Raw genomic sequence first — 144179 nt, 5'->3', positions numbered from 1 at the left:
TAGGATATACCTGAATTGACACTCCTGCAAATTCCTAATCAGGGACTCACAATCAACAACTATGTTGCTAATAGCGCTACACGGGATCTCAGTTTCCATGAACACAGCTTGAACAGCGCCAATGGCGTCTGATCCCATCATCCCAATTCCCACCAACAAACTCCGGCCCCGTTGGCAATATTTCTATATTTTTTGTATATATTTTTTTTCATGGAAACATATACCTAATGTAAGGTTGCAAACTATGTGAGCTTGTGAGGATCAAATCCCATATCCTTCTGAATAGCCCAGTCCCATTGTAGTGGCAGATGAATCCGATATCCTTCTGAGTAGCCCATTCTTGTGAGGATCAAACGATGTGAGCATATTCTCGGGCATTACGCATTGAGGGCACCAGTGCATACGCACTGCTCCTTGATTGTGCCCATAAACCAAGGAATCTCTGAAAATTACTGCAATACCAGCAAAAGGCTCTTTATGAAATATCCTTTAATATCCTCCCTTTCTCATGTTTAGTTTGTGGAATGTGATGGGATGGGATGGGATGAGAAAAAAAGGTGGGTTTATTGATCCCAATTATTGGGATAATTTAACGAGAAACAAGTGGAAAGAGAAGGATGAACTAGTTTAATTAAAAAACACTTTCTTCTAGTTCTAAGAGTTAATATAAGATTCATGACCCATTAACAAATTATTAATTATTGAATAATATATTAATATTATAATTTTAAGTAAAAAAAAATCATTAATAAACTATTCATCAATTAAAATGATCCAATAATTAATTAATATCTTATAACAAAATATTAAAATTATTAAGTCATAAGTGTTAATAAAATAAAATATTAATAATAGAATATTAAATCATAAAAATATTATTAATTAATTAATAAATAATTACTTTATTATTAATCATTTAATTAAAATAAATAATTAATAGCATAATAAATCAATGAAAAGAAATTTAATAATTAGTATTCAAATATTAAAATAATTAATTAAATCATGGGAATTGATACAATAAAATATAAAGTAATTAAAATTAAAGTATTAATTCTTAATCAATAACTAACTCATATCTTATATATTATTTCAAAAACAAAAAATAGATTAAATAACAAATTATATTATAACTTCAAAAATTTATCAAAAGTACAAAAGTAATTATAACTAGCGAGGCCCCATCCGATGCACGGGATGTGGCACCCCTCCTGTCCCCAGTGACGAGGAAGGTTGGAGGTGAGGCACCCATTCCCTGTCAGAGATGGGGAATCCCCAAATTTCCCCACCTCGAGGCAATCACCTAAAAATGATATAAATAGGATTTTGGGAATTTAGAGTATTTTAGGAATTGGATTATGGCAATTTGGGGGTATTTTATACATGGAATTGTAGGATAAGTGATATAGATGGGCCTAAAGAGCTCAGTTTTCTCGGTTTTTTTTTTTATAAGCAATATAAATGTTTGGTTCAACTTTTGGTCATTTTTTACATAATGGAATAAGGCATTTATTGCCTCTATAACAATTTCTTAGACACCTTCCCAATTATTTTTATAGAAATTCACATTTAGGCCATTAAGGTCAAGGGCTTTAAAATCCCTAATCTATTTTATAGCTTCAATAATTTCATCTTCTTGTACTTCTAGCCCTAGTTTCTCATCTTCTTGCAATGTAATGATTGGATTCAATGCTTATAAGAATTCATTAATTCTTTATGTATTGCCTACTTCAAATCTTTCTTGAAATGCTTGAGTGAATTCTTCTTTCATCTCCTTTGGATACGATACCCACTCATTGTGGCCATTTTTTACTGAGTATCTTGTTTTTATATTTTCTTACTAGTAGGGACCTGTGTGATGCACGGGATTTATTAAGTGGAAGCTAAATAGTATAAAGGGTCATTTATTAAAATACCCCTTATAGTTTTATAGGTTTACTAAAATCTACCATATAGTTAACATTTTAATAAAACACCACTTATAATTTGCAATGGATTTAATCAATCTTCCATTGGATGGCAATGGAAAATGACAATTTTGACCCTAATGTTCATTTAAATAAATTTAATCAAAAGAAAATAAAAATAAAGATAACATTTTTAAATAATTAATAATTATTCATATTTTATATACTACTTTTAATAAATTTTTTATAATACAAAAATAACATTAATTAATTTCAGGTAGGTTTATTTATCAAATTGATGAAATCAACTCGACCCGAGTTGGTCAGTTTTCTAATATTTTAGATCGGATTTGGTTCAAAAATTTTCCAATTCGACCAAATAGGATCAATTTCACTTTGGCCATCCGTAGACCAACCAGAATCGAATGACTTAACCATGGATATATATTAATATTTTATATTTTAAATATAATTTTTAATATGGAAATGTGGAAAATTTCCCATATTTCTTAGTTTAAAATGTTTTTACATCATAAATATAAATTTTTAATTTATTTTATAATAATTGCACTATAATTTTTAAAATTAAACTAAAATCTTTTTGAATCGATTGACCAAACCAAATAATTGACCCAATCAATACAACTTGAGTGGGTCGGTTTTCATAAAAGGTCAGTCGGTTTTAGCTTACCAACTCCCCAACCTGACCAAGTCAAATTGGTTGGCCAAATAGCCCACAACCGAATCGAAACAATTCACAAAAACTCATAACTTCAACTAAATTAATAGTCTCATCTCTGATAAATAACAATAGTTTAATCTCCAATAATTATTAAAAATTTATAGCAAAAATACACAACTATTGAAAATATATTGATAATGAAAAAAATACAATAAGTATTAAAAATATATTAACTTAGCCAATAAATAGTATAATCTCAAATAATAGTTTAATCTCTAATAAATATTAATCAATAAGTTATAGCAAAAATACAATAAGTACAACAAATTAAATTTAAAAATCTCAATAATAGTAGTTTAATATCCAATAATTATTGAAAGTTTTCTGCTAAATAACAAAATAAAATAAATTTATACATAATCATTGAAAATACATTTATCACAAAAATTAATAAATAATTACTTAAGTACAATAAATATTAATTTTAGTATATAAAATTATATAATAAATACAGATTAAGAGTTTAAAATTATTATTAACAAATATTGTTTTTTTGAAAGTTATTTTCTCGAATTATTACTTGATATAAGTGAAATTAGTTTTTTACAATATTATGTAAAAATATTACATTATTATTAATTTCAATATTATGTTATAATTATTTTTCTACTTTTCAGATTTTTTTAAATTTATTACATAATTTCTTTATTTTGACAATTTAATATCTAGTTATGTTAAATATTTTGTTATTTAAAACATTTAGTTATTTAAACACTTAAACATTATGTAAAATATTTAACTTTTTAATTATTTATTGAATTTAATTATCCATAAAATCATAATTTATATTATTATTACAAAATTTTATTATTGTTTTTGTAATATATTAAATTATTATTAATTTCAATATTATGTTATAACTATTTTTCTACTTTGAAGAAATTTTTTAAATTTATTACATAATTTCGTTGTTTTAACTATTTAAAATCTAGTTATGATAAATATTTAGTTTTCTTTTTTTATTTGTATTTTATTTATTTAAAGCTATTGCATATTATTAAATATTTGAAAATTTAAATTATTAGTACATAATTTCATGATATACTTTGTAAAAATATAAAATTATTTTTTGTATTTTTATTAAATATTTTAAAGATATTATATAATTTTGTTAGAATATTTAAATAATTCTTAAATTTTTTAATCCAAAATCTATACTACTAATAAAAGAGAGAATAACTCCATTTTCTAGACTTTTCATTAGACATTTTTACCTCTTATCTAAGCAACACACAACGGGCATAAAAAATGGCATATATGTCTTTTACTCTCACTCCAAAAACTGCCCACTTATAATAGTTAAGAGACTGCCCACTTATAAATGTTCAAATACTCTCCCTGAATTGTAAATAGTTTTGTCTTACTAGTTTAGATAAAACGTATGGGAGATGATCAATTGGAATTAGATATAATTTTGGAGATAAGTAGGAATTAGAGATAATTTTGGAGAAAGTGGATGAGATAGTTTAGGAGAAATTTTAGGAGAAGAGATTATTTTGGTGAAGTTATATGAAATTGAAAACATCTTGTATTTTTATCACGACATTGTAACCAATTAATCCTCCACCTTCCTTTTTTGTAGAGTTCTCTCTTTCTTGTTCTAGATCAAGTCGCATGTTAGATAGTTTGTCCTTTTGAACTTACTTTAGCATATCAATAATTTTTCTATTTTCTTCAAAAAAGTATTTTCAAATTTTGATTTACTCCACATTCAAATTTCTTGTTAGGATGAGTCTTTAAAGCTAAACGGACCCCTCTTGAACCCCTTAGTGGTTGGTTCCATGAGTTTTTTTTTTTCTTTTAAAGATAAGATAAGGTAAGAATTATATTAAGAAAACAAAACACGTACAACAAGATTATGCACACAATGATTGATAAAAAATCTGTCGTGGCAGCACTATAACCCCAACCTTGCTTAACAAAAAGATATTCGTATACAAAAAGGGAACTATTATATAAAATGAAAAAAATAAATAAAAGCGTTGTTTTTTTAGGAAATTAATAATATAGTAACGATTATTAGGAGTGGCAATTTTCTCCATTTCCCCAATCCTTGTGGTGTCCCACCCAAAAATGGGGAGGGTAAAGGGACGATTTTCCCCTCATAGGGACAAGGATAAGGAAATTTTCATCCCGTTGACAAGGGTGGAAAAAGTACCCACAAGCCTCCAATTCTCGTCTCGGGGGGTCCCTGCTTATATATGTATATATGTATATATGTATATTAATGTTTTTTAAAATGTGGTTGAATATATTTAGATCTTTTTTAATGGGATACTGCAAATTTTAACTTTTTATTTTAATATTTTTATGTGAAATGAAAAAAAAAAAACAAAATACCAAATGATTGACATCATAGAAAAATCATGGAGAGTGAGGATCTCCGTGGGATGGGATAACCTTGTCCTTGCTAGCAATAACAAAACGGGGATAGGGATATTTGCAAGGATGTGAATAGGGAGTGGCTTCCCATCAACTCCCCGCCCCATTGGCATTAACAAATATCCACCATCACCCTCTTTCTTGGAGAAATTAGCAAAACATTATATTAGAAATTCTCAACATTAAGTAACTACCAAGCTTGCCACATATAAATTATGAGACAATGTTCTCTTGATTTTCATTTTTATTATATACAAATAAAAATCAATAATAACAATAGAAAGTTTTTGAGAAAATCAGAAAATAATCAATAAATGGCACCGTAATAGAGGTATAGTAATGAATATGCAATTAGACATTTTAGGAAGCATGAAGTAGAAAAACCATATATGTTTTTGAGTTTCTAGTTGAAAACTACTATATCAATTATGGATCTGAAGAATAACATGTGGTAGCTGATTTATTTAATTTAGTAAAACAAATAAATAAACTTTATTTATTATTGGGATGGGAATGATACAAGTTATCCCAAACCCAACTCGACCTGTTAATAACCTTAAATATAGGGTTGCAGGAGAGAAAGAGAGAATGAGAGAGAAAATTAAGAATAAATAAACAATTTAGTAAATTAAATAAATAAAAGTTTATAGATAACTTTATTTATTTTTAATAAAATAGATAGATGAATAAATAAAAATTATTGAGGGTGGACTGGTAAAGGCTATCTTGAACCAAATCTAACCCATTAACCCATTGACAACCCTAAATATTGGGCTTGAGGAAATTATTTCTAAATAAATAAATTAGTAAATTAAATAAATAAAATTTTATAGACACTAATTTATTTCATTTAATAAAATAAATAAATTAATACATAAAAGTTTATTGGGATGAGATGGTACTGGCTATCCTAAACTAGACCAGACCCGTTGACATCCCTAAATATTGGGTTCAGGAGAGAGAGAGAGTCGGAGAAATAATTTAATAAATAAATAGAAGTTTATTGGGACCGGATTGGTAAAGTCTATCACGTCCCATTAACAACTCTAAATATAGGGTTGGGGGAGAGAAAGAGGGAGAGGGAGACATAATTTAATAAAACAAACAAATAAATAAAATTTTGTTGGGACGGGATTGGTAGAGGCTAGTTGAAACCAAACCCAAACCAAACCCTAAACATAGGAGTTCAAATCTGCACCCCATCGCCTCTCGCCCCACACACCAAGCGTTCGCCAACTATCCATTCGCACATGGGCATTCCTGCGTGCAGGGCTAATGGTACGGCCATTAGCTTGTCCCGTTAGCCCCAAAACCCTCATTTCTTTATTCACGCCCCTTAGCCAATCATTTGTGTTTGAACTAGCCGTCCCCTGACCCCATTCTTCTCCCCTCCACTTGAGCTCTCCTTCGGCACCAGCGACCGCTCCACTGAGTTCACCTTGACCAGGTATTCTCCAACACTAATATTTTGTTTTTTCATTTCAAATCAGCTAAACCCTGTTCTCTGATATTTTGTTTCTCATTTTAGATAAAAAAAACCACCGGCCATCTACAACGACCACCAACGATCATCCGACCATTTCACTATCACAGGTACTCTCCATCTCTCACATCATCACTCTTTCACACATTTTTCTTATTTTTTCTTATTTTTTTCTAATATTTTGTTTTTTTATTTCAAATCATAGAAAACACTAGCAACAGTGCTTTTTCTTTGGCACTGGGCCGGCCATTCTTTCTCTTAAGTCTTACCTATATTGGATTCGCCCAGTCATCTGTGGACAAGAAAACAATCATCGTATTTCAACTTTCAACATGGTTATTGGCAAGAAACACAAAAGAAGGATTAGCATTTGTTATCTTTTTGTTTAGAATGAATGACATTTGTCATCTTTCAATCGTCACTCTATTGTGTGGAATTTGTTTTAAACCTCCTCAATTTAGGTTTTATTTTGTATTTGAACGCGGAAGAAGGAAATGGAGGTTTTATTTTTCTCCTTTTTTTTCTGTTCTTTTATTCCGATTCAAAGGTTGAGCTGGGATTTAGCTTCTTTTTTCATTGAATGAAATCCTTCTCTTATTGCTTTCACTCTAGTATTGTTGCTTACAGTGTGTTGTATCTGCTCATTTATAAAAGCCAATCTTTTTATCTTATTTTTTTTGTGTTGTCTAAGGTTTTTTTGGTTGGATTCTCTAACCATCCTTAAAAAAATGGAGATCCTTTGTAGTTTATAACAAGCTATCTCATTTAGATCTCTGCACATTTCGGTCATGTAGTGGATGGAACTGTGTATTTTATTAACATGCATGAACATTTGATCCATGTTCCTCGATTGCTAATGCTCATCTTTGTATCTGGCCATCTGGTAACAAGCATCCCTATTTGAATCGACTTTTGTAATAATGGATGTCCCTCTAGTAATCGACTTTTTTAGTAACAAGCATCCTCCTGAGTTCTAGCAATATTGTGGAAAATCCTCCTGAGACTAAAATTATTAGAAGAATATTCTATTATCTGTTACTTCATTGGAAGATCGCCGGTGATAGTGAAATGGTCGGATGATCGCCAGTGCTAGAGAAAAAAGCATTGTTGTCAGTGTTTTCTCTGATTTGAAATAAATAACAAAAACAAAATATAAAAAAAAAATAAGAAAAGTGTGTGAAAGAGTGATGATATGAGAGATGGAGAGTACCTGTGACAGTGAAATGGTTGGATGATCGCCAGTGGTCGTTGTAGATGGCCAGTGGTTTCTCTAATCTGAAATGAGAAAATAAAATATCAGAGGTTTAGCTGATTTGAAATGAAAAAACAAAATATGAGTGTTGGAGAATACTTGGTCAAGGTGAACTCACCAGAGCGGTCATCGGTGCCAGAGAAGGAGAGCTCGGGTGGAGGGGAGAAGAACAGGGGTCAAGGGACGGCCAATTCAAGCAGAGGGATCAGTTGAGGGGGCAGGATTGTAGAAATGAGGTTTTTGGGATAGTTTTGGGCCTAACGGCCATCCCATTAGCCTCGCACATGGGAATGCGAATGGACAGGTGGCGGATGCTCGGTGTGTGGGGCGTTTGTGGGGCGAGAGGTGGTGGGACACAGATTTGAACTCCAAAACAATATGGTAGTGGGATAAAAACACAATGCTTATGTAGGAAAGAAAATAAAGGAGTTAAAACTATGGAAGGATTGATTATTTGGGAATGAACATTATAATATCAAACGGGATTTCCTATCCACTCCCTCTCTACCTGACACAAATTGCAGTCATACATCTCTATTATGAATTGAGAGATGTGCGGCTGCAATTCATGGCAGGTAGAGGGTGGGTAGGAAATCTGGGTTCATTGTTTTGAACCCCTTCTTCTCTTCATTAAAAGCATTTACCACGTTTCCAATTCCTCCATATTTGTGAATGCTTTTTCTTCTCTTAATGACTAAAGTTGTAATGTGGGTCGGGCTAGTGACAGGCCAGCACGGCCTAGCAGACAAGGGCCAACCAAAGCACGGTCACTACAATTCTGTGTCATGCTAGGGCTAGAATCCAAGTTGTACTAGGCCTACACTACGGAGGGGACCATGCTTCCAAATCATGACCCATAGGCACAGCATAACACAACATGCGGGCCGGCTTGGCATGGCCCAGGTTTGAGAATTATCTGTAATATTTTCAATTTTATTTAAGAATTATTTGTAATATTTTCCAATAATCCAATCTCACTGTAATTTTTATCTTCAATTTTATCATTTTATTAATTCAACTCCATTGTATTATTTTTTAATGTAATCTTTATTTTTTTTTTGTACACGTTAAATTTGAAATGAAATAAAAATTTCACAAATTTTTTTCAAATTATCTATTATTCATGTTAATTTTCATATATTATTTGTTCTTTTGTTTTTTTATTTTTTCTAATTTTTACTAGTTTGGGAAAATTATAAAAGAAAAAAAAAAAGCCTGGCTTGGGCCTGCCCCACCATGGCTTGGCCTGGAACCAGGCCATGAGCCGTTCCAGGCTTAGCTTAGCTAAAAAGGGGATCGGGCTGTCTAAGAACGGACCACCAAGGCCCGGGGCCCGGCATGGCATAGATGGCATCTGAGCCACCTTCAATCCGTGTCATGCCAGCACAGCATGGCACACATTACAAAGTCTGTTAATGACCATTTCTTCTTTTAACCAAGTTGTTTATTGAGATTTACAGTCAGGTTCTTTGCATAGTGTTTTTTATCTTTTCATTATACTCTAATTAATCAGACTTGTACTCTAGTATTTTCCAGACAGAATTTAAGCAATGGAGATTTTTAACATATTGGATTTCAAACAAAGTACTTAAGTTCTCCTAACTTGCCTTCACCCGTGTCTCTCTTACATAGATTTTTCGTCTTTCATATAAAACAATATTTTGTCTCCTAATACTTTAAATCCCTACATTAAAGAAGCATGGTTTTTAAAAACCAATCCATGAGCGAACTGGTCAAAAGTTTGTTGACTAAAATCAACGATTTTGAGAGAAAAAGACGGTTTTAGATTAAAATGAACCTGGTCAGATGACCGATTTTTGGTTTTTCCGGTCTAACTATCCGATCTGATCCGATTTTGAAAATAGTGTAAAGAAGTAAAGATTTAATAAGGAGAGAAATTTTGAAAGTTAAGGAACGTAACTCTATTAGTCTACTAAACTTTATCATTTGTGACAACTTGATCAACAAGCTCTCACTATATCATTGAGAGATGTGTTATCCCCCGTCACGTGTAACCCTATCTTGTTTTATAAAAAAGAAAGTAATACTAAATAAGGAGAATGAAGGTTCAGCCAAGGGTCAGAATTTTTAAACTCAAAGTATGGTTGGAGTAAATGTCAGTTCGAAATTGATGCTAATTCATAAGTTGATATTGATGTATAGAATGGGGTATTTGATATTTTAAAATGTTTATAGGTCTGCATTAAAATTCAGAAATCTGTAATAAGCATGTCTGTACTTCTCCGTGCTAAATATATACGAAGTACATCCGCCTTTGCATATACCAAAGTATCAAATTAACCATATACAAACATTTTGCATATGCCAGCTATATATTCACAAATGAGTTTTTGAACAACATTGTCAAATATATTCCTTTAAAGGATCTTATGATCTTCGTTTAGAGCATTGATCTTCATGATTTAGTGCATGACTTTTCCAAAGGGAGAAGTGATTATTAACTTTTTGATGCATAGCAGCACGATACCTTGGATGTATTTTGCGTTGCAAAAGGTTTCGACCCTTAGACACCTTCATATTATTCCTTTTTTTTTTTTTTCAGAATAAGAGCAGGACCTGTGATGCATCAAAGTTGTTAAGTTAAATATAAACAATAGAAACATGTAAGATTATACAATTGTTTTATATAATAATTAATAATCATTTTTACTTTATATATTATTTTAATAATTTTTTATAATATAAAAATAATAATACTTAATTTTAGATAAGGATATGTATCAAACTTAGGGATGGCAATTTTTTTCATTTCCCATATCCCCATGGCAATCTGCTCCGAATGGGGTGGGGACGGGGATGATTTTTCCCTTGTGGAGATTGAGATGGGAAAATTTTTATCCCAGTTGGTAGGGATGGTACGGAGACGAGGACAACACTCCTTGCCCCGCGTGGACCTCGATCTCTGCCCCATGAGATCCCTGCTAATATATATGTATATATACACATAGGTTTATACATGTATATATGTTAATATTTTTAAAAATATGGTTGAATATGTTTGAATCTTTTCTAATAGGATTGTAAATTTTAATTATTTTATTTTTTTTATTTTAATAAAAAAACAAAAACATAATGGTTGACATTATAAAGAATCACAGGGAGCGAGGATCCCCGTGGAGATCGGGATGAGGATAACTTTGTCCTCGTTAGTAGGGATGGGGACAGGGACATGGATGGGGATTTTCGCAGGGACAAGGATGGAGAGAGGCTCCTCGTCCCATCCTGTCCCATTGCCATTTCGAATCAAACTGATGATACTGACCAACCTGATTTCTAGTATTTTCAGTTGGCTTTGGTTCAATAATTTCCCAACCTGACTATGTTGGACCAGTTTCACTTTGGCCATTTGTAAATTGATTAAAATTGAATGACCAAATCATAGATATATACTAATATTTTATATTTTAAATATATTTTTTGATATAGGAAAGTGGAAAATTTTCAATATTTATTAGGCTAAAATAATTTATATCAGAAATTTAAGTTTTAAACTTATTTTTTAATAATGCCATTGTAATTTTTTTAATTTAAACTTAATTTTAAATTTAAACCTTTTGAACCGACTGACTACACCGAAAATTGACATAAACTGATATAACCTGAGTGACCAACCCCCAACCTGACCAAGTCCATTTGGATGGCCAAACAACTTACAACTAAACCAAACCAACCCGTGAACAATAGTTTAATCTCCAATAATAATTAAAATTTTATAGCAAAAATACAACATAAATTAAATTTAAAAAGCTAAGTAACTGTAGTTTAAGGTCCAATAATTATTAAAAATTTTCTATTAAATAATAAAACAAAAATAGATTTATACACAATTACTAAAAATAGATTTATCACAAAAAACAATAAATAATTACTGAAATACAATAAATATTAATTTCAATATAGATAAATATATAAGAAATAAAGATAAAGTTTTTAAAATTACTATTAATAAACAATAAATTTTTGAATGTTATTTTCTAGAATTATTAATCGGTATAAATGAAATTAGTTATTTACAATATTATTTATTTATTGAAATAATATAATTATTTAAATTTTAAAATATTAACTACTTGTTAAATTTAATAATCCATAAAAGTATAGTACTATTAATACATAATTCATTATTTAAAATATTTAAAATATAGTTATGTTAAATATTTTGCTATTTAAAATATTTAGTTATTTAACTAAATATTTAAAATCTTAACATATTTATTATAATTGAAAGTAATTCAGTGACTAAATAAAATATATTATTAATCGATTTAAAATATTAATTTTAATATTTTATTATTTAAGATATTTAGTTATTGAAACGTTTAAATAATATTTCATTTTAATGTTAGATTTTTATTATTTTGAATAACATTTAGATTGAATAATCCAGAAAATCATAATTTATATTATTTGTACATAATTTTGTGATGAATTTTGTAAAAATATATAATTATTAACAATATAAATATTATTAAATCAATAATAATTATTTTGTCTTTTTAATAAATATTTTAAAGTATTTTATATAATTTTGTTAAAATATTTAAATAATTCTTATTTCTTTTTTAATTCAAACTTTCTTTAGATTGACGTAGATGAAAAGTGGGGGAGAAGGTAAATAAGAATTAGAGATAATTTAGTAGATAAACTCTCTACTAAATTATAGATAACTTGGGAGAAAGTGGGGGAGGTTGTTTAGGATATTAGATTATTTAGGTTATTGGAATGTGTGTGTGTGTGTGTGTGTGAGAGAGAGAGAGAGAGAGAGAGAGAGAGATTTTACAATTTTTTGGGAAAGCATAGTTTCTAATTGATAGTTTCAAAAATGACATGAATTAAAAAAATTCAAAATTTCAAAAAAAGGAGAAAATTTCTAGACTTCCTTGTTTAGAATGATGGTTCAACCCAATGTCAGAATTTTTAGGCTGAAAGTACAGTTGGGGTAGGTTCCAACTCGGAATTGATGCCAATTCACAGGCACGCATTGGTGTATAGAGTGGGGGTATTTGACATTTTGAATGTTTATAGGTCTGCAATAGCATGTCCGTACTTTTTCGTAATATATATACTAGTGGGTCCCATGCGATGCACGAGATGGGGCACTCTTCTCTATCCCTTACCCCTGTAGTCAAAACACTCTACCCCATCCCTGCCCCGTCCCCAGTGGTGGGGCGGGTTTGAAGCAAGACACCCATTTTCTATCGAGGATGGGGAATCCCCAAATTTTCCCCACCTAAAAATAATCTAATTTGTGAATATTTTGCAAATAAGATTATGGGAATTTTGAGGTATTTTAGTAATTGGGTTATGACAATTTGAGACTATTTTATAAAAGCAATTGTGGGATCCTAGGATTATAAGAAAATGAGGAAAACTTAAAGATATTTTAAAAATCAATATTAAATCTATTGATATTTTACTAATTTACCACCAGGTTTGGAGAATTATTAATTATATGCAAATCCCACCCCTTCCCTGTACCCACCTTGTCTCTTCCCCATCCCTATTTAGAATTCAAGAAAACATTCCCCACTCAGGGTGGGGCCCTGGTATTATAGGGAAAATTTTCATCCCTACAATTCTAATAAATTTCTACAACTAATTAACTAACAATAAATTATAATATTTTATGATAATTTCAAAAAAATTATTGAAATTGTTGTTATAAAAACAATAAATTAACGTAAATTAATGTAAATTATTTATTATTAATCAAAGTGATATAATTATAGTAAATTCATGTAATTATGGTAAATTACATTAATTTTAATTAACGTAGATCATTTGTTGTTAATTAATGTAAAACCAAGTATGGTTGAAATCAACCAAGTGGTCTAAACCGGTGTGGATAGATTTAATAATTTTCATAAATTATTTCATAATTGTTTATTAAAATAATAATAATAACAGATTATTATTTAAATGAATATGAAATAATTAATGATAGATTAATTTTCCTAAATTTTTAATAATTATTTAGTTGAATAATAATAATGGACTATTATTTAAATAGTTTTGGAGAACATTTTCGTGGATTAATTTCCTAAATTTTTAATTATTATTTATTTTAAAATTTATGGATTATTAGTTAAAGAGTCCACTGAATTATTTGATAATTGTTATCTATAATTATTAAATTTATAGAAATTAGTGAATTATGCTAATTAGTAATATCTTGTATGAATAAATAATTGTTGTAAAAATGTAATGAAATTTTATTAAATTACAATGATTAATGTAATTAAATTACGCTAAACATTAAAAATTTGAGCATTTATTATTTAACCAATTGTTAGTTTTTACAAATGGTTGGTTAGTTTTGAATAACCAACTCCCTTACCTAACCATATCAATTTGGCTAGACAAACAATATCCAACCAAACTGAATTGCCACAAGAAGACTCCTAATTTAGCTAAATTAATAGTTTAATCTTTAACAAATAACAATAATTTAATCTCCAATAATTATTAGAATTTTATAGTGAAAATACACAATTGCTGAAAAATATTTATAAAGAAAATACAATAAATAACTAATAAAAATCTTTAATACCTCTAAGTTATTTAATCTACTTCCACTATTACAATAATATTTATTTTTTTCATTATTTATATCTTATATTTTTATTAAAGTTATTACAGAATTTTATTATTTAATATTTTTCTATTTTTTAAATAATTTTTAAAATATGATTTAGTATTCAATTTTTTTATATTGAAAACATTTAAAATTTATGTAAAATAGTATATAAAACATAAATATAATTATTAAAAAATAGTATATAAAACATAAACAACACCTTGCCCCACCCCGGATGGGGCAAGTTTTCTCAAATCTTAAATAGGGATGGGGAATAGATAGGGTGGGGATGGGGAAAATATTTTTGCTCCAAATCATGGACGGAATTTGCATATAATTGTCCAAACCCGATGGTGGTAAATTAGTAAAATGTTAGTAGATTTAATATTGAATTTTAAAATGTCTCTAAGTTTTTCCTCATATTCTTATAATCCTAGGATCCCACAATTCCATTTATAAAAATACCCCCAAATTGTCATAATTTAATTTCTAAAATACCCCAAATTCCCATAATCCTATTTGTAAAATACCCAAAATTAGATTATTTTTAGGTGGTTGCCTTTAGTGGGAAAATTTTGGGGATTCCCCATCCCCGACAGGGAATGGGTGCCTCGCCTTGAATGGGAAGAGTGTCTTGACTACGAAGAGGGGAAAGGGCAAGGAGGAGTACCATATTTCATGCATCACATGGGGCCCGCTAGTTATAATTACTTTTGTGATTTTGATAAATTTTTTTAAGTTGTAACATATTTTTGTTATTTAATCTATTTTTGTTTTTTGAAATGATATAAGATATGATTTAGTTATTAATAATACATAAATAATACCCTTCCCAAACAGGGCAAGTTTTATCAAATATTAAATATGGATGGAAAAGTGGCAGGGAAGGGATGGGGAAAATATTTTTGCTCCAAATTAGGGAAGGGGTTCGCATATAATTCCCCATACCCGATGGTAAATTAGTAAAATATCAATAGATTTAATATTAACTTTTAAAATATCTCTAAGTTTTTTCTCATATTCTTATAATCTTAGGACCCTACAATTCCATTTTTAAAATACCCCTACATTGTCATAATCCAATTCCCAAAATACCACAAACTTCCATAACTCTATTTGTAAAATATCCACAAAGTATATTATTTTTAAGTTGTTGCCTCAAGGTGGGAAAAATTTGGGGATTCCCCATCCCCAACGGGGAATGGGTGCCTCACCTCTAACCGGCCCCGCCACCAAAGACAGGACAAGGATGGGGCAGAGTGTCTTGATTATGGGGAAGAGGAATAGGAAGGGGTGCCACATCTCGTGCACTACATGGGGCCCGTTAGTTATAATTACTTTTGTACTTTTGATAATTTTGTTTAAGTTATAACAAAAATTTGTTATTTATTCTATTTTTTGTTTTTGAAACAATATATAAGATATGATTTAGTTATTAATATTATTTAATTATTTAAATAATAGCATTATTTATAATTTTAAAACATTAGTTATTTATTGAAATTAATATTCCATGAAATTATAATTTATACTATTATTACATAATTTTTTTATTAATTTTGTAAAATATAAAATTATTATTAATTCAAAAGTCATGAAATATATTATAATTATTATTCTACTCCTAAGAAAAATTATTAAAATTTATTACATAATTTCGTTATTTTGACTATTTTAAATTTAGTTATCTTAAATATTTCATTATTTTAAATTTTTAAATAATATATAAAATTGTTAATACTTTTGTTATTTAAATTTTATTTCCTTAAAGTTATTATGTAATTTTAAATATTTTATTACACAATTATTTAGTTATTTTTAATATTTTGTTATTTAAATATAAATTTAAAATATTATTTATTTATTAAATTGAATAAGCTACAAAATAATAATTTATATTGTTATTACATAATTTCACTATGAAATTCATAAAAATATAAAATTATTAATAATATGAATATTATTAATCCAATTATAATTATTTTAATAAATATTTTAAAGTTATTAGCATAATTACATTATAACATTTAAATAATTGTTAAATGTTTTAATTGAAACTTTATTTAGATAGATATAGATGAAAAGTGGGGGAGAGATTAAATAGAAATTAGAGATAATTTTGGAGATAAATAGGAATTAGGGAGAGATTGAGATAATTTAGGAGAAAGTGGATGATAGTTTCCTAATAAAAATGAGAGGAACAAATGAGATAAGACATGTTATGTGGAAACTCCTATTGCTTCTAGAGGGAATCTTGTACCCCTCTAAAATTGCTCGGTTTAGGTAATGGAGCAAGGAGAGGACTGCTGACGGTAAGCTTTACTTTAGTATATACTAGCGGAGGCCAATGCAATTCACGGGATGGGGCATCTCTCCTTGTCCCTTACCCCAAGTCAAGGCACTCTACTCCATTCCTACCTTGACCCCAGTGGTGGGGCGAAGCACTCATTCCCCATTGGGGATAGGGAATCCCCAAATTTTCCTTACTTTGAGGCAATCACCTAAAAAAATCTAGCTTATGGATATTTTAAAAATAGGATTATGGGAATTTGGGGTATTTTAGGAATTGGATTATGACAATTTAAGGGTACTTTATAAATTAGATTATGGGATCGTAGGATTATAAAAACATGAGAAAATTTTAGAGATATTGTAAAATTCAATATTAAATTTACGAATATTTTACTAATTTACCATCGGGTTTGGGGAATTATATGCAAACGCCATCCCTAATTTGGGGCACAAATATTTTCCTTGTCCTCCAGCTTGTTCCCGTTTAAGATTTAAAAAAACTTACCCAATTCAGGGAGGGGCAGGAAAAATTGTCATCCCTATAATTCTAATAAATTTTTACAACTAATTAACTAACAATAAATTAAATAAGAATTGATTACAATCTTTTATGATACGTTCCAAAAAATTATTGAAATTGCTATTGACTAGTAGAATAATATAGTAAATTAATTATTTACAATAACAATAAATTAATGTAAATTATTTATGTTTTAAGCCTAAATTGTTTACCATTAATCAAAGTAAATTTAATTATGGTAAATTATATATTCTTAGTTAAAAGTAAACCATTTGTTGTTAATTAATGTACAACCAAATATAAGTAGAGGTCTAGATTGGTGTGGATAGACATAATAATTTTCCTAAATTATTTAATAATTATCTATTGAAATAATAATGATAATGAATTGTTATTTAAATAATTATGGAAAAATTTCTGATATATTAATTTCCTAATTTAATTTTCCAAAATGTGTTAATAATTATTTGTTGAATAATAATAATTGATATTATTTAAATAGTTTTGGAGAATATTTTTTAATAGATTAATTTCTTGTTTTTTTAATTATTTATTTAATAAATAATTATGGATTATTAGTTAAAGGGTTCCCCTAAATTATTTGATAACTATTAACTATAATTATTGATTTTACAGAAACTATTAAGCTATGCTAATTAGTAATATCTTTTATCAATAAATTACTATTGTAAAATTTAATGAATTTTTATTAAATTACAATGGTTAATGTAAATTACACTAAACGTTGAAATTTCAAACATTTATTAATACCAAAAAAATAATAAATAATGGATTGTTTATTAATTTTTGGTAGGTTATTAAATTGTTTAATATATAGTTGAAAATGCCATGAATATATAAGAAAACATCGAATTCCCCTTATTCCCCTCTCTTTGCTTTAAACCATGTATGCAGGTATAAATGTTATTGTTTGAATTGGAAAACCAAATCTTAATAAATTGTGGCCCTGTGGGAAAGTAGAGAGAATATAGGGGAATTAGAGATATAAGTAAATGAGAGGATAAAACATGTATTGAGCTAATTAATGAGAGAGGTTATGTTTTTATAGAAAGTGAGATAAGTAAGTTGGAGGGGGGGGGGGGGGGAGAGAGATAACTCAAATGGAAGGGAGATGAATGCACATAGAGGAGAGAAAGTCAAGGAGAATGGGGGGTTGGGGTAATTGAACAAGGAGAAGCAAGGTGACATGGACTGACTTGCTATATAGATAGACAAATAGATACATGTATAGATAGATATAATGGGGATCCGTGTGATGCATGGGCTTTCTTAAGTGAAAGCGAAATAATAGAAACGCATAAGAGTATACAATTATTTTATATTTTAACTTTTAAAATAATTAATAAATATTTACATTTCATATACTACTTTTAATAATTTTTTACAATACAAAAATAATAATAATTAACTTTAGCTAGGGTTGTTCATGAAACTGAATAAACTAACCAATCTGACCCAATTCAACTTGAGTTGGTTGATTTATAATATTTTTTATCGGCTTTGGTTCAATAATTTCCCAACCCAACCAGGTTAGATAATTTTCATTTTGGCCATTTGTAAATCGACCAAAACCGAATTAACATATATATTTAACTTTAAAATATTTTATATCATAAATTTATTTTAAAAATGCCACTATAATTATTTAAATTTTAAATTTATTTTTTAAGTTTAAATCTTTTGAACAACCAACCTAACTAAAAATTGACCAAAACCATTATGATCCAAGTTGGTCGGTTTTCACTAATGGTTAGTGATGAAGTCAATTTGGTTAGCCAAACAGCCTACAACCAAACCAAACCAATTAGTGAATACTTCTAATTTCAGCTAAATTAATGGTCTAATCTCTAATAATTATTGAAAATCTATAGCGAAAATACACAATTATTGGAGATAAATTTATAATGAAAATACAATACAAAACTAATAAAAGTACACTAATTACAAAAATACAATAAATACTAAAATTATATTAAATTAGTCAATAAATAGTGTAATCTCAAATAATAGTTTAATCTTCAATAAATATTAATTAATAAATTATAACTGAAATTTATAATTACTAAAAATAGATTTATAACAAAACTACAATAAATTAAATTTCAAAAATTAAATAGTTGTAGTTAAATCTCCAACAATTATTGAAAATTTTATGTTAAATAACATAACCAGAATAAATTTATAAATAATTATAGAAAATTTTTATAAAAAAAAACAATAAAAAATTATTGAAAATACAATAAATATTAATTTTAATATATATAATTATAAAATAAATATAAATTCAGATTTTAAAATTATTAATAATAAATATTAATTTTTTGAAATTTATTTTCTACAATTATTAATTGATATAAGTGAAATTAGTTTACAATTTATTTTGTGGTTTAAATAATGTCATTATTTAAATATTAGAATATTAATTATTTATTAAATTTAGTAATCCATAAAATTATAGTTTATACTATTATTACATAATGTTGTTATTAATTTATAATATAGTATTAAAATATTAATTATTTATTTATGAAATATATTGTAGTTATTTTTCTACATTTAATATATATTTTTAATTTGTTACATAATTTCCTTATTTTAGCTATTTAAAATTTAGGTATGTTAAATATTTTGTTGTTTAAATACTTAGCTATTTATATATTTAAATATTAGTTATTAATTTATATATTTTTTTTGTTATTTGAACTTTGTTTATTTTATAGTTATTATGTAATGCTAAATATTTTGTTATATAATTATTTAGTTATTTTTAATATGTTATTATTTAATATATTTTGTTATTAAAATATTTAAATAATGTTAAATTTGTATCAGTTGAATAAAATTTTTGTAAAATTATATTTTATTTTGTTAGTACATAATTTTGTGATGACTTTTGTAAAAATGAAAATTACTAATAATGTGAATATTCTTAAATCTATTATAATTATTTATTTTATTTTAAATAAATATTTTAAAGTTATTATATAATTTAATTATGATTTTCAAATAGACTTTAAATTTGTTAATTCAAACTTTCTTTAGATAGATATGGATAAAAAATGGGGGAGAGGATAAATAATAATTATAGATATTTTGGGAGAAAGTGGGGGATAATGGTGGCACTTGGCAAAAGTGGGAGAGAATATATATAGGACTTAGAGATAATTTATGAGAAAGTGGGGGATAGCGGTGCCACTTGGCTAAACATTATAAAATCAAATCATTTTTTCTTTATTTATTGGTTGTTATAGATAATTTAACTTATGATGTTTCCTTATTGGTTTAATGGGCAAATATGTGGAATTAAAAAAAAAAGAAATTAGAAAGAGGGTTTGGATCAAGGAGAGGCATGCTAACGTGGATCCTCTTGCTGTATATATAGAGATAAGTGGGAGCGCACATGGCATGTATGTCATCGTATTATTGCCAAAAGAACATTTTTGAATTATTTTAAAGTGACTTCCAAATATGAAAACATAATAGAACCTGGACAGAGATATAATATATGTCTAAATAAATCAAAACTTTCAAAATTCAACATTGTATGCAGATTACTAAGGCTGTATTTGGATGCGATGTAAATTTACATCGGTTCGCTTTTGTACACGTTTGGTAAAAAGTCTAATCATTATCAACGTAAAACTACACTCCGGTTCAATTTTGCATGTGTTTGGATGGAGTGTAGTTTTATGTCGATAATAGATGTAAAACCTCATCACATTTAAAAACACAACGGTCATAGATATTTAAGGTTCAGTGTAAAAATACACTGTTGACATTTTACACCTCTTCCAAATGCAGCCCGAAGTTAATAAAGGCACTACAAATGTTTTCAGCCATATATTATAGGTAATAACTAGTGGGGACATTCTAGGGACGAAGAGAGCATTCTCTAGTGGACCCCAATCCTTGTCCCATGGGATCCCCATATATTTATATATGTATATATGTTAATATTTTAAAAAATATGATCAAATATGTTTGAATATTTTCTAAGAGAATTGTAAATTTTATTTTTTTTAAAATAAAATAAAAACAAAAACAAAATAGTTGACATTATAAAGAATCATGGGGAGGGGGATCCCCGTAGTGAAGGGGATAACTTTGTCCCCGTTAGCGGGGATGGGGACGGGGACATGGATGGGGATTTTTTGCGAGGATGGGGATGGGGAGAGACTCCTCGTCCCCACCCTCCCCGTTGCCATTCTGAATCAAACTAGTGAAACTAACCAACCCGATTTCTAGTATTTATAGTCGGCTTTGGTTCAACAATTTCTCAACCCGATTAGGTTGGATCAATTTTGCTTTGGCCATTTGTAAACTGATTAAAATCGAATGCCCCAACTTTATATATATATATATATATATATATATATATATATATATATATATATTATTTTAAATATATTTTTTAATATGGGAAAGTGGGAAATTTTCAATATTTCTTGGGCTAAAATAGTTTATATCATAAATTTATTTTTTAATAATGCTATTGTAATTTTGTTAAAATTTAAACCTAATTTTTAAATTTAAATTTTTAAGTTTAAATATTTTGAAATGACTGACCAAACTAAACTAAACGAATATAACTTGAGTGACCAACCCCCAACCTGACCACGCCGATTTGGTTGGCCAAACAACCTACAACTGAACTAAACTAACTTGTGAACAATAGTTTAATCTCCAATAATTATTAAAAATTTATAGTGAAAATACACAATAAATTAAATTTCAAAAGCTAAATAACAATAGTTTAAACTCCAATTATTGTTGAAAAATTCTATTAAATAAAGAAACAAAAATAGATTTATACATAATTATTGAACATATATTTATCTCCAAAACAATAAATAATTATTGAAATACAATAAATAATAATTTAGTATAGATAAATATAATAAATAAAGATTAAGTTTTTAAAAATTTCCATTAATAAACTATAATTTTTTTGAAAGTTATTTTCTAGAATTATTAATTGGAATAAATGAATTTAGTTATTTGCAATATTATGTATTGAAATAACAATAATATTTAAAATTTAAAATATTAATTCCTTGTTAAATTTAATAATCCATAAAATTATAGTACTATTAATAAATAATTTTGTTATTTAAAATATTTAAAATATAGTTATATTAAATATTTTGTTATTCAAAATATTTATTTGTTTAATTAAATATTTAAAATCTTAATCTACTTATTATAAGTGAAATTAATTTATTAACTATTTAAAATATATTATTAATGATTTAAAATATTAATTTTAATATTTTATTGTTGAAATATTTAAATATTATTTCATTTTTAATGTCATATTTTATTATTTGAATAACATTTAGATTGAATAATCCAGAAAAATCATAATTTATATTATTTGTACATAATTTTGTGATGATTTTTGTAAAAATATATAAAAATTGATAATATGAATATTATTAAATTGATTATAATTATTTTTGTCATTTTAATAAATATTTTAATGTTATTATATAATTTTGTTAGAATATTTAAATAATTCTTATATTTTTTTTAATTCCAACTTGCTTTAGATAGATGTAGATAAAAAGTGGGGGAGAAGATAAATGAGAATTAGAGATAATTAGAGATAACCTAGAAGAAAGTTTGGATGTTGTTTAGGGGAAATTTTAAGATATTAAATTAACATGTGGGAGAGAGAGAGAGATTTGGAAGATTTTTTTGGGAAAGTAGAGTTTCTAATTGGTATATTATTTAGGTTATTTACAATTATGCCACTACACTTCTACGTTTTTCATATTTGTTAAAAATTGTTTCTATCTCTCATTGTATTTACAATCAGGTTGTGTTGGGCCATGTCATACTTCCCTCCCTTGGGATAGTTTAGGGGGTCGGCCTAGCGTAACCCTCGCCCCGACCTTGCATTGGCATGTCTTGTGCCACAGGCTGGGCTTGCTTACGGGCCAAGTCTTAGGCTATGCCAAGCCACAAATCGAGCCAATCCATGTTTTTTTTTTTGAAAAAATAATGAAAAAAGTTAAGATAAATTTAAAAAATAGATAAATACATTAAAAAATATCTTAAAATTTTATTTTATATGAAATTTGTTGTATACAATTGTTTATATATGCAATAATAAAATGAAATAATATAATAAAATTATATATTATATAATTATTGTATATAATATACTACTCGAGCCCATACGGGCCTATGCCATGTCGTAGGCTAAGTCTTAGAACATGTTGGGCTATGAAACCAAGTAAAGCCATTTTTTTAAAATAAAAAAAAAGTAATTGGAATTTTAATATAAATTAAAAAAAGATCTTAAAATTTTATTTTATTCCATGTATGTACAGGTTCATACTGTAATACGGGCCAGGCTGGCCCGCGGGCAAAGTCTTAGGCTAGGCTAGGCCACAAATCGGTCTAAGCCTGTTCATGGGCTCGGAAGACCTATAGTTCAACTTGACCCATTAACAACACTATATTAATTAATTAAATAATTAAAGATAGCCTTTACCAATCCTGTGTTGATAATACATAAAGTTTTATTTATTTATTTACTTATTTTACTAAACTATTTAATTAGTTAATAATTTAATAATCTAACAAATTATTATTGCTAGGAAAGTAAGATATAGATTAATGTATATATTTATATATATTTACTCTATCACTTGATTGTCTATTTATCTTATTTATTTTACTAAAGTTATTTATTTATTTATTAAATTAATTATTATTTAACTATTTACAATTATTCCACTATATAAAACAAAAATACAATGACAAATGTCATCTCTCCCTCTTTCACTCTATTGCATGACGACGATGATTATTTATTTATTGTTTCATTTTATTAAATTAAGTATATTATTATCCATATATTTTTTATTTATTTTAAATACATTTTTTCCAATACACTTTTAATTAAAAAAATTACCTTTCACAAAATTTTTTCCTATATAATAATTTACCTTTGACAAGCCACTTACCATCATGTTATATATTTATATATACATATACTTGTTAGTCCATGTCACCATGCTTGCTTTTCCAATGTTTAGCCAATTGGCACTACTTTCTCCTAAATTGTCTTTAATTCCTATTTATCTCTTAAGTTATCTCTAATTTATTATAGATATTTCCTCCTAAACTATCTCTAATTCCTATCTACCCTCTCCCCAACTTTTTATCTACATCTATCTAAAAAAAAGTTTTAATTAAAATTATTCAGAATTATTTAAAGATTATATACTAACTTTAAAATATTTATTCAAAAGTCAAAAATTAATTATAATAGATTTAATAATATTCATATTATTAATAATTCTATATGTTTACAAAATTCACCATGAAATTATGTAGTAACAATATAAATTATAATTTTATAAATAATTAAATTTAAATGTTATTCAAATAATAAAAATTTAACATTAAAGTTAAAACATTATTTTAATATTTCAATAATTAAATATCTTAAATAACAAAGCATAAAAAATAGCTAAATTGTATAACAAAATATTTAATATTACATAATAACATTAAAATAATTAAAATTAAAATAATATATATTTTTTATTATTTTACATAGATATTTAAATAATGAAGTATTTAACATTACTTAATTTTAAATAATTAAAATAACGAAATCATGTAATAAATTTAAAAATTATTAAAAGTAGAAAAATAATTATAATAGATTTCATAATTTTCAATAATTGTGTACTTTCGCTATAAATTTTCAATAATTATTAGAGATTAAACTATTATTGTTTATTAGAGATTATACTATTAGTTTAGCTGAAATTAAGAGTTTTCAAGGGTTGGTTCAGTTTGGTTGCAGGTTGTTTGGCCAACCAAATTGACCTATTTAGGTTGGGAATTTGTCACTCGAAACCAATTGGCCATTAGTAAAACCCGCCAACTCAAGTTGTATCAGTTTGGGTTTATTTTTCTTTGTTCAAAATATTTAAACTTAAAAGTTAAATTTAAATTTAATAAATTATAAAAAATAAATTAAAAAATTTAAATTTATGATATAAAATATTTTAGACTAGAAATATGGGAATTTTCCAACTTTCCTATATTAAAAAATTATATTTTAAATATAAAATATTAATTTATATTTATGGTTAGGGCGGTTTAGTTTTGTTTGGTTTACAAATGGCCAAATCGAAATTGACCAAACTTGGTTGAGTTGAAAAATTGGTAGACTAAAGCCGACCAGAAATACTAGAAAACCAATCAACTCGGGTAGAGTTTCGTTTGTATTGGTTATTAAAAAGTTAAAATATAAAACAACTATATACTTCTATGTATTTCTATTGTTCAACTTTTGCTTAATTTGCCACCTCAACGCTCTCTCTCTTCTTTCCTCTCACTTTCCATTGGTTTCTCTCTCTCCTCCACAACTCGCGTCTCTCACTTTCTATAACAACCTAACTTCTCTTCTTAATTAGCTCAATATATGTTTTATTCTCCCATTCACTACTATCTATAATTTCCGTATATTTTCTCCACTTTCCCATAAAAATAGAGCCATAATTTATTAAGATTTGGTTTTTCAAATCAAACAATATTTATATCTATAGATGTGATTTCAAGCAAAATAAAGAAAGGGGAATTCGATGTTTCCTATATATTCATGGCATCTTGCATTATTGTTAAATAATCTATTATTAAATAATGATCTATTGATAAATAATCCATTAGTTATGAAAATTATTAAAAAATTCTGGAAAGTACTTTACCAAAAATTATGAAATAATTATTTCAGAAATAATCCATTATTTAACAAATCTTAAATAATTTAATATTCCACCAAAAATTAATAAAGAATCCATTATTTAATAACAACACTGTAATTTACTAATGTCTATAAAATCAATAATTGTAGTTAAAAATTAGCAAATAATTTAGGGAAACTCTTTAACTAACAATCCATAATTATTTTTTAAATAACTAATTAAAATTAAGAATTTAATCTATGAAAAAAATCCTCCAAAACTATTTACATAATAATCCATTATTATTCAACTAAATAATTATTAAAAAATTAGGACATTAATATATAAGAAATTGATTCATAATTATTTAAATAACAATCCATTATTATTATTTCATTAAATAATTATTAAATAATTTAAGAAATTTATTAAGTCTATCCACACCTATCTAGACCACTTGGTTAATTTCGATCATTCCCATGTTACATTATTAACAACAAGTGATTTACTTTTAATTAAAAATAATATAATTTATCATAATTACATTAATTTACTATAATTATATTTTCTATGATTAATAGTAAATAATTTAGACTTAAAAAGTAAATAATTTACATTAATTAATTCTTATTGTAAATAATTAATTTACTATATATTACTACTAATCAATAGCAATTTTAATATTTTTTTGGAAATTATCACAAAATATTATAATTTATTATTAATTAATTAGTTATAGAAAATTATTAGGATTGTAGGAATGACAATTTTCCCTATAAAACTAGGCCCTACTTTGCTATCCCAGATAGGGCAAGTTTTCTCGATTCTTAAATAGGGTTTGTATATAATTTCCTAAACCCGATGATAAATTAGTAAAATATCCGTAGATTTAATATTGATCTTTAAAATATTTCTAAAATTTTCTCATATTCTTATAATTCTAATATATCATAATTTCATTTATAAAAGACTCTAAATTATCCTAATCCAATTCTTAAAATATCCTTAAATTCCTATAATCCTATTTATAAAATATTTATAAATTAAAGAATTTAGGAATTCTCCATCTCACCCCGAAGGCCCGAACTCACCCCGCCACTGTAGTCGGGGCGGGGATGTAGGACCGAAACCAGGAATTTGCTCACTGCTGTCTTGTACTCTTCCGTTGACACTTGAGCGTGGGGTGTGCGTGCCATATGTAATTACGTATCATTAGGAGCGCACTGCGCACATCTGGTCCAGCAGGGACGGAGAAAAGAATTCAGTCTTTCCGTTCTTCACTCAGAGATGGAATGTGAATGGACGAAGATTTGATGATGACGGAGATGCTGAGTAGACCTTCTGGCGATTTCGATCTAGATTCGTTTCTGCAGATACATAGCAGCAGCGATGACGACGACCTCGGTGGTGTCCCCCATCGCACCGTCGATGAAATTCTAAATGACTCTGATTCATCATCTTCTTCTTCGTCAACCTTGTTCGACAGTGCCGCGTTTCGTCGCGGACGCTTTTCCAATATCCCAACATCTGGAAACAATTTAAGTTCATTTCCGAAAGAGGAGAGTCAGATTCATGACGATGACGCTTCGGTATGCAGTCATGAATCCCTTTCAGTTTCCCGAATTTCGATAGTTGACGAAACCCTAAAATCCCGAGAAGCCCTAAACTCTGCACGGTTGGAGGAGAAATCTATTGATTCAAATACTAGTTCTCTTAGACGAATAAGATCTGATGAACCTTCTGGTAATACGTTCTCCTTGGGTCGGAGTGCTTCCCGCCCCTTTTCTCCCCTGTTCGGTGGAGTTAAAGCAAACCCTAAGCCTGGAGCTGCCCTGGCTGCTGCTGCGGCCGCTTCACGTTCTATCCCCACTCCTCATGCAGCTGCGATCAAGTCGAGAAGAGCGAGCAGTAGTATTCAGCGGAAACTTCTTCATACTGAAGAATTAGATAATTCAGTTGGTGAGTTGAACACTTTTTTAGATGGAAATGCCCATGTTGACGAGCCGTCTCATTCAGGCGGTGCTTGCGATGGTTTTGGATCTGGAATTGTTCTGGTAGGTAGGAAATTAAGCGAGGAAGATGAAAAAGTGAGAAAATTTCGATCTTCCAGTGCAGAATCAATAGTGCTGGAATTCTGTGGAGGAGATGAAGTTACAGAAAATTCACATGAGAGTAATGAAGTTTCCTGTCTTAAAGATATGCAAATTGAACGGGCGCAAGCTTCGGAATCAGATGGAACTGGATTACTTTCCCAGGAAAATTTATCGAATCTCAATTATTCTACTTCCACAAGCATTGTTGAACCGCAGGCCACTTCACCTATTGGGACTGCTGAGGTTCTCGATACGGATGAGAAATCTGAAATTTCAAATTCAACTAATATTAAAAAGGAGAACCATCCTTCTTTTTCTACAAACGAGAATGCTCACAAGGAGGATCTGAGTTCTAATGTTTCAGATTCTATTTCTCTTGAAAAGGATATTCCTTCTTCCCCTAGATACGAGAAAGCTAAAAGACTGCAAGATGATTTAGTAGTTCAGGGACTGGGAATACACGATTCAGAGAAGAGTGTGTCATCCGATACCAAAGATGGAGAAGTCAGTTTTGTGGGTGATGATACCAGTTCAAGAAGTGACATTACTGAGCTTGTTGAAGATAAATTTCTTCAATTGGAGAGCAAGAGGGTAAGTAAAAAAACAGCAAAGAAATTGCGGCCCTCTAAGAAGCCACTAGAACTAGCTGAGGAAGTTGAGAAAAAGCATGCTTCTTCTGGTTTGCATTGGGAAGAGGGAGCTGCTGCCCAGCCAATGAGGCTAGAAGGTATTCGAAGGGGCCCACCTGCAGTTGGTTATTTGCATATTGATCCTGACAATGCAATTACACGAGCCATTTCGTCTCAGGCATGCAGGCGTGACCATGGTTCTCCACAAGTTCTAGCCGTTCATGCCAACTTCATTGCCGTGGGCATGTCTAAAGGAGTTATTATTGTCGTTCCCAGTAAATATTCTGCTCATAGTGCTGATAATATGGATGCTAAGGTTACTTCTTAGTTTCGTCATTTATTTTTCCTTCTTTGCATCTTGTAGCTACTCCTTGAGCAATTTTTTCCTACTATTATGTTATGATCCTTATTCTAGTAACGAGGATCTTACAGCTTCAGGTGTAGTTTTTCATTGATATTGTCAAAACATGGACCTGAACGATTCAGGGTACACGTTCTTTTAAACCATAGGCCATCAAATCAGTTCATACTAACCACTTCCTCATCTAAAAGCCTTTCTGACATACCTCTAAATCTTTAAAACCTACCAGGGGGATTCTGAAAATGCCATTAGATAGATGGGTTATATTGTAGGTGGCATTTGGAGACCAAGAGATAACTCAATGTGATAATTTCCGGTGCCTTGGTTTAACAATTCATAATAAGGGAGAGATTGAGGAGAATGCCACCCAAAGAATTAGAGCAGATTGGGCAAAATGGAGGGGTGCATCTGGACTTTTGTGTGATAGGTGAAACAACATGTCTGGCTGTGTTGTATGGAGTAGAGTGTTGGGCAGTCAAGAAACAACATTTCTAGAAAATGAATGTGGCAGAAGCACAAATGGTAAGATGGAGGAATGGAAAAACTAGAAAAATTGTAGGATTAGGAATGAAGTCATCTGTAGGAACCTAGGAGTAGCTCCAAAAGGTGATAAAATGAGAGAGAGTAGACTAAGATGGTTTGATCATGATGTAACACACATAGAAGACCGCCAACAACTCCAATTAGAAGAAGCGATTTGTTACAAGTGGAAGGGGCTAGCAGAGGTAGGGGTAGTCTAGAAAGGACATGGGTATAAGTAGTAAGAAATGATTTAAGCACTAATAATTTAGCAGTGGATAGGACGAATGGGTTTTTTTGTTTCTTCCCTGAAGACTGGGTAGCCTTTCTCCCAATCTCTTGTGGGTAAAATATTGAAATTTTCGTTATTGATCTTTAATAAAAGTTCTCATTATTGATCAGAAGAAGAAAAAGAAACCTATGTTTTATAGTTTGTTGTCCTTGGATTGATTTTATTACCCTCTAGTAACAGTTAAGTTTATCCAATTCCCATTTCTGCAAAATTTTTGTTTCTCTTTTTAAGCATGTCTTTATTATTGCAAGATATCATCCAATTTCAAATGTCAAAATCTCATCTTCCAGTTCATTTTGTTCTTCAAAACAATACCCTTGCGTTCTTGTGTTTTGTACTATTTTTTAGTATATGACCATTTAAGTCATTATTACAAGTGTTTTTATTCATCTGGAATTTGATGGTCTAGCCCATCCTTCTCTCTTTTTTCCCTGAAGTTATCTCATAGGGTCTGTTTAGATTGCCAGGTATAAGTGAAAAAATGGCAATGATCGTATGATCCAGTGGATAATGGTATGACTAGGGAGTAATCATTCCATTATTCATTGAACTAGTGGAAAAGGTGGAATAAAATTTGTTCAGTATGTGACCATTTAAGTGATGATTACAAGTGTTTTTTATTCATCTGGAATTTGATGGTCTAGCCCATCCTCCTCTCTTTTTTCCCTGAAGTTGTCTCGTAGGATCTGTTTAGATTGCCAGGTGTAAGTGGAAAAATGCCAGATTCTATGATCAAGTGGATAATGGTATGACTAGGGGTCTTGCTACTATGCTAAAACTATATGGGAATGGGTTCTCACTTTTTGGGTGTAGCTGGAACCCTCCTATGAATGTACAAAGCTTGTTTTCTCCTTCCTTTTTAATCTGGCCAATGAAAAGAGGTAGGATCATGTGGAGGTGTCTGAGGGCTGCGGTGTGTTGGACATTATGGGAAGAAAGAAACTCAAGATTTTTTTTTTCCAGAAAAGGAGAGAAACATTGAGAACCTAATAGAGTTGATCCATATTAGGGTGGTACGTTGGCTGAAATCTCTGGATTTATTCATGGATTTCACCATGGATGACCTGTTGAGGAGTTGGAAAGAGAGAGCAAGTTCTGCCCAGATTAAAAGGGATACAAGTCCCTCTTGGATACCTCCCCGCTCGGGCTTCCTAAAAGGCTAAAACTGAATTTTGATGGCAGCAGCCTTGGGAACCCAGGTTTGTCGGGTATTGGGGGAGTTTTCAGGAATGAGGAAGGGATTATTTGAGCTATTTACTTTGGCCCTATTAGAGGGGGTAACTCCATTAGGGCTGAGATTTTTACGGCATTGGAGGGAGTTCAAAGAGCAAAAGACCTGAACATTAGGAGGCTGATAATTGAAGGGGACTCAGAGGTCGTGGTAAGATGGCTAAAGGAAGACAAGACTGCAATGTGGAATCACAACAATGAAAGGAAAAAGTTTAAATGGTTGGAAAAGATATGGAGATAAATTTCAATTGGGTGAAGAGATCTGCTAACTCCTTTGTGGATGGGCTAGCAAAGCAAGGGGTGACTAGGGATTTTTTATTGTGGGCTCATTTCTAATCTTGTAATTTTGCTTTGATGGTTGCAGGGGAGTTAAGATATGTTACCTCCCTCTGCTTGTATGTATATTATAATTCCTTTTAAATCTTAATGAAATTCCATGTTATTTATAAAAAAAAGATAATGGTATGACTGGGGACTAATCATTCCATTATCCATTGGACTAATGGAAAAGGTGGAATAAAATTTGCTACTTCTTGCATTTCACAATCTTTTTTCAAAGCTTAACAACAGAGTATGGAAACAAAGGATGCACGAGTCCTTTTCTGTCCTGCTTATCCATTTCCACTCTTGTGCAAAGCATCTTAGTGCTTCATCTGGTGCTACTTAAGGTTCAGATGATTGGTCACATTACTTCTATCCTTTCCTAAGGCAAATCAAATCATTATTATCTTACCCCCATTCTGTTGACATCCAAGGTTCAAAATATCGATACAAGCCGATATGCTGGTAGGGGTGTATCAGCCTGTATCTTTGCTCGCATTTTATTTATTTATTTTTATCTTTTCTTTGAAACTGGTTCAGAGGGGCTGATTTATCCCCTGAACTAGACCAAACCTCGAAACACCCCCTGTAGGGGTGTACCGGGAAGCCTCCGATACGATACGTATTGGTCGATACACCCCGATACATTGCAATTTTTTGATCCTTGTTGACATCTATAGTTTCTCATTTAAATATTTTATATTTGCCTTGCCCACCTAATTTGGGATCAAAGGTTGATAAAAGGTAAGCCAACTATATACCTTTCTCTAGGTCTATATGGGTGTCCATGCAATTCTTGAAACATGATAGCCATTGTAAATTCAGTGGCTGTACAAAGAATTGCTTCGGAAGAAGGGTTTCGACATTTCAGACATGCTGTGTTCCCTTTGCAACCGAGAGGCTGAGACGTCAAATCATCTTTTATTGAACTGTAAATTCGAACCATTTTTCTCAAAGCAGTTTGTTAGATGAATGACAGATTGTTGGCATGACAAAGAAAGGGAAAGTCAGTTGGTCTGCCATCACCTTGGCAATTTTATGGGCAATCTGGCTCAAGAGAAATTGCAGAATTTAGGAGCAAAAAACTTCATCAGAAGCAGAAGTCATCAACAGGGCTGTTGGACTTCTCTTAGATTGGTTGCCTATTCATAACACTTTCATGGATGACACTTTGGATGTTTTTTTTTTTTTTGAGGGTGAATTTCTTTTGAGGTCCTTTTTTGGCTTATACGTGTACATATACTCATTGTACGGTGGACCTTTTGTTCAAATGAATATGTTATACTTTATCTTTCTTCAAAAAAAAAAAAAAGATTCTATCTGATTCAGTTCTCTTTGGAGTGAAATCTTTTGATTGGTTCTTCAGGCTTGTTGGATATCTGGATGTTTTTAGGACTTAGAAGACTTATTCTAGCAAGTATTTCTTTTTTTTTTTAGTTCCATCCTTTAGGAAAATACACATTTTGCTGCAAAGGTAGAATCTTGGGTTGACAAGCATGAGAAAATAGGTTTTAGTATGTGAACTGCCACTTTATGCAAGAAAATGCTGAGTATTAGGTTTTTATCCGATTCACCCTCCCAAGACCCTCGGTACATTGGGTAAATTTTCTTTATTGATGTGTTTGGTGCTAAGTTAAAGCTTATGAATGTTCTACCTCCCAGAGAAACCTTGTGGTACTGACTCCATTAGGACCTCTTTTTTAGACTTGGCATGTATTTCATTTATTAGTTGAATTTTAATTTACTAGAATCTTTGTTAATATTTCAGTTTTAGGACCTTTTTTCTTTTTTTAATTAGGACCACATGTTGCAATTCTGTTTCTACTTTCAATCAAAATAGTTCAGACCTATTAAGATATGTTTCATATGTTCCAGATGTCCATACTTGGTGCTCATGGTGAAAAATCTCATTCCCCTGTAACTTCTATGTGCTTCAATCAGCAAGGGGACCTGCTATTGGCAGGATATGGTGATGGTCATATAACTGTTTGGGATGTTCAGAGGGAAGCAGTAGCAAAAGTAATCACAGGGGGACATACAGCACCAGTTGTACATACACTATTTCTAGGGCAAGATTCTCAAGTTACACGTCAGTTTAAAGCAGTTACTGGTGATTGCAGAGGTCTTGTTCTTTTACATGCTTTCTCAGTGTTTCCCTTGTTTAATAAGATCACCATCAAAACACAGGTTTGTTGTCTTTTCCTGGGAAGTTGCTGTTTGTAGACCTTGAACTTCATTCTTTCTAAATTTCACACATTTATTTGTCAAAATTGTTCTTCTTCACTGTATAATGAACTTTCTGCCTATTGTTTGAACAGTGCCTTCTTGATGGGCAAAGAACAGGTACTGTACTTACTGCGTCTCCTCTTCTGCTTTATGAATCCCATGGGGGTAATCCAATATCTGCACAAGGAAATGCTACGACTTCTGCCAGTGGTATTGGTAGCATGATGGGGGGTGTCGTAGGAGGTGTAGTTGGGGGAGAAGCTGGTTGGAAAATCTTAAGTGAAGGGTCTTCTTTGGTTGATGAAGGTGTGGTCATATTTGTCACCCATCAAACTGCTCTGGTGGTATGGATTCCTGAGATAAAGTACACTAAATCCAAATGCCCATTTAACTTAGCAACTCATCCTTTTTTGATAATCACTTGTCAACTTGTCCTTGCTACTATGTTGACTTCATGCTTGCAACATGTTGAAGATGCATATCTTTCTTGTAGGCAAGGCTGAGTCCAACTTTGGAGGTCTATGCCCAACTTTCTAAGCCAGACGGAGTTCGGGAAGGTTCTATGCCTTATACTGCATGGAAATGTATGACACAACCCCAGGGTTCCTCCACTGGTAAGACATAATTCATTTATCAGTCTTAATTTATTAGAAACATGTAAAAAAAGTTCTGTGCTGGGTGCTGACCTTTCAAAACTTTATCTGGACTTGGTGCCTGCATTTCCAAGCAAAGCTTGAAAATTAATTGGATTTTCAAACAAGTTTTTTTATATACATTTTTAAATATGGTTTTGTAACAGAAAGTTTTCCTGGGGAGACATTTGAGAAAGTTTCGTTGCTTGCAATTGCATGGGATAGGAAGATTCAAGTAGCAAAGTTGGTTAAATCAGAATTGAAAATATACAAGGAATGGACACTTGACAGTGTAGCAATTGGTGTGCAGTGGTTGGATGATCAGGTATGATATCTGTATTTGTCTTTTCTTTATATCCGTTATTACACATTTTGCAATATAGTTTTATTTCCTTATCTTTTTTCTTATTTTGTTTTCTGACCTTGTGTGGTTAACACATGCATGGGGATGCTTTCTTTTACCTGCTCTTAGATTTACAGGATTTTGAAGGTCTCGTATTTCTTGCAGATGTTGGTAGTTCTGACACTGAGAGGACAGCTGTGTTTGTTTGCTAAGGAAGGAACTGAATTGCATCGAACAAGTTTTTCTGTAGATGGTTCTGGAGGAGTTGACATCATTACATATCATACATACTTCACTAATGTTTTTGGTAACCCTGAGAAGGCGTATCACAATTGTGTTGCTGCAAGAGGAGCTAGCATATACATGCTTGGGCCTATGCATCTAGTGGTTTCTCGTCTTCTTCCATGGAAGGAACGCATTCAGGTTCTTCGAAGGGCAGGTGACTGGATGGGTGCACTAGACATGGCAATGAGGCTCTATGATGGCCATGCACATGGTGTCATTGATCTTCCCAGAACCTTGGATGCCATACAGGAGACCATAATGCCCTATCTGGTGGAGTTGCTGTTATCATACGTAGATGAAGTATTTTCTTATATTTCAGTGGCATTCTGCAACCAAATTGAAAAGGTAGAACAAGTGAATGACCCAAAGAGTATAAGAAGCTCTGTACACTCAGAGATGGAAGAACAATTTGCACGTGTTGGTGGTGTTGCAGTAGAGTTTTGTGTTCATATAAAAAGGATCGACATTCTTTTTGATGACATCTTCTCCAAATTTATGGCTGTTAAACATGGAGGTATTTTTCATGATAATACATGCAGGATGCTATGCATCTAGGATGTGATAAAATATTTTTTTTATCAGCAATGCAAATGCGAAACTCATTATGAAAAGAGTTATCCCTGCAACCTCAACAAGTAAATTGCAGGGTACAAAGAGAAGAGCATATAGCTATAATAGAACTTCACAAACCTCCTCCCAGATCTGGTGTACCGCATACAAGATTGTCCCTTGTAATCCCAGATCTAGCTAATGAATCTGCTTGGGAATTAACAGATCTTGGAACTTTTTTTTGGACAAGTGTTCTTGGAACCTATTTCAACAAGCAGTTCAGATTTGTAGTCAAGGCTTTTTTGTTTTCTAACCAGAAACCTTAGTGCCTGTGATGTTCTGATGTTTCTTCCCCTGATGTAATCCAGTTACCACTACTTGACATCCCTTCTACTTGTAGATATATCAATTCAACCTTAATTGCAGCTAACTTTAGCCCTTGTAGTAATACTGGAAACTCTGCTCTCAGTTTTCATTACCAACAAAGTCTGAGAAGCAAGCTATGTAATACGCTTATTCCATCATCTTTAACTATAGGTGCAACTTGGGTGGGCTCAAGTTGGGCTTTTTTCAAAATTTGAATGGGCCTGGCTTGATGCCTGAGCCTAAAGCAATGTAAAATGCTAACTCGGGCCAACCTTAGTTGTACTCCTATTTAGCCACACTTCTGATACCTCACATCCTTGGGTTGCCTAAGCTGCTGCACCTATCAAAGTTTAATTTCTATAACCTTGCTCTAGAGGCTTAGGGACATATTGACATATCGATATTCTAGATTGATGTTTGTAACACTTGTTATGGTGATGACCCAGTTTAATCCTCAGAGTCCTACGTTCAGATTTAGGGGGCGTGTTATGATGGAAATTCAGGTGATTTTCAGACTTTTTTGAAAGAACAGGGAATTAAATCTAGGAGATCTTGCCTTAGTACCCCACAACAGAACTGGGTGGAAGAACAGAAGGGGCATATTTTGAGTGTGGTGAGGACCCTTCTTTCTGACTTTCATACACCTAATTCCTTTTGGGCGGAGGCGGCCAACACTGTTGTGTTTCTTAAATTTGTTTCCTTCATCTGTATTACACAATTCTTCACCATATGGATGCTTGTTTCATCGTTCTCCTGATTTTTCTATGCTCCATGTGTTGTATGTGTTTGTTTTGTTAACTTACCTCATGAGCATACAAAGCTTACTCCTTAGGTGCTAATGTATGCTTTTGTGGGATATAACTTTGATCAGAAGGGTTTTCTTTGTTGCAATCCCTGGCTTCATCATGTGCTTATCTCTCGGAACATAGTCTTTTTGGAAAATATCTCTTTCTTTTCTCACATGGCAAAATATCTACTTCTTCTGGTTTGTCTTTGTAGTCTTTTGATTTTGCAGGTCCAGTGGATCTTCATCTTCATTAGTTCCTTCTACACGACCATTCTAGGTCTACATGAAGGGACATCAAATTTCTCTAGCCCCTACACCTCTGCCCTCTCCACTTCTAGTTGTTGGATCTATGTCTCCTATTGATTTAGTAAGAACTCCACTCTTTTCTACTCCTGATCCATTACCTACCTTAGATCCACCTTTATGTCTTTCTACTCGTGTTTGATGCCCACCTGGCCGCTATGGCTTCCCATCTAGCCACAAGTCTTTTTATGCTGTCTTGTCTTTTACAGAAATTCCCAAGGCTTACCAACAAGCTATGGATGTCCCACATTGGAATGAGGCTATGGATGTTGAAGTTCAAGCATTACTGGAAAATGATACATGGGACTAGGTTCATCCTTTACAAAATGATTTTGTTATTAGCAGTTGTTGGGTGTACTCAATAAAATTGAAGTCAGATGGGAGCCTTGCTAGATATAAAGATTGCCTAGTTGCACTAGGTTATAAGTAAGAATATGGCACTGACTACGAAGAGACTTTTGCTCTTGTAGCAAAAAGTGACCATTGTGTGTATAATCCTTGCTATCTCTGCTATTAAGAAGTGGGTTATTCATCAGAAGAATGTAAAAAATGCCTTTTTGCTTGGGGATCTGAAGGAGTCATTTTATATGATGCCACCTCTTGAGTATAACACTGCACTTGAGTTGGTTTGCTGATTGAAACAGCCTTTTTATGGCCTCAAATAAGCACCTAAGGCCTGGTTTGAGAAATTTAGATCCATGTCCACCATTATTGATGTTGAGTTTACTTTGGGTTTTGCATACTATTCTTTGTTCTCTCTGAGAAGTTCTTGTGGCATCACTCTATTGTTGGTATATATGGATGATATTCTGTTATTGGAGATGATGCTAGTGGTATTTATTCCTTGAAACAAACTCTTAGTTACTCATTCAAGATGAAAGATCTTGGTCATGTATCTTACTTCTTGGGCTTAGAAGTGTCTCGTTCTAATCATGGGCACTTTGTTCTCGTTGGTGGACGATCAAGTCTCCGAAAGTTTGGAGGAGGTGACGGGGAAGAGAGAGGATGTGGGGAAGAGAGGAGAAAAGAGGAGAGAAGGGGGTTGCCTCCTTGTGAGAAACCCTAGGTCAAAGTTGTATTGTGTTGTCTCCCTAGGGAAGAATTGCTCTCCCCTTTTATAGAGAAAAAGCCAAGGCTATATAAGGGGAAGGACTTAAAAGGAGACCTTTCCTGTTAGGAAAGGAGATCTTTCCTTTATGTTTGACTATTAAGGGAGCATTATTGGGGTTTCACCACGTGTCTAGTGAGATCCTTTGAAGATAGGGTTTTCTTTCCCTTAAGATCCTCTACGTACGCTATTTCTTTTGTGGCCCTTTTGTACTGACGTGGTGCGGGTGACGTCGTTGTTCGGTGGGCGCGCTTTTATTAAACCCACACGGGTAATTTAAAGATGTATGTGTGATCGGCTTTATCGTAGGTTTATATTTGTCTAAGGTTCATTGCGGATCACGCTAGCCGAAGTTTATCGTTACCTGTTTCGAGTATGAACTCATCACAGATTTGCGATGGGTTATGAACTCATTGCAAACGCGTAATGGGTTATGGATTCATCGCAGGCATCCGTATAGTCTTCATTTGACACCCTCTGTACTCTGATGGTCTTAGTGACCACTATGTACCTACACTTTGTCAATCAACAATATGCTATTGATTTAGTGAAACCAACCTCTTTGATGGATGCTAAACAGGTTGATACACCTTTTGAACTTAATCATAAGCTCTCTAAGGAATATAGCAAGCTCCTTGCTGATGCTACCTCTTAACGACATCTGGTTGGTAGTCTGATATACCTTACAATGACTCAACCGAACATTTCATATGCAGTTCAGTTAGTTTGTTTCTACCCTGTGGAAGCCTCATATGTTAGTAATTCATTGGATTGTCCGTTATATTCAAGGGACCCTGGCCTCTTCTTTTCTTCATCCTTCCCATTCACTTTCAAGGCCTATGTTGATGTTGATTGGGCTAGGTGCTCTGACACTAGATGCTCTACTATGGAGTGGTGTGTTTTTTTGGACATTCCTTAATATCATGAAAGTGTAAGAAACAACAAATTGTCTCTAATAATCTATCGAGGCAAAGTACCGCACAATGCCCTTAACTTGTAGTGAAATGGTGTGGCTCCGTGCCCTCTTGAATGACATTAGTCTTTCTTATTCTTCTCTTATCCCTTTCTAAGCAGATAATACGATGCAATCAAGATTGCCTTAAACCCAATATTATATGAAAGAACAAAACGTATTGAGGTTGATTGCCACTTCATTAGGGATCTTTACCTTATAGGCCATATTATCCTTCCTCATGCGTCTTTTGGTCTTCAACTGGCTGATTTCATTATGAAAGCTCTGACACATGCTCGCCATCAATTTCTCAATGACAAACTAATGTTTTTTTCCCAACATTAGTTTGAGGGGGGATTTAGAGATATGGGATGATGGGACCATGTTTATATTGTACATTGCTTGTATCTTATCTTGTTGTAATTTCTCCTTTTCTCCTTGCTTCTATTTGTATTTCTCTTGTTTGTGAGGGACATAACCTCCTTTCACACTATTTTGAGTTAATATAATTTGTTCTTTTTTGAACAGGTGAAGTTACACATCCGATTCAACTATGTGTCATTTGAACTGCTCTAACATGGATAAGCACAGGGAAGATGGATAAAATTATACTATAGTCAATAGGGCTATGCAATTTGACCTAGAAAGGTTTACTGGGTCAAAATTTCTGATAAATGTAGAAATCTCTGGTGATGAATGGTGAGAATTGCCAAAAAAACTTGGAATTTGTTTGCAAGAAGAGGGTGGGGGGAGGGTTCAAACAGTCAAGAGGGAGTAATGATGGGGATGGGGTTTCAATTAGAAAAAGAAGTTAAAGTAGGGGTGTGGCTTAAGGAAGGACAAACTGTGTCAATGAAAGCAATGTGATGGATTCTTCCATGAGAGTTAGAATCCCTATTTGTGGGTTGAACCACTTTTATAAAAATCCTAAGTGGATTGATCATGTATGTAAATAAATTAGGGTGGAGCTTGTCCATTGTAAATAAATTCTCTTAACATAAATGATAGTTGGGGCGTACTATCACATTAGGCAGAACTGAAGAATAGACTTGGGGGGGGGTGGAGCTTGTCCATTGTAAATAAATTAGGGTCGAGCCTATCCATTGTAAACTTATTCCTGTAGAGTTCAGCAAGAGAATTTTGCAATCTTTTAATGTTTTTTTTTTTTATATGTATTAATGTTTGTTTCATATATACTCATATTTTAAGCATACTTTATGTTGGAACAGCTAATGTATTAGATACAACTATATCATCTAGATCATATTACATAATTGCCTATGGTTCTAAAATACTTAATTTTTTGTCTGCTTATGACCTTTCAATGGCACTAGGTACATTTTTGGAGCTCTTGGAGCCATATATATTGAAGGACATGCTTGGGTGTCTACCTCCTGAGGTATAGCTTATGGTTAGTTAGTTGCCTTGATGGCAGGTAAATTGGAATACAATAATCTCTTATACTCTTTTGTGTTTTAATTTATTTTGTAGATTATGCAAGCATTGGTAGAGCACTACAGTGAAAAAGGATGGTTGCAACGAGTTGAACAATGTGTTCTTCATATGGACATTTCTTCCTTGGACTTCAATCAGGTGCTCTTTCTTTCCTCTGTTTTAGGAAGTAGGATGTTGAGTGACAATTGATTGCTTGGCCCTCTTCTCTGGTGTTTTTTTTTTTTTCCTTCTCATCTATTTGTTTTATCTCGTAGGTAGTTAGGTTATGCCAGGAGCATGGATTATATGGTGCCTTAATATATCTTTTCAATCGAGGTTTAGATGATTTCAAGGCACCTTTGGAGGAGCTCTTGCAGGTTCTGCGAAATAGCCAAGGAGATGATGCAGTTGCTATTGGGTATGCAGCTTAAATCTGTTGCATATCTACAAGAAACAGTAGATTTTGGCATTGAGCACTATATTATTTTCCCCTATTTTTCTCCTCTTAAATCTTATGCTTTTATCATGTCAATATTTCTTCTTGATGCATGGTGCTTGAATCTGAAACAGGTAATTGTTTTTTTTTTTTGTTTGATGGTGTTCCATTTTTTCTCTTTTTTGTTGAACCTTTTTCGTTTTCTTCTTGACCTTTTTCAAACACTTTCATTGCTGTAAATAACTAAAAAATGGGTATCATGGAAATTTATTTAGGGGCCGCATTGATTTTATATATCACTTGGATAGCAAGATTTTACCGTAACTACAATAAATGGACTTGTTATTTCTACTTTTCATACTTCATTTTAATTTCATTTTTCATAATGTTGATTTTCTATTGCACTCCTTAAAGTGTTTTTTTTTTTTTTTTTGAATTTGTAAGCAGGTACAGAATTCTTGTTTATCTGAAGTATTGCTTTTCGGGTCTTGCTTTTCCTCCAGGTATGCAGGGGATTATATTTAGTAAAGTTTGTGGAAGTAAAGTTCTGCTTTATTTGCATATGAAAATGAGAAATAATACTTTATTTATTTTCATCTTTCCAAATTTTCAGAAGGAAATCTTGGCAATATGCTCCTAGAGGTTCTTATTCAATAATGTAGATAAGTGGATGTTCAGTTCCTTTACTTTAACTGTATTGGTTTTCTCATCCTAAAAACAAGGGTAACACCTATTAAAATACAACAATCTTTGTCAGACTTTAAAAGGTGGAGCTTATCCAAGTTATTCCGTTTGGGTGGTTATGGTGTTTTCATTAAAAAGAAAATTGACCACAACATTGCTCACCTCATGATATATGTGCAATAATTGGAGCCTGAAAAGCAATTAACCTTATACTTTCAATCATGGATCTGATTTTCCACAATGTGCATACTGCACCTGGGGTTACCTCCACCCCTTTTAGAATTTCTCCAAGAATGATTCTTTGGCCTTGAATTGGTTCTGAATTGAGTATTGTGTTCTGAGCTGCTCAACATTCTTCCATCCCGATTGCTGATGCTTTACAAATGGTGATTTGACTCGTTATTATGTAGAATTCCTCCTATGAGGCAGCATTGCCTTCTTTTACCAGAAGCATGGGTTGTAAAATAGGTATTTTTTGGTACATCTTGTAAATTGACTCATTTTCAAGGAAAAGCCAGTTTTAGGGTTTCAGAGTCCAAGTTCTGATCCCTTGTTTTCAAGAATCTTTTTGAGAAGTCATAAAGGGTTCTTTACATGAAGATGTAATGAGCTACTGTTCTTCACATGAGAAGTCATAATGGCCTTGAATAGAAATAGGCCGAATGTTTCCTTGTTTTTATCAGCTCTTCCAAATCCTGAGGCTCCTAGTGGATTTTTTTTTTTGTTTTTGTTTTTGATAATAAAGATAAAGTTTTATTAAAGTATTAAAGAGTATTACATGGAGATAGGTAATAAGAAAGCACTTCCTAGCAGCTATCATATCACTACTCAAAAACCTCTCCCCAATAAAAAAATCACCACTCAATTTTTACTCCACCTTGCCGAACACATAAACTCAACTCCTTTTTCCCACAACACCAGAAATGTTTAACTTCCTACAGGCCCCCCAAACTGCATGATGCTCTCTTTAGTATAAGTGCATAACACCACCCAATCCTATTCACTATCACATGACAATCAATTCCTAACTTGGTCCCTCAAATCTCTCTAGTATCCAATACCCCAAATTCCAAGCTTCCCCAAATTTCTGATCAAGGTTTAAAATGTCAGTGCGGTGGAAATGTCGGTCGTCCAAATGTAGGAAACATGTTGGAAATGTCAGAAATGTCGTTGGAAATATTGTAAAATTATAGGCATGGTAGAAACATTGTAAAATATGCAAAAATATAAAATGATAAAAGATGCATGGACATGCCTTTTTAAATTATTATCCTGTTCCAAATCATTAAACAAAGCTAAGAAGCTAAGGTTATAGAGAAAGGAATATGTTTGGAGGGTTGTCCTTTAAACCTTAAGATTCAAGGTTTCATGATAGAATGAGTTAAAGCAACATTTAAGCTCATAAAAAATGTAAATGGTTGTAATAGATCAAGCAAATAATCTATTACCCACACAAGGTGCCAGCCAGCTGGTTGTTAAGGTTTCCTGCTGGTCATAGTGGAGACTTGGGATCAAATCCCGCCTGCACTTGGATTGGGGGATGGGCTACCCCCCATTGTGTAGCCCATCAGAAGATACCAAAAAAAATCTATTACATAAAAAAAACTAATATTTAACTTCATGTTTGAAATGACAAATGAATGTTGTGCTGGCTCAAAGTGGTATCATGTAAGTTAGGAGGCAGGCAATAACATTGTTACTCCACATATCTCCAATATTGTCACCAACTTATGTTATAATTCTATCTATTATACTCTTTATAGTGCTGGTAGTGTTCATTGGGGAATACGTCGATTCCAGTAAAATTTTATTTTGCTACCTATGGAAGTTTAAATGGAAATATGTTGTGGAAACTATCTCTTGTACTCCACATAGTGCAAGTAGTGTTCATTGGGGAATATGTTGATTCCATTTTGTGTTGCTACCCATGCAAATGGAAATATGTTGTGGAAATTTTAGGGAATTTAAGGACATTTTAAACCATGCTCATACATACCAAGTGGGCCACCTTGCTTGCAATAAATTTTATCAGAATCTTCTTATCTTTGTTTTTGTTCTTTAAGAGTTATAACATTTCTTTCTTCCCAAATTGAGCAAAGGGCTACTATTCTCAAACATCTTTATGTTTGCAATCATCTACATAACAGCCCTTTCTTTGCTGAGACCTTGTGGCTGCCAGCTCCCGAGTGTCCATCTCACTCAAATAGAGGAAAAATGTTGCCAACTTGCCATATTCCCAAAGCATATGTACTGGAGATTAAGAGTTGATGATTAGCCAAACCATGAGAGTTGTTGCAAAGAGAACACATGCAAGGTGATAGCCACTTAGAGGCTATGTTAGTCATCTAGTAGTTGCGTAGTTATTCTTCATGTACTGCATCTGAATGATGCTTATGCATGCAAACAGAAATTCTCCTACTATTGGGGAACAAAATTGTCATTACCTTGACCAAGTTGTTAACTATATGATATTTAAGGCTGGTTACATCAAACATGTGAAGCTTAATGATTTGTGGTTATTGCTTAAAAATGATATCAAAACTAAGTTTGTCCATGGGATCTTCCCTAACCTTGCACAAGTGTGACGGTTCAACACAGGCTTAGCCTTGCCTATGCTTGGCAGACTTACGTTAGGGACATGATCGTCATTTTCACCTGTAAGATTTTTGGGAGAACTGATGTCATCTTCAGGCAGACCACCAAAAGCTTAACGTACTCTTTGAGGAGGGGTGGTCGACCTCCTTGGGTGCCTAACCTTGGCACTCCTAGACCATCATCCCCTTGCGGGGTGGCCCTGGTTAACGGCTAGCATGGCTACCAGGGTTCCTCATGGGCGCACACTTGCTCATGGGGACAGTGTTGGACTGGCACTGCGCTACCGATACTCAAGGGAGGCTTGGCATGCGGGCTTGGCTCAAGCATGACCCTTCACCACGCCAGCCCCTTGCCCAAACTGAGTGAGCTATCCCGTTGCCCCTAGCGCACGGGTGTGTTTCGGCCCAAGTGGTTGCCTATCATCATGGCACATAGGTGCCTGTCATCATTGGCATTCAGGAGACCCATCACATTGGTGCCAAGTCACCTCATCGGCGCATAGTCGCCTTGCATTATGGTTGTCCCCTTTTAGTACGTAAGCGGAGCCTCCCATGGATCGGTCTGAGCCAGGAGAGTGCCCCGGCCATTGGACTTGAGGTCATGATCCAGTGCTACTGACTTTGGTGGAGCCATCCCATCAGGCAACTCCTGGCCTCTAAGTGCATAAAGGCTTGTTCTGACCTACCTTGGTTTGGACGCTGCACAGGTTTCTTCCACTGTAGAACTACCCCCGTGAAACAAGGTCAACTTATAGAACATATATATATATATATATATATATATATATATATATATATATTTTCACAATGTTTGACTTTTACATGTTACTTAGTTCATATCAGAAATTGCAACATCAGAAGCTTTCCATGGCTTTATACTCGTAATCTTGTAATCAAATGATTAGAAAATACTCAGATGTGCTTTCTTGGTGGTTGAAATGAACCTGCATCACTTTAAAATGTTTTTGAGGTTTTGTCTTCTGTATAAATTGGAAACTCAGTACTTGTCTAGGAATACAATGAAACTCCTAAAGATAAGGCACTAAAGCATTAAATATATGCTTTGCAGGACATGGTTCCATTCCTCCCACCCGCCTACCATCACTTAGGGCAGAACTTATGCAATTCCTCATAGAGGATTCTAATGACTTGAATTCAGAAGTTGTAGCAGGCACAAAATCATCTACTGGAACTTGCCCAAATCTCTATCCTCTCTTATTATTGGATACTGAAGCAACTTTACAAGTTATTAGTTGTGCTTTCTTGGAAGAAGAAGTTCCTAGATCTGACCATTCTTTCCATGGATCAGATACTAACTTGGAGGATGTCAAAGAAAATGATCCAAAGATAGAAAGTCTGGATTTAATGGTCCAAAACACAGTAGACACCCTTATTCATATTCTTGATTTGGAAATATCTGAAGTAGTAAGATCTTCTGGCATTGATGACACAGGTTACCCAGAAATATGGCCTTCAAAGAAGGATATGGCTCATCTGCTCGAGTTCATTGCTTACTTTGTTGCATGTAAACAGGCTACTGTTTCAAAAAGTGTACTGAGTCATATCTTAGAATACTTGACATCAGAGAGTAGTCTCTTACTGAACGTTCACCATCAGAAAACTGAAACCTTGAAAAGAAGAGAGAAACAGGTTATTGCTCTTTTGAAAGTGGTGCCTGAGACAGACTGGGATTCATCATATGTTTTACATCTCTGTGAGAAAGCAGAATTTCACCAGGTATATTTCTCCATGTCAAGTGTTAGTTTAACATTTTTTCACATAGTTTGCTAATACATTATCATTTTCAAATGCCTTAGAATTGTAAAAGATCCTATATTGTATTGTTTTTTACTCAGTGGCACTTCATGAGAATAATTCATCATCATTCTAAAAGATTGATTTGTATGACAATATACAGGTATGTGGTTTAATACATGCTAGGAGAGGTCAGTATATTGCAGCTTTAGATAGCTATTTGAAAGATACTGATGAACCCATCCATGCCTTTTCTTTTATCAATGACATGTTACGACTGCTGAGGGATACTGAATCTACTCAATTTCAGTCGGCAGTAATCTCTCGAATTCCTGATCTGATTAACTTGAGCAGGTGAATTCTGTGAGTGCTATTTCTTTTTATCCATTGTTATTCCATAACTTGTATCTTAACTCATAACATCACACTTTTCTTGTTGCCTACTGCAGAGAAGGAGCATTCTTTTTGGTCATTGAACATTTCAATAAAGAATATCATCAAATCTTGGCTGGACTTCGATCTCATCCAAAAAGCCTGTTCCTTTATTTAAAAACAATCATTGAGATTCATTTGGCTGGCACACTCAACTTTTCTTCTTTGGAGAAAGGAGATAACCTAGATGTTTCATGTGGAAAAAGGTTGAAGGACCATACCAATGGACATGAGGCTTACTTGGCAAGGATTTCTGATTTCCCAAAGCTTCTACGTCAAAATCCAGTCCATGTGACTGATGAAATGATTGAACTTTATCTTGAGGTTAGCATTTCCTGAGTTGGGGATATGATTAACAATTGAATAGTTGTCTTATATGTATGGGATTTATATTTTGTTTTCGGGTACTTTAAATTGGAATTTGAATTCCTTATTATAATTGGGTTTGTTTGTTGTGATTGTCATTGTTAGTCTTCCCAACCCCAACTTTTGTTATGATCTATAATGGAATAACTCATGTTCTGCAAACAACTTAGTGTATCTTGTCTTCTTTGCTTCAGACTTCCAACTAGTCTTCTGCATATTTCATTCTGTTTTGGTTGATAAAAAAATTGAACTCTGTTCTGGATTACTAATTGTGTGGTTTGAACTTATTATTTTTGGTTCTTGGACTATATTATCTATCAAAAGTATCTGCATCTATCATCAGATTGTTGTTTCTGGAAAATGGTTTAAAAGTGTAAATATCTGCTTAGTGGCTTGTCAGTATTGTGATGTGTTGCAATGTTGACTCATCTTATCTAGTAGGATTCAATTTTTCAAATGGTTCTCCTGCCACTCTAATTTCTATGGTATTCCTGAGTTTCTTTTTCTTATCTTTTAATGCATCTGAGAACCGTGAATTATAAGTATAGCGTTACTGCTTTTCATATGCATGCATTTTTTCCTGTGCAGCTCTTATGCCAGTATGAACGCCAATCAGTTCTCAAATTTTTGGGGACTTTTGAAAGCTATAGGGTGGAACATTGTTTACGCCTATGCCAGGAATATGGGGTTATAGATGCTGCTGCTTTCTTGCTGGAAAGAGTTGGTGATGTTGGGAGTGCATTATTACTTACTCTTTCTGGCCTCGATGAAAAGTTTACCATACTAGATGCTGCTGTAGAAAGAATAATTTCTGATATACCTTTAAGTAGGACTACTGAGATAGAACAGCTCAACTTTGTTTTAAGGATGGAGGAGGTTTATAAACTTGACCTTTTATACTGGAAAGATTGGTTATACTTTATGGGTGATTATCTAATCATGTTTCATGTATTACCACTGTTATTCAGGTAGATGCCATACATGATATATTGCAAACTTCTATTGGGTTATGCCAACGGAATACCCAGCGGTTGGACCCTAACGAGTCAGAGTCTCTCTGGTTCCATCTACTTGATTCGTAAGTTTAATAGTTATCACCTGTGTGTCCTTTAATGTGTTTAATTTTCTATAGAAATTTAGCATCAGTTGCATGTTTCATTAAGACATTTGATCATTGAATCACAACAGTTTTTTATTTTGTTAATTTTTTAGGATTATATCTTCTGATATTCTATATGAACGGTTTTGTACAAGCAATACGGAGTTTTCTAGTTGGATTGATTGGTTATCCAGATCATTTAGGAGTATTTCAAAATTTTCAACTTATATGATGAACTCTTTATGAATAGAGATCCTTATATGATAATTGCATGTTATTATTGACTCTTTTAAATTCCCTTTCTGAAAGAATCTGCCATCTGATGAGAATGCAGATTGCAGAGTATAGATTTGAGCTACTTGAAATTCTGAAATCATTTAAAAAATATTCAGCTTAAGCCAAAGTTGTTATTTAAGGAATTTTAAGAATTAATCACTCAATAGACGTTTAAGAAGTATAAAACTAGATTTTTGGTTTAGTGACTCTAAACTTTGATGGGAGCTGTTTGGGAAACCCTGGCCCATCGGGAATTGGTGGGGTAATAAGGGAGGAGAATGGAAATATCATTATTCATTGCCATGTTCTCAGGCCCTACCCAGTATGGTGATGTGGTGAATTCAGAATTGAAGGCAGCAGTGTTTGGTGTTGAGAAAGCTAAAGAGTTGGGGATTGACAGGTTGATTATTGAAGGGGACTCAAAAGTCGTTGTAAACTGGCTCAAAAAAGAGGAAGGAGCAATCTGGAGATTAAAGAAATGAGTTCAGGCACTTTAAGCAGGCTTCTAAAGACATGGAAATTCACATAAGATGGATTAGGAGGTCAGCTAATAGCATAGCTGATGGTCTAGCTAAGCAAGGAGTCCAAAGGCAATCTATGTTGTGGGCTACGTTGTAGCTAGTTGGATATCCCTCGGATCCTTTTGGGGCTTGCTTGTAACTAATGAATTTCTTTGTTGGGTTAAGCTTGGGTCTGTATTGTAATGAGTGGGGTTTAGGTGGACTTTAAGTCTACTCACAACTTGTTGTACACATTCTGATGATCTAATGAATCTTTTTGTGTTGCTGATAAAAAAAAGTTGAATATGAGAAACATAAATGTGAAAGATGACTCTGGAATAATGGTGGGCTTGCCAAGAAATGTTGGCAAGGAACTTGGCAATACCAGCACACCTTGAGGGAAATCAAGAATGAAGCAAAGGAGATGGTCATCTTGATTGGATGGATATCTAGATCATCAAACTGCATGGCTGATGATCCATTTGCAAAACAAGGGGCAAGAAGGGAGGAAATGTACTGTGGGGGTTTCAAATGAAAATTGGTTGTAATAGATGTTAACAATGATAATTATCAGGAAAAAAGATGTAAACAATGATAGAGGGAGCCAGGGAAGGCAAAAAAGTACGAATTTACACTTATAAAATAATACAAATTTACAGTATCATTGTAAATTCTGCACATTTTTCCATAAAAAGTAAATGTTACCAATTGAAGAAAGTACAAATTTACTTGGTTATTTTTTGGCATCTCAAGTCAACTGTGTTGAAAGCAAAAAGTAGATTGACTGGATATGTTATTATTAAGTGGTAAATAAAGTAAATCTGTTGAATAGATGAAGATATCATCTGTAAGCATGAAATTGGCGAAGTGGGTTCAATACTTCATTTGAAGATCCATACTTGAGGTATGCTATGAAGAAGGCCAGGCTGGTGTTTTCCTCCCCCATAAGTGCCTTCTTTTTAGAGCAAGTAGTGAGACTGCGTTGCACTTGTTATTCTTCTATTCCTTCACATCCAGCATTATTCTCTTTGTTTGGATGTAGGTGGGTCCTCCAGATAATGTGGACAGGGTATTTGAAGATTCATTAATTTAACTACCAAAAGCAAGTGGAAGAATCTTATGAAAGTGTTCTAAGGTGGCTGTAATTTGGGTGTAGGAAGAAAATGCAAGAATATTCTTGGAACAATCCCACTCAAAGGAGGCACTAATGGAAAATGTCATGGTCCAAGTGGTTGATAGATAATTTTTTTTTTGTTTGAAGATAAATAAAAAATAAAATTTATTCAAGAAAAAAAGGTACAAAAGAGGTGATGAGAAATCACCCGACCCAGAAAAAACTTTGCCCTTCTTTGCTGTTTTCCTCGAGGTCATTGTGAGGGTTTTGCATCAAATAACTAATTCTACATCTGCAAGAATAGCTACAAATTATCTTTAGCAGTGGCTATCTCAAATCAGCTCAAATTGAATGTTGTTAGTTACAGCCTTACAGGAAGAGTTGGAAGAGTGGGCATTGGTAATTGGTGGGGTAAAGGGATGCATATTGGTTTGTTGTTGCATTATAACGGGCCCAATAGGATGCAGTGAGGCTTTGAAAGCTGAACTGATGGCTTTACTTTATGTTCTCAGATTGGCAGGTTTTCTTAACTTCGGCAATTTTTTGGCATAAGGAATTCTGCATTATAGTGAGCTGTTTATTGAATTGTGATCAAGGACCGTGAAGGTACTAGAACTAAGAGTGATAAAGAGTCTGGTAAGGGAGTTGAGGGTGATTATGCAGATATTAGTAAGCTGATCACAAGGATGAAGAGTGGAGAAAGACAGAGTGGTGATTATGCATTTGAAATTTGTAGATGATATCATTTTGTTCTGTTTTGGAGAAGATCAATGGATTAGGAATTTGAGACTTGTGCAACTCTTTGAACAGATTTCGAACTTGAAAATTAATCTTGACAAAGGTTGTATTGCGGGAATCAATCTAGATGAGAGGGTGTTAAGGGAGTATGCAAGTATCATAGATTGCTCAATCTTCACTTGGCCAATGAAATATCTTGGATTGCCACTAGGGGTGAACCCTAGGGATCACTCTTTTTGAAGTCCGGTATTAGAGAGGTTTTCTAAGAGATAACTTGTGTTGAAGAGAAGGTACATATTCTTGGGGCGGGGGGGGGGGTGCAGAATAACTTTGATTAAGGCCACCTTGTCTAAACTTCCTCTTTATTTTTTGTTGATGTTTAAGATTTCTCAAAAAGTGGGCAAGGAGATTGAAAAAAAAAACTGAGGGACTTTTTTATGGGTCCTAAGAAATGTGAAAAAGTTCCACCTATTCAAATGGGATGTGTTTTGTAAAAATAAAGGTCAAGGTGTGTTAAGAGTTGGAAAGATTGAGAAGGGAATTGTGACACTTTTGGGTAAGTGATTATGGAGATTGCCTAGGGAGAGAGATAGGCTTTATCATAAAGTGACTCCTTTAGTAGTCACATGATTGTTGAGATGAAGGGTGCGGTGGCAGACAATAGCAAGAGTGTATCTTAGTCCTCAAACCAGACTCAGACATTGGGAGAGTTGAGGAAATCGACTAACCAATCGTTACAATGGATTCCTAGACCAAAAAATCCAAATTTCTTGTTGATCAACAAAAAAAAAATGAAAGAGGATAGAGATAAGTTATGGGTTAAGGTAGTCTTGAGTATTCATGGGCAAGCGGCTGATGGGTGGGATGCGGGAGTTTTGGCAAGGGCTACAAGAGCTTCTTCTTGGAGATCCATTCATGTCATCCTACTTCCCTTCTTGCTTTTATCAGGTATGGCATTTGTTTTGGGAATTCTGTAAAATTTTGAGAACATTTTTGGGTGGGAGATGTGCCTTTGAAGGAACATTTACTTGTTTCCCTTTCCTTGTTTAAGAAGGACTAGGAGGCGGTTCCAACCTTTTTGGTCTCATCTGACTCTAGTTTTAGGTATGATTGGGATTTTGGATTTAGAAGGGGTCTCAGGGATTCGGAAGCTGAGAATGCATCGGCTTTGATTCAGATTTTGAGTGGGGTGATTATTGATCCCTTGGGGAGGATAGTAGGGTTCGGACCTTAAATTCTTTTGGTGTGTTTTCTTGTGCATCTTTTTTCAAAGCTCTAGTGCAGTCCCTTGATAGTGTTGGACAAGATTTTCCTATATTGGAGGTTTGGGGTAAACTGATTTCTCCCAGTGTTGGAGCTCTGCTGGGAAGTTGTCTTGGAAAGGTGCAACACGATTTTCTCCAAAGAAAGAGATCAACTTGGTGCTTATCCCCCAATTGGTGTATCCTCTCTAAAGCTAATAGTGAGAGCTGCTACCGCTTATTAATCTCCTACCCTTTTGGTTCAGTTATTTGGAATTGGTTTCTCTCTTTGTTTGGTTGTAGTTGGACACTCCTGCCAAGTGTACAAGGTCTGTTTACTTCTTCCTTTGTTAGGTGGCATGAGAGAGGGGCAGAATAATATGGAGGTGTGTTAGAGCTGCCATTTGTTGGACAATTTGGGAAAAAAGGAACTCATGCATATTTTCTAGAAAGGAGAGGAGCGAGGAGGACATAATTGAAGTAGTCAGTATTAGTGTCCATTGTGGTTTCCACCAGCTTCTTATTTTATTAAGTTGAACTTTGGTGGAAGTAGTGAATGTAATCTGAGACCCTCAGGCATTGGAGGAACATTCAGAGATGAGGAAGGGAAGGCTATGCAATGTTTTCAGGTCCAATTGGTGTAGGGAATTTACTTAGAGTTGAATATCATAAATTTAATTGTTGAAGGAGACTCAAAAGTGGTTATAGGTTGGTTGCAAAAGGAGGAAATTGTATTATGGAAGTTTGCCAATGAAAAAGAAAGTTCAATTGGCTATCTCAGAATCTAGAGATTCAGCTGCAGTGGGTTAAAAGAAGTGCTAACTCTTTTGCGGATGTTCTTGCTAAACAAGGGGTGTGAAGGGATCAAATATTCTTGGCTGTATTGTGATTCTGTTTTTTGTTTTTCCTGGGGAGGGTTAGGGGATTTTACTCCTCCCTTTGCTTCTTCTATACCTTTTCTATTAATTCTTTATTAAAAGTTTCCGTTATTGATAAAAGAAAGTGATTCACAACATTTATTTGGACAGGTGGGATGTTAAGTTGCCGCTAGGGCTACAAGGAGAATCCCTTGGAAATCCATCAATGCAATTCTTCCTTAGTTCCTTCCTTTTTAGTTATGATGTTTGCTTAGGCAATCAAATGAAATTTTGGGAACATATTTGGTTGGGTCAAACCCCTTTGAAGGATCAATTCCCTACTTTATTTTCTCTTTCCTCCTAAAGAGGGGACCTGGTTGCAAAATTCATTATTCCTTCAAATTCAAGAAATGGATTTGTTTGGGATCTAGGTTTTAGGAGATGACTAATGGACCATGCTTGGTTGATCAAACCTTCTTAATGATATGTTCTAGGATCCTCTTAAATATGATGGTTGAATTTGGACCTTGTCCCCCTTGCTTCCTTCTTCAAGGCTCTAGAGAACCCTTTGCCTTCATTGCAACCTTTTCCTATTAAAGAGATATGGGGGAGATTGATTCCACCTAGGCTAGGAGCTTTTCTGCGGGAGTCTTTTGATGAGGAAATCAACACCTTATTCTTGCTTATCTCCTCATTGGTGCATCCTTTGTAAGTAAAATGGTGAATCTTCCTTTCTTTTACCAATCTCCTGTCCTTTTTCTACTAGCATTCTTGGTTTAAATTTTTCCTAATTTCCCTAATATTTCCATTTCCATGGTTAGCGACACGAAATTTTACCAAAACCGACATATTCCCCAATGAACACTACCAACACCATGTTCAATACAAGAGATAGTTTCCACGACATATTTCCATTTCCACTTCCATGGTTAGCGGCATGGAATTTTATTGGAATTGACATATTTCCCAGTAAGCACTACCAACACTATGTGGAGTACAAAATATAGTATTATAACATATGTTGGCGATAATATTGTAGATATGTGGAATGACAATGTCATTGCCTACTAATTTACATGGTTACCACTTTGAGCTAGTTCAATATTCATTTCAACATGAAGTTAAATATTAGTTTTTGTTTGTGTAATAGATTATTTGGTTGATCTATTACAACCATTTACATTTTCTATGAGTTTAAATTTTGCTTTAACCTATTCTATCATGAAACTTTGAATCTTAAGGTTTTAAGGGCAAATTCAGAACGTATGATTTTTATCTATAACCTTAGTTTCTAAACTTTGTTTAATGATTTGGAACAAGATAATAATTTAAAAAGGTGTGCCTATGCTTCTTTTATATTTTCATAAAATATCATTCTATACAATATTTTTGACATTTCCAACATTTTTGACATGTTTCTTATATTTGACCAAGATTTCCATTGATACTGACATTTTAAACCTAAGCATTTGGGATTGGTTTCTTGCTTTATTTGGTTATAGGTGATTCTCCAACCAGTATGTAAGCTTCTTTGATCCCAACTCATTGCATGGTCAAAGAAGAGAGGAAGACTTATGTGGAGAAGTGTAAGGGCTGCAATTTGGACAATTTGGGAAGAGAGAATTGCAAGTATCTTTAATTAAAAAGAGAGAAGTAAGTCTTGATTGAAGGTATAAGAGTTGCAAATTGGATAAAAAATCATGATTTGTTCATGGAAATTCCAATGAATGATATCTTGAGAAAGTGGTAGCAAGTGGCTACAACATCATCAAAGAAACTCAAAATCATTAGATCATGGACACCACCTGCTGTTGGATTTCTAAAATTAAACTTTGATGGGAGTAATAGAGGAGACTTGGGTCCTTCATGTATTGGTGGTATTTTCAGAAATGTGTTTAGATCATGTGGTGGCTTTATTTTTAGGACTGATTGGTTTGGTGGCTTCCTATAGGGTGAAAGGTAGTGATGGAAGGAATTCAAAAAGTGAAGGATATGAATGTGCACACGTTTATTGTTGAAGGAGATTCAAAGAAGGGTTAATATTGAAATTGATGGCTAAAAATATGGTATACAAGATAGGTAAATAATAGAAGTGGCTTTCGGTATCACCTATTTTAAGTAATTCAAATAAGTACTTAAAGTGGTGGGACCACACAATAAGTGGCAAATAAGTACTTATTCATGTTTGGCAAAAAAATCAGGAATAAGTACTTATTTTGAGAATAAATGCTTAAAAAATAAGCTGACTTGGGTCTGCTTATTTTAAGTGCTTATAAAATACATACTTATTTCAGTTTTTGGGGACAAAACTGTCCCAAAAATATTTGAAATATCCACATTGCCCCTCTCTATCGTGAAGATGATAGGACCCTATCGTCTGCTCCATTTTTGCGAACTAGAGGCAGCAATGGTGAACCGAGGTGGATGCGTGAGCAACCAGCGAGGATTTCATGGTTCATGCAAGTGAAATCCCCCCTTTTTTTTCTTGATTTCTCTCTGTTTTCGGGCTGCAATTCTGCTGTGGTGGGTTTTAAGCCATTTTCTGCCATTTTCTCCTAGATCTGTGTTTGGGAAAGAAACACAACTAGTTGGTGGAAACCTCTTTGTTGGTGAGTTCTAAGCCCTTTTTTTTCTTATTTTTCCTTTTACAAATATGATTGCTTATATACTATTCGTAGCATTTTGTTTTTATGAAAATGTTAAAATCCGATTTATGCAAGTAGAAATGGTTATGGAGATTTCCATTGGAAAGAGACAAGTTGTGGACAAAGATTGTGGCTAGCATACATGGGTTGGAAAACAATGGTTGGGAACCTGGAATCTTGGCAAGGACTACATTTGCCTCTCCTTGGTCAGCCATACACAATCTACTTCCAGTTTTTTCCCCTTGTACCAGGTATGGTCTTAACTTCGGTAATAAAATAAAATTTTGGGAATAACTTTGGGTCGGGGACTCACCTTTGATGGACCAATTTCCCTCTTTGTATGCTCTTTCTGATTTGAAAAATGAACCCATTTCTTCCTTCTTAAGCCCCTCAGACTCTCCTTCAGGGTTTGGGTGGAACCTAGGTCTGAGAAGGGCAATTAGGGATGCAGACCTGGACCACCTTTTGTCTTTATTAGCTATCCTTGAAAATGTTTTCTTGGATCCCAATAAGGAGGACACCAGATTTTGGGTTCCCTCATCTTCAGGTGTTTTCTCTTGTGCCTCATTTTTTGAGACTTTAATTCAGCCATTTGATCCCATTAGGTGGTTTTTCCCGGTTAAAGAAATTTGGAGTAGATCCATTCCTCCTCAGGTTGGTAGTTTTTGCTAGGAAACTTTTCTAGAAAGAATTAACACAAATGACCTACTTTAGAAGAAGAGACACAACTCTTGTTTACTTCCTAATAGATGTATTCTTTGTAAAGCTGATGGGGAAACTGGTTACCACCTTATGGTTATTTGTTCGGTTGCTAAATTAGTTTGGGAGTGGGTCTTTTCCCTTTTTGGGTGTGTTTGGATACCCTTGGGAGTGTCCAAAGCTTGTTCTTTCCCTCCTTTTTTCAGATGACCGAAGAAGAGAGGGAAGACTATGTGGAGAAGCATCAGGGCTGCAGTGTGTTGGACTCTATGGGAAGAAAGAAACTCACAAATATTTTCAGATAAGGAAAGAACCATTGGAAACTTATTAGATTTAATTCTGTTAGGCACATTGGTTGAAAACTATGGAACTATTCTCAGATTATTCTGTGGCTGATTTGGTGGGAAATTGGAAGGAGATAGCTTCCTCTGTCCTCTGTAAGAGGAGCTGTAGTCCTTTGTGGTCCCCTCCTCCTTATGGGTTCATAAAACTGAATTTTGATGGCAGCTGTTTAAGGAACCCAGGGCCTTCTGGGATTGGGGGAGTATTTAGGAATGAGGTGGGGGCTATTATTGCTATGTTTTCAGGCCCAATTGGGGAAGGAGACTTTCTTAGGGCCGAGATCCTCACAGCTCAGGAAGGCATACAAAGAGCAAGGGAGCTGAACATTAGATGTTTGGTCCTTGAAGGTGACTCAGAGGTGGTGATTAGGTGGCTAAAAGGGGGAGACAGTAGCTTATGGAGTTATAATAATGAGAAGAATAAATTTAAATGGCTGAGTAGGGATATGGTGGTTCATTACAATTGGGCGAAGAGGACTGCTAATTTCTTTGCTGATGGGTTAGCAAAGCAAGGGGTGAATTGGAATTCGATTTTTTGGGATAAATTTTGATTTTTTCCTTGTACTCTTTGATGGGGAGTTAAGTCTTTTTACCTCCCCTTTATACCTAAGCTTCACATAGTTTCATATCTTTAATAAAGTTTTTTGTTCTTGATAAAAAAAATTGTGGTTAACCTGCTAATATTTTCTTATTTTTCTTGTTTTATTACTGGTTAGTGCCACGGGTATATTTATAATTCTTCTTATATTTTATTATGTTTGCTGTCACTTACTTATAAATGCTATTGGGGACGCTGCCAGGCGAAGATTTTTAGCTCTCCAATTCTTCTTCCCTTCTCTTCTCTTCCCCTTTCATCTTTCTACTGAATGTATATATATAGATATAGATAGATAGATAGATAAACAAGAGGTAAAGTATGATTTTTATTAGAGGAAAAGGAAAAAAAGAAACCTTGTACAGCTAGAGGCTGTAACAGGGAGAACCATACAAAAAGACTGAGCAACTATCCCATTGGCATTTACAAAAAGTTTTACTATAATCAAAAAGGGAATTAAATTCTGAGCTTTCTAAGTTAAACTGAGCTGATGACCAGGGAAACAATTTTCCCACAATTTTTTGCCAAATATCCTCCTCTTGATTGCCCTTGTTCTGGAAAATTCTGGAGTTTCTCTCCTGCCAAATAGACCACCACACAGCTCCAGGAATCATTTGCCAAATAACCTTTTCTCTTTTGTTCAGACCTTGTAAGTGCCACCCTTCCAAGAAACTTTCCACTGACACCAGACAGCAACCCTTGTAGGCAAACAAACTGTATACTTTCACCGAGATGCTATAAGAGAAATTACAATGTAAAAACAGGTGGTCAACAGTCTCCTCCTCTCTGTTACAATGAACACAATTTGAGGAATTGATTCCCACACCTCTTTTCAAAAGATTGCCCTTTGTCAGAATCTTATTGAATAGGCTGACCATAGGAAAAAGGCAATTTTTGAGGGGATTTGGTTGCACCAGATTAGTTTCATAGGAAACTCCTGAACTTCTTCCCTAGTCAGCTTGGTATAGAAAGAACTGACAGAAAACTGCTTATCCTTCCCACCCAGCCACACTCTTCTATCTTCCCTGATTGGATCAAAATTAGTACTATAATGCTTTTGCAGCAGACAGAGCGAAGGGTTCAATTTCTCAGTCATTTAAAGCTCTTCTGAATAAGGGATTCCCAGCACAATTTCCACCGGAAAGCTGCAAATAGTCTGCTACTTTTTCTTCCTTATCAACTGCTACTGTGAACAGTTTTGGGAACTTGTCTTTCAATAAACTACCTCCACACCAGTAATACTTCCAAAATCTGATGCTGGTTCCTTTTCCCACTTGAAAACTGATTTCATTTCCGAACTGGGTATAGATTTTCTCTATCCCTTTCCATACTGAGCAACCGTATGAATGACTTGCTTCACCTGGTTCCCATCCCTCGTTCCTTAGACCATATTTTGCTTTAACAACCCTACTCCACAAGCTATTCTCCTGCTGCCCAAACCTCCAAAACCACTTGCCAAGAAGAGCAATATTTTGATCTCTCAGCTTTCTGATTCCTAAACCTCCATTTTTCTTGTGCCTGCAGACCCCTTCCCCAGCTTACTAAATGAATATTCTTATTGTCCTTCCAGCCTTTCCATAAGAATTCTCTCTTTTTTTTTTTTTCAATCAAGGCTGCCATCCTAGCTGTCATTGAGTACATGTAGAGTAAACAGTTTGGGATTGAGGAAAGCACACTTTTAATTAAAGTGAATTTACCCCCCTTTTGATAAATACTTGTACTTCCATGCAGCTGATTTCTTATCCACCCTCTCTACTATAGGATCCCAAATAGATTTTGCATTGAATTTAGCTCCTAGAGGCATTCCCAAATATTTTATGTGCAGCTTACCCACCTTGAAACCCTGGCAGTCCACCCAAATTTGTAAGTCTTGAACCTCTCCTACTGCCACCAATTCACTTTTTATGGACATTCAGGTGCAGCCCTGAAACTGCCTCAAACCACCACAAGGTTGCTATTAAGAACTCTAATTGATCACTAGAAGCATTACAAAAGAACGGAGTATCATCCACAAACTGTAAGATAGGTATCTCTAACTCTTCCTCCCCCACTGTAAAACCCTCCAAAAAACCACCCCTAGCTGCTGTCAAGATCAACTGACCTAAAGCTTCCATCACACAGAAGAATTACAAGGGAGACAAAGGGTCACCTTGTTTCAAACCCCTTGAGCTCTTGAATTGATTACAGGGCACACCATTCATTAACATAGAAAAAGGAGTGGTTACACAAACCTTCATCCAATTCCTCCATTTGGAGCTGAAATTTGTTCTCCTTAACATGTAGTCCAGAAATTCCTAATTGACATTGTCTTAAGCTTTTTCCAAATCCATTTTGCAAAACAATCCATCTCTTCCATTTCTGATCTGGGCATCTATTAACTTTTTTGCTACCAGGATTCCATCCAACAGCTGTCTCCCATCGATGAAAGCTCCTTGGAAGTCTGAAATGATGCTGCTCAAAACTGGTTTCACTCCTTTGGCCAAGATTTTGGATAAAATCTTGTAAACACTCCCAATAAGACTGATAGGATGATAACACCTTAAATCTTCAGTTCCTTTTTTCTTTGGTATTAGGGCTATGAAGGTAAAATTCAGGCTTTTCTTTCGAAAGCTGCTGAAGAGTGAAATTCTGTGAACACATTCATAATGTCTTCCGTGAGGAAACCCCAAAACCTCTTATAGAATTTCATTGTAAACCGTCAGGTCCTGGAGATTTGTCTCCTTCCAATTCATTGATAGCCTTCCATACTTTTTGTTCAGTGAACAAACTTTCAAGTAATCTTGCCTATTCCTCAGATAAACCACTGAATGGTAGTCCATCCAGCTTTGGCCTCCTCTTCCAATCCTCTTAATTCAGGTCAGAGAAAAATCGTTTTGCAGCTGCCTCTAAAGTTGCCTCATCTTCTACAACTTCCCCCTCCACGACCAGCTTTTTGATTGAATTCTCTCTTCTCCTTGCATTTTCCATTTTTGTGAGAAAAACTGGTATCTTACCAGTTTTTTAGAATGCCATACTCTAGCAAAACAGGGAGTTGATAGGCCTACTTTATTTTGGGCAAAACTGTAACTGGCTGTATCAAACAGAGGGGTGTTTATCTATGTAATATAGGAGTTTTTGTAAAGTAATGTACTCTGGAAGCGGAGTAGCAAAGTAACTGTAATCTGCTTTTAAATAAATAAATAAATTCCACTTTACTGATAAAAAATCGATATTTTACTACCCTCCTTCAGCCATTAGCACTTTGATATCTGCCACCATTTAATTTCCTCTTGGAATGATAATTTATCAAATTCCATTTTGGCCTTAGTTTTCCTTCTATTTTCTCTTGATAATGGGAATCCTCTTGCAATCTGTCCACTTCAACAATGACGTCGAAGCATTCCTTCTTGTTTAACTCCACCCTTCTCTGTGGGTGTTATCCAAGATGTTGAATTTGGGGAATTTTTAGGGTATCAATGAAGGACTAGGAATCAATGGCTAAGCCCTTCATTGATACCCTAAAAATTCCCCAAATTCAACATCTAGGAATCAATTGCAAGTCCCCTTTACTCAATGTCCCTAAGCCCTGATAATGCATACCTGTATGTGGCCATTCACTTGTCGAAACTACTGCTAGTGGCTGCTCCTCTGGGGTCTCGTCCACATTTCAAGTACCGATTGGGGGACTCAAAGCTCTAAGGTCAGGTGCTAACGCTGTCGGTTGCCTTTGATCCGTTCCTGCCCCCATTGAAATACTGTCTACACCTCCCATAGGATATAAGCTCTGACGCATCTCTTGATCTCTAACTATGGACACTACTGTGTCCACCATGTTAAGAGAAGGTGCTATGAAGGAGTCACTTTCCCTTGTTGTGAAGCTGGCACTTCCTTCTGGTTTAGGTCTCTTTGGGTAATCAATGATTGTTCTAATTCAGAGAAAGTTATTCCATTCTGATTATTAATTATATGGGGTAGGGACTAATTATTAATTACATAAACATACAGTACCGGTTTGGTTTGGTTCAGTTTTGGTTTTCATGTATGAAAACTGAAACCGAACTGAGTTGGTTTATTTTTTCATACAAACCGAAATCAACTGGTGGTTTTGAAAAACTGACCAACTCGGGCCGGTTTGGTTGGTTTGACATTTAATGCGAACATCCCTACTGCTAATGTGTGCTGCATTGAATTGAGTAGCCATGACATGATTATGTAAGTTTCTGCATCCAATGGGGGTGACTAGGATCTTTGGCGTCAGGTTCTACTGAACTTTCTATCATATAACCTAATTTTCCATGCTCCCAATCCCAATTTTCATAAATTAAACCCATTTCAGATGGTACCATCTAGTCTTGGAGTGATTAGCCCTCCATTTTGGAGATCTCCAGCTCCCACCCAAAACCATCCTGGATGCTGTATTCTGTTTCCAATCATTTCTAGATATCTCCATCATGTACCAGAACAATGTATCACAACCAAAAAACAATCAGTAAGATCAATCAACAAGGAAGAGGTGCACCTAATTAGAAAACAACCTACCTTGGAGCTTTTCACAAGGTTGGGTTTAAAGAGAACCACCACTTGATCTTTGGAAAGGCTGCCAAACCACTCCAAAAGCAATCAATATTGACTAAATGAAATCCAAACAAGCCAAACTGACCAACCACCCTCAGTCCAATACGAGTTCACCACTACAAGGTTTCTTTTATAATCCAAAAACAAGAGGTCAAGCAATCAATCTCTCCAAAAATATTCAAAAGGGAATCTGCCCAGATCGATCTCAATGTGGATGTAAATGAATCCCAGAAAACCTTGAGCATCACACCCAAACCATAAAAACCATCCTAACTGTAGCGAATAGTGATTAATAGGTCTTCTATGGCCTTTTCTAACTCTTGGCCTCTTCGGCACTTCTCCAAGATTTCCACTTGGGCGGTAATTTCTAGTTTTCGAAGAAATCACCAAAACCAGCAAATCTTCCAGCATCCCCTCTACTCATGTCGCCAGCTGGACTAAGACCACATGAGAAGAAGGTAGAAGAAGGGGGAAGAATTAGGAGAAAACACAATCAGATTGTGGGGTTCTATTGAGTTCTCACTATGTTTTATACTTGATGTATAATAAGAGATGAAATTGCAAATACCCTTATTAGGGCAGCAGCCATAAAGGAATAAAAAATAAAGAGGCCCATTGGTCAAATAAGAAACATAATAAGAGCCCATTAAACAAATATAAAAAAATACTATAAACAAGCCAAATAACTAAGAAAAGAATCATTATATCCATCCTGGCAACACTGAGGATATTGAATTTCCATGTGCAAAGTCATGCAATGTAGAACTGCACTAGTATTTACTGTTTTCAGATCAAGTAGTTTCTAGTCACTCATTATTTGAAAATCCAACTTATACATTCTATTACTAGTTGAATGTTTTACTTTTCCTTGTTGTCTTAATCATTTAAGTTTCTAATACAGGTTTTGTGAACCTCTGAAAGATTCTTATGATAGTCAAACAGCTTCTGAAGGAGGAAATCATGTCAGCATACTAGCAGCATCATTTGGTACAGCAGAGGATAAAGGAGCTTCCATGAATAAGTGGAGGATCTCAAATTCCCATAGAGGTGCTCATGTTTTACGAAGAGTCATTTCTCAGTTCATCAGGAAAATTGTTGAGGGAATGATTGGATATGTACGTCTTCCAACAATCATGACTAAACTTCTCTCTGATAATGGTGGCCAAGAGTTCGGCGATTTTAAGCTCACAATATTGGGAATGCTAGGAACATATGGCTTTGAGAGAAGAATTCTGGTGATTCTAATTACTATCTGCTTTTGTAATTGTTGCTACATGCCTGATCTGTTGTGTGCATATTCGTTCTGTTTGTTAAGACCATATTGCCACATTTTATCCTATAGTGGTAATGTGATATGCATGTTGGGCTGCCAGTTCAGTGGTTGAGGAGGTGGGTTGTCCAGCCACTGTGTGTTGCCATTTTCCAATTGTCAAACCTTAACTAGTAACAACTCTCTGATAACTAATTTTACCACCTATATGTTGGGTCATTGACTTCAAATTGATGATCCACTGTTGCTCACTTCAAACTTTAGATAATACTGTTCTAATTTATATGTGCACACTATTTTTTGTGGACCTTTGACTCTTATAAATAAACAGTGACCACACCATTGACTTTCCTACTTGTGCAGGCAACACTACTTCAGAAAATTCAATGTTCTTTTGCTCTCTAGCACTGACTGAGTTTTTTTTCTTTTTTTTTTCCCTTTTTTTTTGAATGTTAGGTCACTGCTAAATCCTTGATTGAGGATGATACCTTCTATACTATGAGCTTGCTTAAGAAAGGAGCTTCTCATGGCTATGCTCCACAGAGCCTATTATGTTGTTTGTGCAATTATGTCCTTTCAAAGGAATCCTCTTCTTCAAGCATTCGAGTGTTCAATTGTGGCCATGCAACCCATCTCCAGTGCGAATTTCAGGAAAATGAAGCATTAGAAGTGGGCTCGTCAGTTGGATGCCCTGTTTGTATGCCTAAAAAGAAGAGCCGCCAATCAAGAAGTAAGTCAGTCCATGAAGATAGTGGACTGGTCAAGAATTCTTTATCAAGAACTCAACATGCACGAGGGACTACAATTATTCAACATCCATATGAGCCTGAGGCACTAGAGAAGCCCTATGGGCTTCAGCAAATTTCACGGGTAAATAGGTTTCTGGTCATTTCTTAAGTTTTTATTTTCTTGACACTTTGAACCTATTAATTACTAAATACTAATTAGTTCTAAACCTGGATGTTGTAGTTCGAAATCTTGAATAATCTTCAGAAGGGCAAGAAATCTGTGCAGCTTGAGAACTTACCTCAGTTGAGACTTGTACCACCTGCAATTTATCATGAAAAGGTAAAGAAAGGCATGGATATTTTTGCAGGGGAAAGTAGCAGTACGCTTCCAAAAGGTGAAAAACCTAGTAAAAGCAAACAATTCAGGGAGTTGAAAATGAAAGGATCAACATTACGGTTCCCTTTGAGGTCAAACATATTTGGTGAGTAACCTTAGAATTCCCTAGTTAAAATGCTATGGTCCTTGAGTTCAAGCCATCTTAGATAATAAGTTAATTCCTTTTCATTTTTTTTTTTTAACAAGTGCAGAGAAGAGGACAAAGCGGTAAAAACGATCATCTAAAGACTAACCACAGGTAAAAATGAAAAGTAATTTAGTGGTATGTGGTATCCAGCGAACTGTCCATGTCCTATGATAGTTTATCAGAGCCACACAACCACGTTTAACCATGTGTTTGCCCCTCTTCTGGGTCCTTTTTTGTTCTGTATATATGTATATTTTGTAGGTTTTCGGTTATTTATATTTTGGATGCCATGTTATTGCATCCTTTTTGTTATTTTGTGCTAATATTTGTCATAGATATAATTTTCTGTATTTATGCTAGATATGACAAGGGAAAATAGAGGAAAATTTTGTAAAATCATTATTAACCTCAGGATTAAATGCAAAATTAGATTATGGGCAAATACCTTATAAACAATAGGTTTTAAAATAAGACTAAGTCCCCGTTCGCTTTTTGGTAAGTTACTTACCCAGGTAAATGCGATTACATGGGTAAGTTTTTCCTAGAAACACTTACCTGGGTAAGTGTATTTATCCATGTTCTTTTATTTTTCAGGTAAAAAAGGAAATGACCATTTTAATCATAAAAATCCATTATTAAAAGGGGCATTTTTGTCCCATTCATGTATTGGAAACTTTCCCCCTGGTGGTAAAGTTATTTATCCACAGATGTGTATCACTTACCTGGGTAAGTGATATCTAGGAAAATAAACTTTTCCTGGTCCCCACATTAATCTGAAAAAAGAACATAGGGTTCATGGTCAATGGGAATCAAAATTCTATTGACCAACTTTCCCTCTCAAAATCCAAAAAAAGAACACCCTTAAAAGTGAATGTATACAATGTAATCTTAAGAGCAAATTTCTTGAATTACCCATACTGTTTAGCTAATTAACAAATTGTACCTTTACTGTTTGACATTTGTCTAAACAATCCTTACTGTTTTGATCTACTCTTGCTGTTAGCATCTGTTAATGTTCCGTCAAAACCCATAAACATGTGACACCAGGTGATATAGTTTATTTTTAAATTCAACTTTACCCTTTCCCCCTCTCCTTTCGTCTTCTTCCTTTCAGTAGTGACAAACCGAGCTCTTCACACCTTCACAGTAGTTGTCGCCAACAACACGGATGAAGACGAATTCATCCATAAGAAATGAGGATTGTCTGGTTGAGTAAAGAGTCAAACTAAGAAAATACACGTAAAAAGGTTTAGAAAATTAATTGGGAGAAATGCAACTGAGTTGTTGAGGTTGTAATCTGTGACGGCATTAATTTTGCGGATACTGCAAATGTACAATATGGGAGTTGGGGAAGAAGATTCTTCAATTCTCTAATTAGACAACTGGAGATCGCAAACCAAATCCAAATTCGACTTTTATTTTTATTTTTTGAAGTCATTGATTCTTCTGTGAAATTGCAATGGATTCTGTTTCTGTTATACCTGGGTTCCAGCATCTCTGAATTTAAGATAGGACTCCATACAGAGTTCAGCTCTGTCTTCTTATTGTAACTTTCGTTCTTGATGTATCATGTACTTGTGAAATCGACGGTTCCAAATTTAGGATAGGACTCCATACATGTTCAGCTGTCTTATCAGAAAAAATCAGTGTGCCTAGTTCTTTGCGTATGCAAATCACTCAGTTTTGAATAGGCAAGGGTTTCTGCAAGTAGTGCATATGAGATTTAGTATTGCTTCTGTTGATTTAGAAACTTCAGAAGGGCCCCACAGTCTCCACATAACCACATTTGAGGGATAGGCCTGCCATTGGAGAGATTCGGATGACGATTCTCCACAAAACCAAACAGAACCCTAAACCCCTTTCGATTTGATACTTGCTTCTCTGTCCCCTCAGCAGGGCGTATCATTGACTTGATCAATAGTAATAGCCCCAAGTTGGGGGAGTTTCAATATTTGGTCCTTGATGAAGCAGGCCAGATGCTTTCTGTTGAATTTGAGTAACATGTGGAAATAATATTAGAAAACCTTTCATCTCAGAGGCAGAGTTCATTAGAAGTTAGAGTGAGAGGAAAAAGACAGTGAAGCCACAATAGAGATGATGGTTCAACAGGTGATGGGGATTTGGGTTACATTCAAGGTTCAAAATATCGATACGCTAGTAGAGGTGTATTGGGTGTTTCAATACTTGTTTTTTTACTTTTATTTTTTTTTCAAAACTGTTTCAGGGGAGTCGGTCTAGGTCCCCTCCATCCCCTGAACTGGTCAGACCCCCGATACACCCACTGTAGGGGCGTATCGGAAGGGTCCCAAAATGATGCGTAAGATGGGTGGGATTTAATGGAAGAGTAAAATGGACTTTTCATTATTTCTGTTAGAATTTAACAGCGATGACAATTATCAGAAACAATAGGGGTGGTGCAAGACAATAGTTAAATAATAAGGGTATAGTTAATCAATTAGCTAAACCATAAGGGTAGTTTAAGAAATTTGTCCTAAATTTAATGATAATCTGATGAAAATTAGTTTAAACTTAGGATTGAAGGCTAAGAGATCTCAAAGTAGCCTCTTCCACTACATTGGTTCAATAATCCATAACAAGGAAAGGTTGATGAGCATGTTGCCCATGGAATTAGAGCAGGACAATATGGAGGGGTGCATCTAGAGTCTTATATAATAGGAAAATATAATTCAGGCTATTTTTTTTTAAATGGTTATAAGGCCAACAATGTTTTATTGGAGCAAGATTGTTGGGCAATCAAGAAACGTTTCCAAAAAACAAGTGTGCAAAAAATGTGAATATTGAGATGGATTAATGGGAAACTATAAATAGCAAGCGTTAATGGCTGAACCCTCTAAGGACAGTAGTTAGGCAGCCCATCTTCAGTTGTTTTCTTGTTAAAAGTCCTATTTAGAATATCAGCATTTCCTTTATAAAGTACCCCCTCCCCCTCATGTGTGTGTGTTTTACTTAAATCAGAAAGAAAAGTCCATTTTCAAGGTATCCTTGACCCAACTGGGTCGCTCATCTACCCAACCTGATCCCATCGTTAATATTTTCAGCAAAAGCTTCACAAATATCTAAAATTGCATAAAAGAGAGAGACAGATGAGGTCTACGATGATATCTGTTGATACTTGATCCATCAGTGCTTGAATTGTCACCTGAGAATCGGACTCCAAAATCAACTTCTGAGCTCTCAATAATTCTGCAGGAATCACCAGAGAAACCCGCAGATGAAAAAAAGAAATCCTCTATATCACAATTGGCAAAGGACCATTAGCAACAAAGTCTTTTTACAGAAATTAAAATTTGAGGGTCTTTGATTTTTCCAATAAGATAACCTTGGATGTAACCCGAACAGGATTTGGTTTCCTTTTTTATCAAATGGAGCTTTTTTTCTTTTTTAGATCGGCATTTATCAAATGGAGCCTTAGAATTTGGTATAAAATATAAATGATTGGGGACATGGTTAGCTGTAGCTTTCATGCAAGCCTGGAAAAAGCCCTTAGAAAAAGACTAAATTCCGAATTGGGGCATCATGATTCATGCCCCTGCGAAATCCAAACCACCAAGCTCTAACAGCCAAGATAAAATAACACACATCCAAGAGGTTCCTACTTCCTACTCATTCGGCTCATTCGGGGATAGAGGGCAGATAGATTTGAGATGAAAATGATGTGAAATTAGCTTGTCTTTAGTACCAGTACCCCCCCCCCCCCCCCCCCCCCCCCCCACACACACACACACAATGGGCTACAATGATAAGACCTGATTTTTATGCATTTTGGGTTACAATGGTTTCTTTCCAGGACAACTTATGCACTTCTTTATTACATGTATATTCGTTTTAATATATATTTTATATTTTATTTTATGCTTACAACCTTTTTTACTTAAACAAAATAATCATTTTACTTAATATGTACGTATTCTTGGTCTGTTTTGATATTTTTCATCATATACAACTGTATTGGGAACTAAATGGCTTGTGAGAATGGACGAAAGAGAGTTTGACAAATTTGTTCAAAATTTTACTGCATTGGTAATTTCTATTTTATTTATTCTAAAATTTCAGATTTAAAGAAACTATCACTTATCATTTTTACTTTGTAAATTGGTGGGTCCCCACTGTTATGGGTTATGACTGAACATATGAATGGACTGACCATGGGGAGATGCCATTCTCACTTGTGGTAAAAGTAAAGAGATACTAATCACTGGATTGAACTACATTGGCTGAAAATTAATAGTCTATTATCACTTTTATCTTTTATTTCTTATATAAATATAAGTAGATAGGAAAATCAAGCTGCACATATGCATATATGGCATGTACAGGAATACTACCAGGAAATTCTATACAATTTTGCTATGGTTAAATATGAAGTCTGCTACCTTCTTTTATTGCCAGAAAAAAAAAAAAAACTTTTAGTATCATTTCACGTCACATGCCCATTAATCATTTCATAGTGATGGGATCTGTTCCTCACAGATGGGCGCTTCACAGGCACATCTACCGTCCATTACGAATATCTCCCGTTAATAATAATAAATAAGTACAAGAGATATTCCCAATACAAGGTAGGATATACGTGTGAGATGCATGTAAGGCGTCAGGTGAAGGAATAGATCCGGTCTCCATTTCATAATTTTATCTCCTCTTCTCTTCTCTGTCTGTCACTCTTCCTGTTTTCTTTCCTTGCTGGCAACTGATTACCATTTTTCTCCATTTCTCTGCAACACTTAATCCCGCCACATAAAAGTCACAACACTTAATCCCTAGTTATCTTAGCACTAATACTAATGTGATTTAGTTTCATGAATGGGACATCAGTTTTCGTTTCTTCATAAAAGTAGAGAGATGTTTGCTTTTGTAGCTTATAGGTTGTGAGGACCATATTTTCACACAAACAGACATTTGTGCGGGAACAGGAACTGGTCCTCATACTTGGGCGCCTCATATGCACATCCACCGTGCATTGAGAATATCTCCCGGAAAAAATAACTTACAAGTATGTGAAATGTTCCCAATGCATGGTAGGATGTGCGTGTGAGGCACCCTATGTGAGGAGCAGATCCGGTCTCATTTGTGCAATGAATATTACAATGTTGGCCATTGAGATGGTTGTGCTTTTCCTTTTTGCCCCATTTCTTTATTTTTAGGGTACATTGGTTTCCAGATTAGGTGCCCGGACTCAGAATTGGAATGGCCCATTTTGATTCCTATTATTTATTTGGCATGAATGGGATTCTGATTCCTATTCTTGGGGAATGGCCATTCCAAACCCCCATAGGGAATGTGATTCACATTCAAGAGTCTATCAAGAAGCAAAGAACAAATGACAAAAAGCCCCCAAAATCCTAATATTAATAAAATTGTAATAAATTAATAATAACAAAAAGATTAATTATTAAATATAATAATAATACTAATACTACTACTACTGCTAATAATAATAATAATAATAATAATAATAATAATAATAATAATTAAATAATAAAATATTATGAAAGTAATAACATAATAATTATAATGAAATAACAATATAATAATAATAAAATATTCACAAAATAATAATATTATAATAAAATATTTATAAATTAATGATAAATACTAATAAAATAATAATTATATATTATAAAATATTAATAAAATAATAATATAATAATATATAAATTAATAGGAAATTGAAAATTTTCAGTTGATCCCAATTCCAACTCTCAATGAAACAAACAACAACAATCATAATCTGATTATGGTTCTTGATTAAATCAAATAGGCATCAGGACTAGGTGATTCCGATTCTAATTAAGGTCCTATTCGTGAACCCAACGGACCCTTATTTTTTATGCGAACGAAGAGTTATTTGGTTCTAAGTTTCTCACCAGGAAAAGGAGATGGATTAAGAGAGAAACATTATAAGTTTAGTGTCTTCTATTTCATGAGTACTTCCTAACTTGTAATAGAAGAGGAGATGGATATAAACTTTTCCAATGCAGCAAATTAGCAAGAAAATGTTCACATGTTGAACGCTCCTTACCTTTGTCTTGCAGCATTTGCAATCAATTGATGCCTTCTTTAGCATTGAAATCCAGAGATAAACATCATCGTCATCCTTGGTGGTTTTTGTAGCGGCACAGGAGAGAGGAAGAAGGAAAAGAGATGCTATAGCATGTTTTGAAAATTTAATGAACAACTAGGGACATTTTGATCCTTTGCATTGAATTTGTTGGACTTGGTGTTTAAAAGGTCAATAAGGTACATTCAAGTTGCATTTGTCGTTGCTTATTTTAAGGACTTATTTCCTTTTTGCAGTTAAAAACTCATTATTTATAGGAGCATTTTAATTGCAAAAAAAAAAAGAAATAAGTTCTTAAAATAAGGAATGCCAAATGCAGCCTTTGCATATGGGATTATTGATCCATTTCTATCCTAGATTGCATATTGGATTTCGTCCTCATAAAATTTAAGATAAACTTCTAGCACAAATTTAACCTGTAAATTTTCTGAAATGCTCAAATATTATATTCAGTTTAATATTCAGACTAACCTATTCTGATATTCAATTTAACATTAAGAACAAAATTGTCATACAAAAATTGGATTAAAGTAGAATTTAAAAATATAATAAACAAGTATAATAAAAAAATATTATAAACAAAAAAAAGTTAAAAGTAGAATTTAAAGATATAATAAACAAAATCTGACTCGAACAAACCTATATGACTAAACCTATTCCATATGATAAAAGTCGTAGAAAAGGGAATGGGAAAAAAAATAGAAGATGGGAGAAGAAACATTATCAACGGCACTGTTGAGTCTTGAATAGCTGAATGCGAGGCAACCGACTACTAGTAATGATCAAGATTGAACCAAACAGACGAACGGCAAGTCAATAAGTCGCAATCTACGACCGGTCACCGGCGATGGCAACAGGTAGCAACATAGTGGCGTGCGATGGCTAGGGTTTTTCGCCTTATTCTCACTTTCACTCTTTCAAATATTTAGAAGTTAGAAGAGAGAGAGAGTCTAGGGTATTCAGACTCCACTTTTTAGTTTTTATTTTTAAATTTACAATTTTAGACTTATGTAATTAATTAAATTATATTATATTATTTTAAAACAAAATATTAAAATGGGGTATACATGTTATTTTATAATAATATTATATATATGTGAAGGGTCGGATTGGATTAGATATTTTCCGATCGAATCGAGGGATGATTCGAATTCCAAGCGGATCCAATTTCATGATCCGATCGGATTTGGAAGTCTGAAAAAGGGTATCCGAATCCACTAATTTCGGATTGGATTCTGAATCGGATCGGATCCGACCTATTTGCACCCCTATTTCCGTCGTCACATGGGACGGAGTGTCACGGAAACTTAACGATGAGGGAGGTTTTATAAAATTGTTAGAAAACTGAGAATACTTTTAAGATAATACGAAAAGAGTAAGAGTAGAGTTAACTATAGTTTAAGAAAATTTCGGAAAAAAACTGTTGCCACGTCAGACAACGTGTAAGTCACCCGCGGGTGACGGCGACCCAGGGCAGAGTTGGGTTGGGGTTGATGAGTGAGGGAGTGGCCTCTCTTCTTCGTGTAGGCGGCGTGGCGATCATCCTTTGATTCCTTTTTCCCTGCCTGCCTGGCTTGGGTTTCTCCGCCCTTCATCGCTATCTCCGTCGCCCGGCCCCCTTCTCATCATACTCATCTCTCTCTTCTTCAGTCTTCACTTCAGAACATTTCTTACCGGTAGTAGAACTCAAAGGGCGCAACAATGTCTTCAGCTTTCCCAGCAATGAAGATCCTCCAGCCGCTTTCCACCACCAGATCTCCAGAGAAACCCTTATTCGATCTCCTCAAATCCCCCTCTTCTTTTCTCGGCTCCGCCAGCAAATTGCGCTTCAATGCTCAGAAACCATCTCCTTCTTCTTGTCACCGTCCATCCACCATTGTCGCCGTATCCGATGTTGTCAAGGAGAAGAAGACTCTCAAATCTAACTCCTCTCTCTCCAATCTGGTAACGACCATCTCTTCCCAAAAGCATACATCTTAATTTTAAACCAGTCAAATTTTTTGCAGATCTGGAAACTCTAATTCAACAATTCTCTGTGATTTACAGTTGATCACCAAGGAGGAAGGCTTAGAACTCTATGAAGACATGGTTCTTGGAAGAGCTTTCGAGGACATGTGCGCCCAGATGTATTACAGAGGTAAAATGTTCGGCTTCGTCCACCTCTACAATGGCCAGGAAGCCGTGTCGACCGGCTTTATCAAACTTTTGAAGCAGGAAGATTATGTCTGCAGTACATACCGGGATCATGTTCACGCCCTCAGCAAAGGTGTTCCTGCTCGTGCTGTCATGAGTGAACTATTTGGCAAGACTACCGGCTGCTGCCGAGGCCAGGGTGGGTCCATGCACATGTTTTCCAAAGAGCATAACCTCCTTGGTGGCTTCGCATTCATCGGGGAAGGGATTCCAGTCGCCACAGGTGCTGCTTTCACCTCCAAGTACAGGAGGGAGGTTCTCAAAGAGGCGGGTTGCGATAGTGTAACCTTGGCCTTCTTTGGGGACGGTACCTGTAACAACGGCCAGTTCTTTGAGTGCTTGAACATGGCTGCGTTGTGGAAATTGCCAATTGTTTTTGTCGTGGAGAACAATTTGTGGGCAATTGGGATGTCTCATCTGAGGGCGACTTCGGATCCGGAAATTTGGAAGAAGGGACCAGCTTTCGGGATGCCTGGGGTGCATGTGGATGGGATGGATGTTTTGAAGGTGAGGGAGGTAGCCAAAGAGGCGATTGCGAGGGCGAGAAGAGGAGAAGGGCCGACTTTGGTGGAGTGTGAGACATATAGATTTAGGGGACACTCTCTGGCTGATCCGGATGAACTTCGTGACCCTGGTGAGCTTTTGAATTTTGTTATCTTAGTATATTTTGTTTTTCCTTTTCTTTAGATGCCTTTCCTTCTGAGTATTTCTGTCATTCTGCATTTTGCCCCATTTACTGTTTCTTTTGTGATAGAATTCGTCATCTTCTTAACGTTGTGAATTCTGGTCTTGAACCACGAGAATCTAATTCATGATTTTCAAGGAAGAAAAGTTGGAAGTTAATTGGTCTCTCGACCTAGTTATTAGCTTGGTGTATGCGCTATTTAAAAGACAAAAGGCTCGGTAGAAGTAGATGGATGGGTCCCAATAATTTCTTATCAGTGCATGAAAAAAATAATTATTCTTCAGTCCAAGTGTACAATTGAAATACATGTGGTTTCTCGTTTGACCATTTGCTGATTCATCTTATTAGGAATTGATTGATAGCAATTAAGATCCTAAATGTTAACATCGTAGGGTTTATGTTTTAATTCAGTGACATTCTACCTAATCTACTCCTCTAATAACTAGAAGAGGAAAATTATGGTAATATAAAATCAAGCTGACCAAATAGATATTTGAAACACAATAGATACAGCAGCAAGTCCATCCCCCAATATGAGGAATCTCTAATTATTCCTGTTCCTTGCTAGTTCATCTGGGCAATCAATGGCCTTGCCTCCCTTATGTGATGCCACAAAGCCCAAGGACTGTCTGACAATGAACTCATCGAGCCTACTATAACTGCTTTCAAGTTTTTTTTTTTTTTTTTTTTTTATAATTTATTTTGAAACAGATAATTGCCTTAAAGTTTTATTCCTTCAATACCAAGGAAGTCACTGATCCATGGTTTTGACAGGGAGTAAAATTTCTAGCTTTTGTTGCTTTTGCATCTCCAAGGGAGTAACCTTGTCTTTTTCCTTGACAATTTTATTATGCTACCCCAACGAGTTGCAATTTTTAGCATTAGACTTTTGTGTCTCATGTTCTATCTGTTCTGAAATGTTTTGTTTGTTTCAGCTATAAAAATCACTTCAATCAGTTTATGTCACCTTTCTAATTGGGCAAAATTCCGATGAAGCACTGTAGAAGTGTAGAATTACTATTTTTATTTTGTAGAGTGGTTTTGATGGATGGGATTTGACATTCTTATTTGTTTTGCATTAATGTTTGAGCAATATTTTAAATGATAAAGTGCATAGTTTTAACTGACCCACCTAAACATTGCGAATTTGTAATAACTATCTCTTTTCTTTGCTGGTTTTTAGTGGAAGTGGTTGACTTTTTAACAAATTTTCCGTAGGCATTCATTGGTGTAGGTTATTGGGAATGCAAGAAGCAACACATGTATAAAATGAGTGTTGCAAAGATTGAGAATGCTGTGAATGGATGAGTAGAAAGACTGAAAGGATTCAATGAGAAAAACGAATGGATTAGTAAAAAATCTAAGGTATCCTAGTTGTTTATAAGACGAGGGGAGTCAACTAAGATGGATTGGTCATATGCATGTGGGAAGCACCTGCTACACCAGTAAAATGATAAAGCAGAATATTTCTGAAACACAGCAATAGGCTTCTGCTACAAGTGTTACAAGAAGAGAAAATAGAAGAGGAAACAAACATAGTTTCTTCTACAGCTGTTGACTATGGTAGAGACAGAAAAAGGATGCTCTCTCTAAGACTTGTTGATAGCCTTATAGACCAAAGACAGCTTCTAACTTGGATTCTATATCCTACTTGTATTAGACTGTAAAAGAAGTAGAAACTTTTCAAACTAGGGCACTTTCATAACATTCTAGTTCTACTGAAACTACTATATGCAGAGTCAGAAATTACTAAAAATTGTAAGTCTTGATTTTACTATAAATGCTAATTATGAAAATTGCCAACCTAAAAAATCAGCCATCTTGAAACATTTAATTAGGGTACTTTGACATGTTGAATTAAGCTGAAAATCTACAGTGTAAGCACAATAAGTGTCCTTTACTGCTATCAAATTTCAACTATATCAAATAAGGTTTGACTGGTCAATCAGTTGATTCTTCCCTGGTTGACAATACATTCTGCAGGTCTACTACTTGACCCCTTCAATTTCCTTCGTTGAGACTTGCTTTTTTTATATTTATAATCATGTTTTTGATCATTTTTATTTATAATCATTTGCATCAAATAAGCAATTTTATGCAAGTTGAGGATTCTAAAAAGACTTGTTAGAGGAAAACGAAAACGTGGTAAATACCATATACAAGGATTTGCACTGTACATATCTGTATTTGTGCTCTTCCCAAACTGAGCAGAAGAAGCTGAGGAATCACAATTTCATGAGGAGAATGCTGGCTCCAAGTGCCTCTATGCCTCTTGGCCATTGTGGACCCTGCATCTAAAGATACCTGAAGTCCCTAATCCCAGCTGCGGTTGTAGCTGGTTCCAAAATCATACCTGCCACTTGATTTGCATTGTTTGGGAGTAGGCTGTAACTGGTGCCTGGAACTTGGATTCCAGAGTGTCTGGCTGAAGTTTCTGAAGAAGGATGCTGCCTTTAACAGAGTGGAACTATAAAACAAGATTCATGTGGCTGATCACTAATAGTTTGGGGATGAATGACTTGAATTTGAGCAAGTCTACTAGAAAATGTGTTTCCCAGTTCTGATGGTCTGACCGTCCAGTCTGATCCAAGTCTAACAACATTTTGACTGAATTTGAATTATCGCCTTTATCTTGCTTTTCTTTTAGCAGCTATTTTTTTTGCCACCAACACCTCAACCTTTGATTCTGTTTTGATAGCTGAGAAGGCTCGCTATTCTGCAAGAGACCCCATCACAGCATTGAAGAAATACATGATCGAGAACAATCTGGTCAACGAAGCTGAGTTGAAAGCTATAGAAAAGAAGATTGATGAAGTGATTGAGGATGCTGTGGAGTTTGGAGATAAAAGCCCCCTTCCATCACGCAGCCAGCTACTAGAGAATGTGTTTGCAGATCCAAAAGGTTTTGGAATTGGCCCTGATGGGAAGTACAGATGTGAAGATCCTAAGTTTACAGAAGGCACCGCCCATGTCTGAGTTTTATAGTTGATTATCCATACATTTATGCAAGCTCTGTCTTCATGGTTAGTGTGAGCGTAGGGTTGATTATACAAGTTCATATTTCCAAAAATTAGCTTTTCTTTTTCTTTTTCTTATTTAAGGACGGTGTATGTTCTCAGCTTTTCTTTGTTATCTGATATTAGTTTGCTCTTTTAATTATTTATCCAGGCATATTCTTGCCCCCTACACTTACTGTTGATTATTACTTTTAACAGAAATTGATCTGTTTCTCTGTGGGAAATTCATAAGGAATTATTGGTCATATGTTTCATTATTCTTGTTACAGTGGTTACGTTGATTTTGTTATTCCCATTGGACCTATATTTGGGTAACCATGAGTAGAAGCTGAAGAATAGTGCATGTACTAGAAAATTTGAAGTTTGAACGATTGGGTATCTGTAAACAGTTTGTGGGTAGGACTTAGGAGATCCGGATTTCAGAATATCATTGGTGCTAATTAATTGGCAGGTACCTGCCACCCCGTGAATTGGGAATATCTGCTCCTGTATAATACCATTTAGGAGGATGAGATGTTATCCATGTGTAACTGCGATATTATGTGGGTAGATATGGGTAGAATTTGCGTGGGCAGGAGATTCAGACTCGGCTGGTGCGGTGTTATGTGGGTAGAGGTGGGCAAACTTCAGTTTGGTGAGAAACATCCGGAAGTGGAAAATGCGTCCACATAACCCATCTAGTCCCATCAATCTGGAAGTGGAAAATGCGGCAATATAACCCATGTTTTTTGAGGCCTTTGGGCTAAATCATTCAGGGTCCATTTGGTTCATTGTCTGAATTTGAATCGGAATCTTCCAGAATTGGAATCAGAATGGTTTCAGTTACAATTCACTAAGAAGATTTGCAATGAAAGGGGAAATGACAAAGAAATTGAGTACAAAGATATCATATATAGATGTATAATGTGGGCCATGCTGGGCTGGAACGACTCATTTTGCAGGCCATTAACACTGTAGCGGACCGTGAATCCGTGATAAATAGATAGATAGTATATGGGCTCTGCCGGGCCTCAGGCCATGCTGGCCGGCACGGCCTACTTTACAAGCCGTGAGCTACTTTATTACAATACCTTGGAGTGTAACTGCACACACGCTTTCGAAGTTGATGAGAGCCGCGTATGCAATCCGCAATTACATTCTTGATGCGCCACGGTCGTTCACTTTGCTCCAGTACCAGAAACTCAACAATAGGTTTGTCATCACTTTTAATAACTGTGTTCCAGAGGTGAAGGGAAGGGAATTTGTCATCACCAATGCCTCTAGCAGGGCTCGAGTTTCAGCCAAATTACAGGGCTCAGATCTGTTTTCACATCCCGACCCACAAATAATTACAGCTGTGCATTGGAAATATCTCTTTTTATCATTCTTGGGTAGATATTCCTAATACATGGTGGTGATATTCTGTGGAAACAGCTCGTGGGTAGCAAATCCAGAGTGAGTTGGGCAGGCCTCCAGGGGTGCTGCTCTTGCGAAGAGATCTGTTGATCACAACACATTGCTGGTTATGCTCATCCAGCCACACATATGGAACATCGATTGTATTGTGATCATCCATATTCTGGATGTGGGGCTGGATTAACATGACCAACAATGTATTGTGGTCAGCAAATCCGAACTCGGAGAAAGGAGCCGTTTTCATCTCCTACAATTATACCTGCCTCTGAACGAGCACGACCAACTGCTCCGTCCACCTTTATTTTAACGTAATCTGGCACTGGTTTTTTTTTTTTCCATCTGGGCACATCTCTAATGAGAGCTGTAGTATCGGTAGCAATTGGTCTAGGTCCAAGAGTGGAACCCGTTTCAGTAAAGCCTGCGTGTGTGGCTTCAATGACGGACTGGGGTTGAAATTGTTTCCCTTCCAAAGTCAACTGATTTCTCGCTCTCCAGATAAGCCGCATAATTAGAGTGGCTAGCGTGAAGGTGAGTGGGTCTCAACATATTGCCGTTGGTATCATCCCATTTGTGGAGCCAATCTTTTCAGTGTGAAGTGTGGGTATTTATCAACTCTGGAGTGAAAGAAGAGCTTTGAAACCAGATGGCGATAGCCAGTTAGGCAGTCTTCTTCAATGTTCCACGTAAATTGTCTAAGAGCCATTTGGATTTGGCATTTGGGTTGGGAGCAGGTTATTAATGCACTTCCAAGAAAAGAGATGAGCTCGTTATGGAATAGATTTCAAGGCCCATAACTGATAACTGCTTCCAAGTGACGTTGGACGAAGGGTCCAAGTTACTTTGAACCTTATATGCAGAACCCTATGGTGCAAAGGACCATCTTCCGCAACCTGAAGGGAGTTGATACTACTAACATCTTGTTTTTAAAACCTAAGTAGACCCATCTGGCATCCAAAGGTCATTGAATGTATCTACCTCAAATGTTTGGTTGATTAATATAAATTTTGCCTTTGCGTGAAAGGTTTTTTTTTTTTTTTTTTTCCAACGACCAACCTCACGTACGCACTTTTCTAATGAAAAGATTCAACATGATGTGACAATACATTTTTCATCAATTTGTATTGATCCACTCAAAGGTAACAAATACAACCTTTATCCACTGTCACAATGAGCAAAACCATTTTTTCCCTTCATCTCAACCTTTCTTTTTTGGCCATTTGATTTCTAGAATACATTAGACATTAGCCGCTAATAGAAAATAGCTTATCCTTTTAGTTGAATGGTTTTTTACATAATAATATTAGAAACTGTTTGACCAAGTGGTCTAATGTTTGATCATTGTCCTCATTATAACTAAATTTAAACACAAGGTATGTGTGGCCTATACTTATTCGCGCTTCAAGCTCAATAGGGTTTCACGTGATGGGGTGGAGAATAAAAATCTATTCAATGCTCATGAAGCGAAAGGGGATGGGCTACCCCTGTTGTGTAGCCCCATGAAGCGAAAAAAAAATTCAGTTTTAAAATTTTTATTTATAAAAATATTAAAAATTTCATTTTTAGGCCAAAAAAGGGGGTTTATCGTGAAAATAACAAGGAATGCATAGATTTTGAAAAGTTACCAAAATAAAAAAGATCACCCCAATTGGACATCGGAATGCAAAGTTTTGACCTCCGAAAGTTTTCATGCACTGAATGTGCAACCTATGACCCCATAATCACGTTGAATGGGTCAACATTTGAAATGGCCGAATTGGACGATTTTTTATGAAGTCAACGTTTTTTGACCACCTGACAGGTTTTGACTCAACTAAACTCAACCCTGACCAGGTGATGGCTCAAACAATTCAACCAATCAGGTCAATGATGAATTGAAAACACTGTTCTCACCTAATAGAGCTTAAGCTTTTAGGTTGAGTGGTTCCTTTGAGAGTTGCAAATATGCTTCTTAATTAATTATGTAGGGTTTAGCTAAAAGCCCCCATTTGAGCTAAATCATCCGGTTTGAACTGATAACCCATTCTGACTAAAAAAATAAAAAAAAAAAGGCTAAAACCGTTATCTGAGTTAACAGTTCAATAGTTCAACCACCTGGGTCACTTGCTAACCAAATCAATGGTTTTGGACAAAATTGGCGTTAGGGTGAAACAGAGTTGATTAGTTGACCAGTTCCTGGTTTTTCCAGTCCTATCATCTGATCTGGTCCGGTTTTGAAAACCATTATAGTAACATTTAATCATTTTTCTTTTCCTTTAATTCTTCTATTAATCCTGTCCTTTTGTTCTTGAACAAAATGAGACAGCTTAACTGTACAAGGAGAAGGGAGACATGTAAAAAGAAGCAAAAGAAACAAATTATACTAACATGCAATGGCAATTTTCCCAGTATTTGATAGTAAGATGTAAGAAACAACTTGGTTGCATGAGACACGATCCTCTTGCAAGAAGTTTGCTTGCGCCTTAAATCAATACAATACACTTTTCTCCGGAGACATTTTTTTCCATACCATTAAATAGGTAGAATCAAGTGTAGCATAAAATATTAACTTTCCATTAAAATCACAAAACAAATTGAAGAATGATAAAAATGGTTGGGAAAGAAAATCTAAATTTACCTGTGATACCAAGGGCATTAGATCCTTGTATTAAATAATTTAATTTTCCTTGTTTTATGTGCAACCTCAGCTTAAATATGGATAACGAAATAAGGGGAAAATTACAGGAAAGTGAAAGAAAAACTGAATTTGCCTGTGGTTTCAATGACAAATCCTCAAGTGAGATTTACCCATTCTAATGGATGAAAACATACAACCTCTTGGAGTTGAATCATCACTAAAATAGCAGAGGGGATACAAAATCTTTTCTTGTTAGGAGAGGCGAGTGGCAATCCATCAAAAGTGCAGCTCACTGAACAAATGAGTGAATTAACTTGTATTGATTGCAGATTCCAGTCAATGTTCCTCAGTCACAATCTCCTCCCAATATTAGCAAATCTTCTAGCCACTCCAAATATGACTGCTTTAGTCAAGAGGCCCCGGTCAAGTGTAAATGCAACGAGAACAGCTCCCCCAACAACTAGGAGCTTAGGTATGTTCCTTCCCAATGGTTTCTCAGATGAATCTACTGTTTTTACTTCGGTTGAGTCACCAGTAGTTTCTAAGGATCTGAAGTAGTCTACATTGATTTTAGTGTTGATCTGAGCCATGAGCGCATCATGGGAGAGTGGTGACCCTGCTGCTCTATTCTTCTGGTAAGCACGTAAACCAGGATCGATCTTCTTGACAGCTCCCCACATCCCATGGCGAACACCAAGCTTTGCAACTTCCCATGGAATACCCATATCTTCATGGTGAAAGAGAAGCACTTCACATGCAGTCAGCTGACCATCCCCTCTCTTGGATTCCACTGGTTCATATACACCACAACACATCTAGTTATTGATTGGATTCCAAGCATCAAAAGAACATGAATGGCTAATACTTATATCTTAAATTGTCTCTTAATATCCCCAGGAAAAATCAACTTAATTTCCTCTCGCTCTTAAGAATCTCCCAAGGTTAAGCGACACCTCATACATTTACACAGAAGGGGAAGAAAAAACAAGGAGAGATGAAAGACAAGGTTTCCATAGAGATGTAGTGCTTATTTACCTGCCCGAATAATCCAACTAGAATAGTACAGGTCAACACGTCTTGGTTTGTTGCGCCTTGGGACAGAGGGGCAGGGTACTCCCTGTAACATGAACAAATAACCCATGATTGAAAGTTTCTTTAAAAGTAGGAATCGAACACCAATAAATAAGTGTTGACTATCAGAAAATGTTCAGGTGATACAAAAGGAGATCCCTTTTAAGGGGTGGGAGTTGGAGTTTTTTCCTGCTAGACCATGTTAACCATTTCATTTCTCTTGCTATGATTAGTTTTTTTTTTTTTTTTTTATATCATTTGCATTCAAGTTTCAGGACCGAATATCAGTGGAATGTCTAGTCAGATAAACACTAGCTTACACAACACATAGTCCAACAAAAATGCCCAAAAACTACTAGGCAACCAAATTGAGAGCTAGTACCAATCTGTCATGCATACAAAATATATGGAAAAAAGGTCTCCTTATCATGTCATGTAGGGAGTTTCTCTACATCTATTCTGTTTCTGCCACATGGAGCGATGGCATGGCTAATCAAAGCCATCCACCAAGTTGGGAACCCTTTCATTCCTCCAGACTCCAGCTCACATTAGTACCCCGCCGTTATGGCATTTCTAGTGTTTTCAAAATGTAATCAAAAGTTTCAATGTTTTAAATTAAATTTACTCAAAAAGAGAGGTTTATTCTGACAGCTTGTTAATGGATTTTGGGCTCAAATTTGACTCATTTAAAGTATGGCGAGAGGAAAGTGCAGAGCCATTTTGGGCCCCAATGTTATTGGCACATGTTGTACTCCTTGGTCATTCAAACTGATTTGCTAAAGAATCTAACTAACGATGATGAAGCCAATGCTAGCAATCTATTGGATGGAGACCTTTTGGTTCAGCCAAGTGTTCAATCCCCTGGACCACATCCACCCTTTGTTCCAGTGACCTTCTCCGTGGCTAAAGAATCTAACTAACGATGATGAAGCCAATGCTAGCAATCTATTGGATGGAGACCTTTTGGTTCAGCCAAGTGTTCAATCCCCTGGACCACATCCACCCTTTGTACCAGTGGCCTTCTCCATGAGTGATATTAGTCATAAAAAATCTCAATTATAGACCCTTATAGAAAAAGGCCTATATCCTAGATTTAAGATGAAGCTTGTTTCACAAATAGATGGTTGAAAGGGGAACAAAACAACTGTATAAAGAAGGGAAATAACAAAGCCAGAAGGCTCATGAATCCTATTTTTTCCATTTCTTTGAGAGGGATCAAGAAATTGTCTCATTAGCTTGTATTAAAGAAGGGAAATAACGAAGCCAGAAATAGGATTGTGAGCTGCAAAAGTTAATTACTATTTGTCTCTTCCAGATTGACAAAGCCAGAAGTAGTGTTTTAAGAGTGCAAGGCTCAAAAAACAAAAGCACAAGGGGCATTTTGTGCCTGAGACGCAAAGCGAGATGCACACCTTTTTGAAGCAAGGTGCAAACTTGCAAAAAATACCCAAAAAAAAAGGAAAAAAATATTAAACACAATATTAATTAAAATATAAAGTTTAAAATAAGTATTTTGAAAAACCTATTGTCTCAAATTAAAATAATGTAAACATAGCATCTAAAACATATTAAAAATGAAAGTTTTAAAATAAAATCAAACATATAAAACATATTCAAGCACTGTAAAACTATCATCTCTTTATTTTTTTCCCAATTGTGTTTAAGACAAGCCCCTGAAGAGTCAAGACAAGCCCAATCAAGTCCATGTTAGGGTCTTAGCGATTAGGCATACACCTTTTCAAAGTGCTGCGTGGTTGGGATTCCTTTATTTTATTTTATTTTATTTTATTTTTTTTTTGGGGGGGTAAGCTGTTTCTTTTCCATCCAGAGAAGGTAAATGATAACTCAACATAATGCAGGTGATCTCAATCAACAAGATAAATAGCATAAAATAGTTAGAAAGGGAAATTTCTTAATCAACTAAAATGGAAACAGAATCATATTAATAAGATATTCACAACAAATCTCAGAATTGGTTTCCCCTTTCCATACCTTTGTAACACAATAATATGCATTTCCAGATTCCCAAATTCGACGTCCAATTATGTATTCTCTATCACTACAGAAGAAGGGAAACTGTACCACAGAATGTTGGGAACCATAAGCATATGGAACCAAGAACGATGTTTATGCAAAGATAGTAGGAAGACAGTTCCCTCACCTTGCGGATCCAATGGACCACCATAGTTCCTGTGGTCGGGCACTGCTCCAATGTAGCAGAATATTTCAGCATGTCGTCCCACTTAGATCGGAAATCATCATCCCAGTAGAAATCCCTCACCATCTCAGGTGTAGCATCCTCGTAGACAGTTCTAAAACGATATTGTGGAGGACCATTCTAAAAAATGTTGATTGAAATACACCCAAATAAGATAATATTGGAACAATGTTACAAAATTTGCAGAATTAGAAGTTCTCCAAAATTAGCATACAAACTACAGCTTCAGGATGCCACTGAATTTGTTCAATTAAATTATAGAGAAGATGGCCTACCTCTGGATCTCTCTGCCAAGCTTGGTAGCTCATATTAGGAGTAGAACGGTCCATCATATGCATCCACGCTGGACCTCCATCTTTCATCTCTGCAAGCTGACACAGATGCTCTAGATCTTCTTCAGTCACAGCCACCGATTTTTCCATTTCAAGTTGTGACGAACTGCAGGAAAGATGTAAGAAGGCCGGGAGGTTAGACACCAAATTGCAAGGTAATCTTTATTTCTACTTGCCGAGCTCATCATTCAAACCAAAGTTAATACCATTAGTATGTAAGACATTAATGAAATAACTTAGGAATCAAATTAACTAAATAAACAATTGGGGGAAATTTTCAACTCAGTATGAAGGATAAGACCAAAGTTTAGTAGAAAAATCAAACATACCCGCAGACAGAATCCGTGGTAGGTGGTGAGGAGAAAGTCTCCTTCTCCAGACCATCGTCGGGGATCAAAGAGTTGCAACTGGGGTTTGTTGCCCTTGATGAACTCAACCTTGGGGAGGATGAGGAGGGTAACAGAGGAGGATTTGAAGTTGAAGAATCCAATTTGTCTCTCCCCAAACTGGCCCATTTTGGCTTCCAAGACCATCCAACCACAATTCCAACAAGAACAGCAATCCATAGAGGACCGAAAAACCCCATGAGCTCCATGAAGATATCCCCAATATTGGGTCTCTCTAGAATCTCGAACAAAGCCGAAACCACAGCCATTGAAGAGAATAGAATCGATAACCCGGAAAAAAAAAAAGGAGAAAAAAAAGAGGAGGAGGAGGAGGAGGAGGAAGAGAATTAAAAAAAAAGGAACCTTCGATTCAATAAAATTATAGAGCAATAAGCACAGCGATAACTCGAGGACTCCGACGGGGGAAAAGTAACAGGGAAAATGAAACCCTAGAAGCAAAACCCCCGCTAACTAATAAAGAGAAGAGGAAGAGGAAAGATGAAAGAGAGGATGGAAGGAGATGCAGATATGGACAGCAGAGGAACTGAAGAAGAAAACGATAGTATGCATACAGCAGCTTGGGATAAGGATTTAAAGATAAGCGGCAGCGAGGCGTGTTATAAGGATTACCGTAGGCCCAGTCTTAAATTTCAGATTCAACACAGCCTTCTACATTTGGCGAACAAAATATCCACAGCAGTGGCCCAAAAATTGGCGCTAAATTTAGAGGAATCGGGACCAAGAGATGCAGAAGGATGAAATGAATGCTAGAGAAATATATACTGCAGTGGTCTCTTCTGTTCTTTTCCTGGCCAAAGTCCAAACCAAACCCTCCACACAAATGATAAAGGAAGATCAGAGATGTTTGTTTTACGTGGTTGCAATTGTCTCGTTTTTCACGTTCGCTGACTTGGATGATGATCTTTCCTCCTCTCCTCTCAGAATTTCAGAATTCAGAATTCAGAGTATATTTACAATTAAACAATTGCAGTGACGCGGTGCAGCGGTGGCTTTGGTTGGGAATTGAGATGAGTTATGGGTTATAATTTATACTCCGTACCATACCAGATCTCCACGCCAAAATTTTAACCACAGTTAAAAGAAATCACGACGATGCCAATCCCACCATGGATGATATCAAAATTCACTCTTGGACTGATGACTCCTTTCAAAGAATCAAGAGTGAAAAGGACTGAAACTTTGGTTGGTATCGTCTGAGTGCGAGTGAGGCGCGGGCACGGTATGACGGTTTGTCATTGATAATCACATATTGTCGTCTATTAATTCTTAATACAACAATTTTTATTTCCAAAAGATTATATAATCAATTAGATGAAGATGTGAAAATGCCGAGTATCTGTCAAAAGAATAATGCCCAAAAATTATATGTACATGATAGGGTTAGTGGAGAACTGGTTCTGTCTTACACATTCTAACTTGTTCAAAATTGAACCTGCGAGGCTGGAAATTAGAGATACAAAGTGAGGACGCTTCCATTGGGTCAAGTCAATTCAAAAAAATATATCACTGTTCAAACGTGGACGGTGTGGACTGTGGACTAACTTTTTTTTTTTTTTCTTCAGGCTAGAATGTAATGTATGACCGACCAGTTGGAACTTGGAATTAGAAAGCTTATGCAGACCTTAAACCTAACTAAAACACTTATCTCAACAGGAATATGGGGCCAAGAAAGCAAAAGTCCCACAAGAATTAGTCTTAGAGCTAAACTGGGTTGAAGATTGTTTTGGCCTAGTAAGAGTACAAGCTTATAAGATCAACATGCCCATCCAAAAATCAAGGGAAGAGTTGTTTCTAAATTTGAAGTCCAAAACAGACTTTGGATTACAACAAATAACTATATACTTTTCCATCCCTTAGGCCTTATCTGCACAGCCAAAAGGCATGCCTTAAAAAAGATGGCTTGAAGTTCCGCATCCAAAGGGTTAACCACCTTTTCCATGATTCAACCGGAACCAGAAAAGGAACAGATACCAAAAGTTCCAAAACTCCACCATCACATTTCATTACCACAATATCTTCCCGATAAAAAAAAAAAAAAAAAAAAAAAAGCCTTCTATCGAAACACTTATTTGAAAATTTACACTGCTAACCAACTGCTCTATATCATTATATTAACTATCCCATTTCTGAAGTTCAATACCCAAGTAAGAAAATATGAATTACTATTGACCAAAAAATTATTTCGAGCTTTGTCAAATGTAATAAAAGATGGTTGCTACCCAAGACAATATACTCATTTTATCTGGAAAATCCAATATTAATTAGCTCCCTCATAATATTTAACAAACAATCCAAAATTATTGAGAGACTGTTTGATAACAGCTGAGGCTGCTGAACTGAATGACTTATTGTTTTGTTATTCAATGGATAAAATAATTAAAGAGTAAATTATTCAAAGGGTACAGTATTCTACCCAACTTCAGCTAAGCACATAGCCTCCTTAAAAACTTATTCACTAAAAGACAGTAATAATCTTTAATTTTTTCAGTTTAGACATTTCAGCTGTTATCAAACAACCCCTTAACGTTTAACAAACAACTTATATATTGAACAATACCTTTATGATATAAACTTGATTTATCACCTATAAAATTTTTATAGAGTCACCTTTGGGGTTCTCAACTCAAGTTTGGTGAGGGCGGATTTGGCCCTTCAGTGACATTGTGACATTTGGCACCTCGTGACAAATAGGTGCAGCACTCATAGGCAGCTCGCCACAATGCATCACTCACAAGCAGCTCGCCATCATGCAGCACTCTCGGGCAGCTCGCCTCCTAGTCAGTCCGACCACCGCATGACAACCCCGAGGAGCTCACCATCGTAGTCCGTGTTTTACGAGATTGTGACTCATAATGGCTATATTAGCTCACACACTCCCCGATTTAGGTGGAAATGAGCAACCTTACCGATTGGTGGCTTTATTTTTTATTTTATTTTTATTCAAAAAACAACTATTTTATTTATATTAAAGACCTCAAAGCCTAAAAAATAATGAAATATCTCACTATTACTTGGCAAAGGAGAAGAATAACAAAGAAGATATATATTATATTTTTTATTATATAAAATATATTTTTATTATATAATACATTATCAAGTCGAGTTTGGGCTCGACTCGGGCTTTTTAGAGAAAGCCCAAGCTTGGCTTGAAAAAAAGGTCAAGCCCAATGTTTTAGGCCTGAGCTTGAGCCCACGAGCCTAAAATCCTGTCCAAGCCCAACTTAGATTGAGTTGGGACAGGTCGGCCCATCGGGCTACTTGACCCATGAACAAGTTTATTGGGTGGTAGGCAAATCATGGTGGAGTTAGATTCTCAAAATTCAGTATCTACTATTAAAGCAATGTTATTGTAAGAACTAGAAATTAGCAAAGCTGTTCAAAGACTTCTCCAAGTTATTAAACCAAGACAAGTGGATTGATGCATTGCTTTCAAGAAGCAAATTTTAGTGCTAACAATAGAAAATGTTACTATGGTTCATAACAAGGTTCAAAATATCAATTTCAAGTATTGTATCAGTAAGCTTGGATATGAATATGCTTTGAAAATGCATGGGTATGGTGGAAAGATATGGACACACTTGAATACATTAGTGAAATTCATATGAATCCCACCAATACATTAACAACACTAAATCTAAGGTTCAAATATATAATAGAAAGAGGAGTATGTGGATGCCAAGGGTCTCTCGCCACAAGAGTGAGAGTCTCCCCTTCTTGCCGTCACACATGCGAAATATTATTACTGTTCTCTACCCCACTCTTTATGTCAATGTTTGTAACGTCTTCCCTCTACCCATTAAATCTATCATTACTCTTCTCTAGCCCCCTCTTTGTATCTTTGAAACTCTTTTGACCCTCCCAAACTATGGACTTTGGGTGGGGTTAAGAGCCAACCCAAACCTATCTAAATTTCTATTCAATGTTTGCTAACTAGTGATTATGAGTAAGGTATAAACACATAATAAATGCACATTTTAAATTTTTAATAGTTTATATGAAGAGATACATTACAATCATCAATAACAAGAACCCAAAACATGTAGATATCATACAATAACTTTACCAATAATACATCAAGCAATGTTTAAGATTTCAATCTATTAAAATAAATTATTTTTGTACCTTGAATATCATTTAAGATATATAAAATAAATTATTTTTATAATTTTTGGAATTTTCTATTTTTTCAAAAATGAATAAATATAATAAATATCACAAAACTAACAAAAAATCTATATGTTTTCGCAATTGGAATCCCAAAATAGATTCATCAATTGAACATGAATGGTTTTCTACAAAAAAGGAACATGAATGACTAGATAAAAAAAAAATGAAGTTACCTTCTTCCTCTTCTAAAGGAACATGAATATGTTTTTGCAGGTTGGAAGTGAAGAAACAATCATAATTATACTTAGAACCAAGGGTGTCAATGGACTGGTTTTAGACTGGACCTCGTCCAAACCAAAATCAATTTGGATGGATTGGACGAACAACAAGACATATTGGATCAGACCAGTCCAGTCCAAATCATTTATTAGATTGGATTGGACCTGATCCATCCATAATAAATTTATACTGGATTGGGTTGGATTAAGTTAATATCTGGTCCATTGATATAAGATAAGAATGTAGGTGTCAATAGACTGGATATGGATTAAAATCAATTTAAATTAAAATGAATTTGAACAGACTGGACAATCCAAACATTGAATTCGATCGGTACAAAATATTCATTGGATTGGATTGGACCTGGTCCATTTGTAATGAACTCACATTGGACTGAAAGTCCAATCCAATCGACACCCCTACTTAGAACAAACAACATAATGATAAAGTTATGAAAAATTGGGAAAATCAATTGATACAATATTAGCAAGGGTGGAATTTCCACAAATGTGCCCCAATTGACACCCCTACTTGGAACAAACAACATAATGATAAAGTTATGAAAAATTGGGAAAATCAGTTGATACAATATTGGCAAGGGTGGAATTTCCACAAATGTGCCCAATCCATGTGTTCCCACCCCTTCTGAATACAAATACAATAAGGCCTATTTTGAGGGATTGTGATGATATTATGAACATTGGCTCAAAATGAGTGTTTTAAGGAATATGAAAGTCTATCCCCAAATGTTAGTTTGCATGTGATTTTTGATATGTACCGGGTGACTTTGTCTAGATGTTGTAATAGCTTTTTTGAATTAATGCTTATTGGATATTTAAAAAACTAAAAGAAATATGTATGAAAAGAAATATGCTTTGTATTTTTTGGTGAATGCACTTGTGTTTTCTTTAGGCTGTCCATGCATTAGTGTTGAGTATTTTTTTTATGAAACCAAGAGGGGCTTGATTGGTGATAGGGGTAGATTCAAGCCTAGCCGAGCCGAATACTTGGCTATTCGAGCTCGGCTCGCATGAATAGTATCAAGTTCGAGCTCAAGCTCAGCTCGGTTCATAGCTCACAAGTTCGAGCTCAGCTTGGCTCGAGCTCGACTATAAGCCTTTTTTTAGAAAAATAAAAATTATATGTATAAAGTTATTTTTTATTTTTTAGACAAAAAATTAAGAATTATAAAATTATTTAACATTATATATGAAAAAAATAATTATAAAAATTATTTTTATTTTAAATACAAGGAAATAAGAATTATAAAAATTATTTTCTATTATACATAAAAAATAAAATTATTTATTATATTTTTTATATATGTATGTATGTAATAAAAATTATTTATTTAATACTAGGCTTGCGAGCCTCATGAGTCAAGCTTCATTTGGCTCGAGCTCGACTTGAGTAGCAAATGAGCCTATATATTGGGCTCGAATTCAGCTTGAAGCTCGATTTAAACCAAGCCAAGCTCAAATAGCTCATGAAAGGCTCAACTCATGGCCACACCTAATTGGCGAGTTAATCTGTTGCTTGATTGGCCTCCAGGTACACATGACTATAGAGAATCTCTTCATTCACTCGATTCTTCATCCCCAAACAATCCTTTACAATGTTCTACAAATTCCAAGGGGATCGATGAGAAGCTTGAGACAAGAAATCACGAGCATTGAGTCATCCTCGATGGTGATGGAATGGATAGTGAAGTTTGCTACCAAATTATGGGTCTCCCAAGCAGTCCAAGCTTCCACCATGTTGATGGTTGTCGAGCCCAAGTGGTAGGCCTTGTAATCTACCACCTCTCCCAAAATGTTTCTTGCAATGGTCGCAATTGAGCACATACCATTGTTTAAACGGGATGCATCAAAACTTATTTTGATTGTTCCAATTATTGGAGGTCACCACAAGATAAACCTCCATGCCTTTTGATGATTGTCCCCATTGCATTTCGTGTTCACTTCAAATGTTTCAATGTAAGAAGATTGAGCTCTATCTATCACCGCTTGGATGGGGGTTGACATGCTGTTAACAGTTTTATGGGGTTGAGTATGTTGACATTGTAAGTTTACTCCTTAAAATATACTCAAATTCTTTAATCTCTTTATAATATTTTAGGATACCATCAGTACAATTACTTCTAGGAACCTAGTCCAATAGATGATAAAATGAGAGAAAATGAACAAAAATGGATTTAAGTAGTAAGAAGAAATGATATGCTAAGCTGAAAAAAGGATTAGGGGCAGATCAAAAAGGATATGGCTTTAAGTAATAAGAGGTGATTTAAGTACTAATAATTTAACAATGGATATGACACTAAAAAGAATAGATCAATGAAATAGGATTCACAAAGCTTTCACGGTATAGTTGGGATAAGGCTTAGATAATGCTGATATGATTGTTGAAATGACTTTTGAGGTGAAACATTATGATTAGGGCTTCAAATTTTGACATGATACACCCAATATGGGGCATCATATGGTATCTTGTAATGCTCAATACAAGATATAGTGGAAAATCGATGGAATCATGTTTTTTTTTTCCATTATATCAGACCCGTATCAAGCCATATTAGGGGTGCATTGGTCAATACGCTATGAAAAAATACAGATGAAAAACAAAGCAAAAATAAAAGGAGAAAGAAGTTCTTTTCCCCTGAAATAAGCATTCTTTCACCCCCAAATGACTCTAAAACTCCAAACCCCATTCATAGAGTACTAGATATGCAAAAGAAACTCAAGAAACAAGTGTGAATGATTAACGTTTTCAAAGCTTTAATGTTTTGAAAATATTGCAAAAATAGATAAGTTTTTTTTTCAAATTTTCACAATATCATGTATTTTTTTTACTTGAATGCTTGAAAATGTTTAAATCTATGTTGATCTACATTTTTTATATTCAAAAACATTTTTTTTTTGTGTTTTATTAGTAGAGATCTATGAAAATTTTATGAAAGAAGATTTGGGAAATATATAAAATAACAAAAGAATTAAAAACACAAGCCTATAAAGACTTAGTATATTTTAGATCTATGGATTATTTATCATATCCATATATATTTTTTATTTTTTATATTTTTAGAATTAAAAAATAAATAATAATTAATTCTATATTTTTGAATATATTATAAAATGTTTACTTATTTTTTATTTTTTTGTAATTTTTAAAATAAAAATAAATAGTAATTGTTTAAATAAGAAATAATTATTAAATATATTTTCACTTAAAATTGTGCCAATGCATGTTTTAAGGTTGGATAGGATAGTTGGGTTTTCCCATCCCTTAAAACTTAAGAATTATAAGTATAAAGTTATTTAACATTATATATGAAAAAAATAATTATAAAAATTATTTTTATTTTAAATACAAGGAAATAAGAATTATAAAAATTATTTTCTATTATACATAAAAAATAAAATTATTTATTATATTTTTTATATATGTATGTATGTAATAAAAAATATTTATTTAATACTAGGCTTGCGAGCCTCATGAGTCAAGCTTCATTTGGCTCGAGCTCGACTTGAGTAGCAAATGAGCCTATATATTGGGCTCGAATTCAGCTTGAAGCTCGATTTAAACCAAGCCAAGCTCAAATAGCTCATGAAAGGCTCAACTCATGGCCACACCTAATTGGCGAGTTAGTCTGTTGCTTGATTGGCCTCCAGGTACACATGACTATAGAGAATCTCTTCATTCACTCGATTCTTCATCCCCAAACAATCCTTTACAATGTTCTACAAATTCCAAGGGGATCGATGAGAAGCTTGAGACAAGAAATCACGAGCATTGAGTCATCCTCGATGGTGATGGAATGGATAGTGAAGTTTGCTACCAAATTATGGGTCTCCCAAGCAGTCCAAGCTTCCACCATGTTGATGGTTGTCGAGCCCAAGTGGTAGGCCTTGTAATCTACCACCTCTCCCAAAATGTTTCTTGCAATGGTCGCAATTGAGCACATACCATTGTTTAAACGGGATGCATCAAAACTTATTTTGATTGTTCCAATTATTGGAGGTCACCACAAGATAAACCTCCATGCCTTTTGATGATTGTCCCCATTGCATTTCGTGTTCACTTCAAATGTTTCAATGTAAGAAGATTGAGCTCTATCTATCACCGCTTGGATGGGGGTTGACATGCTGTTAACAGTTTTATGGGGTTGAGTATGTTGACATTGTAAGTTTACTCCTTAAAATATACTCAAATTCTTTAATCTCTTTATAATATTTTAGGATACCATCAGTACAATTACTTCTAGGAACCTAGTCCAATAGATGATAAAATGAGAGAAAATGAACAAAAATGGATTTAAGTAGTAAGAAGAAATGATATGCTAAGCTGAAAAAAGGATTAGGGGCAGATCAAAAAGGATATGGCTTTAAGTAATAAGAGGTGATTTAAGTACTAATAATTTAACAATGGATATGACACTAAAAAGAATAGATCAATGAAATAGGATTCACAAAGCTTTCACGGTATAGTTGGGATAAGGCTTAGATAATGCTGATATGATTGTTGAAATGACTTTTGAGGTGAAACATTATGATTAGGGCTTCAAATTTTGACATGATACACCCAATATGGGGCATCATATGGTATCTTGTAATGCTCAATACAAGATATAGTGGAAAATCGATGGAATCATGTTTTTTTTTTCCATTATATCAGACCCGTATCAAGCCATATTAGGGGTGCATTGGTCAATACGCTATGAAAAAATACAGATGAAAAACAAAGCAAAAATAAAAGGAGAAAGAAGTTCTTTTCCCCTGAAATAAGCATTCTTTCACCCCCAAATGACTCTAAAACTCCAAACCCCATTCATAGAGTACTAGATATGCAAAAGAAACTCAAGAAACAAGTGTGAATGATTAACGTTTTCAAAGCTTTAATGTTTTGAAAATATTGCAAAAATAGATAAGTTTTTTTTTCAAATTTTCACAATATCATGTATTTTTTTTACTTGAATGCTTGAAAATGTTTAAATCTATGTTGATCTACATTTTTTATATTCAAAAACATTTTTTTTTTGTGTTTTATTAGTAGAGATCTATGAAAATTTTATGAAAGAAGATTTGGGAAATATATAAAATAACAAAAGAATTAAAAACACAAGCCTATAAAGACTTAGTATATATTTTTTATTTTTTATATTTTTAGAATTAAAAAATAAATAATAATTAATTCTATATTTTTGAATATATTATAAAATGTTTACTTATTTTTTATTTTTTTGTAATTTTTAAAATAAAAATAAATAGTAATTGTTTAAATAAGAAATAATTATTAAATATATTTTCACTTAAAATTGTGCCAATGCATGTTTTAAGGTTGGATAGGATAGTTGGGTTTTCCCATCCCTTAAAACTTAAGAATTATAATTTATAAATTGTAGTTAAGCATATGGTTTTTTGATGAAATTATAATTGATTACGATGTATTTCTTCATAAAACAATTAAAGTATATACACCTCATAAAGGCATTATATTTAGTGTTATAATTTATTGAGTATTTATAATATTTCTATGTATATCTTAATTTTTCTCTTATACACAGTGCATTTTGATACATCTTTTAAAATTGTCTTTTTAATACATTTGGCGTTTCCGATGCATTTTTCTCTTAAGGTCTTACTATGTCCATGTCATTCATTTGAGTCAATATTACCACACACTTCTTGTAAAAGGTGGAGAATATCATTGATAAATCTCAAATATGGCGAATAAAAATTATATGGTTGAAGAAAAAAAAAAAGAAAAAAACAAGACAAAAAGGAATTAATTTCTTAAATCCACAACTACGATACAGTTTTCTTTGGCTTCATGGGGCTACACATGGGGTAGCCTATCCCTGAGATCCATAACTCCTAATCCAATCCAATATATAGAGTTTAGTTTTGCATTATGTGTCCCATAATTGGATTGGCTAAAGGTTCCAATATTAGGCTTAGATTATGATTGAGACAATATCATTTTTTCTTTTTCTAAAAACTACCCTTGCGCAAATTCCATTCATCAAAACCTCTGTTACTAGCAATGTTCAAAAATTGGACACAATACACCTTGTATTGTATTGGGTGTCTCGTATCATATTGTATCAATGGGTGGTCGATGCACCTATTTTAAAAGATTTTAAGAAAGCTCGTTTTAATAGTTAAATAACATTTTTATGGCCCACTTCTGAAATTTTGAAAAAAAAAAAATAATAAAAGGTTTAAAGTATCAATACACCCCTTAGCTGAATCAAGTTGTATTGATACTTCGAACCTTGGCTAAAAGTCCCTAGACAAATATCAACAATTAAGGATGTGTTAACTAATATAGGTATAGTAGTGTGGATCCGCCCACACTACACCATTGTGATGTGGACAGATTCACATCACGCCACTGTTTGCAGGTTTTTGTAATATGGACAAATTGTGTGGGTTGAACGGTTGACACCCAAGGGGGGTGTTCTACCAAATGTGATGTGGACCCATCAACACCCTATGGATTGATTCCATACATCTTATGTATAACTTGTAAGATGTATTTTATAGTCAATCAAATATAAAAAAAAATATTATATTTTACAAATAAAATAAATAGAAATAAATATAATACAAAATAACAATGGTTAAATTAAAGTAGAACGTCGCTATGTATTTATTAATAAATATAAGAATATAAAGTCATGTATGCCAAATTTTGGAGGATAAAATATGCAAATATGAATATATCTAATAATAGAAGTCATTAAAAATTAAAAAAAGGGTAATAAAAAGAACAAAAGTTACTAAAATATATGAAAAGTGATGAGTCATAAAAATATAACCTTAAAATCATAAGAAAAATATTTTATTCTAATGAAATGTTACAAAAAAATGTACACTAATTAGTGGTTGAGATGCACCAAACCAAACATTCAAACAATCCACGGTATGGTCATGACACATCCTTGAGAAAAATCAATGAATGAGAAATTGAGGTTTAGATAGGACCCATCCACAATATATCGTAGACCAGTTCCATCCATACCAAACCAAACACCACTCTCATCCTTCTGTATTTAGCATTTCTTATTTTAAGAACTTATCTATTTTTTACAGTTAAAATGTCCTAATAAACACTGAATTTTTAACTACAAAAATGAAATAAGTCTTTAAAATAAGGAATGCCAAATGGAACAGTAGCACTGAATACAACCTAAACGACTTAACCATGTGGTCGTCCTAATGTGTATTTTTTTTTTTTTTTGACACAAGGGGCTATACAACGGGGTAGCTCATCTTGCAAATCCATAAACCCCCAACCCAGGTAGAATTTGATCTCAAATCTCTATTCTATCCAGCAGGAGACATTATGAACCAGCCAAGCCATTTAACAAATGAATAATTTGTTGTCCAATTAGAAAGTTAAAAGTATCGCTTCCAACTACAGTCGGATTTTCACCCAACCAAAAGAAGAGAAAATTACAATCGGGTTTGGTCAAACTCAATGGTCCTTATTATATAGACTATATATTGGGTTGGTTGTGGGTTATTTATTAATGACCAATATAGGGTCTGATTCAGAACAAATTTTGCACAATATCTAACCCAATTAGACCCACTGACAGCACTGGATTAAAGGCGTAAACTAAAGGCAAAGGAATGGTATCACATTTCACAACTATTGAACTTCTATTATTGCAACTTTAATATTCGTAGTTCTTTTATTTATTTATTTATTTATTTTTTTGATAATACATGGGAAAAGCTGATTAACCCCATAATAATTGGGACAAGGCTTTGATGAGCACACCTGCCCCCAAAACCAACCACGTAACAAATTAAGACTCGACCAGTAAAGTGGTCGGTGTCTAGATTGTGTCCATTTCTTTGCTTTTTATAGTTTTTGATTTGTAAGAAAAAGTATGTCATCTTTGTTGAGATTTGTGTTAATGTATGGAGTAAAGGGTTACATATTGGGGAGAGAGAAAAAGAGAGATAGAAGGAAATTATACATAAAGATTGACTTACAACCTAATGGCTTAAACTTAGAGGTTGAAAGTGGTGTCCAACCCTTATGTATAAATCTTATGTGTATGCATAAGTTCTCCGATTTTGATTACTCCTTTCAATGTCAATAATAGTATGAGAGTTGAAATTTTGGTTGAATGCAAGTTTTGATAGATGAACGTGATGATTTTCAAGGCTTTGCCAATTTTCCCATCGTGTCAAGTAGTTTGCAAGAGTGGTTCATCTCTCATGATGATTTTACCCATCAGAATTTACTCCCATAGTTGAGTGTGGTTGGTGATTCCCATAGATGACTTTTCGTTATTCACCTTGAGTAATGGCTCCCTATGGTGAAAGAGACTAGCACATGTGTGTGTAAGCACAGGAAAGGGACTAGCACATGTTTAAGGAGAAGTGTGAAGTACCTAATGTGAAAGAGACTAGCACATGAAAGGGAGATTGCTGGGATTCATAGAAGCTTGAAGATAGTATCCAACTCTTATGCATAAGTCTAACATGTGTGTGTAAGTTTCCCCATTTTGACAACTATCCTCTAAATGCATAACAATTTCTACTAAAAATATGATGATGTTGGAAATTCTTGTGATACTTATGACCCTTTCATGTGTTTTTTGACTATTAGTTAGAGACCTATTCATGGGTCGGGCCGGGTTTTGTCTCTGTATTAACATAATACATTCAAGCTTGAGCTTGAGCCTGGCCCTCATATAAAGCCTAAACCCAAGCCTAGCTAGTAATTAAAAAAAAGATTTTTTTTCTTTTTTGTTTAATAAAAATTTATTTTATTTATATTAAAAGACCTCAAAACCCAAAAATAATGAACTATTATCAAGTCAAGCTCATGCTTGAGCTGGTGTGGTTGCATATTTAATGGAAAAGTCAAACTTGGGGTTTTGGGCCTAAGCCCGAGCCTGTGAGCCCAAAGTCATGTCCAATCCCAACTTAGAATGGGCCAGGTCAGGCCGGTCTCTCAAGTTACCCGACCCATGAATATGTCTATTAGCTAATATTTAAATGTCTTCTATACTTCTTTTTTTTTATTAAAAAGTCATGTGTTTTGATAAATTACTTCCAAATAAATATGCAATTATACCCTTTCATTAATTATCCAACATTTCTTTTTGGAAAATTATCTTGTAGTGAAGACATTAAAATTACAAATATGCACTTTGTACCCTAAACTTTGGGGGTAGTGTCAAGTTAGTGCCCAAACTTTCATACATGTCACTACAGTACCTAAACTTTTAAAAAGTGTCATGTTGGTCCATGCCATTAATCCACAGTCAGTTATCTGTTAAAAATGTCAAAACTACCCTTCAAAAGAAGGCATTGGTCATTGTCTTCTACCTTGAGACTTAATTAGTTATTTGTAAAGAATAAGAGAGAAAAAAAAATGAAACGTGATAGAGGGAAACAATAACTGAAAGAAAAGAAATAACTAGACAAAAATGTGTTTCAGATTTAGAGATAGAAGACAATGATTTCATTAGTCTAGAATCTCAAACACCTCAACCAGTTCAATCTCAAGGTAGAAGACGATGAACAATGTCTTCTTTTGAAAGATAATTTTGATATTTTCAATATATAATTAACGATCGGTTAACAGTAGGGACCAACTTGACACTTTTTAAAAGTTTAGACATTACAATGACATGTTTAACTTGACACTACCCCTGAAGTTCAAGGTACGAAAGTAGAATTTTCCCTAAAGAATAAACAACATTTCTGAGAGGTTAAGTTCAAACCCAGTAAGGTTTTGGGGGATAATTTGATAACTCTTCATCCCGATAAGGTTTTTAATGGGTAAAAAAGAGATTAAAAAAGATTTAATACATTGCATCAATCAACATTTTACACCAAAATAATTAATAGAGATACATGGGCACAACATTAAAGCGAAAAAAAATGGTGAAAACAGTATTTATGTAACCAACCCCAGATAGTTGGATAAAGATCAAATAATGATAATGATGGCTATGATAAATGACGATAGAAGGTTTTTACAAGAATTAAAAATACAGGAAAGAAAGATTTAATTAATTTTCCTCAAAAAATACAAGACAGGAAGGTTTAAGTAATTTTCCTCGCAAAAGCCAAAGACAGGAAAGGTTTAAATACGTATCAAAATAAAACACAGGAAAGGTTAAAGTAATTTTCCTTTTCATTTTTATGGATAATAAGTTTTGATTAGTGATGACAGTAGCTTTCCTTTTCCTTTGTTTTGGGTAAATGTTAAATTATTTAGCGTTATGGGTTATAGACGCATTATCAAAACCATTCCCATCTGGGTTCCTCTCCCTCTGTCGTCTGCAACTCCAACTTTGGTTGTTTGGACAAAAGGACAAGAGCTTAGTCATCCTTTTCTTACATAAATAGGTCGGAAGTAAACATGTGCTGCTCGCTTTCTCAGCCCAAATCTGTCTCAGTGACTCTGTCTCACCCACCTGACCCGAGTTTACATTACCTGTTCACCATTGAATTCGAGCAAAGCAATGTGAGCCACATGACCGTTTTTTTTATTAATAAAAGAAAAACAAGCTCTGAAAAGAGAGTTCGAAAATGATACCGGAAGTCAATGAGCTGGAATTCTGGGTTATTATCGGTCAAAGTTCTTCCGGGGTTATACATTTCTGACTTCATAAAAATTGTTTGAAAACAAACAAAAGAAAACGTGAAAAAGAAATGTTATATATCAAAAAAAAAGGGGGGGGGGGGGGGGGGGAGGATGAGTGGTGCTCGGCCGAATGAAACTGGAGAACTTGAATTTTCAATTAAGATTTAATTTACATCATTAAAAACCTTGTCATTTCGGTCGGGCTTCTCTAATAGCCCATTACATATTTACATATTAGCGTTATGGGTTCAAATCTTGTTAATCATATTTTTTTTTAGTGTCCGTCGCATCTTCAATTTTAGCATCATAATATCTTTAAATAAATCAGGATGCCAATTGGCTGGCCCACAATACCCACCCCCCTACTCAAACAATTGTCCGACCACAGTTTCCACAAGTTTGCATTTACACCCTCCAGACCATAACGCCCACTGAACTGAGGGATAACTTTAGTTATTGGGGCCCACAGCCTATACTGTTGAGAGCGTTTATGAATTGGACACATTCACCTCTAATCTATTCATGCCCATATCCATCCTATTGGTCAAAAATAAATAGGGCTAATTATTATTTGACCCCACTCTTATGGTAATCAACAGCCCAAAGTATTTTGCGGAACTGAAGTAGGAGCTTTTTTTTTTTTTTTTCACGTTCACATAATGATACGACAATAATGCATGAATCACACTTGTGGGCTTGATGTTTCATACTTGTGGGCTTGTGGCCACAAATTGGGCAACCCTCATCCACGCCATGCCTATTGTTTTTTGGTTTGATTTTACATCAATGCTGTTTAAGTAATATTTTTCAAATGAAGTTCTTAAATTTTTTGGGACCATAAAAATGGACCACATGGTTCTTGCGGTCTTGCCCTTCCTATAGTGGGATATTATCTAAAATTGATCATTATTGTTTCGTATTCATGACTTTTCAGATTCTCAAAAGAGCCCCCTATCATGAGTTTTATTGTCTAAAACTCACATTCTATTATATTTCATTAATTCACCATTAGTGATTAATAACAGAAGTTGTCCACATAAATATTTGAATATTTTACATGATCAAACTACCTTTAAATGACCGACAATTTTATCAAATATTTATGTGATAAAATTACCCATAACTATTACTGGCCTATTTTGGACCCGGGCTTGGCTTGAGAGTAATATATTTATAATGTACACTAAGTACTTTTACCATAAAAAAAAACACTAAGAAGAAGAAAAACAAGAATATATTAAAAAGGAAAAGAAAAAGAAGTTGTCCAAATTAACCTACTTATCTTGTTGCCTATACCAAAAAGGATTACTGAAATTGGAAAATCATAATTTTGATCCATGCCTAGGCCAGGAGTTAATGTCTATTTATTTCCCGTTGATTGATTATTCATGTTGTTTCCCTTATAGGACATTTTTGAATTATTAGCGTTGTCCAATCAACGTTTTAAGTTTTGACACGCATCAGTAATACATCATCTGAGACATATCCGTTTTTGAAAAGACCACAACGCAGCGTGGTAGGAAAACAAGGTTTTTGCAAAATTTTCAGGGTAAGAATTTTCATTGATCGATTTTGGTTTGTATTAATTGATACTCAATTGTTCTTTATGAATGTTACAAATGCATATTCAACCATCGCAAAACAATGTTATTTACGAATGTTACAAGTGCAAATTTGTAGTGTAAAAATCTTATATATACTGTACATATTTGCATTTGTACTACTTTTAAACTGAGCCTAAGGACTGATTTGTTTCTCGTAAAGTTGTTTATTTAGGTAAATGCATTTATTCACTTGGGACAACTTTTTAGAATAATCTTAAGTTTTATGTGTTAGTAGGAGCTTTTTTCCTCTTCTATGAGTAAATAACTCATTCACCTAGGAAAAAGGTAAAATTTATCCATAAAAGTGGCTCAAATTTATTGGAAGGAAATTTCATTTTTCGTGAGTCCACACTTCCCCTGCAAAAGAACACTCCCCTCTTCCCCACACCCTACACCAGCTTACATCAAAAGAACAAGCCCAAAGTGGTAAAAGACATTTTCTTGTGATTGCAGCCATTTGAGGCTATACTTAGGTCATGTTTGGGAGTGCTTAAAAATAAGTGTTTATTTGGGTTATTAAGCATTTATTGATACTTGGGAAATAAGCCTGAAATAAGTGATTATTTTAAAAATAAGAGTATTTTTTAAGCCCAAATTTTCAGCTTTTTTTAAGTACTTATACAATAAGCATTTATTCAATTTTTTTTTCTTTCAAAATTATCCTTAGTTGAATTTTAAAATATCACTTATAAAATTACCCCAATCTTAACTTTATAAAAGTACTTTTGTGAAAACACTTTTACAAAACACGTTTATAAAAGTATTTTTAAGAAATTACTTTTACGAAAGCACTTTTATGAAAGTACTTTTATGAAGTAAAAGTGCTTTTCTATAAAAGTAGTTTTACAAGTGCTTTTAGAAAAGTACTTTCATAAAAGTGCTTTCATAAAAGTGCTTTCGTAAAAGTAATTTCTTAAAAGTACTTTCTTAAAAGTGCTTTTGTAAGTAGTTTTTAAAAGTGCTTTTTTAAAAGTATTTTTATAAAAGTGCTTATGTAAAAGTAATTTCATAAAAGTACTTTTATAAAAGTACTTTCAAAGGGTATTGATGTAACCGTTTCTGGTCATGTACCAATTTTTTTGTGATGTACCAATTTTTTGGCTAAGTACCTCGTCATTTGACCTGCTCCCAGGTGGCCTGTGACTTAGAGGATGATGGAGCTCCCTGGTGGCGAACTGCCTGGTGATGAGCTACTTGGTGGAAAACTCCCTGGTGGTGAGCTACCTGGTGACGAGCTCTCTGGTGACGAGCTCCCTGGTGGAGAGATACTTGGTGACGAGCTCCCTAGTGGTGATCTACTTGGTGACGAGCTCCCTGGTGGAGAGCTACTTGGTGACAAGCTCCCTGGTGGTGAGCTACCTACTGACGAGCTCCTTGGTGGAGAGCTACTTGGTGACGAGCTCCCTGGTGGAGAGCTACTTGGTGACGAGCTCCTTGGTGGTGAACTACCTTGGTGGACTCGTCATTTGACCTGTTCCTAGGCGGCCTATAACTCAGAGGATGGTGGAGCTCCCTGGTGTAGCGCAACCCAACTGCCCTCTACATGAAGTGATCTCCTCTCCTTTGTAGGCGGCGGGAGCTGAGGGACATGCGAGAACTCCATCTTTTCCTCCTCTTTGTAGGCAGCGAGAGCTGAGGAACTTGCGAGAATTGAACCAGGGGGCCCGAGGGTATTTACCCGGCGGAGACTCTCTGATGCCTAAGTTAGCACTCTGATTGTCGAGAGCTTGAAGATGATATTAAAGGAATGAGAGAGCTAGAGAACAGGGATTACCTCCATTTTTTCATTTTCTCTCCCTTGTCTTTGGGGGTCGGAGTCCTTATATAATGGTGTCCTATCAAATCAGGCATAACAACCTCTGTCAAGTCAGGCGTAACTGCCTTTGTCTCTCTGCCGCAGCCGTTACTGCCAGAGCTGAGGTGGCGGGTGCAGGCGACTGCTGCAGAGTATGACTCTATCAGTCAAGGGACAGCTCTCAGGACTGGCAGGCATGGCACCGCCTAGTGAGAGACGTGGGCGCAGGTCTCCGGATCTGTCAGGTACGGTTGTCGGGTAGGAGATCTTCTTGCGATACGCCGAGCTGCCCCTAAGTGCCGAGCTACCTGTAAGTGCCGAGCTGCCCCTAAGTGGCGAGCTCTTCGTAAGATGCCAGGCTGCCTGCGGAGTGGCGAGCTGCCTATGCCGAGCTACCTGTAAGTGTCGAGTTGCCCCTAAGTGGCGAGCTCTTCGTAAGACGCCAGGCTGCCTGTGGAGTAGCCAGCTGCTTGTGGCGGGCTACCTATGCCGAGCTGCCCCTAGCTATATCGAGCTCCCCGAGCTATGCCGAGCTGCCCGAGCTGCCCAGTTGTCAAGAGGCTGCACTTGGTTTGCATGAGGTGTCAGGTGTCACAATTTCACTAGAGGGCCAAATCCGCCCTCATCAGGTATATTTTAAACATTTAAAAGAAAATGAAGGACAAAATAGTTACAAATGCTTAATTAAGTGCTTATTAGAAAAAAAAAAGACTACCAAACACCCAATATAAAATAGGGAAAATTCCCGATTAGTACCCTGCTCGGGTGACAATTTGGTCCCCAAACTTTAAAATGCAATAATTCAGTACTCGAACTTTCAAAATGCGACAATCCGCTAATCAGTCTTTAAGTGACATTTGAAAAGTCAAAAATGTCCTAACAATGCCATCTAATTCTCTTTATCAACCATCTAGACAAACGTTGACAAAAAAATGAACAGTCCCAAATCCTAAGTCCTAACCTCTTCTATTCAAAAAAGTTTATGACTGTTTAGAAGAATCTAGAATTTGGGTGTTCATTTTATTGTAACGTTTGGATGGTTGATAAAGAGAATTAGATGGCATTCTTAGGGCATTTTTTACTTTTCAAATGTCACTTAACGGCTTATTAACGGACTGGTTAACGACTGGATTGTTACATTTTGAAAGTTTGAATACTGAATTGTCGCATTTTAAAGTAAATGCTTATTTTTCCTCTAAAATAAATGCTTATTTTAAAAAATAAACACTTGAAAAAATTAGGTGTCAAATGCAAATAATTACTTATTCGAATAATTGACACACCTCTTAATTTACCAGAAATGCCATAGGCTATTGCCATCCAAGGAAATTGTCGCTTGCACTAAATGACTATCCCATCAAGCCTCAGTCAGCTCTCTATTCAATCTTCTTGTGGCAAGTAGACCTATTCATGGGCCGGGCCGGGCCGGGCTCGGGCCGGGCTTTCACTTGTCATTAAGGGAAATATGCTAGGCCCGAGCCCCTATAACTTGGTCCCGAGCCCGGCCCTGATAAAATGTCCGAATCCCGAAGCCCGACCTAATAAAAAAAAACAATTGTCCCTATTCAAATTAGAATTAAAAATTCAGATAGTTTTTTTTTTCTTATTTAAATGAACAATGGGCCTACAAGATGGTTTTTTTCCCCTTTCTTTTATATTTTAAAACACAGTTTTACATTCTTAAACCAAAAAATTTATTCAAATGGACATAATCATATTACTCACTTTAAGTCTAATATTAGGTCGGGCTGGGCTCAGGCCGAGCTATTTTGACAAAACCTAAACCCAACTCGAATTTATTGCGGGACAAGCTTTTTGGCCCAAATTTAAGTCCAAGGGCCTATAACCACGTTCAAGCGGCCACCCGGCCCATGAACAGGTCTAATGGCAAGAGAAGATCATCAACCATGGCCCACAAATTGGATGGCCATGTTCTCTTTGCCATTTTCAAATGGCTAGGAAACCTACGACTGAGCGCAGGGGACCGTTAATAAGTTATTAACGCCGGTCATTCGTATCCAGCCGATGCTCAGGCTGACTCTAACACTACAATATAACTGTCTATACAAAAGTACATACACATTCAGATTCGTTGACTGAACTCACCTAACTCGAACATGGCCATCCCAAGACCGTCGTTAGAGAGCAGAGATTGATCCCTTTATTATTTGCAGCATTGACACATCCCACTTGCATTAACGAAAAAGAAATACTCCATAAGCCAACAATCCAACAAGCATAACGACAAATAGTTAGATAATGGAAGCTTCAGAGGAAATATCAGTTTTTCTTCGCCGAGAACCTCAACATAAGGAAATGAGGGATAATTTTGTAAATAGATAGATAACACCGAGGAGGCCGAATACGTTTTTGGCCGTTTGCACCATGCTACTTTACAAAATCTTTAAATGACGCCTTAGGTGTAATTTTGTAAATATAAACGCTTTCTCTTAGGGTTATTGATGGAAGTGAGGTTTTTAAAGAATTCTTTAAAAAATTAGGGGAGGCTTTTGTTAAAGTAAAATTATAGGGAGGTTTTTATAATTGTCAGAAACTTCAGGGGAGGATTTTGTATTTTACCCATAAATTTTTTAATAATTTTTGGTATTGATTTCCATAAACTAACTTTCATGAATTTCGTAATTATTCAAATAAATAATTACTATATTATAATTTTCATAATTATTGGAATTTTGGTAATTATTTTAATTTCAGTAATTAATTTCCAATATAAAGTATTATTAGTATAAATTATCAAAAAAGTTCATAAAATATAAATTACCATTAAAGTTCATAAAATATGATATTATCATTAAAGTTCAGTAGTTATTAGAAAATAATTACTGAAATTATTAACTGTATCAATACTGTCAATAAATATATAAGGTTATTACCGTTAATAAAGACTGGTAATTATGGTTATTATTGTATTAATTACCAATAACCTAGCATTTTATATTGATATTACTGAAATTATTTACTGATAAATATTTGTTTTGAAAAAAATAATAATTTCAAGAAGTTATTTAAAAATTAACTCAAAATTAATTATTGGACGTTTTGTAATAAAATTTTTGGTATTGATTTCTATAAACTAATTATTCTAATAAATAGTTACTCTATTATAATTTTCATAATTATTGGAAATTTGTAGAATATATTTTAGTAATTTATTTCTGAAAATTACAGAATTTGTTAATTTCAATATTTATGGATAATTTTAATTTTAGTAATTCATTTATATAACCAATATAAATTATTATTAGTAGATTATCAAAAAATTTCATAAAATATTAATTATGAATAATTAATAAACAACTACTAAGAATAATTTATGAATAATTTACTATGTATATTATTTTTTGAAAATATTAATTCTTATATTTAATATTAACTACTATGAATAATTTACTGTAATTTTTTAGAGTAATATAATAATGGTTTTGATAATAGTGTTTTCTGAAAATATTATATTTAATAATATTTTTATTGAAATTATGGTAAATGGTTCCAATAATAAATTTTGTAACTATTAATAGTATTTGAAGAATTGTTAATTATTAACAATAATTTGGGTGAAAAATTATTTCTGAAAAGCAGTAATTAGTAATTAGTATTACATATAGTTAATAGTTTCAAAATGATTAATAATTACTAATACTGTTAATAGCTTCAGAACTATTAATGGGTCAAAAAAATTTGTTTGATTCGGGCCTGGGTTGAATGGGCCTAGAAGATGGCCCAGACTAGCGGGTAAACCACTAAATATAATTAAGGGAACATGGAATTGGATTCTGATCCAGATTGGGTAGTTATCCATGACCGGCCAAAAACATTGTCCTCTTCACCCGTTTTTGAGCTACACTGATCGCTCAATTGGGCGATCACAGTACCAAAACATAGTGGTACCTCTAGCGAAACAGCCCGTTTTTCCAACAGTAATTTTGCTTTCAAAGAGACCCAAATGCTGAGTTATCCAATATTTTCATAAAAAACGTCTCAAATATGAATAATTCTTCATCTTTAGTTAGGTATTGATTTAAATTTGATGTTCATTGTTACTATTAATATTTGTTAGATATTGGATTAAATTAGCACAAATATTGGATTAATTTAGAAATTTCTAAGTTTTTTTTTCCAAAAAATAGTAGAAATTTCTAAAATTTATCAGAATTTATCATGAAATTATTATGTGAGATTATATAACCAATATAAATTATTATTAGTAGAAATTATCAAACAAGTTCATAAAATATAAATTACCATTAAATTTTAAAATATGATAGATTTATGGAACTTAACAGTAATTTTCTATATATATATATATATGTCATCAGCCCTCTCCTTGCTTCAAACCCCCTTTCCTAATTTTCTGTTTTTTGAATTCTTTTTATTTTTTTAATTCCACATAACTACCCATTAAACCAATAAGGAAATCACATATGCTTAACTATTTCTAACAACCATAAAGCTTTTCTAATGTTTAGCCAAGTGGCACCACTTTCCCCAACTTCCTCATAAATTGTCTCTAATTCTTATTTATCTCTTAAATTATCTTCAACTTCTATTTATCTCTTCAATTATCTCTAATTTAGTAGAGAAGTTCTCTTCTAAACTATTTCTAATTCCTATTTATCATCTCCCCAATTTTTTATCTATATCTATCAAAAAAGTTTCAATTAAAATAATTCAGAACTATTTAAATGTTATAACGAAATTATATACTAAATTAAAAATATTTATTCAAAACACAAAAAATTAATAGCTTTAACAATGTTCATATTATTAATAATTCAATATTTTTATAAAATTCATCATGAAATTATGTAGTAACAATATAAATTATAATTTTATGAATTATTCAATTTAAATGTCATTCAAATAATAAAAGTTTAACATTATTTAAATATTTCAATAACTAAAAATCTTAAATAAAAAACATTAAAAATAGCTAAATAATATAACAAATATTTAATATTACGTAATAACATTAAAATAAATAAAATTCAAATAATGAAATTATGTAATAAATAAAAAAATCTTAAAAGTAGAGAAATAATTATAATATAATTCATAATATTCATATTAATAATAATTTAATATTTTACAAAATTAATAACAAATTATGCTATAATAGTACAATTATAATTTTATGGATTATTAGATTCAATAAATAATTAATATTTTAAGAATTTAAATAACAATGTTATTTCAATAACTAAATAAAAATATTATTAGAATATTTTGGAAATTTTAGGAAAATTTATTACATTTGATAGATTTTGGAAAACCATTAAAAATTTATATAATTTTCATTTCAAATTATTGAAAATTATTCAAGATAAATGACTATGGGAAATGGAAAACTATAATTTGAACAAATAATTACACAGATTATTATAATATTAGAAAAAGGAAATTATTAGTTAGTTTATATTAGAAATGATAAGATAAATTAGTATAATTCTGTAAGTAAACCATTTAAAAAGAAAATAAATTATTTTCATAAAATTACATTTTTGAATATTAAAGACAATTTAGTGTACTTTTAAAAATTTACCATGTGGTTGATACTCCGTATATCATTTTGATCATTTCTATCGTCAAGTTAAATATTGGGTTGATGGGGATAGTGTTTTCAAAGCTGGATCAAACCAGATGGTTAGATTGAAAAATTTGGGAACTGGACACCATTTCACCTCAAAACCTCTTTTTGTCCAAAAATCGTTTATTTGGTTAGTGAACTGTTGACCTGGGCAGTCGAACCGTCAACCTGAATAATAGTTTTTGGCCTTTTTTAGTTTTTCTAATTTTTTATTTTTTTGTCAAAGCGGGTCATTCGTTAGGACTAAAAAGTTAGATCGTTCAACCCAAGAACGGTTCCCTATCCGATCCAATTTTAAAAACCTTGGATGGGGAGTGAGTGCCTTGCCTTGAGCTTGGCTTGGTGTGTGGCATAGTCTGGCCTAAGGCCCGACCCATGGACCAACCCTCGGCACGGCACAGGCCCGTGTGGGTTCGAGCCATGGTCCGTATCGAACCGACCCCCCAAATTATCCTAGAGGAGGGAGGCACGACTCAGGATGCCTCATGGGCCAGCACGACACGACTTGCACTTTGTGCGGGCCACATGCGAGTCGTGTCATGCGACCCAACACAACCCAATTTACACCTCTACTTGAACCCACCCAATACTAGGGACAGGGCAAGGAAATTCGAGGATTCTCCATCCTTGATGAGGAGTGGGGTGCCTTACCCCTGAACTCGCCCGACATCAAGGAGTGGTTACCTTGCCCTGAACTCATGTGACACTAGGTACGGGATGGGAGTGGGGTAGAGTGTGTTAACTATGGGGCAGGGAAAGGGATAGGGTGCCCTACCCTAAACCCACCCCTTTGCCATTCCTATATAATTGCTAATTATTAGTGGAGTTAATAAAAATGTTAGCTTTTATAACTAATTTTATTTATATAAATTTAATCAAAATTTTATTTAAAAATAATAAAAAGAATAAAAATTATTAAAATTACTAAAATTTAATAATAAAACTAAATTTATTAAAAAATATTTGTTCATATTCAATTAACAATAATTATTTTTTATAAATCAGCATTAAATGAAAAATAAAATTATTAAATCTTTTAGATTTTCCCGTGCATGGCATAGGTCCCTCCTAGCATATATACACACACTAAAGTAGAGCTTTCCATGTCAGTAGTCCTCTCTTTGCTCCATTACCAAAACCAAGCAATTCCAGAGGGGGTGCAAGGTTTCCTCTAGAAGCACTAGGAGTTGCCACTTGACATGGCTTATCTTCTTTTTTCCTCTCATTTTTACCAAGAAACTAACTATCCCTTACTTTCTCCTAAATTATCTCTATCTCTCCCTAATTCCTATTTATCTTCTAAATTATATCTAGTTCTTATTTATCCTCTCCCCTTTTCATCTATATCTATCTAAAGAAAGTTTCAATTAAAATATTTAACAATGATTTAAATGTTATAATAAAATAATGTTAATAACTTTAAAATATTTAATAGAAATACAAAAAAAATTATAATAGGTTTAGTAATATTCATATTATTAATAATTATCTATTTTTATGAAATTCATAAAGAAATTATGTAATAATAATATAAATTATAATTTTATGGAATATTCAATAAATTTAATAATAAATAATACTTTAAAAACATAAATAAAGATTATTTAAATAATAAAATATTAAAAATAGCTATATAATTATGTCACAGAATATCTAAAATTGCATAATAACTTTAAATAAATAAAATTTAAATAACAAAAAAGGTTAAATATTTTGCACATTATTTAAATAATGAATAATAATACATTATTTAATATTTAAAAAAATCTTAAGGGTAGAATAATAATTATAATAGATTTCATAACTTTTGAGTTAATAATGGTTTTCTATTTTATAAAATTAATTTCATGGACTATTAAATTTAATAAATAATTAATATTCTAAAATTTTAAATAATGGTATTATTTAAATAATTAAATAATGTGATAAATAACTAGTTATTAAATACTATAAATATCAAATATTAGTAACAAAATCATATCTTATATATTATTTTGAAAACAAAAAATAGATTAAATAACAAGATTATGTTATAACTTTAAAAATTTATCAAAAGCACAAAAGTAATTATAACTATCGAGAACCCATGCGATAAACAGATGTGGCACCCCTCCCTGTCCCTCACCCCTTTAGTCAAGACACTTTGCCCATCTCAGCCTCGTTCCAGTGGCGGGGCGGGTTGGAGGCGGGGCACCCATTCCCTGTTGGGGGTGGGGAATCCCCAAATTTTCCCCACCTCGATGCAACCACCTAAAAGTAATCTAATTTGTGGATATTTTACAAATAGTATTATGGAAATTTGGGGTATTTTAGGAATTGGATTATGACAATTTAGGGGTATTTATAAATGAAATTGTGGAATACTAGGATTATAAGAACATGAGGAAAAACTTAAAGATATTTTAAAAGTCAATGTTACATCTACTAATATTTTACTAATTTACCTTTGGGTTTGGGGAATTATATGCAAACCCCATCCCTGATTTGGAGAAAAAATATTTCCCCCATCCCTATTTAAGACTTTAGAAAACTTACCCCGTTTGGGGTGGGGCAAGGTATTATTTATGTTTTATATACTATTTTTAAATAAATTTTAAATGTTTACAATTTAAAGAGTTGAATACTAAATCATATTTTAAACATTATTTAAAAAACAAAAAATAGATTAAATAACAAAATTTTATGGTAACTTTAATATGAATATAAAATATAAATAAATGAAAAAAGTAAATAATATTGAAATAGTGAAAGTACATTAATTAACATAGAGGTATTAAATCCTTTTATTAGTTATTTATTGTATTTTCATTATAAATATATTTTCAGCCATTGTGTATTTTTGCTATAAATTTTCAATAATTATTGGAGATTAAACTATTGTTGTTTGTTAGAGATTAGACTATTAATTTTGCTGAAATTAGGAGTTTTCTCTAGGCAATTCAGTTCGGTTGAAAATTGTTTGGCTAGCCAAACTAATCTAGTCAGGTTAGGGAGTTGGTCACTTGAAACTGACCAACTATTAGTGAATACAAACCATTGGTTAATTAATAAATGTTCAAATTTTTAATGTTTAGCATAATTTACATTAATCATTGTAATTTAAGAAAATTTCATTAAATTTTTACAACAATTTTTTTATTCATAAAAGATACTACTAATTGGCGTAATTTACTAATTTCTATAAAATAAGTAATTATAGTAAACAATTATCAAATAATTTAGGGAAACTCTTTAATTAATAATACATAATTTTTTAAATAAATAATAATTAGAAAATTACAAAATAAATCTAAAAATATATATTCTCTAAAACTATTTAAATAATAGTCCATTATTATTATTATTATTATTATTATTATTATTATCATTCAACTAAATAATTAATAAAAATTTTAGGAAATTTGAATTAGGAAATTAATCTATCAAAAATTGTTTCATATTTATTTAAATAACAATCTATTATTATTGTTATTATTATTATTATTATTATTATTATTATTATTATTATTATTATTATTATTGTTACCACCGTAGTAGAAGGGGTGGTTCCCATGCCAACCCCATTAGTGCAAACTGGGTAACTAGACGTAATCCATTGGGGATTGCTCTGCCTCATGCTTCTTAGAGCATCGGAAATAGAGGTATAAACCGGGTCATGTTGGCCTCCCTAGTGAAAAATTTGGGGGTCGGCCCAGCATGACCCATAGCCCAGGCCTGTGCGGGCCCGTGCCGTGTCATGTCGCAAGTAGGACTAGTCTGTGGGTCGAGCCTTGGGTTAGGTTGGGCTATGCATCTGGCTAAACCTATTTATTTAAAAAAAAATTGGCAAAAACCTTAAAATTTTAATTTTATATGAATTTTGTGTATAAAATTGTTTATATATACAATAATTAAATAAATTAGTATAATAAAATTAAAAATTATTTTATTTTATTAATATATTATATACTATATATTATTGTATAATTATAATTTATATAATATTATATAAATATATATAATATATATAAAATATATAAATAATATATATGAGTCGTGTTGGGACGGGTTGTGGGCTGGGCCGTGCTGGCCCATGGACCTAAAACCCTAGGCCCAACACAGCCCACATGACCGTGTCAAGCCTATCATGGCCTGCAGACCGTCATGTCGGGTCGGTCCAAGTTCGTGCTGGGCCATGAGTGGAATGACCCGATTTACACCTCTAATCAGAAAACCGTTCTCTTGATTGGACTGTTTTTCATGACTTATTTTTACCGGGTCTTTAATCTTTATGGTGTATTTAGAAGTTTTGGATTGTTTCCTTTTTCCCCCTTTTATCCTTGTTCTTGGATGTTTCATTTGAAGTCTCTTTCAATATGATTCAGATTATTTATGCGCTGTTGAATTCCCTTTCGGTTTATAATATCTTGTTCGTGTTGAGATTACATCTTGTTCAGTATGTTTCCTTGCTGATTGTATTGATTCATGGAAACAAGTTTTAGTGGGAACTGTTGAAATTCATGGTAACAACTAATAACCATGCTTTTTGGAAGTTCAAAACCATGGTTTTTTTTTTTTCTTTTCTTTTCTTTTTGTTCACTTCAAAAATTTGAAACAGTTCAGTTACAAAATTCTTCCCATGGGTTACATTCTTTTTAAAATAAAAAATCAACCGATAGCATAAAATTGAGGTAGCTTATTTTCATTCTTTGAGGAAAATCTGCCTGCAAAACTATTGCCATAGATGTTTACTAGTGGACTACCGTGAAGACTCACCTCGTCAAACATTGACTGCCGGTAGGGGTGCCAATAGACCGGGTCCAATCCAATCCAAACCTTATCAAATTGGATCAAAACTGAAGTTAGCGTAAAAGCACTTTTATAAAAGTAATATTATGAAAAGTACTTTTACGAAAGCATTTTTATAAAAGTACTTTTATGAAAGCACTTATATAAAGTACTTCTACATAAAAGCACTTTTATAAAAGTACTTTTAGGATGAAAGTAAATTACTTTTACAAAGCACTTTTACAAAAGTACTTTTACGAAAGCACTTTTATATAAATGCTTTTACAAAACTACTTTTATAAAAACACTTTTATGAAAGTACCTTTGCGAAGGCACTTTTAAAAAGTACTTTTATAAAAAGCACTTTTACAAAAGCATTCCTACGAAAGTTCTTTTACAAAACACATACAGAAGTACTTTTATAAAAGCATTTTTACAAATTCACTTTTATGAAAGTACTTTTACAAAATCACTTTTACGAAAGCACTTTTATCAAATACTTTTATGAAAACACTTTTGCAAAAATACTTTTTTTCATTCACTTTGGATTGGATTGGACCCAACCCAATCCGTTTGTAGTTTAATTAGACTAGATTGAACTATAGCAGGTGCTGTAGTTTTTTATAATTTCTGGATTTCTCATGTTATTTTGGTGTTTGATCCAATTTGGATTAGATTGGACCCAATCCTATCCATTTGCACTTTATTTGAAATAGATTGGACTTGGTTTATGTAGATTTGGTCCAGCCCATTTTTAAATGGACCAATATTGGACTAGATCAGATTTGACCAAATCTAATCTAATTGACAACCCTAACTATTGGCCATCCATTGGTAAACATCCATGCCAACAGTTTTAGAAACGTAGCCTAGGGTTTATGAATATTGGCACAGTTTTTTTTCCTTGAAGAATGAAAATGAACAACATAGGACACTTATCAATCTGAAATAATTCATTTATAGGAAAAAAATGTTTGATTCATAGCAATATTTTCTCATTCTGCCTATTTTTACCCATTCTTGTCCATTTAAGAATTCCATCTTAGGTAAGAATAACAAAAAATGAGAATTGAACCAAACATGACCTTAATTTCCTCTTGTATATTTTTATCAAAAAAATAAATAAATCCTCTTGTATATTTGTTTTTCCATAAGAAGACAACATATTCCATTATAGGCACCACGAGCATAGCTGATTTCTCCTGAATCCAAATAATTGCAAGTATTATAACAGACTATCAAGAGATTGACACAAAAGCAAGGTGTTCATGATTGAGATTGCTTCAGTATCTCTTTCCCTCAACAAGGGGGGACAAGTGGATTTGCCAACAAGATAACCATTTGTGGCTTCCGGTATCTTTTATTTAGACTCGTTCGCTTTTCGGTAAGTTACTTACTTAGGTAAGTGTTTCCCATGAAAGACTTACTCGGATAAGTGCATTTACCCATATAAATAAGGCAATGATCATTTTAACCATAAAAAACAATTATTTGAAGGGACATTTTTGCCCCATTCAAGTGTTGGCAACTTTTCCCTTGGGTGGGAAAGTTATTTAACCACCTAGGAGATGGAAATCACTTAATAAATGATACCCAGAAAAATAAACTTTCCTTGGTCCCCACATAAATCTGAAAAAAAGAACTTATGTTTCTTGGTCAAAGTCCCATTGACCAACTTCCCCCCTCTCAAAATCCAAAAAAACAAACACCCCCTTAGAGTTTGATGACACTGCCATAATCTTAATCATATATTAAAAGTGAACTCCAGGAAAATGAAAAAAGATTACCAATTTCCATATTTACAAGTTAAAGGAATGTTCTGAGAATTTACAGAACATTTAAAGGGTATTTTTGCCCTTTAGTTTTTCTCTCAATCCTACCTGTTAAATGTTTTTACAAATGACTGGCGCAGACCACTTAACTTTAGGCTTAGTTTGGAAGAGTATAAATACAAATATGTAGTGTGCAAAACCTTAATATTTTGTATCATTTTTATATATTTGTACTGTACAGATTTGCATGTTCAGTTTGGAAAGTGTACAAATACAAATATGTAGAGTGCAAGACTTTGTATTTTATATTATTTTCTATGTATTTGTACTGTACATATTTGTATTTGTATTCTTTTCAAACTTGAGTTTACAAATACAAAATAGAAGGCTTTGCATTTGCATTGTACATATTTGTATTTACAATATTTCCCAATTGAGCGAGAGAGAGATGTGCAACAAATCGATTTGAAGACCCAGCAGCTATCCCGAAACATCAATATGCAAAATTCGGGTGAAATAGAAACGTTTAAACCATGATTTCAGTAACAGGTAACACCTAACTATATTACAAAGAGAGATTCAGAAGTTGGCATGCCAGATAGCCCCATCACCTTCCCCACAGCGTTGATGTACTTCCTCCATCCTCTCCACTGATTTGCAAATGCCACTGCAGCTCCAATCAAATGATGCACCGCAAGAATTGCCTGCTTGGGCCTTCCACTCGCAATCTGCGAGTTAATAATTTTAATAAAACGTAAGCAAAACACCAGTTCCCTGTATGATATGGAAGCAAGGATTAAATGCGTTACTCTTATATTTAGACAGCTTCAGCTCTGGGGATTGAATTTCTCCGGCCAAAAAAAGGACCTTTCAATCAGAAAGGTGTACCCACCCATGCTCAAAGTAAGGAATAAGTATGAATATTATCAATCTTTTTTGGTAGTTAGTACTGTTTCAAGGATGACTTCTTTGCAATTGCATTGCAACAATATTATAAGCCTAACAGTGTTGCTCCTGTAAAAGGACAAACCGTATAGTTTGAACTAGCAACCTCATGCAACCAAGTACAACATCATGCAAACGGCAGAAACTAGTAACCATGATCCTGATGGCAACGCTAGAAGAGTTCGAAGTATCTGAAGTCCATTAATCCTCATTTTTTTTCCTGAATGGATTGAATTAAATTTAGAGCATAGTTTTCAAGGCGCCAAGGCAAGGCTAGGCGACTGGGGGGTGCCCAGTCGCCTAGTCACCTAGGCAATGGATTTTTTTTCAAGTAAAAACATGTATCATAGGGTAATTCCCTAGGTTCCATAATCATATTTCCTTAATAAATATCCCTAATTTTCACAAGAAAAGTATAAACTTCATATTAAAGTATAGAAAATCAACATATTCCAACATATTCATGAGAAGAAAAAGAAGAAAGAAAAGAAAATTCAAAAAATATAGGGGCTGAACCCCCTATTTCTGTTATAGGAAAAGAAGAAAAGAAAAGGTGGAGGAAGAAGAAGAAGAAGAAAAATTAGTATATAAAAACACAAAATTAGTAAAGAAAGAGAAGAAAATGTGTTGATTGGACAACATTTTATGTTCTTTCTTACTTATTGGTTCAGGTTTTGAAGTCTTTGAGGGTACAATACAGCATTTAGCAATGTTTGTGTTGATTAAACCTTAACAAATAAGAAAATAACAAAAAGAAATTAGCATATAAACACACAAAATGAATATTTTAGTTTAAAAATGTCTATTTTATAATTATAACCTCAAAAAATTAAGAATATAAAAGTTTGTTATAACACGTTATAGAAAACTGTTCGGCGATTAGGCGAGGCGAGACTCCAAGGGCGCCTTGTCGCCTAGGCATTGGCTTGACAACTATGATTTAGAGTACGTGAACCTATGTTTACATTTAAAAGGTTGTGTTGTGTTTGCAGAATAGAAACCAGGATTGACATGCACATCATCATCTACTTTAATATAAAAATCAGCATCCCACTTAGCAACAGCTGTTGAAAAGTATATCTGGGTTTTTGAAGACAACTCATGGTACCCTTCTACATGGTTCTGCAAATAAAATCAGTTCAACTCAGCATAAAAACCTTGTATATGTGATTTGAATTGATGCAGAGATGAAGTTTGCAACTTAATGGTCCTCAGCAATTGATAGTTAACAAACCAGTCTCAGAAAATCCTTATGTTGCTCGTCTTCTGCATCAATAGCACGATCAAGAACACCACCTGGGGTTGCACTATAGTTCATAAAAAGAAAACCAATGCATCCTGTCAATCTGTGACGTTGAAGCATGTAATAACTTTAGCATAATTAGAAATGATAAACATACTACCTGTGGCCAATAACAAACCGAATAACAATACCCTTCTCCTTTTCCAACTTCCTTAACTCCTCTCCTGGACATAAATAGAAAAGAGAACTCAGAAAAATAGATAATATCTCTACATTTAGTTTTACTTTTGCTCTGATTGATGCCTAATTAAAGAGGTACGCATGAGGATTGAACCTTGGGGCATCCAAGTTTCTCGGATCGAATCCCGGCGCTTTCTGCTGCTGAATGCAGTAATGATTCCCATAACATAGAACAACTTCTGGCGCTCAGATTGTTCAGTTCCTAGCTTTGTATCAACTGAAGATCCTTCTTGATTATCTGCTTTAGCAGCTCTAGCTGCAGCGAGCTGCATTTCCAGAGAGGAGATTGTTTTGTCCAAAGTCCTGAAAGTAGTGAAATATGGAACTCAAGAACACATGAAATGATTTTCAAGTGAATCAACCATGACTGGTAAAATGGAAATGAAGGAGAAAATATCATGAAAGGAGTAGCCAAAATTGAAACGTGTACTTAGAACGACTTAGAAATGTACATGATTACATCATGTGTTTGAGAAACTTGAGTGAGGATATCTCCGGTCTGAATAGAAGCCTCCTGAAATAGGGCCAAGGAAATAATTTATACAAGATAATGAATTCAAATTAGCATGCATCATTATCATTTTTCTAGCTTGCCTTCTTTTCACAATTAGCAATTAGTTCAAGGTTCTGCTCTTGACGTGATGAAGCTTTATTGTCTAGTTTAGCTGGATCAGAAATGCCCCAGAACCTGTAGTTAAGCATATGTAGTTAATCTAAATTTATTCCATACAAAATAAATATCATTTAACTGAAAATATGAGAGTTTTAACCAGAGAATATGGATATCTCTATGTAGGATTTACTAGGATTTTTCATTAACTTTTGAATGCGGAAAAATGAGGGGTAAGAGCCTGTGAATATATGGTCTACAATATTTACTGGGAACAAGATACATATAAGTCAAACAAGTTACATCTTAAGAGGAGAGTTGACACAGAAAGGCCATCACTAAGTAAAGGATCCTAGTTCAAAGGGCACCCCAGTGCATAAGGCTCCCACCAATGCGAGGTCTGGGAAGGGACAGATGTACGCAGCCTTGTCCCTGCACATACAGAGAGTGCCATAAAATGTTGAGTAAAGGACCCTAGTTATGGGATTTGAGTAAAGGACCCTAGTTATGGGATCTTAAATGTCACAACTGCAAAAGTGCCATAACATTACAACAAAGATATAGATGCTAGAACGACAGCATCATGAGTTCTCTGTACCATAAATATAAGGTTTGTGTCACATTAACATAAATTTATTAATGGCAAAAATTAAGGAAATTAATAAATGTCATCAACAACTTTATGCACTTAATTGATACGCAGTAAGAATGACCATAGAACTTGAAGCAATCTTACAAATGAAACAATGCCTATTGATAATTCAAAAGATTGAATTTGCAGATCACCCCCTTCATAGAGATTTCTATGGGCCCCAGTTCAATAGACATACCAATATAACATTTATCTATTTTTTCTCTGAATTTTTGTCTTCTTTTATCCTTTCTTAAGCTTTTATTAACTCCCATTTTGTAGTTCCCTGTTCACAATCCCCACTGAACATTATATGGTCAAGGTGCATTGGATAAATTATTCGATATTGAGTTCACTGTGGTCAGGTTGGACCCAGCCTGAAACCGATGCAACATAAACCTGTTACCATTGTAATATTTATCACTTGATATTGTACTAATGTTTTCAGAGATAAGCTTTTAACAAAATAAAAGAAAAGATATAATAAACAAAAAGACAGACATAAAGGAAGTGAGGAGATGGAGATGAACAATATTGATCATGTACGCTCCTGGTCCTGCTGAGCTAATAAGAAGTATACAAAAAAGAAAGAAAGAAAGAAAGAATCTATCATGGGACAGTCCAATTGAGATACATGGAGCAGTATGATTTTTATAATAGATAATCTTTTTCTTTAGGTAGACTCTATTCTCTATGCTAAGAATGAAGATACTGTTAGACCATAATATGTGATGACTCTCATGCTAGCCAAATCCTAAGAAGTATTGCCAGTGGCCCAGTGCCATGACATATAACCTAATTTTAACATTTTCTCAAATATCAGGGATTGACAACATGCATCAGTACCATGCCCAAGTAAGAGTGTTATCAACCTACAGAAGAACCCTTTTATGGGAATAGCCAAAACTTCAATCACTTCATCATCTTGTTCAGAGTTATCAGTTATCAACAATGCCACCTCATTCTTGCTTCATTTTTCAACAAATTCACTTATACAAAAGCATTTCAAGAGAGCAGGAGCAATTTAGTTTTGCTCCGCAATGTCAACTAAATTCTTTCCTAATTGCAGCAAACCAACTGCTTCAAGTTAAAGTGACCCCAACACTTCCTGGTAAGAACCAATTACACTCTTAGTGGGGAAAAATGGTAACAGTAACAAACATTTTCTTCAGAAAGTCCAGTGCAATTCTAGACTTCACTTTCACTTTACGGTGGAGGAATCATATCCAATTTCCACGTAGTCACTCTCATTGAACAAAATAACCCTTCCAGCATCCTAACTACATGATTTTTTTATAACGTCTTAGCTAGATGATTAAAGTACACTGTTTTGGCTTTTAATTTTGCTCTGTTCTGAATTAGGGTCCGTCCTTTTCTACCCACCAAAAACCTCCTGTGTTGTTCAAATCATGCTCAACCCTGATCACGGCAACAAGGAATTATCAAAAAATAATAAAAATAAAAAATTAAAAAAAGAGAACTAGTCGAGCTCTTTGTTACAAAACCTAAAATAAGGGGGAGAGGGAGAAGTTTCATAGCTCATCCTTGAAATTTCTGGTAAAGGTAAGGACTGAGGACCGACAAAAAAAGAATGTGAATTGAGGGTTGAGCAAGGTTTGCTTTTGACACATGCCACTGTGATCGAGGGAAATTAGAGCTGCACTCAAGAGCTTTTACTAATAGCTGCAATCAAACGAGCTTCTTCTGATACCCAAGGAGGTGAAAAGGCAATACCGATAAACAAATTTAAAACTTCTGTGACCATAAAAGCAAAGCCCCTTCCACGAGGTTGGAACAAAATAATCCTGAGGTAAGACAAAATAGAGGGAAAGTCAGGGAGCCCAAATCACCGAAATGGTTGCCCGAAAAATATGCTTTAATCCTAGAAATCTAATCTGAATCCAGAACCGACTACTATGGATTGCACTCTGCATGTGGGTTTGTCTCCAAGAAAAGAGGGGAAAAAAAGAATCTCCAGGAATCACGATAAAACAATAACAAGCATGTTCACTATCTCGGGAGCTAAAAAACGGCATTGAAGATTTGGAAGGCCCAGTAAGCACAAGCAGAAAACTAAAACAACAAAAAATGAAAATTGGAAAGTGACTAGTAGAGAGGAGATCCCAACATTTTGAAGGAGAAAGCAAGGAAGGGAGAAATGACCTATTAACGACCAGAACTCCAAAACAGAAGCTCAAAATGCAGAAGAGAGAAACCCATCTGATTGAGAGCCCGCCTCCACTCTTTTGGTGCCTGCTCACGAGCATCAACCCCATTAAGAGCTATATGCCTCTGCAGAGCTTCTTCCTGCTGTTGTTGTTCGAGTATTACAGAGACGAAGCCATGGGAGAGGAAGAAAGAGGCTCAGGAATCTGAGAGTTTGCAGCAAACTGATTAGTATATTTTAAAAAAGCAGTCGGACTCATTTTTAAAAAACAAACAGGTATGTGGTACCCCCTTAATTAACCCGTAAGTCGTTTTTTTTTTATTATTTTATTCATCATGCTGTCCCCGCTTAATTGCCTTTTGCTTGTCCAACAGAGACAGAAGGTACGACAAATTTCGAATTTCCTAATATATCCCCAAAGCTGCCAAGCCAATAGTTTCCCTGGTTTCTTTTAGGCAAAAGGGGTACACAACGGGAACGAGGTAGGGAAGGTGGCCCTAGGGCTGCAAATAAATCGGATCAGATCAGATCCGATTCGAATCCGATACTCATTCGTTAAAGGGGGGGATTCTAATAATCTTCCTGATCCTAATAAATCGGTTTGGATCGCAAAAACTGATCTGTATCGTATTTGAATATTGGCCAAACCGATCTGCTGTGACCCAATTTGATCCGTTAATTATACAATATTATATATTATATTATATAATTATATATTATATATTATATTTTAATATATTATTTTATTATATAAATATAATTCTAATCAAATCGAATTCAGATCAATCAAATTTTCTTAACGGATCGGATCGAATATGCCCTTACCATATTCGATCTGATCCGTTTGCAGCCTTAAACATCAATTATTTCAGTCTGGCCCATAACTTTTTGGGAATCTCTTGATAACCTATGCACCGTAAGCGTCTGTCTGAGGCCCATATCTTAACACTTGTCCTAAAGAATCATGACCACCGTAAAACTGAGCCTACTCTATGGGAGTTCATACTCTGCGCCATAAGGGGCCGCCCTTCAGCACATTCCCGCCGTGTATTAAAAATATCTCTCGATGATAGTATTAAAAATCAATCATATCATCATTAGAAAATGTTTTTAATACACGGCGGAGATGTATTGTGCGACTGAGTCCGGATCTCCTCCATTCTAACATGATGTGTTATGTGTATCAGCACATTACATCTCATATACGGTGGGTCACAGTCGAGTTGGGATCTTCTCTGACAAAAACTGTCACAACACTCTTCCTATATCATCTGTATCCACACATCTCAGTGATCTCACCATAATACTCAGACGCATGATGAGATGTGCGAACACTTACCCATGATTAGATCTGAAATCGCAATTCGTGATTTGGGAAATCACTTTACACATCCATCGGAGTAATTAATTGTGTCTAAAATTAACAAACGCATACCAATTTATTTATTTAGCTCATCTATATATATGTTGGTTGGCCGGAAAAAAACAGGGAGGTTGTCCATCTTTTGCATTTTTTCTCCTTTTACATTTTTTCTACTTCCGATCTTATCCTGACCTCATCCTTAATTTTTAAGGCATAAAAATAAGATATAAAAGTGGCCTTACTCTATGTCAAAGAATAAGAAAAAATAAGGTTTATTTATTTTTTACCTAATTATGAACTTATTAATAATTTATGTTTACATTGATTAACTTTCTGATATATATATATATATATATATATATATATATATATATATATATATATATACGTACGTTTAATAGTATTGTGAATTTTCTAAGAGTGATTTTGTCACTTCCTTTTTTCTCAAGGCTTTTATAAAATTGTCCACATAACAACTCTTTGTGTGATCTCCTTGATCCTTCTAAATTCCGTGGTTTTTTTTTTTTTTGAATTTTGAAAAATAAAAACATAAAACATGGAATTGTTTAGGCTCATGCACAATATATGAGTTTTCCAATGAAAAAAAGAATGGACAAGTACGGATACACACAATGCAGAATTCTGAATTCTATCCCCCCTAATATTAGCTCTCTCCCCCCTTATAAACCACATCCTGCCTGTGAATTTGACATCAATTCAAGATAAGATGCATTCCCCCTATACTATGGGGCTATAAAATTCTGATATGGGCTGATTGGTCATTCTCCCAAAAAAGAAACGGTTGCTCCTAAATAGATGAGAATTTGCATTGTATGTGTTTCACAGGCCCACAATTTAATGATGGATATGACATTGATGAGAACTGTATGGAAACCAATTTTATGCTAGAATGTGGTGAAAACTACATAAAGAAGAAAATAAAAAGGTTGTACACTTGTACTTGCCTTTGTCTATTTATGTCGGCTAAGGGTTTTTTTCTTCTTCAGGGCCCTGGCAACTAGCAAGAAGCTTAGATTTCTTATTGGATTCAAATTTTAAACTTTCTTTTCTATATGGCAAAAATTTGTGGGAGGATTTGATCATACAATTAGGGAGAAAAAGAACAAGTGAAATTAACGGAAAGCAAAGATACAGAAATACGGAGGCACAAAATAGGGAAAAGAATATTACAGATTATCCTTAGTTAATAAAATCATGGTTTTAAAAGCTATGTTGACCCAAATAGTTGAACCATTAGAATTGGTAACAAACTAACCAATCAAGTTTCCAGATTCGGTTATACCTTGGGTCAGTTGAACCATTGAACCATATTTCGACCCAGGTATAGGTTTATGGTCATTTTCAAAATTAATTCAAAATAATAAAAATAGAAATAAAATGAAAAAGACAGTTCTATCCCAAAATCCCATTGGATGCCACTTTTAGGGTTTAAACTTTACAAGTTTAATGAGAAATGAGTTTCATTGTCTTAAATGGCATTTGATAAATCTAAAATCTAAATAGTTAAAAATATATTAAAAGTATCTAAAATCTGAAAAGAGGCATAAATGCTTTTCGAGTTTTTAGAGGCTCTGAATAAAGAAGGTTATTTGTGTTGGACCAAACCTTCAACATCTGAAATTCCCTGATTTTACTATTTTACCCCTAAAATAGACTATTTGGTCATTTTGAGTTCAATTTGTACTATTTCATAAAAAACATTTTATTAAATTCAAAATAATATTGAAAAATATTAATAAATTATAAAAATACAAAAAATAATAATTTATTAAAATAAGAAGATTGTACGATTATTGTTAGAAATTGTATGAAAGTATGACATTACAATGGTAATTTAAATTTCTATTTTATTAATTTATATAAATAACAATAAATAACATCATTGCTTATGCATGATAAACATGACAACAAGGCAACTTATTTTTACTTATATAAAAAAATACAAAGTTATCGTTCAATCCTTTCATTATAAAAGAATACAATCTTCGAACATGAGGAACAAATAAAAATTATATCCATATAAATTGTAATGTATTTAACTAAATTATATTGATGATTACAAAAATTTGGTTGCAAGATCAACAAAAAAGTGATGATGTTGTCAGGATGTTATTTTTACATAATAATGCAGATATAGTAGCTTGATATAGAGATTTTCAAATTCATTTTTTTAATAGCAATATTTATTATGACTTATATTATTATTCACTTATATGAATTTATGATTTCTTACATTTTTTTGGAAGGCAAAAAATATAAGGTTCATATTTCCTTTTAATCCTTTAATCATCAAATTGGGGATTGGATTTTCTTGTACATCACATGGATCCTAACTGGTTATTACTTATATTTTATGAGAGAAAAAGTATTCTCTAATCTAATATTCTATATATTTTGATAATATTAAAAATATTATCTAATATAATATTCTATATATTAGATTAGAAAATTAGTTTAAAATATTAATTGAAACTACTAATTCTTTTCAACTTTAACTTCAGTATGCATTCGTTTCTAAATTCTAACTATCCGTCATTATAAACCGGGGGAGCCGAGTGCACGCGGAGTACACCACTTGTCTAAGCCATTAACAAAAACAAATTAAAAGAAATATATATCACATATCAAAGTAAAAATAAAGGCAATATTTATTCCCATGTCTCATCAGAGGATCCATGTGTAAGTTATGATTACCATGAGAGACCGTTTAGTTGTGTTCTGTTTAAAGAACTGTGGTGTTGTTTAAAAAAAAGAAAAGAAAACATCACCGGCAAAATCTATGATATGGAAAAGAAAAAGAAAAGGTACCAAGTTACTAACCAATTAAAGCACCCTGTCAATATGAATACCACCACTAGTTCATCTTATATAAGCCTTCTGGTATCATGTTATACATTTTTTCTTTTTTTAAAGCTCATAGGCTGATTCTTAATCAATCTCAGTAAAAACTAAAAAGAGTAAAGCCATGCTTGGGAGTGTTTAAAAATAGTGTTTATTTAAAATAAGTGTTTATTTATGCCATTAAGTATTTAATAGTATTTGAGAAATAAACCTGAAATAAGTGCTTATTTTTTAAGCACAAATTTTCAATTTTTTTAAGTGCTCATTGTATAAGTACTTATTCAATTTTTTTCTTCCAAAATTATCCCTAGATGAATTTTAAAATACCACTTATAAAACTATCTCTAGTTGAACTTTATGAAAGTATTTTCGTAAAAGTTCTTTTATAAAAGTACTTTTATAAAATGTTTTCGTAACAGTGTTTATTAAAGTGCTTTTATAAAAGCACTCTACAAAAGTCATTTCATAAAAATACTTTCTTAAAATTACTTTTATATTATAAAAATGCTTTCGCAAAAGTGTTTTCATAAAAGTACATTCACAAAAGTGTTTTTACAAAAAAATTTGAGAAAAAAAATGAAGGAAAAAATATTCACAAATGCTTATTAAAGAAAAATATTACCAAATGTCTAATATAAGTTGGGTGACAAATGTAAATAAGTGCTTATTCCAATAAACACTTATTTTTAATATAAACACTCCCAAACATGACCTAAGTTACAAAGATAGTAGTAAGAAAGTTGGGAATTATAGAACAAGTAAAACAGCTGTTTAAGTGAGTCCCTTTAATGAGATCATTAATACGTATTAAATTGTCATGTTTTAAAAGTTTCAGATATTGGATTGTCACTTTTGAAGTTTGGGAATGAAAGTAAAACTACACCCAAAATACAAATTTCTCTAAAAATAAGAATCCCCATATTTCGTGATTCGATGCTTCTTACTCAAACCTCGTTTGCTTCACTACGTTGAAACAACGAAATAAATGAAGGCTTTGATGTATTGCAATGGCCCCACCTGCCATGACTGTTTCTATTTCACTCCATCAAATGATGTTTAATGGATCTTCAACGGACCAAAAAATAGAAGATTTAATGGATGTAAACTCTTACACTTTCAATCAATCTCTTAAATCGTGTGACCAACAAAAGCTAGCGGGGCACAGGGTCTCTGTGAGACGAGAACAGTAGAACACTATGTAAGTTCTTTAGGTTGTGTTTGGTTAGAAAGAAAAAAAAGGCAGGGAAAGGAATGCTATCCGTCTGCAGTCTGAAGAAGAGCAGAAAAGACTAAAGGTTGGGCACGTCTTTCCAAGGCAATTAATGGCTGCTGCCCGCGGGAGCTTAGCTTCATCCTTCTCTTTATCTACTCCTTCACCGTTCCGATCTAAAATCAAGCAGTGTTCCGTGACTTTACACTCCTCACCTTCTTGGCTTCTCTTTCCTTGTCCAACCTTGTCATGCTTTCTTGCATCCTCTTCCATCTTCCTACCTCGCGCCCACGAAACCTTTATTTCTTTGCTCAGCTCAATTGCTAAACCTAGGATTTCCAGAGCTCTACCCGTCGTACAAGAACAACCATTAGCTGAATCTGAAACTACGTCGGCGAAGGAGCAGAACATCGTAGACGGCTCCCCATTCAGAGAATTGAAGGTTCGATTGAAACCGTATCAACTCTACGTCTGTAATCTTCCCAGGAGTTGCGACATCTCAGAGCTTCTGGAGATGTTTAAGCCCTACGGAACTGTTCAATCAGTCGAGGTACGCGTTCTTCTCCGACTAGCTCTTCCTCTTTCATTCGTTTTTCCCCTTGCAATTGGAGATTGTGAGAGAGGAATCATAATCAGTGATCGGCAATATTTAGGTTTCTCGGAATGTTGACACCGGGATAAGTCGCGGATGCGGCTATGTCAAAATGAGCTCTATCAACGAAGCCAAAGCTGCCATAGCTGCATTGGATAGATCTGTAAGTGGTAACTTGGCCACAATCCCTAGCGTGGCCTTACCTACTCAATACACATCACCTATTATCGTTTTTTCTCTGGTTATAGGATGTTGGAGGGCGTGAAATGCGAGTCAGGTTTTCTGCAGAAATGAATTCTATTTATTGGCGGAAGAAACTTGATTCTGTGAATTCAGCGCCCAATGGGAACGTAGTCTTAGAAAGCCTTCATAAGGTCTACGTTGGCAATCTTGCGTGGTCTGTAACGCCCGAAGATTTGAGACAGCATTTCAGCCAATTCGGGACTGTAGTCAGTGCAAGAGTGTTATACGATCGCAAAGGAGGGAAAAACCGTGTTTATGGATTTATCTCTTTCTCTTCCGCCACAGAATGCGAGGCTGCAATTTCTTCAAGTGGAGCGGTAAAACTTTTAGCTCTCTATCTATAATTTCTTTTGTTTTTTCCTCCTTAATTTTTCATGTTTCTTAATCAGGAGTTTCGTGGGCGTAAACTATTGGTTAGAGATGTCTTGAAAAAGAGTGAGTCGTGATACTGAAATTTGCAAGATGATGCATTTCCCTGTAGGCTGTAGCGAAGTTGCGCAAGCAGATGAACAGGTATCTCATCAACATATTCCTCAGATTTTACATTCTTGTATATTGCATCACAACTTTTGGCAATTTACCAGAGAGCTTGGTGATATATGAATCCTTCATTCTCTTAGTTTTCTTTAATGTTGAGGTTTGAGCATCTAGATATAACTCAGTTAGGGTTACAATTTAGAAATGGATTTTATCCAATCTCATGTACCTAGATTCAACTTTAATTCATTAATATTCAGATTCAAACTGAATCATATATATACATCAAATTTACATCAGATTTGAATTGAATTTGATATTGAGTACCATAAATAAATTATGCCTCCTAAAATACAATCTAAAATGACACCGGGGGTAATCCACGTTTTAGACATCATTATTCTTTTTAATTACCTAAAACTCCTCACCTATTCCCATTTCTCCCGACTTTTCAAAACCTCCAGGCTCCAAACCCCATTGTCAAAGAATTTTTGTTGTCCATCTAAAACTTAACTTTGGTAAAATCACTATGACCATCAGCAGAAGTTGTCCAGTTGGGCCATTAATTATTTTTAATAACCAAATTAACCCTTAAATAATTATTTAAAAAGAAAATAGGTAAAAAAACCTTCTTTTACCCTCCTTCAACCAAACGATCCCAAAACCCATTTGGATGAATGATGAACCCCCAAATTTCAGGCGGAGGGGTAGTATAGTAAATGTCATCATCATACAATTTTTGTTCATGAAAAATTCAGATGGAGGGATAATATAAATAAATTTGAAAAAATCATTCATCTCCTAACGTTACTTTGACAGGGGATATAAGACGTTATGAAAAATCAAGGTAGGGTTCAGAAGAATGAGAAAAATTGAAGGGGAGTTTTTGGATAATACCCCTTTTCAATTATCATCAATAAAACTCCAACAGTGGACTGAACTCCTCATACTTTCTTATCCTGACTAATAACCTATTTGTTATCATCATTAGATGTATTGTTAGACATTTCTAAAATCCTAAAAGTGTTCTTGTTTCACTTACAAATATGCTCTTGACCCATTTAATATTACCAAAAAAGATGTTGCCAGTCATGATTTTCACAAAAAAAAGTCATAATTTCCTAATTAAAGATCCAGTTGATTAACTCTTCTCTCGAGATAAATCAAGTATAGAGCTATCAATGGAGTCAAGAAGCTTGTTACTAATTTGGACGTCCAAACAAGATTTCAATTAGTTTTGGTCATTCAACTAAAGATTTCAATTACTAATTCGGTAAGTCACTTATCTGGATAAATGCATTTATTTGGGTAAGTGTTTCCTAAGAAAGATTTACCCGAGTAAGTGTATTTATCCATGTTTTTTTATTTTCCATGTAAATAAGGTAATGACCATCTTAGCCATAAAAATTCCATTATTAAAAGGGCATTTTTGTACCATACAAGAATTGGCAATTTCCCCTAGATGGGGAAGTTAATTTACCCATCTAAGAGATGGATATCACTTATCCGGGTAAGTGATACCTAGGAAAATAAACTTTCACTGATCCCTACAAAATCCCATTGACCAACTTCCCCTCTCTCAAAGTCCAAAAAAGAACGACCCCTAAATGAAATTATGCGATGGATAAAATAAGCCAAAGATTTGAACCATCGAAATGGCTTCACAAGATCAATCCCTTAATCTTAGACATCTATATAGCAAAACTTAACCAATTAAGCCTGATATAATTGACCACCCTATTAGCAGACGACACGTGACATGCCCAAAGTGCATTATCATCATCTTGGCCTTGGTTAAGATTTAAGAGTATCCTCATCATTTTCCATTGCCATCGTTATAAGATCCAATGTTTTCGAACCGCCGTTGACTCAAATGGTCGGACCGTTCGGCCAAGAACCGTTCAAGCAACCGGTTCTGTTTTACCCCAAACTAGACATCTAGTAAAAAAGCGTTGAAAAAGTCAATAAACTGTTGACCTGGGCGGTTGAACCATTGACCCGTTCAACGATTTTTATCATTTTTTTTATTTTTTAATTATTTTTTAATTTTTTATTTTACGGTCAAAACTGTCATCTGTTTGAACTGGACGGTCGAACTGTCGACCTGAAATTGATGACCATAACGGTTCCGTTTCTAGGTCGTTTTTTAAAACATGAATAAGAGCTTTAGTCGTAAACGTTGTGATGATGACCAAGCTCCCCCTGCATTAATGGCAAGGTAATGCTCGGCCACATGGATTGCGCTCCATTATCTCCAACATATGAAGTTGTTACACCATGCCCAGTGCATTGGCTCTTGGACAACTCCGACTATATAAAGAACTCCATGGCCTTAGATTATTCTCCTTACGCAGACTTGTTCACTCAAACTTCTCTTGCTTACTGTGATCTCAGCCTTCCCAAAGCCCTTGGCTAGCGTGACCGTTGGAGTCCTCGCAGACCTCAACCCTGGGGGACTCTAACGTCTTTTGATTGTTTGCAGGTGGACTCTTGACCTCATCACCTTGGAAGTAACAAAGCTACCATCGGCTCCAGATTTGGCAGCAACAAAGCCCATTCAAGGTAAGATTGATGGATCCATGTCAACCATTCAAGTGATACCAAGATTTTAACTAATTGATGCAGCTCTAATATCAATTGGTGCAATTCAAAAAAGAAATAGCAAAATGAAAGAAATTTGCTCAAAAATAAAAAAGAAGGAAATTGAAATTTCATTAATAATATGTGGATTACAATAAGGAGGGAAATAAATCGATAACTTGAGATTATAAGGTTTTTTAGGATTAGCTGAATGTTTTGACTATTCGGTAAGCTGTGGAACCAATGATGAGGTTCCACACCAGTAATAAATTCATGAGCCCCACTGTAAAAGGTGTGGACTCCATGCATTTTATTCCCATAAAGTCTGGTGTTTTTAAGAGCTTACTTGTTAAATTGCATCACTAATCTAGGCCATCCAGATAATTTATCAAATCAGTCCAAAAATCAAGGGCGTGAAAGTGGTCTTATAGCATTGGTTTAATTTAAACCATCCAAGTGGTGTTAAACCAAAAAATATTGTATGTGATATCCATAAATGAATCAATGGATTTAATCCATCTAGGAGATGTGCCAAAGTTTCCATATGGTAGAACATATGATCTTTGCCATTATGACAACAACAGACATTATCTTGTCTCATTTTTTTTTTTTTTTTTTTTGCTTTGAAAGACAAAAATGATATGTGGGCAATTAGATAATTTCTTACTGTTAGGTGTCGCAACAGATTTGGCATTATATGAAAATACAGAAGAACTAATTGTACAAAAAATAGTCATAAGGGGCCTCTCTAATATCCTATGTTGTAATAAGTTTGAGTACATACATACATACATACATAAATGTAAAGATATGGACACTTGGATATATAGGAAAACTCTTACAAATCCCACAAATACATCAATAATCCTAAATCTAGGGATGAAATAACTATAAATGAAGTAACACATAATAAATGCATACCTTAGTAGCTTTAATAGTCACATGAAAAGATGCCAAAATTAAAGAAATTAACTTAAAATTCCAAATATAAAATAAAAAACTTAAACATTTAACAATTCAAAGAGTAAACAATAAAGAATTTTTAGTAGACTAGAAGTTCAAACATTATTTGGTGTATATATCATACAATAACTTTACTAATAAGACACCAAATAATGTTTGAACTTCCAGTCTACTAAAAATTCTTTATTGTTTACTCTTTGAATTGTTAAATGTTCAAGTTTTTTTATTTATTTTATATTTGGAATTTTAAGTTAATTTCTTTAATTTTGGCATCTTTTCATGTGACTACTAAAGTATGCATTTATTATGTGTTTATACTTCATTTATAGTTATTTCATTCCTAGATTTAGGATTATTGATGTATTTGTGGGATTTGTGTTTTCCTATGTATCCAAGTATATCCATATCTTTACATTGTATCTATGCATATCCAAAGTATTATGTATTCAAACTTATTACAACATAGCATATTAATATTTTGAATCTTGATATAGATTAGAGAGGCCCCTTATGACTATTTTTTGTACAATTAGTTCTTTTGTATTTTCAAACTCATTGATCTAACAACAATTTAAGGTCTACTTGGCAATTGGATTGGGTCAAGACACTTCAGGATGATTTTGGGTTGGGCTATCAAATGCTAGACCCTAACCCTAAATGTTTGAGTTAGAGTTTACCCATGGGTCCATTTGGGTCATCCCAAAAAATAATTAAAATTAACAAAATACATAAAAAATGCCAAAATTAAAGGAATTAGCTTAAAATTTCAAATATAAAATAAAAAAACTTGAACATTTAACAATTCAAAGAGTAAACAATAAAGAATTTTTAGTAGATTGGAAGTTCAAACATTATTTGGTGTATTATTAGTAAAGTTATTGTATGATATATACATGTTTAGAATCTTTATATTATTGATTTTAATGCATCTTTTCATGTGACTACTAAAGTATGCATTTATTATGTGTTTATACTTTATTTATAGTTATTTCATCACTAGATTTAGGATTATTGATGTATTTGTGAGATTTGTAAGAGTTTTAATATGTATCCAAGTATATCCATATCTTTACATTGTATCTATGCATATCCAAAGATATATATATATATATATATATATATATATATATATATGTGTATGTATGTATGTATGTATTTATTCAAACTTATTACAACATAGGATATTAATATTTTGAATCTTGATATATATTAGAGAGGCCCCTTATGACTATTTTTTGTACAATTAGTTCTTTTGTATTTTCAAACTCATTGATCTAACAACAATTTAAGGTCTACCTGGCAATTGGATTGGGTCAAGACACTTAGGTTGATTTTGCGTTGGGTTATCAAATGCTAGACCCTAACCCTAAATGTTCGAGTTAGAGTTGACCCATGGGTCCATTTGGGTCATCCCAAAAAATAATTAAAATTAAAAAAATACATAAAAAATGTCAAAATTAAAGGAATTAACTTAAAATTTCAAATATAAAATAAAAAAACTTGAACATTTAACAATTCAAAGAGTAAATAATATTGAATTTTTAGTAGATTGGAAATTCAAACATTATTTGGTGTATTATTAGTAAAGTTATTGTATGATATGTACATGTTTTGAATCTTTATATTATTGATTTTAATGCATCTTTTCATGTGACTACTAAATTATGCATTTATTATGCGTTTATACTTCATTTATAGTTATTTAATCCCTAGATTTAGGATTATTGATGTATTTGCGGGATTTGTAAGAGTTTTCTTATATATCCAAGTATATCCATATCTTTACATTTATTATGTATGTATGTATGCATGTATGTATGTGTATGTATTCAAACTTATTAGAACATAGGATATTAATATTTTGAATCTTTGATATAGATTAGAGAGGCCCCTTATGACTATTTTTTGTACATTTAGTTCTTCTATATTTTCATATAATGCCAAATCTGTTGCGACACCTAACAGTAAGGTATGCATTTATTATGTGGCAATAATATAAAAGATGAATTAAAATCAATAATATAAAGATTTTAAACATGTATATATCATACAATAACTTTACTAATAATACACCAAATAATGTTTGAACTTCCAATCTACTAAAAATTCATTACAAGATACCTTAAGTTATACCTGGCAAAAAGTTACCCAACCCATGAACCTGGCCCAACCTAACCCGAAAAAATAGGGTTAGGGTCTCGTATTTAGCTACTTGAATTTGAGAATGACCTAACCTGACCCAACCCAGAAAAAAACTAGGTTGTGTTAGGTCATAGGTCAACGACCCAATTGTTATTTCTAATTGGGATTATTTATGCATCGTTAGAAGTTTTCACTCTTTAATTTTTACTATTTAGTCTCTACTCTTTGAATTGTTAAATGTTCAAGTTTTTTTATTTTTTATTTAGAATTTTAAGTTAATTCCTTTAGTTTTGGCATTTTTTATGTATTTTTTAATTTTTTAAAATTTCAGTTATTTTTTGGGATGACCCAAATGGACCCATGAGTCAACCCTAACTCGAACATTTAGGGTTAGGGTCTAGCATTTGATAACCCAACCCAAAATCAACTTGAAGTGTCTTGACCCAATCCAATTGCTAGGTAGACCTTAAATTGTTGTTAGATCAATGAGTTTGACAAATCAATGATATGTCTATCTTAGCTCTTTCCTTATCATGAAAAATCATTTGGACATATAAATAATTTATTTTTCTAATTCCTAAATAATTTCTAAAAAATTAAGAAAAAGTATTTTTGACATAATAACTAATAGATCGATGAATTTAATAAGGGCCCGTTTGGCACGTATTTTTGGGAAAATCTTCTAGTAGCTCTGACAATCAAAAGACACATTGAGCTTTTGCATGAAGATCTAAGTAGCCCAAAGCTAGTTTGGCAGTATCACATCTTTCTATGTCTTTCCGTGCAAGAATAAAACTGAAAAAATGCAAAAATCTTCATTTGAAGCTTCCCGAAATCAACCCAAAATGGGTTTCTCGCGTCTTTTCGACGCTCCAGCTTTTGGCGGCTAGATCTTCTGCGAACAAAACTGGAATAGACAAAAAATCGATCTACCCAGCTTATAAACAACCAAAAGACCACGCGAAAAGAGGTGTCAAACGGGCCCTAAATCATCAATAGTTCCCGTCTTATAGCCCTTTCCTCCCAATGTTCAAAGTATCATAAATGAAAGGTGTATGAAAAAGACAATTTTAAGAGACATATTTGGATACATTTTGAATATGCATGTATACAAATAAAAAATCAAGATATGCTTAGATAGAATAGGAAACCCAAACAAATCTTAAAAAATATATTAACAATATATATGAGTTCTATATCATTATAAATAAATATTTAAACATATAACCATGCTTTAATAGCTTATATAAAGTGTGAGATATTGGAACAATTGGTAATCATTGAAAAATAATGGAAGAACTAAAATTGTGTAAATATATGCCTTAATTTAAAAAAAAATCAATATAATTTATGTTAATATTAATTAGTAATTTAGTATATTAATTTTAATGATCAATTTTAACATTTATCAACTAACGTCCAGTATGAATAGAAAGATTAAGAATTAAGAATTAAAATAAATATTATAAGGAAAATAATTAGAATATGGTGTAGTGGTAGAACTATGGTCAACTAATGACTAGGGTTCAAATCCTCTTACTTAAGGATTTTAACAAGTTATTTTAATGATGTCAAATTCAAATTCGACAGCCAAATTCTATATGTTATTATCGGCTCTCACTGTAACAATATGTATTGGCCGATATATCCCGATACATTGCAAAAAATTTTAAAGCTTATTTTTCTGCGTGGAATATCATTTGAAATATATAAAAATTATCGTTTCCATAATTTTATAGAAAAAATCTATAAATATAATAAATTTGGATCATTAGAGCAATTAGATATATGTAGATGGTTCAAACCGTGGAAACAACTTATAAATACTGTCAAGAAGTTTACATGGATATAGAATTAGTAACGCGTTGACCTATACCAGCATAATTATCAGACACTTCTAGTTGCCATCCATTATGGTATGGTACGAGGATCATTGGTATTTGCCCATGCCATCTGTTCGGGCAATTCAGATATCCTGCCACGTCATGTGCCCTTTGCCCCTTCCTTTCCAATTAGATACACCATATAGTCTATATTTTCATGCGAGTGTTGTAGGAAAAGAATGGGTTTGGGGAAGGCGAGCTATATCAGTATATCCTCCCTATTTTAATAATAATTAATAAAATTTTAAGACGGTCCGCCCTTCCGGTAGAAGTAAAATTTGGAGTAAAAAAATGTGAAAGTACAGGATGTCTAAAAGCTACTTTAAACCTTTTTTTTTTTCTGGATACTTTAAAACTTGGAATTAGCTTTTTTTTTTTTTTTTTGGCAAATACTAGGGTGTGGGAAAAGTTTTTTTCCCTTATCATCGCAAGGGGAAACCTAAAATAACAGTACTCAATTATTTTTTTTATGCAAGTAGCAAATTTACCACAAACAGAATAGAAACAAACTACTTCTAAAAGGAAATCGCACAACGAAAAGTTAATAATCTAATAATATAAGAGAAAAGATAAAAAAATGGAAACACAGGGATTAAACAGAACAAGAGCAAGGTTAATCCTATGGTTTTCTTTCTTTTTTAGGATAGGTAAGTCTAGTCCTATGTTTAGCCCGACTATACACATCAGCTGGAGGTTTGCAAATCTAGCTGAACGGACATGTAATTATATATTTATACTCATCTAAAAGACGGGATGGAGAGCCACGGTCAACAGTATGTATAACCACTCCCAAATTCTCAGTTTGATTAATGGTCAGTCAACGGGGCTTTTTGATAGCTCTAGGGGTCTGAGACAAGGTGATCCCCCTGTCCCCCCCTTGCTCTTTATTTGTGTTATGGAAATTCTTACTTTGTTTTATAAAAAGGCAGCTGATTCTGATGATTGGGAAGATTTTGTAATCTCTCCTGAGGGGGAAAAGGTTACTATTCTCTAATTTGCAGATGATACTTTATGCTTTGTAGATGCTTCTCCTATGTAATTAGATATTGTTTTGGGATTTTAACATGGTTTGAGGTGGTCTCTGGGATCAAAGTCAATTTGAACAAAAGTCAAATCATTCAAGTGGGTCAAGTAACCAACATAGTTGATCGTGCGGAGGTGCTGGCTTGTTAGATTGAATTCCTCCCTTCCTCAGTTTGGGATCCAGTTATTAAAAGAATGGAAAGGAAATTGGCATCCTGAAAGGCATGATACCCCTCTTTTGGGGGTAGGGTTACTCTAATAAAAAGTACCCTTTCCAATTTACCTACTTATTTCTTTTCTCTTTTCCCCATCCCAAACAAAGTAGCAAAAAGATTGGAGCAGCTTTAGAGAAGTTTTCTTTGGAGGGGTTAGGAAGAGGAAAACAAAGTTCACATAATCAATTGGGACAAAGTATGTCTTCCTAAGGTTGAAGATGGTTTAGGTATAAGAAAGTTGAAGAGCTTTAATTCTGCCCTTCTTAGCAAGTGGATTTGGAGGCTCTCGACTGAAAGGAATGCTGGGTGGAGATCCCTCATAGCTGGTAAATATGGGGTGGAGTGGGGCAACTGGAGATCTAGGGATCCTCCTCCAAATTGGGGCAACTGGAAAGGTATCATGAAGAATTTCTCTGTTTTTGGAAGGGATTTCAGTTAAGATTGGTAAAGGGGATAGAACTAGGTTTTGGAAGGACTCGTGGTGCTTGAATGGTCCTAGATGAGTTTTTTCCTCTCCTTTTTCAGTGTGCTTCTAACCAAGATGTTTCTGTGGCTGAGAGCTTTTGTTTGTCTGGAGATTCTGTTACTTGGAACCCCCCTCTTTAAGAGGAATCTTTTTTATTGAGAGTTAGAAGAGATTATGGAGCTGATAGATCTTCTTCAGAAGCAGAAGATAGACCTGTTCTTGGAAGACAAATGGTGCTCGAAATGGAATCCAGATGGTATTTTTCTGTCAAATCCCTTGCCTCCAAGTTATGCAGTTTGGGCCTCACTGATTTCCCAGCTACACAGATCTGGAATCCTACAAGTCCATCAAAGTCCAACTTTCTGACATGGACGATGGCCCTTGACAAATGCCTTTCTAGATCTAATCTTGTGAGACAGGGCATTCAAATTTTGGATTAATCTTGTGGTCTTTGTGGGTTCCTTACTGAATCTACAGATCATTTGTGTCTTCACTGTCCATTCTCCTCTCAAGTTTGGGCGCACTTTCTCAAATCCATGGATATCAGTTGGGTTATGCCTAGGTCGGTTAAGGAGCTTCTCTGCTGCTGGAAAGTTAAAGGCCTAAGTAAGAAAGGGAAATTGGTGTGGAGGACCATTCCTGCGGCTGTCTTGTGGTCCATTTGGGCTGAAAGGAACAGTAGGATTTTCTGTAATAGAGCTAAGAGCCCTGAAGATATAATACAGAGAGCAGTGGGCAAGCTGATTTCTTGGGTCTCTATTACTAAGGAGTTCAGAAGTCTGAATTTGTCTTTTTTATTTCAGTCTTGCTCCTGGTGGAGCTTGTAATTTTTGCTGTTCTAAGACTGCCGTTCTGGGTCTGAATTCAGCCTGTATCTGCTTTTGATTTGAATAAAATTACCTTACCTTTTTCCAAAAAAAAAAAAAAAAAACAGCAAGTCATGGGCACCAAATTATACAAACTCATCTTGCAAAAATAAATTTTCCAGATCAAAACATGGAAAAACATTGCAAACAACCTTCATAGAATACATCAATATCCCACCATTGGTTGATTCTGCATCTCTGATATTTCCTTTTACATTGTCATGCCGTAAAAAAAATCAGTAGCTAAATTGAACTTACAGCTAACTTCACAATGACATGATCTTCTTCCGTCCTAGGTCATCTACTCTGCCATAGAAGGTTCTTTAGCTGGTTCCATCACCACTGGTTCCAATGTCTCAGTCTTGCCATCTCCTTTAGGAATTATCAAGCCATATCCTCCAGCTTTTCTTTTGTATAGAATATTAATCTCACCTAGAGCCAGGGCAAATTGTCCCTCAACAATTAGCTGGAGAAGGCAATAAGGTATAGGAGCCAAATAAATGGAAAAAAAAAAAACAAGTTATTGTTACCAGTTTCTTCATTTCGAAAGCCATAGAAATCATGATCAATATTTTCCAACTGCTCCAAGGCTTCATTGACAGTCAGTGGTGGCATATCGAAGTATTTAGTACGGACAATCTGGAGAAACAGTGACAAAATGAGGATACAGAAACCCCAAGAAGGAAAACATTCCATTGGGAAAATTTATGCATGTAAAAATAGAGATGCTATGCAGTTTGTTATGCAATAGTAGTTATATGGATGGTTGCTGAGATACACTCTTTATACCACATTCTTGTTAGAAGGTAAGAAGAGTATAAAATGCTAAAAAGAAATAAATACATAAAGAGAAGTGCAGTAAGATGATAGTGCAATAAAAGTGTCCAAAAAAATGTTTAGGTGTCGTGGGCTTAGGTCCATCATTATTGAACAAACCCAAGTGTCATATTATGCAGCATGTGTTGGAACAAAAAATCACTGGGAACCAATCTGGAACCTAGTCATAATCCAAGAATCACCACTGCGAAATTTAGTCTAATTCCACCAAACAGAAATAGATACTCTTGTAACCAGTGTTGCTGGATTTGCGATCTCCACTAGAGAACCACAAATCAGTTCATATGAATTGATTCTTGATTCATGGCATGCAAAATGCAATGTCATAGTTAGGCGCTTCAATGAATTCACATATAAGTTGTTGTACATGCTTCTAATATGAATGCATGTGTGTGTGTGTTAGTAAATGGCAAAGTTTTATTGAAGTAAAGAAAACAAACAGTTGAGGACCGCAAAGCTAATGAGCCAGGACCTTGCTTTAAAAAGTACATTCTCCCAGTGATCTCCAAAATAATAATAGATACAGCCATTTAATACCTTCAAAATTAGACACCATCAAACCATTGTACTCAATTTTCCAAATTAAAACCTCCCAGGGTGCATTTTCAACTCAAAGATCCTTCTATTTCTTTAACTCCATACATCCCAACACAAAGCAAAGAGCAGAAGATTCTCTCTAATCCACCAACTTAACAAATTGGGCTAATCAAATTTAACAAATCCAACATGTCAGCCAACCTATAAATTGTTTACTCTGAATCAAGCCCAAATCAAGTCATACCATGTGCTTGCAACCCAAAGGAACAAACACCTACCAATCGGATGTGAACATCACTAAACATGTAAGTGAAGCATAAAAACTAAATACACCCTAAATGTTGCCTGTGTTGTGAAAAGTGAAATAGTGAACATAAAGGCATAGAAGAAATGTTTGGTTTTCAAATATGCCTCAAGCATGTTTTGTTAGAGAAAACAAACTCCACCTCAAGATACCCAAGGTCCCAAATAGGCATAAGATATCTCCAATATAAATTGAAAAGAGTTAGTGATAATACTTTCACAGATTTTATAAATAAAAGTAAAAGATGAGTTGGAAGATGGGAGTATAGCTTTTGACATCGTTACGTTGACCTTTTTAATTCAAGACAAATAAATTTTTTATTTACTAGGAAAACATAACAGAAGACATATAAAGGATTGTAAAGTTATTCCATGAGAAAAATCACACAAAATGAGTTAATGATTTTAAATTTTTGCATTAAAAGATGGAAGAAAATAGAAGGCCAAGAATAATGTGAGGAAATAAAGAGAGAAAAAAGTATCACGATTTAAAGACAATCTAATAATAGCAGAAAAAATGAGTTCATATGAAGAGACCAACAACGTGCTTGAAATGACCAATTGTATAAAAGAAACAAAAGAGGCTTAGGAGAATCTAAAGAGAAATGACAAGCTGCTAAAAAAAATACTTAATTGTGGAATGAAGATGTTTAAAATGTAATGAAAGCAAAGGAAGCAAGTTATAAAGATTGACAACGACAAAAGACCCAAAAAAGCAGTAAACTTGAAAATTGGTCTTGGCATAAGTTAGGCATTAAAGTTGAGAGCAAATGAAATTTATGATGGTAGAGTGGCCATAGGCCCTAGTTTCATCCTTAACATGTTGGAATATCCAATGGCCATGTGACAAGCCACATGTTGATGGAAGATGATTATTTTATGGTTATCTCTATGCAACACTATTCACACACAACCATTTATTTATTTTTAAATTATTACCTATTTATTTATTTTCTATAAAAAGAAATTTATTTGATTATTTATTTGAAAATGTTTTTATGCATGAGATACCAATATTGTTGGATTATTCTGGATCCTAGTTCCAGCTCTTATTGGGTCAATGGATATCCATTTGACCCAGTCTAGACTGGATGACCAAGTGGTTATATCATTGGTCAATATGAGACACTTGTCTCAATCTGGAGAGGCCTTGACTTGGTCTTCCCCCCAAATATTCAAGTTGGTTAAGTTCCCTCCTCAAAACAAGGAAGGGAACGTCGGGAAGATAATAGGTCCCTCCTCAAAAACAGGAAGGGAACGTTGGGCAGAGACCTATATAAGGTATCTTGGAAGGTCAAGTAACCTCAAATTTTCGGCCCCATCCAGATTAAGCAGTTCTCTCTTGCATTTTGTTTGAGGGATAGGTGTCTCGGATCCCATCTTGTGTGGCAACTGCTCTTTTCTCTTTATGTGTAGGTTTGGAGCACCAAGTATCAGCCACCCATCTCTGCATCTTCACAGTTCTTCAATTTAGAAACTTCCAAAAATGAGAGAGAAAATTAGGGAATTAGATCACATTAGATGCATCAAAGATTCATCTTTGTTTACTGTTGCTTAGGTAACCCATATGGAGGAGCAATCAGAAATCATGGAGTCCTCCTTAGTTAATGCAGACCAGCTGGGGAGGGAAACTCTTTGAGAGCTGAAACATTAGCACTTCTTCTTGGCCTCAGATTGTGCAAAGAAAAGGGATGGACTGACTTGTCAATTGAATGTGACTGCTGAGTAGTGATTGGATGGCTTGCATTAGAATATCAATAACCCTGGAAGGCTGGAACCTAAGGTATCTGATTAGATCAAGCTGCTGGTATCCACAATGAACCACCAGTTCAAATGGATTCCCAGGTCTGCCATCTGCAAGAAACCTAGCGGATATGCTAGCCAGGGAGGGACTTGTACCAAAACCATATGTAATGACTTACAAGACACTTGTCAGCATTGAGCTGTGTTGTAGATTAATCAGTTTTATGATGTTTTCTGAGTAGATGTTTTATGCTAGTTGTTAGATAGGAGGTGGGACTACAGTAGTTATGTGAGTCCAAATTTTATTATGTTTTAGAGTGTTATATATGTTGTTTTATGTTTTGCCGCCCTATAAGGGCATAGTTGTCTTTGTACTGTTCTATTATTTTTAGTATAAATAATAAGTGAAGGGGGCGGCCAGATGATTGCTCTCTTTTCTTTTCAACTTCTCTTCTCCTTCTCTCTTCCTTCTCTCTTCAAGAAACTATTTTTCTTTCATATTTTTTAATTCAGCAGATTTCTACTTGGTATTAGAGCATCGACTAGGATTTCTTGAAGCATTCTTTTTTTTTTTTATCAGAAACGATAACTTTCATTAGAGATCAATTAACCTGAAATACAGAATTCAACCCTTATTAGAAAAGGATGATCCAATAAACATCAAACATTACAGCACTGCCCAAAAAAGACTCTCCCTTGCAGTCCCTTGTTTTGCTAGGGCGTCGGCAAAACCATTTGCTGATCTCCTGTTTCTTGAATCATTCTAATGCAGCCCTAAATCAGCCGACTGCATGAAGTAGTAAAGGGCTGCTCGATTTGCTATAGATTGCCCAATTCTTGGATTTTTTGGTGGGATCTAGTATCAAGAAGGTGATCTACTGTTCAGCATCAAAATCAGGAAGAACTGGAGTACGGGGAAGAGTCCTAGAAAAGTTGGACTCTTTGTTTTTTATCTGATCTTGGGGCACCTGGGTATTGTTAGTTTTCTTTTGGTTTTCTGAAGAGGGCGGTTTGGTTTCTGGAATTTTCTGAGCTCCCAAAATGATCGATTCACTCCTATCTGTTGGGAGGCGTGGGGAGGAGAGAGATTTCTCTCCAGCTAGGGTTTTCTTCTTCTGAAAGGGTTCGTTTTTGTGTGTGATATTAAATTATTTTTTGGTCTCCAATCTATTTTTTCTTACTATTGAACTATTTGAAGTAAGATGGAGAGTTGGAATATCGAGATGAAATCTACAGATACTGTGGGGCTAGGTGTTGGAGGTAGTAGTGATATTTTTGGGTTTGGGATCATTACTACAGTAAAACTTGATGATACAAATTATTTGGGTGCAGGAGAATTACATGGTAATGTCCTGACTATGTAATTCAATGTTACCTCATATTGCAAAAAAATTTCCTATGGGCTAATAGTACTAAAGAGATTTGGGATGAAGTGAGTGAAACCTATTCTCAGAAGCAAAATGAAGCCAGAGCCTATCAGTTAAGAAATTAGGTGATAAGTATGAAACAGGGAGAAAAACCTCTTCTTGTGTATTTCTCCATGCTGAAAACCTTATGGCAGGAAATAGATCACTTAGAAGCTGTGGTATGGGAAAGTGTAAATGATGCTGCAACTTATCATAGACCTGTAGAGAGGATTAGGGTTTTTAAGTTCTTGGTAGGGCTGAACCCTGAATTTGACATTGCTAGGCAACATATTCTTTCTAGGGAGGGTGTGACACTCTCTCAGGCTTATGCCTTTGTCTCTAGAGAGGAGAGTAGGGGGAATGCAATGCTGAGACAACCTAGGATTGACCAGTCGGCTATGGTTGGTACAACAAAACCTAAGCCGAATGGAGATAGGAAGAGTAGTGAGACTAGAAGGGAAGATAAAAAGGACTTGGTGTGTGATTATTGCAAAAAGCCTAAGCATACTAGGCAATGTTCAAAATATCGATACGCCTGATATGTCGTGTTTCAATACTTGTTTTTTTTACCTTTTTTTTATTTTTTTTTTCAAAACTAGTTCAGGGGAGCCGGTCTAGGACCCCTCCATCCCCTAAACCGATCAGACCCCCGATACAACCACTATAGGGGCATATCGAAAGGGTCCCAGAACGATACGTATCGGCTGACGATACATATCAGCTGACGATACTTTGAACCTTGATACTGGGGACACGTTTTTTTTTAATCAATAACAACATATTTCATTAAATAAAATAAGGCTACAAAAAAAGGGGAGTAAAAGAATCTTGACTCCCTAGGGAAAGGATAAATCCCAAGCTGAAATAGAATAAAACAATTACAATTGAGCCTAGAACCCAAAAATCCTATTCACTCCTTGCTTAGCCAGACCATCAGAAAACGAGTTTGCACTTCTCTTAACCCAATTACACTGAACTTCCATATTCTCTTAACCCAGACCATCAACCTATCAGGGACACTTGTCGGAAGTTTCATCCAAATCTTATGCCTGCTCGGATAAGAAACAAGAAAGGAAATGCAAATGTAGCCACTACAGGAGACTCTTCAGCCCCTCTTTCCCAAACTGATTGGGAATCCATTGCAATAGCAGCAACGAGAACAGAATTCGAGAAGTTTGGACAGCTTATGAGTAAGAAAGATTCACCTAGCTCTAGCCTTCCAGATGGACAACATAATGCAAGAGCCAATTACACCACTTCCTTTGCACATGCAGGTAGTTCGTATGCAACTACAAATCTTGCATCCACTTCAGGTAAAGAGGGACCACCCTAGATTATAGACTCAAGAGCATCTAAGCACATGACTAATGCCCCTACCCTTTTCAATTCCTATCAGTTGTGTTCTGGTAGAGATAGAGTCTCTATAGTAGATGGTTCACATACGCCCATTGCCGGGAAGGGGACAGTTAGAATGACCACTGATATAACTCTGTCTTCTGTTTTACATGTCTCTAGACTTCATACCAACCTATTGTCTGTTTGTTCTTTGATAAAAAATTTAAATTGTTTTGTGACCTTTCTTCTTGGTAATTGTGTTTTGCAGGATCTGGAGTCAAAGAAGATGATTGGGAGTGGTCGTAAGGTGAATGGAGTTAAACTTATGGATAAGATTCTAAAACATTAGGGCCATCATGTTAGCAGTAGCAGTAGTAGTGAGTTGGAGTTAGTGAACCAAATTATGCTTTGGCACAATCGCTTGGGACGTCTTTCTTTTAGTTCTTTGAAATTTCTTTTCCCAAAGTTGTTTGAGTCTACTCAGCTATTTACTTTGGAGTGTGAGAGTTGTCAATTAGGAAAGCATTGTAAACAGCCTTTTAAATCAAGTAATAAAAGAAGTACTTTTGCTTTTAATATTGTTCACATTGATGTATGGGGGCCATATCATATCCCTTCCATGGGAGGATTCCGTTACTTTCTCTTGTTTGTGAATGATTATACATGATATTATAGGATATATTTGATGAAATCACATGATGAGGTTCCTAACTTTGTACAATAGTTCCACCAAATGGTTTTCGCACAATTTGGAGTGAGAACTAAGGCTTTTAGATTAGATAATGCAAGAGAGTACTTTGAGAAGGACCTGACCACGTATCTCTTAGAATATGGTGTAGTTCATCAGAGTAGTTGTGCATATACATCGCAACAGAATGGAGTTGCTAAAAGAAAAAACAGACACATTGTGGAGGTGGCAAGGAGTCTTATGGTGTGTGTTTCAGTTCCTGTGCAGTT

General features: G+C 34.0%; 6 protein-coding genes across 16 annotated transcripts in view; 3 read left to right on the top strand and 3 right to left on the bottom strand.

Moving 5' to 3' along the window:
* Positions 1-26975: 26975 nt before the first annotated feature.
* Positions 26976-64225, top strand: SETH5 (transducin family protein / WD-40 repeat family protein). Of its 5 annotated transcripts, none has more exons than XM_088981083.1 (19): positions 26976-28943; positions 33226-33537; positions 33669-33920; positions 34070-34190; positions 34376-34533; positions 34717-35350; positions 40236-40300; positions 40393-40494; positions 40611-40753; positions 41219-41274; positions 45119-45786; positions 45968-46158; positions 46254-46560; positions 47191-47478; positions 47571-47680; positions 62163-62496; positions 62988-63401; positions 63501-63741; positions 63848-64225. In XM_088981083.1, the coding sequence occupies exons 1-19, from the start codon at positions 27204-27206 to the stop codon at positions 63865-63867; spliced, it is 6156 nt and encodes a 2051-aa protein (XP_088837209.1). In that variant the 5' UTR covers positions 26976-27203; the 3' UTR covers positions 63868-64225. The 5 variants fall into 5 exon arrangements, with proteins under 5 accessions (XP_088837209.1, XP_088837207.1, XP_088837208.1 ...); XM_088981081.1 differs by having other exon boundaries at positions 63843-64225; XM_088981082.1 differs by having other exon boundaries at positions 27058-28943; positions 41216-41274.
* A 7056-nt stretch (positions 64226-71281) lies between these two features.
* LOC148864298 (pyruvate dehydrogenase E1 alpha) lies at positions 71282-76011 on the top strand. The gene is made up of 3 exons (XM_088975113.1): positions 71282-71806; positions 71909-72689; positions 75439-76011. Exons 1-3 carry the CDS (start codon positions 71564-71566, stop codon positions 75714-75716), a joined length of 1302 nt encoding a protein of 433 aa, XP_088831239.1. The 5' UTR covers positions 71282-71563; the 3' UTR covers positions 75717-76011.
* A 3750-nt stretch (positions 76012-79761) lies between these two features.
* On the bottom strand, positions 79762-85062 carry CP5 (Polyketide cyclase/dehydrase and lipid transport superfamily protein). Of its 2 annotated transcripts, XM_088978634.1 has the most exons (6): positions 83717-85062; positions 83331-83493; positions 82999-83175; positions 82830-82913; positions 80802-80883; positions 79762-80556 (listed from the first exon to the last, which is right to left on the bottom strand). In XM_088978634.1, exons 1-6 carry the CDS (start codon positions 84040-84042, stop codon positions 80117-80119), a joined length of 1272 nt encoding a protein of 423 aa, XP_088834760.1. In that variant the 5' UTR covers positions 84043-85062; the 3' UTR covers positions 79762-80116. The 2 variants fall into 2 exon arrangements, with proteins under 2 accessions (XP_088834760.1, XP_088834761.1); XM_088978635.1 differs by lacking the exon at positions 82830-82913 and having other exon boundaries at positions 83717-84986.
* A 29729-nt stretch (positions 85063-114791) lies between these two features.
* LOC148864296 (beta-1,6-galactosyltransferase GALT31A-like) lies at positions 114792-120449 on the bottom strand. Its single transcript, XM_088976310.1, has 8 exons — positions 120173-120449; positions 117363-117456; positions 117221-117282; positions 116863-117071; positions 116689-116752; positions 116520-116592; positions 116287-116407; positions 114792-115077 (listed from the first exon to the last, which is right to left on the bottom strand). The coding sequence occupies exons 1-8, from the start codon at positions 120283-120285 to the stop codon at positions 114920-114922; spliced, it is 894 nt and encodes a 297-aa protein (XP_088832436.1). The 5' UTR covers positions 120286-120449; the 3' UTR covers positions 114792-114919.
* A 5091-nt stretch (positions 120450-125540) lies between these two features.
* On the top strand, positions 125541-143798 carry LOC148864295 (RNA-binding (RRM/RBD/RNP motifs) family protein). Of its 6 annotated transcripts, none has more exons than XM_088981119.1 (6): positions 125598-126161; positions 126265-126366; positions 126452-126763; positions 126928-126959; positions 129406-129485; positions 143491-143798. In XM_088981119.1, exons 1-6 carry the CDS (start codon positions 125724-125726, stop codon positions 143526-143528), a joined length of 1002 nt encoding a protein of 333 aa, XP_088837245.1. In that variant the 5' UTR covers positions 125598-125723; the 3' UTR covers positions 143529-143798. The 6 variants fall into 6 exon arrangements, 4 of the variants coding, with proteins under 4 accessions (XP_088837247.1, XP_088837245.1, XP_088837244.1 ...); XR_016110784.1 differs by having other exon boundaries at positions 125605-126161; positions 126836-126959; XM_088981120.1 differs by lacking the exon at positions 143491-143798 and having other exon boundaries at positions 125600-126161; positions 129363-129432.
* LOC148864294 (30S ribosomal protein) overlaps positions 137148-144179 on the bottom strand; it is a 12631-nt gene continuing 5599 nt past the window's right edge. Inside the window, exons 4-5 of the mRNA XM_088981122.1 lie at positions 137592-137700; positions 137148-137493 (exon numbers count right to left, since the gene is read on the bottom strand). Of these exons, the coding sequence (XP_088837248.1) occupies positions 137363-137493; positions 137592-137700 (240 nt within the window). The 3' untranslated portion in view covers positions 137148-137362. The remainder of the gene's footprint in view (positions 137494-137591; positions 137701-144179) is intronic.

The sequence above is a fragment of the Nelumbo lutea genome, chromosome 3, assembly GCF_056320005.1.
Source record: "Nelumbo lutea isolate HS-2025 chromosome 3, American lotus-T2T, whole genome shotgun sequence".
NCBI classification, from domain to species: domain Eukaryota; kingdom Viridiplantae; phylum Streptophyta; class Magnoliopsida; order Proteales; family Nelumbonaceae; genus Nelumbo; species Nelumbo lutea.
Note: the sequence above shows the minus strand (reverse complement) of the source record. Positions and strands in the feature narration are given on the sequence as shown.

Bases quoted from the DNA above. Each gene is read 5' to 3' on its own strand.
- SETH5 (XM_088981080.1), top strand. From the start codon at position 27,204: ATGGACGAAGATTTGATGATGACGGAGATGCTGAGTAGACCTTCTGGC. The intron at 40,301-40,392 runs GTATAGCTTATG...TTTATTTTGTAG, and splicing joins TTGGGTGTCTACCTCCTGAG to ATTATGCAAGCATTGGTAGA. The intron at 47,681-62,162 runs GTAAGTTTAATA...TTTCTAATACAG, and splicing joins TGGTTCCATCTACTTGATTC to GTTTTGTGAACCTCTGAAAG.
- LOC148864295 (XM_088981118.1), top strand. From the start codon at position 125,724: ATGGCTGCTGCCCGCGGGAGCTTAGCTTCATCCTTCTCTTTATCTACT. The intron at 126,162-126,264 runs GTACGCGTTCTT...GGCAATATTTAG, and splicing joins GAACTGTTCAATCAGTCGAG to GTTTCTCGGAATGTTGACAC. The intron at 126,764-126,927 runs GTAAAACTTTTA...ATTTCCCTGTAG, and splicing joins CAATTTCTTCAAGTGGAGCG to GCTGTAGCGAAGTTGCGCAA.
- LOC148864298 (XM_088975113.1), top strand. From the start codon at position 71,564: ATGTCTTCAGCTTTCCCAGCAATGAAGATCCTCCAGCCGCTTTCCACC. The intron at 71,807-71,908 runs GTAACGACCATC...TGTGATTTACAG, and splicing joins ACTCCTCTCTCTCCAATCTG to TTGATCACCAAGGAGGAAGG. The intron at 72,690-75,438 runs GTGAGCTTTTGA...CTGTTTTGATAG, and splicing joins GGATGAACTTCGTGACCCTG to CTGAGAAGGCTCGCTATTCT.
- LOC148864296 (XM_088976310.1), bottom strand. From the start codon at position 120,285: ATGGGGTTGATGCTCGTGAGCAGGCACCAAAAGAGTGGAGGCGGGCTC. The intron at 117,283-117,362 runs GCAAGCTAGAAA...GCCCTATTTCAG, and splicing joins TTGCTAATTGTGAAAAGAAG to GAGGCTTCTATTCAGACCGG. The intron at 117,072-117,220 runs GTACATTTCTAA...CACTACTTTCAG, and splicing joins CAAACACATGATGTAATCAT to GACTTTGGACAAAACAATCT.
- CP5 (XM_088978634.1), bottom strand. From the start codon at position 84,042: ATGGCTGTGGTTTCGGCTTTGTTCGAGATTCTAGAGAGACCCAATATT. The intron at 83,494-83,716 runs GTATGTTTGATT...TCTTTCCTGCAG, and splicing joins ACCACGGATTCTGTCTGCGG to TTCGTCACAACTTGAAATGG. The intron at 83,176-83,330 runs GTAGGCCATCTT...AACATTTTTTAG, and splicing joins CTTGGCAGAGAGATCCAGAG to AATGGTCCTCCACAATATCG.